We start from the raw sequence: 120606 nt of genomic DNA on the forward strand, positions 1-120606 counted from the left end.
GTGGCTCTGTGGGCTAGGAAGCTAAGGAAGAGGCTTCGTCATTTGAAGCTGAGGTTTCTTTCATGGGTTTTAGTGCATACTCAGTTGTGAGTTTATTATTTAAATGTTTATTATGGTCAACTACAGGTGTAAGACTTTTTTTTAAAAAATTATTTTGGCCGTCAGGTTATTCAAAGCTGCTTCTTTTGTTGCTGTAAATAGAGGATACATTTGAATTTTAAATTTAGAAAAGATTATTTTCTCTATTTTGTACAATTCAAAAAATCAAATGTAAAAAGGCACATCATAACTGCTGATTTAAGCAGCATAGCATCAGCTATAAAATAGGAAGAAAAAAATTTGGGGGTGCCTGACAGTTGCAGATAAAGACTGTGTGATGAATCAGTTTCATGCATAATGCTAGAGAGACACAGCAGCATCTCCCGATTGCTCTGTGGAAAAGACATTTAGAGCATTTCCATTTACAAGTATTAGGATAAACAGATCGTTTCCCATGTTTAAGGGATAAGTGTGTAACATCAGCTTTCTTGCTTTTGTGGCGGAAACTCCACCACAACTTAACTTTGTGAATTAACACAGTTAATGTTATTAAATCTGTACAAAAACAAAGTGGAAAAGCAGCGCTTCATCGTTTTTATGGAGGCTATATAGAATAAACCAGCGGGTGCTTGAACTCTGTGTTGGTTGCAATTTCCTCCAGCTAATGTATTGTCTGTTACAGAGATGTTTGATTCATACAACCCAAAATTCACCAGCTGGGTTGGACCAGTGAAACTCTGCTTTCTGTCAGTGTAATGAATTTTACCTACACATCTGCTCCCTGAAATATCTTAATATCAGAAAAATAAGTGAAATTTGACCAGTATGTCTCAGTTTTTCTGCATAATGCAGATATGGTACTGGGGTAAATGAAAGAAATCTGCCAGCACTACTCTTTGGGCTTACATTTTAAAATTACTCATTGCTCAGCCATTTACATAGTAGATAGTGAAAAACAAGAATTTATCTGTCACTGGCAATTAATTGTTTTGAAAACTGTTGCATTATTTATAAAAAAAAAAAAAAATACTATTAAAAGCACAAATTCAGTTCAGTGGAGTGTTGGCCCAGTCCTATTTGGGCCACCAAGGCTTATGTTTGATTCCCATGGTCTTCTAAATAAACTCCAAGCAAACTACAACTTGATGTTTTTACACCTGAAGTGCAGTGCACAAAAAGAAAAAATAAAGCCTTCACGTCTGGATGAAGGGCATGAGGGTAAAACATTGTGATGTTTGTTGACAAGGTTACCTTTTCACTTCTGCGTTTTCAACTAGAAACAAGATTCTTGTTAGTGAGCTCCATAGATTTGAAAGGCATTATTTGTTTGCTTTGAAAATCTATTTGTTCCCCAGTCGTCACACTCTTTAACCTATCAGGCTTTTCCTTATTTTTATTAATTAAAATGGTTCAAATAAAGTGATTCTACAGTCAGAATTTAAAAAAAAAAAACGAGATCCACTTTAAATGGAAAGTCCTGAGTGTGATGTCAGTCTTCTAAATTAACTCTCATTAACACAGCTCTAAATCCTGGTCACCAAATAACAAGCATTTTTTTTAAGTGTTTGGAGTTTGCAAAAGCCTCCTCTGAGATGTCATATCTCAAAGCCTTTTATTGTTGGCTGCTGGTCCTGCTGACATATGTTTAATTATCTCTTTCTAAATGTTTATGACACACTGATCACCAGAGAACAGAAGGCACAATGCAGACTACCCGTTTAGGCAGCAGGAATAATGTATGTTCAGTCGGAGGTGCGGAGTGTGCTGAAGGCTGTGTGTTTCTCTCTGGTTTGTCCTTTTGAGGGAAAGCGGGCTATTTAAAGCTTTAGGGGAGGTGGAATAGGTGTAACATTGACTTGGCAGTGTAGGCTGCAAAGAGTTTGCAAAGTGGGACATAAGAGTGAGTCCCTCTATTCTTCCAGCCTCTCTGTATCTTTTCTTTTCTCCACTTCCTCTCCCCATCTCTGAGTGAGAACGAGAAACACAAGGTGCAAACCCAGAAATGTCAAGCCAATGTCAAGGGGACGGAGTCTTTCTTTTTATTAAACATCCAGCTCTTGCGTAATAAACTCTTTTCCTTTCCCCTGAGGCGATGCTGCCCACACAGCACTATGAAAGATGAGAAGCTATCCTGTTGTAGCTCACGACATCAACGCAAACGCTGCATTCCCTTCTCAGACAAAGACTGGCGGTCCGAGCGTGTCAGTGTGAGTTTGTCGTTAAATAAAGTCGAGTGTGTGCTGTTGGTGCGTTGTGAGTAAAAAGCCACAGGTAAGGAAGCTCACCTCAGAATAGATTTCAAGCGGCTCCGTAGCATCAGTTGTTAATGGTAACAGACCACATATAACAGAGCTGCATGCATCTGACCTTATTGAGTAGGCTGTGTGTACGATTGATTATTTGCTTCACTCTGCATTGCTCCCGTCTGCAGCAATGTGGAAGTAAGACCGGATTATGACACCATTCCTGCCTCACTGAAAAAGACATGTCAAGCACACAGAAGGCTTTCTTTTTGTGCTTCTTAACTAGCACATAAATAATCATTAAAAGTGCCACCGGATATACCTGTTCTAGTCATATATGCCCTAATATATGCCCTTGCAATGAGTTCCTGTTTTTAGAAGAAGGAAAAAAAGTTAAGGGGAAGTATTTTAAATACGGACACACTAAATTTGCATTTGGAAGCTGACAGAGAAGTTCTACATTTAGGTAAACTAGGTTTGTACCCTGCTTTCCTTGTGGCATCTGGCAACTGCTATGCAACGTAGGCAGAGAAGTCCCAACTGAAGATATGTGATGAAAGCAAACAGAGTAGGGAGAAAGCAGAACTGGGGCTAGAGAGGAAGAACACAGTGATGAATGGTCTGTCCTTTATGTAGGACGAGGTGTCTGCAACTTTTCAGTAGCCCCAGAAAGCAAACTTTCTGCCTGATATTATTCTGGGTCAGGAAGCCTCAGGGGTAGATGAGAAGCAGAACAGGCCTGGCCTGTCTTTGGCCCAACAGCACACTGGTCTGTGTATCACTTAGTCCCACTGTGTCTTCCCGAGAAGCTCTGCACGTGAGCTGAAAAACTGACCAGCTTGGTCTCGGAACAAGCGTCACATGGACTATTTGTCAGCCCAGGCACCTTTAGGTTTATTTAGAAGCTGCTGCATGTTGAATTTTTCCTATTTTAATCTAAAGTATGTGTTGTAAACCACGAGCAAGGACACGGTAACAGAAAATCAATGACAGCCTGCCACCTGCTTTAAAATATAGTCCACCTGCCATCTAGAGGACACGAGCAGAATGAAGAGAAAGCACAGACACTGACTCTTTGTATGATCATATAGTATCTTTTACTTTGTTTTAAAATTATTGTCTTGTAAATAAACATAAGAAAACATCTAGTACAGTACAAAGTCCAAAACACTGATTATGTAGATCAGTGCAATCAGTGATTCATGTTTCAGTCCACGTCTGCAGATCCGCTCCAGCTCAGTGAGTCTTATACAAACATGGATTTATAATATACTTATTATAGGGATTTAAAATGTTAAAGACATAGTTTTCCACATTTTCCCAGTAGCTAGTATATTAAGTACAGTAGTTGAACCTTTTGGTCCCAGTAATGAATGACACTCATTTGTACAATCATTTCTTTTTCGAATCAGTGCAAAAGGCATAGAAACTACTTATTCACGTTCATCTCCACAATACAGTACATGGCAAAGCAATAGACACTATTATACATATAAAGTTACTCCCTATTTGATGCAGCCTGTGCTTCAGAGCATATTTATGGGGATCCAGTGCAAGAACAAATGTTGAAATTAAGGCATAAATAATGCATGTTTGACTAAAGATGAGGCCATTTCTGAGTTAAGCTGACAGGTGTTATTATCGTTTCAGCCTCTTCTGAAGTATTCAACATATTCAAAATATTGTTAGTAATAAAACTTGGAAATAATCGACAGCATTTCACCACAATTTGGAGGAGTGACGCTGATCAGCTGCTGGGGGAAATACAGGTCACATCATTGTAATGTTCCACACTGTCAGGTATCTGGGCCAGTACAGCTCGTGGTTCTCAGCATCACACCTGCTCTACCAGCAGGCAGGGAACACTTGGAGGTTGACAAAGTAGGTGATCATGTCCCTTCTCAAAGAACACAATGTCTTCTTTTCTTCAGGCCAGCTGGCAAGTTATAACTTGTAAACCTGCAGTAATAAAACAGTGTTTGTTCCTCTTCGCTGTGGTTTCACAGTCAGAAGTTTTTTGAGGGGCGCAAGTGTGTAGAAAGAGAAAGGCAGACTTTTCTTTCAGCTTATTCTATAAAACTGTGGCTTCCTCCATGGCGTTTGCCCATCTGCACAAGGAAAAGATTTTAGATCAGAAAAGAGTCATTTTAGTCTGCACCACCTAACAATAACCAGGGCTATCGGGTGGCTACGTTATTCACTGACCTAATTTTATGTCTTATATCTCAGTTTTTAATATTAGTCTATCTTGGCCAAGGATGGTAGCTTTTCTGTTTTCTCCCCAAATTTGGTGCTATTCATGCTTAAACTGAGTTGAAGAATTGCTGTAGATGGTCTGTGGGTTAAGGTCAAGTTGTTCTCCCAGAAAGCAACAACCCGTCAATGCGAAGCCATCATTTAGTTATTTTTACTGGCAAAGACACTGTGAGTTCCCAAGATCAACACCAGCATCCATACAGCAGTAATGCTTGTTGTGTTTCAAACTGAGTCAGGCTAAGAGCTGCGAGCCTCTTTCCATTTTATGGGCTATCAGGTAAATGTGCTTCTCACCTCTGGGCTGTGTTGTTATCTTCAGCTTTGAAAGTGTAGTACAAAGTGTTTTTGTGGTACAGCTGGAAGACATTAGCCTCTTCATCTCCCCTCTGCTTGTCAGGCAGCCTCACTGTGAAACCCAACAGAGGTAAACTCTCTGACGCTACCTTCTCCTGCAGATGGAAGATAAATCAGAGGAAACTAAACAGGTTATAACATACAACACTTTGTTATTAAACCTCGCCACTGCAGTCTGTATAGGTGTAAAATATGTGTGGTTTAGGTTAAAGGGGAGTGCATATTTCCCCTCACCTCTTGGGCTCTGTAGGTGTAAAGCACCTTGTCTTTTAGGAGGAACCACAGTCTCTTCCAGTTTCTTTTGCTCTTCTTGCTTCGCTGTAGACTGCCACTGATTGAGCCCTCCTCCGACACTGTCACCTGTGTAACAATGGCAGTTTTACTTAATAAAATGGCATAGCTGTCACTTCATTACCAGCGATTCATTAACCTTCATAATGCACAGACTCTGTTGAATTTACCTGTGTGAAGGATGCAGTGCCTTTCCGATGTCTCCAAATATTGGGAGGATGAATGTTCTGGAACACGGTGGAGAGCGGACGACTGGAGCGGTTTGACCGAGGGCTAGTCTGCCCTGACATCACAGCAGCATCTCCGCCTGTGGAGAGAGCCCACACTCTTTCAACCAGCGTGAAGGACAGCTGCTACAACCCAATCAAATGAGAACTCACAGCACAGGCATATTTGTTGTGACTATGAAGACGTGCACGAATAACGATGAAAACTGCACAGTAACAACTGTGTGAATTCAAGTAATATACTAATGCAATGATAACACAATCACATTTATTATTTTGTCTGACCACTTACCTGTAACAGGTAACTGTACCGTGGTGCAGCTGACAGTAAAAAAGCTGTTGTACATAATAGCAGCCCAGGAGTTTCATCTTTAATTTAGATTGTTTATTTTGTTTTCCAATAGTACAACTTCCTGTCTTTTCCGAATACACATTTCAAAGGTCCTGAGCTTCATTTCTTTACATTTTGCTTCCAGACTTCCAGAGGAGCCAGACTTTCTTGATTTTTTGTTTTTTGTAGTGGTTTTGAGCGATAGCTCTCCAGGCTTTCTCACAGTCTTTCAAAGTTCTTTGGATGTTGGCAGCTTTTTACTCAGTCCCATCCACGTTCTTGACCATTTTTGAGAGAATTTGTTAATTTGTTTGTTTGTTTACTGACCTATGAATCATTTAAGCATACAAAGATACCTAACTGAAGGGATGAACCAGCAGTTTTAAACAATATTATAAGGTACATATTTCCCTGTATTTTCCTGTTTGTTTGCACACGTTTCACTAAATCAATGCATCTATTTCAGATCTTCTGGCAAAATATAAAGAAAGGAGGGGCGACTCAAGACTCTTGCCCAGTATTGTACCTTTGGTAAAATAAACATTTCAATCTTCCAGCTCTGTTTGACTCCACTCACACTCAGTCCGAGCATAAAGTTAACTAATCAAAAGCACCTGCATGTACAGGTGAAGACAAAGGAGATGGTTGTCAAACATATGGCTCAGTGCCCCAAAGCGGCCTGCCAAAGACTCCAATCCGCACCGTCACATGTTCGATTGATTTTCTACTTTTAACTGTATTTTCAGAAGTTTTACAGCCCCTATGGGGGCATTCGTACTACACCACAGTAATCAAGTAATAGGTGAACATTTAAATGAAAGAAATGTTTCATATTATTCACTTATCTACAATAGAAAGTATTAAAGTACATTTCAATGTAAGTATTTCTTTGTCATGTAGAGAAACTGGGACATGTTTTTGAAATAGCACTTCTTTTTCTTATATATAGATAACTGAGGGATTTAATGTGTGATTAAACTTCTTTATACTTAAAAAAAAGGGGGGGGGGGAGCTTCACTGTTCTAACCCGTTTGAGGTCAAAGTCGGCTGCATGTGACTCATGATGTAAACTGAGTTTGAAATTCTTAATATATGATATTCAAATGTATTTGAGCACATTTTTCTCACCTCTCTTCTTTAGCTCATTGTAACAGTGATCGCACACTTTGGCCATGCGATCCTTCATGTACTTCAGAGGGTATCTGTTCCTGGAGCAGCTCCGACAAACAATCTGTGACACAAATATACGAAGGAACCACAAAGCGCATTAAAACAAGCTCTAATGACGATTAACACTTGCGAAAGCTACAGTTTGCTGCATCCTGTCTAAACTGTAGATTTTAAACTATCTTAAAGCTCAGTGTTTTATTTGTATGTGGCTCACCCGTCCACAGCCGTGGCAGTGGTGTCTGCGAAGAGTGAGACTAAAATCCGAGGTGCAGTTCATGCACATCATCACTTGTGAGACGGGAACAAGTGTGGGAGCCTTCTCTCCTAGAGTCAGCCGGAGGCGATCTCTGGCCTGGCACACACACACACAGAAGCACACAGATATATCTGTCTCATTGTGGTTGGTGCGGTTAAGCATGACTGAAGAAATATCAGTAAAGTATTAACACAGTTGTTTGGAAGCAGGGTTTGCTCACCTCTCCAGAGCAACTGCTGAATGTCACAGAGCCTCTCATATGCTCAGTCACAGCGCGATTAAGAGTGTAAAACCAGTCCTCTCTTTCAAAAAAGGAACTGCAAAATATACAGACAAGCTCAAAACAAGCTTCAATTCAACTAGACACCTAATGTGATAGTATCCACATTCATCTCTTTAGTTTCAAAGGTTTTAGACTTCTTTGGTAGCAAAATCATTGTTTTTTTTCACCAGTACCACAGATATTATCGATCATTTTTACAGGATGCTCTATATTGTGACCCACCTTGCAGACAAAGTGATGGAGATGTCTGCTGCCTCTATCTTCAGTGCATTTTGGACATTTTCAATAATGGGTTTACTGACCTGAGCAATCATTCAAGATCAGACATCCAGACATGAAGAAAAAACGTACAAGAAATTCAAACACATTCTTGAAATATCCATGTGCTTTTATGGATGTAACTTGCATGTAAGCTGGCGATTGAGCATTACTGACTCTAATCTTAAGACTGACCTTCAGCCCAGTGAGGGGCAAAGTGTTTTTCAGTCTATATTTGCCATCCTGCTGAGGGTAGGTGTAAAGAAGCACGTCATTCATCTGACAACAGGCAGACATGAGACACAGTTAGTGAGTGCAGATGAAAGGCTTTGTTAGAAGCATAAAAACAATAGTCAGCAGTTAAAACAGTCAGCTGAGCAGATCATCGTTCATGTATATGCAGCTTTTCTCCAGTAGGCGTCACTCTAATGCAAAACTTGACCACCATGTTCACATTTAAAAAAGATTTTTTTTCCTTTTAATTATCAGCAGTTTTCTTGCACAAAGTAAAAACAGTCACAGTGTATTTGAATGCTTACAAACAATAATTTCTCATGCATGGAAACACAATCAGACCCTCTTCTAAAAGAAACCAATAATCGATTTTCACTTCATTAGGAACTTATCGGTTAATTTGAAAAATGGTAAATAAAACTGTGCAGTCACCCTCTGTGTAGGTTGCGTCTCATGTGTCATGTCCCCTGTATGTTTGCCCTCCAATGAGAACACCAACGTACATGCATAGTTTGACAGTAGAAGATCGTTTTTAGATTCATCTCCTAACAGGGAAAGTTTGCCTATGCTTCCAATGTGTTTTTTTATGAAACAATATCCAGCAGTTTGAAATACCAAATTTTTCAATGAGGAAATCCAGGATTAAAGTTGTGAGACAACCAATAAAAATATGCAGATTATTATTTCATGTCTGCAGGGGATCTGTGAATTGATAACTCCTACTTATAAATGTTTATGATTATACATATGTGAGATATTTGAGACAACGGTTATCAAAGTCGGTGTCAAATTGCATCATTAAAGTTTTTATTATTTTTCCAGTACATAATTTTATTTACTGTCCCTCTGCATTTTAGTACCGTCTTTGAGGAAACTGCCAGCTCCTGCAGTCTTGTTTTATTATGCTCTCCCCAACATTAATCCCAATAAGCTTGGAAATAAAAGTTATGCTGTGATGATTATCAATATTCCTCCAGAAGAGACATTTACGAGGGTTTTTTTAGTGTCGAGCTCAGACCACAAATTTCAAAAACACCACAGGAGGGAAAAACAATCCACCTCGGTCATGCTCTATGGATAATATGCGAAGGCGTTTAATTTCCCAACCTGTCTTGATTGCAGTATTTCATATTTCATATCTTTGTATTGATTTTTCAAACTGAATTTTTAGAGTAAATAAACAGAGCGATTGTATTAAGGTAGTTACTAAGTTTATGCTTTCTGTTTCATCAATGACATGCTTCTCTACTTCTTTATCATCATATCGCATGAACTTAATAAGGATCAACTGAAGGAGCTAAACGCATGCTAGTCTAATATTTACCAAACACAATTAGCCTTGTAAAACTCTACATGGATCGCTCAGTTTTTAAGGAGCTCTTGTTGACCTTCCCTGTGCTGTCAGTAAAGAACTGGCTCAGGAAGCCAGCATTCAGAAACATCCTGTCAGGAAACCCTGCTCTTAATAGCTCAGTCTGGACATGGAAATAGACCAGACAGAAAATGCCTCACTCTACATTTTACACATTTAATAAAAATAAGAAGTTCTAATTAAGCAAATAGCACACATATCTTAAAAAGTTAGTATAATAAGAGACTGGTACATGAGTCTTTAATACCAATGTCCTGCAAACAGGAAACAACATTTACCAAAAACAGATGGCGGGGCTGTCGACTCTTCCTGCTGACCTTCATCAGCGTGCCCTCCTTCACAAAAATCTGACGGTTAAAAAAACAAAACAAAACATGATTTAATCAAACCAAGCATTTCACAACTCATCAAATCCTGACACAAAGAGGGCATCTGCGGTAATTAATGTTATTTAACCAGGCGGTGTGGGGATTCCCAGCTGAATGATTGTGTAAAGGGCAGCAAGGAGTGGTGCAACACAGACAGGGTGTGCTGGCAAGCTTTAAGCAGAAACAATACTGTTATCAGACACATACCCTGCCAGGCTGAAGCAAGTCCCGCTGGCCACGAACACTGTACTCTATGTTGACCAGACGCAACAAGTTCTCCTGAGAGACAGAAAGAAAGAGAGGGGTGAGACGCCAAAATAAGAGACGGATGGATGAAAGGGCATTATCGTCATTTTCCTGACAACATCAAGATATTTTTATATTTTGTCTGACTCCAGAGTGGAGCTATCTCTTATATCAGACAAACATACCATATATGTTTCGCTTTAGACCATGCCCAATCAAAAATGTCATTATGCCAGACATGTGACTCCAACTACACAGTTGTAGCTGGATGCTGATTTGAGTCTCTACTTATGACTCTTATTACTATGAATGTTTGATTTAAGATTTCACTCTCAAAGCGCAGCTGCAGCTTTTAAAAGTGGGGAAGAGTGTGCCCAGTTTCCTGTCAGTACATCCAGCAGTTGTTGCACTTTCAGGTATTTTCAGATGGTTCACAAAAGGTAAAAGGATAAAGTAGATGTAGATTAGAAGAAATAAACAAATATATACTACACAAAGTGTTTTATTTCTTTTGGGGGGGATTTCCTGAAATTTTAGCTTATTTGCTTCTGACTGAAAATATCAGATTTTTCCTTCCAAAAGCTGGAAAGGTTGGGAATCACCAAATATGTCTCAGTTTAGTGTGGCTGCAAAATGTCTTCATGACAATAAGAAAGGATTAAATGATATTTGTTCATATTCCAACATGAGAAAGAGGAGAACTGTTTAAACAGTGTGATTTTGATGATATCTCGGGTTGAATGCATTATTAAATGTGTGCATTTAATAATGCATTCACATTGAAAAGTGACACTATTAATAAGGGAGCAGTGAACTTTCCTTCTCAACTAGGTCTATAAACCAGTATCATTGATTGTACTCCTGTATGAATGTTGCATTTGTGTGTCTGTGCTCTTAATAAGATTTTTTAAAAAGTGTGATTCTGCATCACAGGTGGTGTTGTGTGTACAAGAGTTAACGTGTGACCCTTACCCCGTGTTTTAGGCTGTCATTCACTTGATCTGCGATGTCAGACATGATTACTACGGCAGCTGAGTAAAACAAACACAGACAGAGGGATCAGGGTAGAGACGTCAGAGAGGATTGTTTGGTTTCTTTCTACAATATCATAAAGTTAAGGTGTCAGTACTATTGTGACTTGGCATAAATAAAGCTGAACTGGATTTATTTCATTTCAGTCACGACCACAATCACATTAAAGGTTTGTATAACTGATGAGATCTTTTTTCCTTGCGTCTGTGTGCAAAGTGATTAAGTTAGGAGTCTGGAAGTGTCTGCATGTTTGGACTAGGTGGCTCCCTTATGGGAGATACAGCAAGAGATAGTGTTGCTTCAACGTGCCTTCTCATGAATTACACATTACTGTCTTCAGGCAGAAAATACTTCGAATGACTCCTCGGTGGGTTACCACCAAAAACAAAGAAATCTAAATTGGCTCTCTCATGGCCATTTCTACATGCCAAATGAGCACGAATAAATTCTTTCTAAACACACAGCCACAAACAGAAGCTGGCAAAGCTCTCCTGTGAGTAGGAGAGAGTGTGAACTTTGCAGCCTCTGTGCACACTGCTGCCTGCTCTTGTGATATGTTTACTGTACCCTGAGTGTCTTCATATTCCTTGGAATCTGGGGAGAGATTGTTCAAGTAATCTGCAAGAGAAAGAAAAGAAATGAATTCCTCCAGAAAGTAAAGAAGACAACAATGTTGAGTAAGATATATTATCTAAATACTGTAGGACGGGCGCTTTGTCCTGATTTAATTAAAATTTGGCTCACCCGTGAGGAGCATACGATACTGAGCCACACGCACGATGACCCGCAGAAGCTGATGTTTAAAGGAGGCATTTTCCCCAGCTGGATTTTTCTCCTGAGACACATACATATTTGTTATTTCCCTTAATCACAGCTGCCCTTAAGGGCCACGTTTACTGCAGAAGCTCACATGAACACAAGTCAAACAATGCCAGAGTGATTAAAAAGGCAAGGAATGAAACTGTCCACAAAAAAGAGGACAGCTGTATCGACACACAAGCTATACAACATCACAGGAGCTTTGAGGAGAAACAGTCATATTTTAAACGTGAACAAGGGCCAATAACCCAAACTTCCTGTCAGCACAGCAGTTTGTGAGTTTGGGTGTGTGCCTGAACTTGTATTTAGTTATTTCACACAGACACTGGTAGCTACAAAAATGCAAATCTTCGTTAGTCATTAGAAAGACTTGGTTCAATGCTACTGTTAAGAATGGGGCTCGGCAAGTACTGAAGGTATTTGCCCTGTAAATAAATGTAATGGACAGTGTAACATATTTCTGTTTATAGTATTTTTGTGATAATTTGAGTTTTTCACTTTTTTAATTCATAGTCTATTACTATTCTACTATTCTGTCAGCAGCCTCTTGTTTTAAAGGGTAGACAAAGAAGCTCACTGCGTTGGCATTAATGCACAAAGTAGAATCTAAGGACTTTTAAACGCCGGTGCTCTTAAATTAGACGGAGAAAACTGCGCAGCTCTGCAAACTTTTACTGCCAACTCCTCTCCTTAGTGGTCTGTAAAATGGACGGAAAATATTGAAAATTCCTCTGTCCATAAATAAAACACATGTACACTGTGCCACTCGACGTTGATCTACAATTAACTGGCATTATTAAAAAACATAATACTTTGAGTAACCAAACCCTGAGGAGAAAAACAGCAAGAACAAACTTGAGACTGACCTGCTCTGAACTCTAAATAACATGCGACTGAGAATAAAACAACAGCTGTTTAAGAAATGCTTATAATGCGTTTTTGTTGTACTTATCGTTTTTCATACTCCAAACTTATCAACTTAAAGGCTTTCCTATCTGTTGCTCTCTGGTTAGACAAACACATTCCTGTGTCTGCTTGTTTAATTGAGGCTAATTATAAATGCAGCCTTGGAGCTAAAATTAGTCGCTAATTAATTTGTGCCTGTGTTGGGAAAGTTCAAAAAGCCATTGGTAAATGCAAGCAACATAAATTTTAAGAAAGATTTGGTGATTAAATTGTCATTCTGAAAGATTTTTTAATGTCTTTATTTGTCTTTTGGGTGCCATAACTGCTCCTTTTTTGGCAGATGAATGTAGCTGCTGCTTGAAATAAAATGATGACTTCTAGCTACTTAGTGTCTGACTTTTCAAAGCCTTATGTCTCTATTTCTTCTCTCTCTGTCATACACACATGTACACACACATATATGTATATAGAAATATAGGTTTTCTACTTGACTTCTTGACTATCTAATAATGTCCTTATAGTAAGAAAATGCAATCATAGCTGTGTAGCTTTCACTGAGCACAGCAAAGACCATTTGATTCTCAAAAACACCTTTTCTTTTTTCTTTTTTTTTTAAATTTATAGTTAATTTTAACAATATGCCATTTTGAATTTTGTGCTACCTTTCACAAGTCAGTTAAAAGACCCTGTCATAGGTCATACCTCAAAACGTTGAACAATCTCTGCAAAAGCGGGCGACGTTCGGCAGCTGTCCTCCAGTAAACTCATGCTCCGATCGTAGTGGCCGATGTAGGTGGTAAAGACCAAAAACTCTGCTTTCCTGCTCAGGAATATATCTGCAATCGTTTGGCTGTCCTCCCTGAATGAACAAACAGAGGCGAGATCATGACAGAGAAGTACCCACTGCCCTTAGATTGCTTTCTGAGCAACACAATAGAGGAAGAAAAAGGTTGGAAAGGATTTTTTTTTCAATAATAGCTTGATGTGTTTTAGGTGTGTGTGTGTGTTGAAGTATTTCCTGTTTAACAGTAATGTATGCTGTCCCATCGCTCACCAGTGTTGGATTCGATTCTCTAGCTCAGTAAGGATCGTGCGGTGCAGGGTGTAAACATCAGGAAGCTCATTGAGAATCTCTCGAAGTCTCTCATCATCTAGCGCAGGTTCCCCTTGGTCTCCTACTGTCGACCGAACAGCCTCACGAAAGTCCTGGCACATGGATGAGTGTGGAGGAATTAACTTTATGTCACAGTTTAGGTTAAAATATTACTTCCAGTTTCCCAAAACCACGCAGTTAGCCTCCAACAATCCGTCCCTTTCTCCACCATAGATTAACTCTCCCACAGCAGGAAGAGCATAAGCTAATATATCAGGGAATCTCATCATCTCTTCAAGCACTGGAGTGGTTTAGGTCACTGGTTATGCCCTATACTGTAGCAGGAAGCAAAATGAAAAAAACAGGGTTTGCTCCTGTCTCATTATCACAGCAGAGGTGCTCCACACTGTTTCAGTGGAGTTACAAAGAGGACAGCAGAAGAAAAGTGTACTTGTGCTAAATGAGTGTGGTGAAAATGAGCTTGTGAATGAGTAACTATGGTCCGAACACACAGCAAAGCAGACGCAGGAATAAAGGTATTGAATATAAACCTGAGCTGTAATGTTACCCTGTACTGAATATCTGGATGCATACAGGAGATGTAGAGTAGGTTGGTTAATTGGAAAAGGATATATATATATATAAACTTCACTTACTTCCTGGAGCACCTTGAGGGCTTTAACATGTCTGTGGGTAGATAAATAAAGCCACAATTCAGCAGGATAGTGCTTTTAGCAGATATGCTTAATAAGAAATAATATGTTAAATAGGAAACTTACGTTCTCTCTGAATCCACCAGCTCTTTGACGATGTAAAAGGCTCTGGATCGACCGTCAGGCTGTAAACAATCATATTATTTACTTGGATTAAGCCTCACGTTGGGAGAAACGAAAGCATTCTGGCGCAGGTTCAAATGTAGCTGGCTCACCACTCAACATCATCTCCAAGCAGCAATCAAATTCTAAATAATGAGGACAGCCCTGTAGTAGCCCATTAACCTCCATTAACCTGCATTAAAATGCTGGCACTGGAGGGCATTTTTGCAGTTGGCCAAGGTGAAAAAAATCAGTTTACTCTGTGTTATGTTACTCCCTTCTTACAATACATCTTAATTTCTACCAGTCCTTTGGAGGAAAGGTGACTTCTCTGTAAAAACAATTAAATAATTAAGTTTTATTTCTGAGGATGGAGGGTTTTCTAAATAAGAGTAGGTGAATAAAAGGCTTAGTGAATGGGGACTTCTAAGCTAAGTATGTTATGGACAAGATATTTAACATTTTGTTGTAGAAATCTGTTATTCTACCTATAAAACCTTTTTTCTCCCCTCAGTGTGCCTGTAAGGAACCCAACCTGTCTGTCATAGTTGTTTTCTGTCACTGCCTCGTCTTCCTCAGAGGTGCGTCCTTGGTCTTCTTCACCCATTGTCTTTCTCACATCTTGACCCACCGGATTAACCTGTGGACCAGCTGCCAACGCACACACGTTGTATGCTTCTGTATAGGCACTGTGGGAAGCAACAAAAAAAAGGAGTGGCTGGTGTGAAACAAGGCAGCGTGCTGGATATACAGTCCAAAAAATGCTACAGAGTATATGCACACTCTTAACAATAATGACGAAAATTCATGTAGCATTTTATTGGTTTCTTTTGCACTGAATTTGGTCAAATGGAAGTAAAAATTTCAAAAACATGTTTAATAATATCGCTCTTGTTGGCTTATTTTTATGAGGCTGTACCTCATTTGGTTTCTGGCTCATAACACTGATGTAACAGCCTCATAACTACTCTGCCTAATTTACAGTTTTGATTTGTTGAGAGCAAAAATATTTTTAAATCACACTTTTGCCTGGTAAAAAGGATACAGAGACTTATTTCATCTCAAATTCTTCCACAGGCCTCATAGTGTTACGGACTAAATTAAGTAAATGTGGGGTATTATTTAAGATGGACAATAGTCCAGAACGTAAGGGTTTTATGAAGATATGGAGAGCAGAACTTTAGCACCTTAACATAAATACTGAATACAAGGACACAGAGCTAACGCCGAAACAAAATAATATTTGCCAAGGAGCATCTTAAAGCTCACTAAATACAACATTTTAACCTATTTAATCCACAGAAAAATGATTGCTGTGACCAAAACATTCCAGCTGTCTCTGCTTTTTGACTTACAAGAAGTCTGGCTAAACTAACCTACCTTCAGGATCCGTAATTGTTTTCATCATTAATCGACAAAAATCAAAATATGTGGGGAAAGTGCTTGTTCCTTCTTATTCCATAATAATAATATATCCACAGACACTTTGTTATAGACACTGGTTCAAATGCTTAATAATGTAAATATCCAATCAGCCAATCACATGGAAGCAACAGAGTGCATGTAGACATAATCAAGATGACCTGCTAAGGTTCAAACTGAGCATCAGAATGAGAAAGAAAAATGATTTAAGTGACTTTGCATGTTGTTGGGGTTTTTTTTCGGTGTCTGTTAGTCAGGCTAGTCTGAGTATTTGCCTGATCTTAACCAGGACTATAATGATGTTAAATAGCGTGTTTCTAAGCGATTTGAAGAAAAAGAGCGAACATGTGTAGATGGAGTCCAGAGGTTCTCATATTTCCTCTTTTTTCCAAGGTCGTCATTTAGGAATGTGGTGGGTAGCCGAAAACGTAATATGTTGACAATTTGTCACCTAGCGTAAAATGTTACACTTTGGGAGTGAGAACGTGTTGGTATTTTAGACACTGCTGATCTACTGGGGTTTTCCTGCCCAGCTGACTTCTGCATTTACGAAGAATGGTCCAGAAAAAGAGAAAAATATCCACTGAATTGCAAAAGTGCATTTTGATGCTAAAGGTCAGAGGAGGTCAGACTGCTTAAAACTGATAGGACGTCTACAGTAACTCAAAAAACACTAGTTATGAAGTTGTGCCGAAAAGCATCTCTGAATGGATGAAATCATTAAACCTTGAAGGTGATGGGTTACAGCACCAGAAGACCACACAAGGTGACACTCCTGTCAGCTAAAAACAGGAAACTGAGGCTATAATTCACACGGGCTCACCAAAATTGGACCATAAAAGATGATTTTGGTTTTGATTTCTGCTGTAAGCTGCTGCTGAAAGCATGGATCCATCCTATCTCACATTACCAGTTCAGGCTGATGGTGGTGGCGTAATGATGTGGGGGTTAGTTAGCACCTTTGTGTTTTGGTAGATCTAAAGACACCCTTCATGGATGTGCATCTGTCAAATCTGCAGCAACTCTGTGATGCTGTCAATGTCAATATGAACCAAAATCTCCAGCACCTTGTTGATTCTGTGCCGCAAAGAATTAAGGCAGTTCTGAAGCTAAATGGGAAATCAACCTTGTACTAGCATAATGTACCTAATAAAGTGTCTGGTGAGTGTATATTGCATCCCCTTGGTTGAAAACCACTACTCTAGCCTTAAAATGTGTCATTTCATTTTTTCCCCCACACTTTGACCAAGTGATTCTATAATATGAGCTTCATTCATGTGAGAATAAATCAGATGAATTTTATTTAACCATTCAAATCATCTTTATGCTTCACATTGAAATATCACTATAATAAACATAGTCAGTGTTAGAATTAAATGTGAATAGATTAAACATTGCAGGTCTGCAAAAGCCAATAAACTGATTCTGAAAGGCCCGCGGTGACAACTGTACCCGATCAGGGACACATGTTGGTATTTTATGCTATGAGATTTCCTTCTGCAGGGAGCCCAAATGAATATGCTAATGTCTGCCGCTCAGCGGGGAATGTAAGCTACGCAAATAACAACACATCCTTAAAGTTACAGTGGTGATGCAGTAGTCCTCTACGTGACCAGATAATTGCTTTGCCAATCTTCCTGCCATGTTTCACTCCAAGCACCGGTGGATTAAATCCCACTGAGATGCAAATTAGCTACATATGAACAACATATGTGAGCAGTTCAGATCTCTGCATCACACACATTAGAGCTGCATGGCCCATTACTGTTTACTAGATCAAACTTTGAATGAGATACCACAAAACTGCACGGACAGTCTCTATATTAGGCTTTTATATCACTGCCAAAGAAACTGCCTCCGTCTCTTCACACGCTCCTGCCACAATGTATGACGTCTCAAGGCAAAATGTGCAGCGATAAATTACAGGAGATAAAAAATATTGTTTCTATCTTTTTCCTCAAGCAAGGTTCCCAATGAAAGCTGACTGGAGAAAAGACACCAATTATCTCCAAACTATCTGTTAATATGGTTCCTTCAGGCTATTGCAAAATTAACATCCTCAGCCTCTAACTCTACTGTCCATTTGCAGAACTGTGATTATGCTGGCTTTATTCTGTAGAAGCTGAAACACCGTGCAGAAATCATATTCATGCCACTGTTTGTTTAGGATTAACATTAAAAGGTCAATTAAGCAATAAATTAGTCGTGCATAAAAGAAATAATAAAAAAAAAATCAGCAAATAATTTAAAAAACAATCCATAAAATGAAAAAATCTTGTTACTGTAGCTTCTTAAATTTGACAACTTTGCTGATTTATTGAGGTTGTAGCTATTCACTGTTTACGTAGTATTTACGATGGAGTTTTGTTAAATACTTTTTTTTCCTGTTTTGCTTTGACAAATAAGGCTCAACTGGATTAAGTAGATTATTAGTACTGTTATTTTTAAAATCGTTGTTGTTTTGAAAGGGAACTTACATCTCTGACCCTACTAGACAGATACAAAGTCAACAGCAACTGGAAGGGTTTATGGGTTTGTTATAAACCCCCTTTGTAAGAATTGAAAGAGTGATGATTCTTTAAAAATATTTATTATATATTCAGTGTTAAACTTTAAGCATTATATACATAGCTGACCATTTTTTCCCAAAATAATTTTTCTCTTGAAACAATTTTAACGTTACACGAGTCTCATGTTAATTTGCCTTTTCCAGTTAATTTGCTTTTTATGCACCTTGACCCTGCAATTCTATCATTGTTATTAATTATTAATTTACATCTTAGCACTAGCATCATCATCATTATTATTATTAACATTATTAGTGTTAATTTTGTAACCCTTTCCCAGGTATGATTCTTGTTCTGTCTCCAAAAAATCAAGATGGTGACGATTATATTGTCAAACCAGGGGGGCAACCTCTGTGTATGAAATATGACGTCAGCACAGAAGTGGCAAAAACTGCAGTTCCTCAAGACAATGCTTAAAGCTTTCAGCAAAAGACAGTCAGCCCCTACAGGCTCACACTTTAAAATGTCCAATGTTGCAGAACAGAAAAACACATTTACAGCCTGGTACTAAAAACAGTTTCAGCATCTATGGATAGGCAGCTGGAGCCAGTTGGGTAGGCCTCATCCTAGTTCAAGTCATTAAACTGGACCTCCCAACTGTGTGTGCATTTGTGTGTGTCATGTTTGTGCTGTTTGAGCACTTTTAATGTGTTATCTGACTGATATTTAGCTTTATTGTTAGATAGACCATTGCAGAAGTCTGTGCTTAATTAGCCGGTATTACCTGGTACAGCTTATGAAAGTAGCTTGCTCACCATGCTGGCTATAGTGGTAACTTATACCATCATTTATCCATATAAGGGAATGTCTGGCTCCAAATAACACAGCAGACAAAAATGCTAATGTTGAAGCTTCAAAATGCAGAATTTATAAGTTACAGTTATAGAGTCAGGGTGGCTATGTCTTTTATACTGTCTATGTACCAAACACGAGGCTTCACAACAGGACATCATGGAGGTATCTTTTAAATAAAGTCTGTTTTTTAAATTTATTTGTTGGGTTTCAGCCTTTACTTTGATAGAACAGTAGCGAGAAGACACTGGGAGACAGACCAGGGCAGAAGACATGCAGTAAATGGCTGTGGGGCATAATCCAACCTGGGCCTCTATACTAGGGTTATGGCATTTGGGCCACTTGTTCAAATCAGTGAGCTAAAGCAGTGTTTGTAACCATGACAAGAGAAAGCAGCAAATGCTCTGGTTTTTCTGTTTGTGTGCATAAGTTACCTGCCTGGTCTTTGCTTGAAATTTATCCCTTAGGTCATTTTCACATTTCTTACTTTTTTTATTTGTCATTATTTTAAAAATATTTTGCATTTTTTGGCCAAAATAAAGATTCTTGATGAAGCCACCTTGGGCTCTTCAATATTGTCTTTGGCATTTTCACAGTTCTCAAATGTGTAGTAGATAAACAGGTTAATTTACTCTATTAACTCACGCTGCAATACTATGGGGAGCCAGTGTGTGCACATGCAAGTGAGCACAGTGTCCATATGAAAAAGCTGGAATTTAAACAAGTCCCTAAATAATAGTATCCATGTGTAGTTTAAGGCACCAGAAAAAAAGTTTGCCCAAACCAGAGTAATAATGATATGCTCAGCCATACAACATGTTCACATGTTCATCATCAACTCAAGGTGTGTGCAGGTTGATTTATTGATTTAAAACATAAAATATTTAAGTTAAAAACTTCTTGTGAGGAAAATATATGAAAGGATGAAGACATCAAGCTGTTCATTGATGACTAAGAGTCAGAAGTACACCTGTATGTTTTCCAGTGGTTGATTTTAGGAGTTAATTTTCACAGAAATGATATAGAGTATAAAATACAACGGTCTGTGTCAAACCACACTGTGTCAGCCTCTTCAGCAGTGTATTATAAGCCCTGCTGTACAGCTTTGTTTGCACATATAGTATAACCTAAATGGTGAACATGAGGAGAGGGAAGCTCTTTGGTGAACAACTGCTGACTACAGAACACACTGAGATTGTATCACTGCCTGTTGTTTTTGAATGGCTAGAGACGAGCAATGACTCCAAAAGACTCTGACTATTAATCATCGTGGACAGCCTGTATGATATGGGCACAGCTAACAGGAATGTGGGGGTGGGGGGTAAGGGGGAGGTGGGTTAAAGTCAGAGCCGCCTGGCTGATCATACCAACAAACAGCATCCCACTAGGGACACAAGAGGCTCTGCCTACAACATCAGCCCAAAAGGACCCCATTTTCTGCACCGAAAGGGATGATTTATGAATGAAAACAGCCCGTTTTCAATTACATCTTAAGCCACTACCCCTACACCAGCATTTCCTCTTCTCCCACTCAACAAGCCATGACAAGACAAGTTTAGTCTTACTGCAAGGTAAGAGGTAAGCTTCCTCTTTACATACCTGCAGGGATCATAGCATCAGGGGGGTCTCTATATAACAAATAATGATAATTCCAAGGACATTATTAAAGTGACCATGAAGTAATAAAAAATGGTAGTGGCAGGAATCACTAATATGATGCACAATTGCCATGTGTGTTAGCTGTTTGGCTTCTTGGTCTTTTAGTAAGACACTCCACTGCTTTGGTGCTGATGGATTTATTGCAAAAACTCTGGGATGGACAGACATAAAAATTGTTGCAGAGATTCATAATCTCCAGACGGTGAATCCAGTGTGGAGCCCTAATTTAGATAACATGACTTTCTTCTGATAGCATCAACACGTCAAATTTGAATTGCATAAAACCTTGCGTGTGATGTTTAGTGGTAATAAGCAATTACCAAGATAACATTTTAAACCAACATTGTTATTGTTTTTAGCAATGTCATCATTTAACTTAAGGCAGTGCTACAAGCTTTGGTTCATTTACATACCTTTCTGTTTCCTGTTCAAGTGACTGAGTTTTTTTCTCAAACCCAGGGAGGCTGCTCATGTCCACATAACCATCTGTCTCATTGGCAGCAGACAGCACTCGACTGGGACGGACAAAGAAGTCTGTGAGAGGTATCTGCCGAACAGGTCTCCGCTGCGGCACCTGAAGGTTCTCGTAGTCTGAACTGATGGCCGGAACATTCTCGTAGTCAGAGGTATCTGTGTTGGGGACGGAGATGGACCGAGGCTTGGTCAGGGGGAGAGGAGTGAAAGGCACACGAGAGCGATCCTCGAAGGACTCCACCCGGACAACGCTGCGATTGAGGAAGGCCACAGTGTTCCCTTTCCTTCTGCTTTCCTTGTAGAACAGGAAGGGAGAGGCCGGCTCAGGTGAAACTTGTAGTTTGCTGACTGAGCGTGAGTTCAGCTGCGGAGAGCTGTTTATGCTGCTTCTATCTAAATCCAGCAGTCTGCTGGGCGTACGGTGGCTGGACTCTGCTGAGGGCTTAAAGAACGATGGTTTGACATCGACCGCGGGCTTGTTTTCTGTCTTCCGCCTAAATTTAAGCATGAGAAAGCGCTTAAGGGAGGACTTCTTTTTCCTGTTTTTCTCTGATGAGTCCCCCTCAATGAGAAGGGAAGGAGAACTCTTTGTAATAGGCCTCTTAGTGATGTAGGCCAGCTCAAACGGAGGAGGGATATCCACTGCAGATGTAGGTGTGGATAGGGCACTGGATGAGAGAGGGGAGCGCCTGGAGAAGCTTTCAGATGAACAAAGGGCACCTCTCTGTCTAGGAGATCCTTCCCTGTAGACACACAGAGATGAGTCTTGGCCCTCCATGGACAGGGAACGGGGGTACAGGGACAAATAATGGGGTTTTGAGTAACTTTTGTGCCGTGTTGAGTTTAACATGGGGCTGCTGCTCATTGCAGGTTGTCCAAATCCACTCGTGTAGGGCTTCTGAAGAAACTGCACTCCTGTATCCTCCACTTTATTAGTAATGCGGTGTGACAAAGAGTGGGATCGAATCCCGGTCACTTTCCTATCAAAAGGAAAACCATTTTCCGCATACAAACTTTTCCCTGGCTCCTCGTATAGATGCTCATCGCTGATGTCCTGCTCCGTGTCAGTGGTATCATCCAGAAAGGGCACAATGTGGCCCTCCGAGTCATCGTCGTCTCTGAAGACATCAGAGTCGTTTGGGGACAGGAGCTGGCTTCCTGAGCATGAAGAGGTCAGTGAGGTATCGGCATCTGTTGGTACTGAGATGGATATCTGCCTGAACCTCGGCTGGAAGTACAAATGATTTAATACGTCTCCCACTGCATGAGAATTATGCTCTTCAGTTTTGACAGGCATCCTTTTCGGACATATCCTTACCTTGTTTTCATGAGTGTTGTTAATGTAATCCTGAGAACCCAAACACTCCGTTTGTATATTTTCGGCTGTTTCCTCATATTTCCTGGCTGATACTCCATGGCTGTTTAAAGAAGAAACGGTACTTTGTGTGAGTGCACTCTCTAGTGGTCCACAAGTTTTGTCTTTCCTTGGCATCAAGTCTCGGTTTATAATGTCCTCCGAAAAGATGTAAAACGGCTCATAACCTGGATCGCCTTCTAAGCCAGTGTGTCTCTTAGCTGCACCAGAGATCTGTTTCTGGTCGTCAGGAGTGAAGTCATAAAAACGGGTGTGTTCTTGGCTTTCACCTTTTTCTTTAATCTTAGGGCTACACCTCAGCTTTAGGATGTTACAAGTGAAACCACAGTCAGAGACTGGTTCTACTTTCTCTTCATCTTCTGCTAGAAAAACACACTTGTCATCAGCCTCAGTTGTGGTTTCTTCACCCAGGACATCAGGTTCATCTGTACAAGACTCCGTTAGATCGTCTGCTGTATTTGCATCCTCTTCAATTTGGCGCTGCTTCTTGTTCAGGTCTCGACTTTCACCAGAATAACAGCCTGCCTCCTCATCGATGCTGTTAACAGAAAAGTCTCCCACAGAGATGCCATCTGTGTCGGCCAGCGCCTCACCTGCATCGCAACCTTCAGCATCCATGTCCTCCGTCACGTCTGTGTCAATCATCTCCACTGCCTCCTCCGAGTCAGCCGTGGGTCTAGCATCACTGATCCAAAGTGTTTCCAGGGAATCAGCTTCCTCTGTCACAGCACTGTCAGTTAATCTCCAGTCCTCATCCATCTTCAGAATCATATCTTCATCTTCATCTTCTTTTTCCTCCTCTGTCACATCTCTGTCCTCCAGCCCATGTGACCCCGATGGTGAGTCTGTTTGTGGTGATTTGAGGATGTAGGAGTTAAATTGTTGCTCCGTTGGCAATGTGTCTATAATTGCTTTGTTTAGACCATTCTCTGTCTCGTGCTCCTCATCAGCCTCACCATCTGAGGTTACCAGGCTGCCATTACTGCATCCTCCCTGGCTGCCATTTACCTCTGATGTGACTTTAGGTTTTGGGGCTATAGAAGGTTTAGGACCCCTGGCTGCAGACAGAAGGGGGGACAGCTTGGCGTGACAAACAAATCTTGGCTTGGGAGCAACAGAGGGCTTGGTGCAGTCTGAAAGAACAACAGGAAAAGGAAACTGTAAGATTATGTGCTTTAAAATAGATTACAGGTCATTTGCATTGTTTCACTGTGACCTAAAACCGATTAAAGATTCACAAATGATAAAACTTTGAACCGTGTGTAAGAGTCATATTTAGCTGTGCACATTTTCTTCACAAAATCTGTAGAATATTTCTTTGTAAAAATATATATTTCCATACATGAAACTGAGAGTACAAACCAAGATAGCTCCTCCAATTGGTACAGCTTGGTGGTGTAAGATTATAATAAAAGATGCTAAATTTGTAATGTATACTTTGATATTCTTCAAGAAAGAATTGAAGGGAATTCCCTGATTCACTTCCTGTGATTCAAGCCAGAGACACTCCTGTCAGGCTGCCTGTACTGCTTTAAGAACAATAGGTCACTTTACATGTGGCAAAGGACAGTGCTAATAAATCAGCACATGTACTTCATGTGTATTCAATACATGAATTACATCAATACATTATGCAATGCACAATATCAATATAAAGGAAGTGTTAAATTCAATAGGCAATTATGACAGTTGCCTATAAATAGAAAACATGCAGTTAAAGATTGATTTGAAGTTTTCAAACCCCAAGCTAGCTTCATTTTTGCTAAAGCGCTCTCTTTTCTTCTATATAACCAACACCATACTTCCCTGTAAAATCAAGAAACACTGGGTAAAGGCACACTTTGATTTGCTCCATATCCTGTTGCTACCGCTGGAGTCATTCATTTACGAAGAAAGGAGTCAAAGTGAGATATACATATATATATCTCTTTAAAAAGATGAATCTGTAAGATATAAGTAACTGTAAACTTCGTATGTCTTCTAATTTTCTAAAAATGTCGAAAGTGAAGCAGTTCGTGGCTCGAGGCAAATCGTCTCACCTGTGTTCATTTTTGGAAAGCGAGTATCTCCAACATCTCGTCCGCAAAATCAGTCAGGACACAAAAAGTAATAAAAATGGAGCAAACAGCAAACTCTGTTGAATAGTCTAAGCAGAGAGTGAGTGAGTGTGCCTCAACGCAGCCCTGCCTTCTGGGAGGGAAATGCTGCCCAGCTGATCGCTCGCTGGTGCGTCTTGGTGCGCGCCGGACGCGATTGGAAACTGGAATAAACCGCACTTGAGGAGAATCCCTGCACAGCAGCAGGTCCAGTCAAGTGTTGGAAATGTTACAGTCCGCCTACAAATGAATTTCAGCGATGATTGGTACTTTACTGTAATCAGTAAATATAACAGGGATGAGATTAAACGGAGTGATGTGGATATTTTACGTAGACAGTCACTCAATTCATGTAAAAGAAACATAATTTAACGCCTGTTCACGAGGTGGACTACACACAAAAACGATAATTCTGGGTAAATCCCATAAAAGCAAAAAATGCCACATTTTGTTCCAGGGTGTAATATATATATATATATATATATATATATATATATATATATATATATATATATATATATATATTTGATGATATTTGTTATCACCATATACTTTCTTATAGTTTCTATTTTTAGCAGTTACAAAGTAACCAAATGTTAAACATTATCACGAGATGATAAAACATACAACAAAGTCATGGCTTGCAACTTATGGGCGTTTTTTTAAAGTTGTTGTTGTGAAACTGAATGTTTGATTTATTAGTGTCAAATCAGAGCAATGACTGGATAATATTCTCATAAAACAGTTTTTCTTAGCAGCATAAAATATATTTGACATTTCAGAACAGCTCTCTTGCATTGATAAACCGGCTTTGTTTCCCTGCACGCCCATCTGTCCGTCTGATTGCTGTACAACAGGCTCCTTTTTTGCACAACAGGAAGCTGCTCTCCCATGTTTCCTGCACAGCCCAACTTCACATCCTTAGCAGCCTATGGACATCATTTAACCCCTCCGTGCATTTTACTGTGACTCACCGGTGGTGAAGTAAGGGGAGTTATTTTTACTAATCAATTGTAGTCAGCTGGTGAAGATTTATAACACCAAAAATATGTGTGTGTTACAGCAGCAAACAGCAGGGTTAGGGGAGTGGCTCAGTGGGGGATAAGTCCAGCATGCGAAAAAGGGGGGAGTCAAGTAACAGCTGTTTTGACTCAAAAACACATAATTCACATCAAACAGAAAACAGCAAATGAATTGATCTCTTTTTCTTTTTTTAAATATCCTTTTTTCATATCACAAAACATGAGTGAAATTAGATTACAAAATGCTAGAAAGGCTAATCCAGGGCAAATCATATGTAGTAGACTTTGTGTCTCAAACATTTATAATGGACATTTCCTTGGCTGTTATCCCATTGTACATATTTAGTGGGTTACAAGTGAGCGGAGAGTTTATGTGGCCATGCAACATAAGGATGAATAGCCTCACATTTGATATTCTTCTGCATCACACTTTAAGATCAAAAATCAGTCCCCCGACAATGCCAGTCAATCTTGCATGCATTAAGCTATAGAAAATATCATCTCTGATAACCCCACAATAGATGGTTTATCACAGCCCAACATAAAGCTTGAGATGCTCTGACGAAGAAACACAAAACTAGGCTGATTTCAAACAGTTGCCTAAATGAAAAGCACCGCAAATGTGCTGCTCTATGTGAGGCCGTGAATAGTCCTGTCATTAAGAGAGTGTTAGACTCATTACAAACATCATGTGGTTCCACCTTTGACCCTGATTTTGTTGGTGCAATAATTGTGTTTTCATATTGAGTCAATAAAGAGGGGAAGGTGAGCTCTAGCACCAAACAGTAATGACAGATCCGCTAAGAAAAACATGTTGAGGATGAGTGGGTGTTCTCACACACACACACACACACACACAAACACGAGCGCACACAATAAAATAGGGTAAGGCTGGTGATGCTATTGTCAGTCTAAAGTACAGAGCCGAACAAACAATGAGTTCATTTGTCCCTCAGTACTTTGCAACTTCCCCAGTCTGTCGGCATCTGGCTGTTTTCCAAAACAGCTGGGCACAGCAAGTTTTTTAACAAAAATTGAGCATAAAGAAGAAAAAATGGTGTGAATTTAGGTATGCTTGTCTCAGGATCATTTACACTCTGCTCTGATACACTATTGTGCACTAGTGCAAACTCTGTCACTAAAGTACCTTCAATAAGTACCTAAAATAATTTTTTTAATTGGATTTGTTTGCAATAAGAAGAAGATAAGCTCTCTCTAGACCTGCTCTTTAGGCATGCGGATAGGTGAAAAATTAAAGGATATCTTTGAATAAAGGAAATATTTCATCATAGGATAAAGGTGATTACTCTGAACAACTTTATATTGATTTGCAGTTAATCTCTCCTCTAAGAAGACAAGCCAGCAAAATACCCAAACACAGTATGACAAAGCCATTGTCGGGTTTCCGAGCAGCGTGCCCCCACCACTTGGTGTGCCCATTGTTACATCCATCACTGTAATAGTACATATATATGACAGATAATAAGAAATCACTAAAGAACAATGAGTACATAACCTAATAGAGATATAGGCTACACATGTCACGTTATGTTGAAAATACACAATAACAACTAATGGATGAGAAAAGCAGTTTGTTTACAGTGAGGATGGAGATAAACTCAGAGGTTCATCTCCATCTGTGTGTCTCCTGTTTGTGTCAGACAAGAAAAGAGTGCGTCTGCTCCTCTCTCCTGCTCTGAGGTAAAACAATAAGGCCGAGGCTTAAAAAAGGAACTCCATCTTGATCTACTCCTTCCTGTCACTGTTTTCAAGCCTTTCAGTGAAACTACACACAGGGTGTAGTCAACAAACGTAAAGGATAATTCCAGTTATTTTCAACCAGGGCCTCATTGTCCTACTTTTTATCAGCACTGAGAGGTTACTTCAGAGAAAAATGTCTCAAAACTAAAATCAGAAGGCAAGTAGGTAGCTAGTATAATGTCCACGCTGATGGATAACTAACAGGTAAACTTTATTTTTGTACATCCAGTGAAAAATAAAGGCGCATGTTCAGTATCCTTGAAAAGTTTTGTTGACTTTTCTCTCTTTGGCAACACTGAATCCAGTAAACTGACAGGGTCTGATAGGATGCAGGAACAAACTTTTGTGTCATGGCGGTCTAATTTTAGTTTCCCTTCACATCATGACAAGGAAGAAAACACAGCTGGAAGGTTGTTTTTGTTCTTCTGTGAGAACTTTCATACAATAGTGTACAAGAAGTATACAATAGGGATAGCTTTTTACAAAGGAAAACTGTGAACATAAGGTTGTTGATGCAACATTTTAAAAATGTCATTTCAAAAAAACAAAAGAAAAAATGAACTTAATTTAAACTCTGTCTTGAATATTTTGTGTGTTTCCTGTAATAAAATGTCAGTGTGTGTTTGCACGCAGAGGCCAAGTCGCTGAACTTCAGTAATAGCTCAGTGAAAACAAATATGCTGCTCCAAAAAACTTAAAGGAACACTTTTTAATCACAGTAAAGCATCAAGTCAGTTAAACTTCTGGGATGTTGATCTGGTCAGTTAAGTAGCAGAAGGGGGGTCATTAATCGGTTTTAGCTGCTTTGGTGTTAATGAAATTAACAACAGGTGAACTAGAGGGGCAACAATGAGACAATTCCCTAAAAATGTTTTATAGTTGGAGGCCATTGCCATTTTTTTTCCTGCTCATATTTTTTGACTGTTTTTTCACTGGTTTTGCATTTTGGCTCGAGTCAGTGTCACTGCTGGTGACATGAGGTGATACCTTGCGCCTACAGCGGTTGCTGCAGGATGGCACATCAATATATGCCATTGCCAGAAGGTTTGCTGTGTCTCGCAGCACAGTCTCAAGAGCATGGAGGAGACCATTTCTCTCAAGGAAAGCTGGGCAAGGCTGTAAAATCTGCTCCTTTGTGCAAGAAGGAACAGGATTAGGACTACCAGAGCTGCAAAATGAGCTGCAGCAGGTTACTGGTGTGAATGTCTCTGACCACACAATCAGAAAAAGAAGGTCCAACAACCCCTAGTGGGCTCTGTGCCCACTGCCCCATAGAGCTCAATTGGCTTTTGCCATAGAATACCAGAACTGGCAGGCCACCACCAGCACTCTTTGCTTTTCAGATATTAGAGCAGGTTCACCGCATATGGCAAGAGTTTGCAGGCAGGTCCTAAAGGATGACAGAATTGATACCATTGATTGGCCCCCACACTCACCTGACCTAAATCCAGTAGAACACCTCTGGGACAATATATTTCATTCATCTGATAGTGCCAGGTTGTACCTCAGACTGTCCAGGACCTCAGTGATGCTTCCCACACTGATCATTTCATTTCTAATAAAACAATGTGGCATGCTTTCATTTCTAACATATTACCAAACCCATATCAGTGTAGATAGAGTCTTTTCCCACTGAGATCTGATGGGTTTGCAAAGTGTTCCTTTGATTATTTAAGCGTTGTATTTCTAGAAGATTTGCAACAAAGTGAGGAAAAAAATGAGAACAAATGTTCAGTGTTTCACACTAAATCAGATTACATCAGGCGTTTTGTTGGACTAAATCTGTCTGTGGCTATATTAGAGGGATACAGAGTATCTAATTTGCTTAATGTACAGAAAGAAATGTGGATATTTTCATAAACGCACCATGTTCTCTGTCCTATCTCTTAGTAAACAAACAGAAAAACTAAAAATCAAAGTCCTTAAAGCAATGCAACAATAAGTAAAAATCAATATATTAACTAATTAATTAAATGATGGTCTCGTGTGGGAGTGAAACTCATGAAAAGTCTCATGGGTTATGCCTCTCCCATATTTCCCCCTTGAATACATAAATTTCCTAAGAGTTTGATGTGGTTTAGTTCTATGAGTATTTCATCTTTAGGAAATAAGGATACATTTACCATTTACCCAAGTGGACATGGCGCCTTGTGTATCTGCTACATCAACTGACATCCTCTGAATTCAATTCAATTCAATTTTGTTTATATAGCACCAAATCACAACAACAGTTGCCTCAAGGTGCTTTATATTGTAAAGTAGACCCTACAGTAATACATGCAGAGAAAAACCCAACAATCATATGACCTCCTATGAGCAAGCACTTTGGTGACAGTGGGAAGGAAAAACTCCCTTTTAATAGGAAGAAACCTCCAGCAGAAGCAGGCTCGGGGAGGGGCGGGGCCATCTGCCGCGACAGGTTGGGGTGAGAGAAGGAAGACAGGATAAAAGACATGCTGTGGAAGAGAGCCAGAGATTAATAACAAGTATGATTTCTGAATGAGTACTATATGTACTTATTCATATATTGGCTCTGCTGCATTGCATTAACTGAGACAACATGCATTAAGCAGGTGCACTGACACCATCATCTTGCCTTCTTTGAATTTGTGGAATACGTCTGAGTCACAGACTCCATTTCACAACTTATAAGCATGAAATCCCTTTAATGTCCCTGATTTGGGTATTTCATTTCCATTTTGTTTAATACATACTGAAATGTGTAAAAATGTGCTTTTTTACCTGACGAAGCTAACTGACTCCTGGCTGTGGCCTCGTATTTACCACAGAGATGCATTTGTGAAAGCTCAAAATTCTCAAATAAATACAGCAGTATTGACCAGAATGCTGATCTGTGCCTGCTGAACCTTTTAGTTTACTTTGGTTTCGGAAACTGTTGTTTGTGCTTAATTAATAATGAAGTGAAATCCAGCAGGAAAGAGGCTGTTTTACAGAGGTAGCATTAATTCTCTGCTGAAGGACACATTGAGATGCAAGCAGCCCCTTAACAGCTCCTGGATCTAACAATCAATACTGGGCATGTGACTCTGGAGCTAGCAAGAGTGACATCTTTGCTGCCAAGAAACACCGCCTCCGTTCTTTACAGCATCTAATTTAGGGAAGGTCACTGACTGCCATAGATCACCATCAAATTCATCTCAGTAGTCTGACTCTAGACACTTAGTTTTCAGCTGATACTTCTACTTTCCACATGTCACAAAACCTTCAAATTAGGTCACATGGCCCCCTTTTTTGTTAAGGTAAATAATGCATGTAGTGTATTGTAACATGCACTTATAGCATTGTTTCTTCAGAAGTGTTGTTGAAGCCTGTGTCTCCCGTAGGAGGGGCGAAAAGTTGTCTAGCCAGCTAGCATCAGGTGGTGTTTGTTGTTTATGTCTATTACTTTGATGTAATTGGTATGAGATGTTTGGTCAGAGGCTCAAGAAGTTGTAAAAGTTCACAAAATACTGCAGCTGGTGTGACAGTTGCAGTTAAAACACACTAATATGCGCAATATGTTTATGGAGCTTTATGCAAAAGGAGGACTTTTTTTCCCCCAAATAACCAGCAGGTGCTGACTCGTCTGGTGCAAAAGTAAAAGTTACAAATAATCAGAAAGTAACCATGAAAAGGTCAGATCTCAACAAACATGTTCCATGAAATGTAATCATTACTTTCAAGTCTTTTTTAATCTTTTTTTTCCTTTTAATTAAAAAAAAAAATTTAGGTCCTACGTGAAGTAAATACAGCAGTTTTTGTTTTAGAGCTTGGCTCCCACTTACCTGGCAGACCTTCTGCACACATACACCAAACAAAGGTCTGTGACCCCCAAATTATAGAATGAGTTGGTCCTCCACTTTAAATCACATTTAAAAACACACACCAGAGTTAATATTAGTTAGTCAAGATAATTTTAGTCCGTTTTTTTTTTTGTTTTGTTTAGTCTTTCTAGTTTTATTTATTGTATATTTTATTGTCTATTTTATTTCTATTTTATACCAACCGGTTGTCCCTCACTCTTAACATCTGGTGATGTTATCGTGACAATATCCATCTTTCATGTACAGGTAATGACCAAATAATAGTTTACCAGAGTCCAAACACAGCACATTATCAGCTGAACAGACATAAAGACAAAAACTGGCAGCACCATTATTCAACTATATTACACACAAATTGAATTTCCACTTTCATACAATCAAATACCCATAATCTATCTAAAATAAATCCATAAATATAATATACATACTATTTTTGCCATTTTAGGGTAAAAGTGAATAATAGATTGTTAAAACAATATCAAACATGGTAATATAAGAACTTTAGCAGCACTTTAAAAAGGAGTTACATTCCAAAAAGAAACCGTATAAACCACAACATGAAGCAGCAGAGCTCTGAAGTGTATCGTAAACACAAATGTCAAATGCTACTTGCAGGACTATTTGCTGCATCTGTTAACTGCAGGTAGAAAGCTTGCTGGGTGGTTTAGAGCAGCAGGAGAATGAGTAGACTTGCAATGAGTCCCCAGTCCCTTTCCTTCCTATTCACTCCTTTTTTTCTCCCCTTTCACATGAGCAGAATTTATGAGGCCATTACGGGTGTGCATGCAGTGTCAACAGTGCCCAGCTAATATCTTTATCCACCATCGTGAAGAGTGGGTGGTGTGTGTGTGTGTGTGTGTGTGTGTGTGTGTGTGTGTGTGTGTGTGTGTGTGTGTGTGTGTGTGTGTGTGTGTGTGTGTGTGTGTGGGAGAGTTGACAGGCGACACATACACTGCCCAGGAGACAAACTACCTCCAAGCTCACAGCTCAGCTCAGCCCAGAAGTACTGTATACACTTGATGCATTTTACACTCCTCAGCATCTCAGACACATTAGTTTGCTTCTATAAGGAAACAACTTCAGTAATGAATTCAGCACAAACCTTTTCTTTTAATAGAGGAAAAGCGAAAAGTGCTCAAAATCCCAGAGAATCAGGAGCAATGCAACAATACAAGTGAAGACATAAATGTACAGAAACACATCAGCTATCAGTTTTACCATAGATTCAAATCAGGTACACTTACTACTGTGTATACAGTTATTATATACAGTCTGATATTTAAACTTGTTTAATGATAGGATATATTCAAGTGTGACAAACATACAAAAGAAGGAAATCAGGAAGGGGGCAAACACTTTTTCACATCATGTATAACTGCATAAAATACACTTTTTCCTGCATTTTCTCACTTGCCTACAGAGTCTGTGGCTCTGAGCTTCTCACAGAGTGGATGTGCTCAAATTGTCACAAATATTATTATTAATTTAGAAAAAAGCCCACTATTTAGCAGTTTTCAGTGAGCTTTACCAAAACTTACTCAAGGAGGACTATTATTGACTAAAGATTAATGCAGACTGATTTGGTATGTCTGTTAATATTCACCACAGTGATGAACTGAAAAACGCATCCCTGTTCATCTTAAACATGTCACCCAGCAGTGTGGTTTCTGTACCTTTATATTACTCATATACACTATACTCAAAGTCCTGGGTTCTTGTGTTGGACTTGATTCATTTATTTCAAACCTTAAAAGCAAACAAACATAAGCATATTAATGAAAAGATTAAATCTGTTTCTCGTTTTGCTTTGTGGTCCCTCATACAGCACTCAAATGCTGCCGGTACACTGATGGATCAGAATTAATTGTCTAATTATGTTATACACAATGTAATAGCAACCAGGGACATTTATATGTACAATTAATTTTTTCATTATTACTTTTGGGTAGCAATAAGTGTTTGCTTAACCAAGTAGTACAGTGAATGCAGTTTGTTGACTTGTTAGAAGTAGTTATGGCATGTTTTTGGGTACTAATACTGACTGCACTTTAGTCAGCTGATGCAACCATGAGTCTCTTAACCATACGTCTCACAAAGCAGCAGTATCAGGACCGAGTGGTTGCATTGGCAGTGGAACTGAAAAATTCTAATTGATATCACCCCTGTGTTAACAACGTGTGATCAGAGGAGGCAGGAGGTGTTATTTAACAACATAAATTCAGCTGCCCCAAGTCGTGATGTGATCCGCAGCCAAACACTGTCATTACAGACTCCACGGCCCTTTTGTCCCCTCTTTCTCTGATCCATCTGCTGCTGGGGAGACGTTGCAGCAGGCCTGCCATCAAGCTCACTGGCACCAGTCTGTTTTACATGTGGCTGTTTGACACAGCGCAGCAGGAGCACATTACGGCCTTGTGGCAAGAGGGGCTCAGTAGCCGTGGCAGCATTAGCTATCATTATGCTCACCAACTCATTACAGCTCACCGTGGGGTGATGCTGACAGAGCGACCCGGGCCTCCATCTGAAGCACATCCTCTCATGGTGTGGAGGTGGCAATACACATAAGTGTAAGACTGTTCACTGATGAACCATTAAGGAAGCCTACAGCAGCAAAGCAGTGCTCCCGTTGAGCAGTGTGGGATGTCGAGCTAATAATGTGATTTAATTGTCTGCTCCGTGCACAAATTTAATTTTTTTTCTTTGTTGTTGTTGTATTTTTTTTTTTAATGGAGCTCTCTTTTTTAATTAATTATCTTTAGATGATGCTCATTGAAGATTTTTTTTAAAGGATGTTCTAATGACACATTTTGTTTGGGTGCCATTGCTATTCATTTTTATCAAGCAGTGGGGCAGCATGAGTTTCACCCATTTCTTTTGTAATAGCTGTAGCGAGAAGAAGTAGCAACAGTGGTAAAACAAAGGCATGAAGCCTGTTCTGATTTGTGTTTTCTTCTTTCTATCTCTCTGTTTCTGTTCGCCTGCAACTTTTCAATTAATTTCTATCATGTGGCATTTCTAGGAGGACTCTGGAATCAAATAAGTTGAAGCTCCTGCAGCGCTCCACAGCTGAGATAAGCACACAGAAGAACGCCGCGGATCCCAAAGCAGGAATCATGGATTGTTGAAAGGAAATGAAACCAAGCTGCTGTCCTTCTTTACAGAAGGTGAAATTAATTTTAGAGGCATAAAAATGCTTACGTGTCAGAAATTAAACATAATAAGCTCTAATGAATTTTAGATTTTCCACCAGTCTCTCTTTCAGGATTGCTGGACTTCACAAAAAGGCCCCCCTATTGTTTTATGACTCCAGTGAAGATCCAACTTTAAGTAACTTTGCTCAGTGAGCACATGCACACAGACACACACACACACACACACGCCAATGTGTGCTTACCATCTTAACCTGCTCTCTGCATATCTTTAAAACTTTAATCTGATTTTTAAGTCAAATGTTTAGAAACTTCAGTTTATGTAAAAGAAAATCTCCAATACTTGACACATTCTTTCGCAATTTTTTGCATATAACAATTTCAGTAATCTGTCACTGTCTCTAAATGTCTCTGTTGGTTCAAATGTGCATGTCATTAATCAATAAACTTAATCCCTTATTACCGTTCAAGGAAACCCTGCTATTTCCTTTCTTACCGTTACATTAAACCTTAAAAACAAACTTCTTGATGAAAAAAACTTCTTGATGAAGGTTTCGTTTTATTACCAAACCTCCATCCAGCTTAGTGAACTTGCAGTTGTGTGTCCTGCACTGACAATTTATGAGTTTGATTGCTTTTCCATTTTGAGAGTTTAGTCCCCTGTTGTGCTGTTGATACTCCGCATCATAAAACTGCCCAGAGGATTAAAAACATCCCAAAGACCAGTGTGTCGTCTGAGCTCACAGCTCACCTGGGCCTAACTAAAGTAATGCCGGTACAGTGTGAACAGATTTTTGGAAAGACCTGTGTGACGTTGTAGTGTAAGCTAAGCCGTGAGATTTCAGGAAGTATATAGCTCATGGCCAAGAAGTAAGTAAATAATAATTACACAAAAAGTTTGCCTTCAGACAGAGGCAGGCCAGCTGTTTCCCTTCTTCCTAGTGAACAAGTGGCTGTAGCTGCACTTTTGATTTTAGTATCTCCACTACAAAGCCAAAAAAATCTAATTTGATCAATTTCGATTAATTACAGACTTGAGGACACAGAAAATGTTTGCCTCAATATATCAATATAATAATCAGGAGCAGCTCCAAACTATACAAACTTTAATACAAAGAGTCAGTGTGAAACGTCTGCACTGCTCTAGTTTATCTGAACCTCTCTGGAGCACGAGGAGAGGATTTATTTGATCTCCCAGTGCCAGTAGTTTGATGTTGCAGGTAGAAGGGATAAACGCTGCAGCTCACTGGCCTGGTTTGCTTTTTTTGTCAGTGTAAGTGCATTAACAGGGGGACAGACCTTCTCCTCCCACCTCTCTGGATCAGGGCCCTGCAGAGATTAGATCATCAGTTCAAGTCTAGAGGGCATCGCTGAGAAAGTGGTGCACATCACCCCCAGTTTGCAACCTTCAGCACTGAGTGGCTTCATAGTTGCATCAACACATGTGTGGCTGTTGGCGAAACTTAATGCTTTTGATTTACCCCCAAAAAATTATTAGGGGAAAAAAACATCAGAGTGCATTGTAAGTATCCTTGATGTGCAGATCATTTATTGTCCATTAAGAAAATGGCTGATTGCCATTTTTGCTCACCCAGAGCAGAATTAAAATGCCACACAGAAATACAGAAATGATTTCCCAGTGTGGCTGATCCTTGAGAGAAAGGCAGATCTGTCAGCAGGACACACCTTCATGTCCCTAATAAGTGATTAGATTCATGAAAGTGATAAGTCAGCAAGTCAAATCTTGTTCAGTCTTTGGTAAAACTGCACACAAAAGGCACTGACTTACTTCTTGGCCCCACTCAGTTAAGGCTGTATGGTCAGATTAGTCGTGGTCAGTGTTCGGAGCCATTCACTTTGGACAGCAGTGACTGAAACTGAGAAATATTGACTTTGATTTTGAAATTTGATGACATTGACACATTTATTTTACCACTAGGTGTATCTTGATCGTGCTGGGCTTTTAGACATGTCTTAAAGATTTAACAAGGTGTTAGAAACATTCCTCAGGGATTTTTGGTCGACATTGACATGATGGCGTCACACGGTTTCTGCAGATACGACAGCCGCACATCCATGATGCAAATTTCCCGTTACACCAGAACTCAAAGGTGCTCCACTGGATTGAGATCTGGAGACTGTGGAAGCCATTTGAGTTCAGGGAACTTACTGACATGTTCAGGAAATCAGTTTGAGATGATCTGAGCTCTGTGACATGGTGTGCTATCCTGCTGGAAGCAGCCACCAGAAGATGACTATGACAATAAAAGGAAGGACGTGGTCGGCAACAGTAATGGGGTGGCTGTGATGTTTACGCAATATTTAGCTGTATTGGGGCCCAAAACCGTATCGGTAAAGCATTCCCCATACCATTTCACTCCTGAACTCTGATACAGTCATTTTCTTTAAGCCAAATTCTGGCCCAATCGAGACTAATCTGGTCAGGCAATGCTTTGCCACTCTTCTGTTGTCCAATTTTAGTGAGCTTGTGTGAATTGTAGCCTCAGGTTCTTGCTCTGAGCTGACAGGAGTGGCACTTGGTGTGCTCTTCTTCTGCTTCAGCCCATCTGCTTCAAAGTTTGATGTCTTGTGCTCTCCTGCATACCTCGGTTGTGTCGAGTGGTTATTTTAGTTGCTGTTGCCTTCATTTCAGCTCGATGTAGTCTGGCCATTCTCTGACCTCTGGCATTAGCAAGAAGTTTTCACGCAGGGATCTGGTGCTCACTGGACATTTTCTCTTTTTTCCAATCAGCCTCTTTAAAGCCTGGAAACCGTTGTGTGGGAAAATCCAGAGAGGACCAGGAGTTTCTGACATGTCTGGAACCAGCAATCACAGTCAATTAAACTCATCATTCAAAGTCACTTAAGTCTAATTTCTTCCCCATTCTGAGGCTCAGTTCGAAGTTCAGCAGCTTGTCTTGACTGTGTCTAGTTTTTAGCATGTGAGTAACTGTATCAACAAGCAGTTGAAAAGTGTACCTACAGTGGCCAGTCAGTGTAAGCTTTAGATGACATGCAAACAAAAACAGAATGAAAATCACTGTTTTCTAGTTTGATTGTTTGTTTTTTCATTTCACAGGCAACTTTTTTGGCAATAAACAGACTGTCCAAAGATTATACATGTCACTATTGTTATTACCTTAATTATGTTTATATAGAGTGAGTGATACTTCCAGCTTAATCCTTTTATCAGCACACTAATTTGCTTACCATGACCGTGCACCTGAAACATGATGCTGGTGTTCAGCAATTTAGATTGATTATGATCTACATATTACTCTTAGTGTTTTATCATGCTAACATTTGCTGAGCGCACAGTGGAAGCCGAGGCTGATTAAGTGTCATTAGCTTGCATAAATCTGGTCATAAACCAAAGTACTGGACAAATTTAAACTCGGCCAGTTGTTGAGGGATTTCACTAAAAGCCACAAATATCACGTTTATGGTGGCTGTAAAGAAAAACCCAGAGCATTTTTAATATCCTGGGAAAAACAGTCTGTGATAATCAGTCCAAAACCTGCTGAGATATTTCAGTCTGGACCAAAAAAATGAACCAGCTGAGTGATACCATTAAAAGGAACCATGTGGGAGGAAATAAATTATTATTTTGCTCTTTAACTCACTATATGACTTTTAGTCTGTGAGGTCCTGTTACTATAGAAACATATTGTCACCCCACAGGCAGAAAATTTACCTGGCACCAGTTTAGCTTCAACAGTGCATACAAACACATGCTTGACAGAGATACACACACAAATACATCTACCTACCAGTGACACAGTGCTTCAGCTGTCTGAGAGTGCATGGACTCAATGTGAGACTAGAGTAACAAAAAGAGGAAAAAAACATCATGTTTAAGGTTACAATTGGGTCAAAAATCTACCTCAACAGGAAGATAAACCCAATATGTGTTGGAGAGATCAACAAAACACACAATGCGCCAAACTAACATTCTCGTTAGAGAGGAAACAAGGGAGGGAGAACCCAGGCCAAATATCTAACTGGAAGGCTAATAGGGTGATGAGGGTCAAGTGGTAAATCAGGCTTTTTATTAATCCCTTGAATAGCTCCCTGGTGAGGAGGTGTGTTGTGATTTTTCTGTGGAGCTGCACAGGGTCAGAGGTCAGAATGAGAAAACTGATAACCGTCTGTGTTATGTTTCAGCACATGTAAACCAACATTATCCCACGGCAGAAGTGCTGTCCTTTGTAACGTAATGCTGCATGCCTGAATCTCCGTTATAGGGTAATTTTAGATGCTTTTATGTAACAGCCTGCATTCAGCCCACATTCGGAGTCAATCAGCATGATTAAAGCTAGCTTTGAGTAACTCCCATAACAGTGATGTGAGGTTATTTAGCTGAGCAGTTGTTATATTGGGCTCTGCTAAATTCTCTCCAAAGATGAACGATGGCCTGGATTTAGACATGTACACATGATCAAGAAGACCTGCTAAAGTTCAACCCGAGTATCAGAATGAAGGGGGGGGAAAGTGATTTTAAGTTGTTAGTGCCAGACAGGCTGGTCTGAGTATTTCAGAAATTGCTCCTCTTCTGGGATTTTCCCACAGAACCATCTCAAGGGTTTACAGAGAACAGTGTGAAAAAAAGAAAATATCCAGTGAGTGGTAGTTCTCAGCGTGAACATGTCATGTTGATGCCAGAGGTCAGAGGACAATGGTCAGACTACTTCAAGCTCATAGCAACAAAATAGTAACCTAAATAAACAGTTTTCATAGCCAAGGTATGATTGCACATATCAAATATTAGAGATGGGCCACAGCAGCAGAAGACCACTCCTGTCAAATAAGAACAGGAAACTGAGGCTAATATTCACACAGGCTCACCATAACTGCACCTTTATTCAAGCATGTTTTTCCAAGAGAAGATTGGAGAAAAAAAAGTTTCCCAGTTTGGATTGGCAAAGGAATAAATCAAGGCACCTGAAGATGCTATGCCGAAGCCAGTTTTGAGACAAAGCATAAGAATTTCCTTAATAAATACTCAGTAAATAAACAACTAACAAAGGCTACTGCAACTCTTAAAGGAATAGTGAAGAAATCAATGCACCGTCACTTGAACTTCACATAAAAGTGTATGTGGTACCATCTGGTGGATATTTATATACTGCAACTAAATTACACACTCCCAGATTCCAAACAGCTCCTTGAGCCGACTGACATTAAACACAAATATGAATCATTTTGTGATATACTCTTGCAAGAAAAATTTATGAACCCCTTGGAAGGATTTAGCAGGATTTTTGTTTTGATTACTCATAAAAGAACGGTTGATCTTCATCTAAGCAAAAACCCACAAATGGTTTTAACTTTATAGGATAGGATAAGCTTTATTTGTCAGTTGCAGTTGCCTGCAGCTGAAATGACAGACCTAGTCGACCATACAGACAATACATGCAATATACAAACTTACATTGGGGAGACAGGTCCGGCTAGGGAGCAAAAAAGGGGTAGACAGTGAGATATGTAACATATAGGGGCAAAGTTCAGGAGAAAAAAAGGGTTTCTGCCCATGATGACTTCCAACAAGGGAGTCATCATGAGGAGAAAACAGGAAACTCCATAGCACATAAAGAAGCACAGATATCATCACACTATACGCCATGAAACACAGACAAGCACCATAAGGGCGGGGATTACGCAGATGTACACAGCGGTCGCGAACGCTGCAGTTCCTCGCGCCTCCAGCTGAGCCGCTGTCTCCATCGAGGGAGGTAAGCATGGGAGGAGGCGTTGGATCATCCGGGGAAGGGAGTGTGGTGAGTGCATATCAGTATCAGTGTGCATGGGTGTGTGTCCTGAGTTCAGCCTGAGAGAGTGTCCTTTCGCCTGTTAGGCAAAGATCAACAGTCCTACGCAGGTGGCCTTGATGAATAGGGCAGAGAGTCAGTTCGTTCTCATTATCGTCTCTCCTGGAAGAATGTTGTTGTTCTCGGCGTCAACCTTCAAGCAGCTGGCGCCGTCGGGGGTGGAGGCATAGCCGCATTAGAGATGGAGGTAACTGGTTTAGGTCGAACGAACTGCATCCATTTTACACTCGTCCTAATGTCCATCACTGGTCTCCAGTCTCTCACTGGTCTTTCTTTTAACTCATTCACTGCCATTGACGTCTATAGACGTCAATTACGTTTTTCAATGGGAGGGGCTAGAATACAACCTCGGGCAGCTTGTCAGTGAATATCAGACTTGCATTCATGGTTTGCGCACGTAAGGGATTGCGCAGTGAGACAAAAATGTGGTGCAAGTCTTGTTGTGTGCCCTTGCATCCCGGAAAGTGTTATAATGATTACCACACAAAAGTGAATTATTCATTGTGAATAAATGTTTCACTATGTACATTTTATTTTTTCATATATTTGTAAATAAATTGTTTTGATAAAACATAACCTTTCTCAGTGTTATTTCTGTTTTATAGAAGTGAAAAACTATTTTATATGTTAGAGGTGTCACAAAACAAGAAATATTAGTGTCAAAGGCACTTTTCTGCTTGAAATGTATTTTTCACAAAAAGCTCGTTTTCTCCCTTTTTTTGGTCAAAACAGGCATTTTTGGTGGAACCCACCTCTCTTCTACAGCTGATTACTAAAGAATGGAAAATGGTAGAAACAAGCTTTTTTTTTTTTGGATGAAAGAAGAGAGTCTGTTCTTCATTTTGGTAGGTTCAGCGTTTATATGATCATAACACACAGTTTTCTGTGGCTCTTCAAAAATGAGTAAAAATGCTCAAAAACCCTGGCAGTGGGGAGTTACCTGATTTGAAAATGGCTGGCAGTGAATGAGTTAAGAGCCGTGAGCTCCTCTAAGATCTTTCCCATATTTCGTTCAGTGCACTCACCGCTCTTCCCACAGTTTCGATCACAGCGGCTAGCCTTGTGGGTTTTGAACAGCAGTCACCTGCACGATGACAATTCATTTTTGATCATTTCTCTCCAGAAAACGGTGTAACTTCAGTATGTCAGGTCAAGGCAGAAGATCTCAGCTGGCTTCAGGTCACTGGTCTCTGCCTGACCTCTGACCCTGAAGTAACAAGGCATTGCATGACATCCCCTCAGTCATTCTTCGTAGCTGGATTAAAGTTTTGATATTCATGTGCAGTGCTTGAGCAGAAATTAATCATTTTTCCCTTCTGTGATCAAAATACACACAAACACAAATGATGCACTCTTGATATTTATTAAATATCTAAACTCCAAAAAGCTGACATATTGTGTTTTATTGTTTTTGTGATTTACTCTATAAACAAAGAGCGAGGAAAAAAAGAGCAGTGTTTAAACTCACAATATGACCCAACTACACATCAAGCAGTATTTAGACATCAGTTGGAGTTCCTGTAGAAGGACAACATGTCATCCAGACTTTGAGGAGGGCCCTGGTGGAGTTGCTGGGTTTGGCTGTCACCTGCAGGTTGCGCCTGGCTCTGCACCTGAGGTGGATATTGATGTGGGAACGGTGGTGGAAATGGAGGAAAGAGGTGAGGTGGGCTTGCAAACTGAGGAGTAGGTGGAGGAGGAAATGGAGGATAAAATAGCGGGTGAGGGGGATACTGGGGATGAAAGGGGGGAGCCGACAGCGACGAGCTGTCTGAGGGCGGTGGCTGTGCAGACGGGGGAGGGTTTGGTTCAGGTTCAGGAGGTGAAGATGCAGTTTTAGACTGAGGTTGTGGTTCTGCTTTGCTCTCAGAGATTCCTCCTGGAGCTCTTGCCCACTTGAAGGACATGTTGGATTTATTCTCCTCATTTTTATACTTTCCTGGTTTCGGCCTCTTGTCATCTGCAAAGTATGCAGACGGAGGTGCAAATTCAGTATCCCGCTCCTCCCGACGCCGACTTTTCCACTCAGTAAACATGAACTCTGAAAGGAAACAAAGACAAAAGGTAATGTTAGGGAGGTTACATTCCAGAAAACAGAGGTGCCTTGATCCTTAAAACTCCACCTAAAAGTGACATAAAGCCAATCTGTCAATCTATTATTGGATGGTGCTGAATTTATTAGAAGAACTAGCTAGGCTTTGATCCAAACAGCCAAGCAAATATGAATGGAATTTCCAGAAAACTGGCAGAAGAAGGATGCAAATAAATAACTACTTCCATCCACTTGTGCTGTGCTAATAATAGAAGCTGGACACTTCAGGATGAACAGCTGGTGGTAGTCATTTTTATAGTCAGAAGAGGCTGACTTTGGAGCACAGCTCAGTTGGAGTTATAGATAGTTGTAGACTTGCTTTCCCTGATATTAAAGGTGATTATCAGCCCTGGTTCAAAGAGCAAAGGAGCACTAACAAATTGCATAAAAGTGCAACTGTGACAGCACACAGCAGTCAGTCACCTCTGACATTTACTGCCACCTGACCTGACTTGCCTTCACCACCTGCTCATAGACTGCATTAAGTCAATAAAAGCTCTCACACAGTCATTATGAGTCCTGTTCATAATGCAGATCAAGGAAAAGGAAATACAAGCAATGAGCACTGTGGGGTCTGGCTCTTCTCTATGCATCAAATGTCATGAGGAGCTTGGCGTCACCATTGTTGGCTGAATGTGGGTGTGCAGAGGGCAGAGTATGAGGCTGACCACACATTTCCGCGTGGTCTATTATCTATAACAGGAACGCTGACTTTTGGCACACAAATATCTTCAGCTTTTGTGCATTTGTACTTCTTTTAGCAGTTTTATAAATGAGACTCTCTGAAGTTTTCATCTGCAAACATAGTTGATCTGCTCTGTATTTGCAATAATTCCACAAATTAAAAAAAAAAAAATACACATCTCAACATTACTACAGCCTAAAGCAGTGTGAGCTCATCAAATGGAAAATAGTCTTTTTATTGGAGTACTGTATATCATACTATAACTATCAGTTGGGGACTTGAACTTTGGGTTTTTCACACCACACATTTTGATTTGTTACAGAAGGACAAACAAGTGTTACTAATAGTATCAATGATGTCTCTGATTGAATCAAGGGTCCCAGTTAAATCATGCCAGTGACCCAGCATGCATGACACAGAAACCGCTGTATCTAAATAATGAATTAACTTCATCATCGACAGAAAAGAAAACATCCTATTTAACGTGTTATCTAGCTGAAACATACAGCACATTTATTATATTCATAACATGAAAGTGTTTTTTTTTTTTTTAATGAGACTTACCTTTGCCTCTGTCCCACTCTCTGACATGAGGAACTCCTGGTTTGGTGTCTCTCCTCTCCTGGATCTCCACTTCCACCTTCTTGAGTATGCTGACCTCTGGGCACTCCTCTGGTTGAGGGGAGGTCCCTGTTGTTTCAAATTCCTCTTCCTCTCCTGAAACCAAGAATTCATAACTGTTCTTACTAGCATTCGTGCGATCATTGAACTGAAGCCTGCAAACAAATTTTCTACACAAACAGCCGTGCAGATCCGAACCTTCATTCTCCTCTTCTTTCTCCTCTTCCTCTGTACCATCCAGCTTGGCCTTCTTCATCTTCCTCTGCCTTACCTTGGCTAGTCGAGCCTGTAGGATGGCCTGCTTCCTCTCCTTCAGTCGTTCTCTCTTTGTGCGCTGATCTGTAGTCTGCAGGACAGAACAGGTGGAATAAAACACTTATTAGATTATAAAGTAATAAATAATTCCTGATGGATCTAATTTAAATGACAATCACAATCTAAATATTTTTATTACATTATAAATGTTCAGTGTTGTAAACAGTTAAATAATTCCTTTATTAATTGTCTCCATTGTTATCAAATTATCTCTTTCTCTTGTATGTACAATTTTGCACTTCCTCACATAACAAGGCCTTCAATATGGGCCTGTGGTGCTTTTATCAATGTTTTTTTTTTTTTATTATTCTTTATGCTGCTGCTATAACACAGTCATTCCCCTGGGATGAATAGAATATCTATATGTCCATCCCTCTATCAGAAACCATAATGCTGTCCTGGGCCGGCATTTTACATGTGTTTAATAGCTCACCTGATCTCTAAGCATGTCCAGAGTTTCTCTCTGTTTTTGCCGCTGCTCCTGATCCTGAGAGAATGCGTAGTACCCCACACCAAGGTCCCGAGCCTCTGAGATAAGAACAACAATAGTAAGACAACAGTTTCAAACCTGCAAACCAAACTTCCTCTGTTTCAAAGTGTAGCGTAGCATTAAAAAAAGACCTTATTTTCAGTCCATAAATTCTTTTGGTATATATTATTTGGCAAAGAATTCAGTGGCGATTAAGCAAAACCCACAAAGATCTAACTTCAAACTCTCAAGATCACCATTAACTCTGTAGCCAACTATGAGGAAAGATGACACAGGCTCAATACTAATCTGTACCCACAAACAAATCGCCTTGTGGCTGACTGAGTGAAAGACAATGTAAGGGCTCAAAGCTCTTTGCTGTGACACTAACCCTGTTGTCTGATATCCTCATAGTGAATCGGTCCAACAGGCCTTTTCATTGCCTCCTCTTCCTCCCTCTCCCACTCCTGCCTCTGCAGCTCTCGTCGCATGTCTTCTGAGAGTAATGTCTTGTCTGATGAAGCTTTTCTACAGGGACCAGGCATATCCAAAAGAGTTAAGAGTTTCAAATATTTAATTAACATCCTTAAAGAAAAAAAAAAAATTACAATACATAAATAATTACCCTTTCCCTTGAAGGTCTTGGTCCATTTTCTTAAAGTCTGGCAGGTCTTTTTTCATGCACCGCCGAGATCGTCCCAAAGCATCCACAAAGTCCACCCTGCAGAGAAAAAAAATAGTTGTTTTTGTTTTTTTAAATATTGTGACAAATAACACAAGCCCATTTGTTTATCTGTAATGTCAAAAAGCAGTGATAGAGTCTGATCACTTCTTCTATATTCGCAGAGCAAAAATTGTTATTTGCATATAGTGGCTGATAAAAACTTTCTGGCTTCTCAATCATTCAGTTCATGGTAGTCTAGAAAACTGAACTAAGTTTGTGAAGATGTCTCAGCTCTTATACAAGAGGCTTCTTCTGTTCTAAAAACAAAAGGTGGCAAACCCCAGGTGCTTCTACAAACATTTGTGAAAGAATGGGTCGCTCTTAGGAGCTCCTTACCACCTGTGCAACAGGTTCAATTGTGAAATTTACTCGCTACTAAATATTCAACACTCAGCTGTTACTGGTATTATAACAAAATGGAACTAACTGTGAACAGCAGCAGCTCAGCCATGAAGGGGTAGACCATGTAAATTCACAGAGCAGTGTCAGCGGATGCTGAGGTGTACATTGTGCAGAGGTCGCCAACTTTCTGCAGAGTCAATCGCTACAGACCTACAAAATTCATGTGGCCTTCAGATTAGCTCAAGAACAGTGGGTAGCCAGCATAATGGAATGAGTTTCTATGGCCGAGCAGCTGCCACTGGATTCTACAGCAGTGGTTTCAGCTTCTTGGTTCCAGTGAAAGGAACTCTGCATACTGAGACATTTTTGACAATTTCATTCTTTTAATATTGTGGAAATAGTTTGGGGATCGGCCCTTCCTGTTCCAACATGACTGAGCACCAGTGCACAAAGCAAGGTTGATAAAGACTTGGATGAGCAAGTTTGGAGTGGAAGAATTTGACTGGCCTGCACAGAATCCTGACCACTGCTGAATTAGAGTGCCAACTATGAGCCAGGCCTTCTCATCAAACATTATTGTCTGACCTTACAAATGTGCTTCTAAAAGAATAGTCAAAAATTCCCATAAACTCACTCCTAAACCTGTGGAAAGCTGAAAGATATGAAGCTAAGCGTGGGCCAGTATTATCTTAAACCCTATGGATTAAGAAAGGAATGCCACTCAAGACAGACAAGTGAATATTTTTGGCAATATAATGTATTAGCAAATACTGGAAAACATATAAGCCTAATATTGATATGTTATATGATGCCAGCACAAGTTGAATATTGATGAATGCAATCAATGTGAAGTTACCATTCTTCATCCGGGTTCTCAGGAGGAGGGACGGGTGATGAGCTGAGTTGCTCCTCGTCCTCTTTCTCCTTCTGGGCAAGTGTTTCTCTCTTTTTGTCAATAATCTTCTGGGTGAAGTCAACAAGGAACAGCCCTTCCGTCTCTTCATCTGATGAGTTGCACAACAAGGTAAATACAAAGTATGCCCACTTTGACGCTGTTGTAGCAGACATAAGGCACAAACAGTTCACCAACCAGGAAAGTCTCCTTTAGTCATCTGTTCGTAGAGTCTCGCCTTCTCCTCCAACTTACGCCTGTCGAGAGAGTAGAAAAAAAGCCGTGAGAGGTTTTGGTCTCCCACCTGTTATACAGAAAAACTTCAGCAGTACTGAACTCACCTTGCTGTATCGATGGTGCTCCGCTCCTCTTCCAGCTGCTCTGCATCTTTAGCAGCTCTTGCTGAAACACCCGCATTTTGTTTATTCCAGATGTTGGGCTTCTGCTGAGGAACATGTGGAGAGGAAAATTAGAAACGTGAGTCAGTCATTGCACGCCATTATAAAAAAAAAACGTTCAGAAATCACTCGTGCTGTACCTTATCTTTTGATTTTGCTTTGAATCCTGCTCCAGAAGTTTCTTGTCCAAGTTTCTCCCGTTTGAACTGCTCCTGTTTCCTGTACAGCTCAGCTTTAAGGTCCACTAGCTGCACGAAATAAAACCGAAATTTAAGGTTTAGCTGTTTATTCTCTAAAGAAAAAAAAAACTAACAAACGTTATGTATTTCTTCTAAATACAGTCCATGCTCGTTGTATGTGCTGCTAGCAACCATGAGAGTAAGTTAGCTATGTTTATCCGTATAATTAAGCTTAAGCATCTACAGTTTCTGTCAAACAAATATTTGAAGAGCTGCCTGTACATTCAACTCACCGATGAAGCAGTCACGTCTAAAGGTTTCTTCTTTTTATCCATTTCCCCTACACCTTAATCTCCAGTTTGTTGCTGTTTGCTGGAGTCCGACTTCTTCGTTGGTATTTCTGTTGTTACCAAACTGTCGCTTTACAGCCAACTAGTGGCGTCTCTTCGACACTGCACGCATTTCCGTTTCAAACGTTCATTCTTACTTTCACCGTTTTTGTTAAAAAGTAACTATAAACTAAAATAAAATGAGCTGACTATTGTCTAGTCTAGATAAAGGAAAACAGATTTTATAAGGAAGAAAAAAAAAGTCGTGCAGGAGGGAGAAGACTCCCTCCTGCACGACTTTTAGTAGTTTTATAGTTTTCTTTTTCTTGTCTTTTTTGCTTTATTGGTGATTATATGCATTTATGTGCGAGATAGTTATGAAAATTGCTTTAATTGCAACAGGGCTATTGGCATTAATCCAAGGTTTAGAATCCAACACAATTTCAATATGTTTAGGAGGACAAAAGTGTCTGCACCTTTGTTGGGTAGAAGCTTTTTTGGATAAACTTACCATTTCCTCAATGAAAATTAAACACGTCCCAAAAGTGTTTGGGGGGGGGGGGGGGTTGTTTTTGAAATTGAGAGTTTTCATCAAAAGATGGGTACAGTGTGTTCATTAAGGGGTGGACATGGTCGGCAACAATACTCAGGTAAGCTGTGGAAATTAAAGGATGATCAGTTGGTATTGAGGGGGACAAAAATGTCCCCTGCAGACTGATCTGCTGTTATGAGACAGGATGGATACATGCTTCTGCTTATCCTTTTCAGGGTCGCGGGGAGCGCTAGAGCCTATCCCAGCTGTCATAGGGCGAGAGGCAGGGTACACCCTGCCAACACACAGGGACAGACAACCATTCACACTCACACATTCACACCGAGTGGCAATTTGGTTTATCCAATTAACCTATCCCCACAAGCTGCATGTCTGTGGACGGTGGGAGGAAGCCGGAGTACCCGGAGGGAACCCACGCAAACACGGGGAGAACATGCAAACTCCACACAGAAAGATTCAGGACCTTCTTGCTGTGCGGCAACAGTGCTAACTACCGTGCCACCGTGCTGCCTTGCTTTCAGACTGTTTATTGTTTATTTCCTGAACATCTTAATGTCACAGCCTCATTTTCCTATCCTGAGAAACCGAGTGCGGTCTTCTGTTGCTGTAACCCATCTGCTTCAAAATTGAATGTGCTGCAAATTCAGAGATGCTCTTCTGTGCACATTGGCTGTAACGAGGGACCGAGTTACTGCTTGACTACCAGTCAATGATTATTTTCTCTTTTTTCAGACCATTCTCTGTAAACCCTATAGATGGTTGTGAAATACTCAGGCCAGGCCATCTGGTGCTAACAACCATGCCACACTCAAAGTCACTTAAATCACCTTTCTTCCTCATTCTGATCTTCCATTTGAACTTCAGCAGGTCGTCTAGATCTTGTCTACATGGGTAAATGTATTGAGTTGAGGCTGATTAGATAATCGTGCTGAGTAATTGGACACGTGTACCTAACAAAGTATTGAGTAACCATATGATAGGTGTGATGCCTAAATAAGAAAAATATTAAATACAGATTACTTTCCTAAATCAAAGAAATGTAATTACACTTCTTGGAGTAGCTGTCTGACCAATGCAAGTTTTTCCATTTCCTATAAACTGTCCTTCATACTGTGTCTTATGCATGATGCTTTAGGCTTCGTGTATTTTGTCAATTAGTAGGCTGTTGATTTAAAAACTAAAAAACATTTTGAACCATCACAGTTCCACTGAAAGCACAATTACACAACACAAACATGTAAATGTGAGTGAAAATCCTTGTAAATCAAATGCCACATGGCTGTGTCAATATCCGCTCCAGTTACTTTGGTTTATTTGTTTATTTCAGAGATATTAAAGTAGCATTCATTCCAGCTGAGCACTGATGTAATGATAACACTATGCTGATATAGATTTAAGTTTCCTGTCTAATCAAACATTAGATTATTGCTAACTTTATTACAGCTCTTGCCTGAGAGTCAGTGCTGCTGTAGAAGTCTGTGACTGCAATACTATTCTGTCCATAGCCCACTGATAAGATGTCCATCACACCTCATATCAGATCACAACACAGAAATGCCCACTTTGCTATCAGATTAAACATTTGAGCAGTCCTATGTTACCAAGATATGATCACACAACATCCTGTTACCGTTGTGTTCAGTGTTTTTTTTTTTAAACCAGCATGAAGGAGGATGAAAGGTATATAAAGGTACGAAGACGGACAGAAAACAAAGAAAGTTAGATCCATATCAGAATCAGGAGAAAAGCATCAGAGCTGATTTTTAATAGACAACATCATCATACTGTGTGCAGCAGATCCAGCAGTGGAGACGTTTTTCTTCCACCATGCTTCTGAAAAGAAACACCTGCCTGTTGGCTTTTCTCTTGTGTTCCTTGACCTTGTGGTGCAAGTCAACCAGTGCGGGCTCAAGCTTCCTCAGCCCATCACAGAAACCTCAGGTGAGATACTTTCTGTCCTAATTTATCTTTTTTTTTAAACTACATTTTTATAAAATCTTTATGAAAACTTCACTCAGCGTTGGTTTCTTTTTAACGCTTGTAATACCCTATAAATATTTCAATGCTTCATGTTTTTTGTTTTCAGCCTTTGAGTTTAAACTTATTATCACCCATCATAACCACCAAAGCTTTAAGATGGACTAAAAATTAAAACTCTACCAGCTATTTAGACTGTGAACTCACCAACCAACCAGTGACATTATTCCGCACTGTACCTCACCCATGCCATTTGAATTAGGGAGGTTTTCTTATGTTAATTAAACCTCTTAAGTGGAAATTATTTCACAACAATGATGAGATGTCATTTTTAAATCACAGAATAAAGTGAAGTCCTCCAGAATCGGTCGCCAAGCCATGGAGGAGCCAAATCAAACCAATGAGGACAAAACCATGACAGTGAGTTGGGGAAATAATACAAAACAAATACAGCCCATCTCCCAGCAGTCAATCCTGCAGCTTTGTGTTTTTTTCTCTTCTGACCAGATAAGTGCGCCCTTTGAAATTGGCGTCACCTTGAGAGCAGAAGACTTGGCGGACTACATTGTAGAGCTGCAGGAGATTGTGCAACGCCTGCTGGGAAACACAGAATCAGCAGGTTGTCCCTTCTTTCTGGTTTATACATTAAAAAAGTGTTTCCTTTAAATATTACAATATATTTATATATATATATATATTATTTTCCCCAGAGAGACCATCTCCTCGTTGAAGATCAGAGACTGTGTCAGTGTTTTCCATAATCAGCTTTAGTTATCTAAGTTATTAGACTGTGGTTAAATAACATGAAATACAAGATAAATGAATGATGCCTAAAACATTAAAATGCTTACCATGTGACCCTGTGTGTAAAATGGAACACATCAATCAGCCAAATAGCATTTCCTGGAGATTTCAGCCTCAAAGATTATGTTCATCATCAAGGGGTTGGTTCAGCTGTCATTATGAATTTCCCGGGGTGCAGCTTTAGGAAAAATGTCTCCCAAACACCCAAATGTTTAACTCACACTCTGACATTTTGCATTCATTATTAAAACTCCTGTGTCGGCAGAGAAATACGATCTAATGTTAGTCAACCTGTAAAAAATGATACCCTGTATAGATCACTACAGCACACACTGTACCATCTGTCTCTTTAGGATTCGGGTATGCCTTATACAATAAAGCATCAATCAACCTTTTGTCTCACTGTATTATATTTAATGAGTCTTTAAATCAGAAGGTCTGTGATGCAACAGCTCATCCGGTTCATGATTCACAAGTTAACTGATGGGTGAATAACAGTTTTCTTGGTGGTAATTAGCTGTACTGCAAAAACTAACAATTAAAATCCACTGAGAAGTCAAGGAACCTCACAAACAGTTGTCCATCCATTTTCCGCCACTCACCCTGGGCTGGGCTGGCCGTGGGGGGCAGCAGCCTAAGCAGAGAAGCCCAGACTTCTCCCCAGCGCAGCTCAGGGAACACCAAGACATTCCCAGGCCAGTCGATTATATCTCTCGACTGGCCTGGGAATTTCTTTTTGCACGCAAAATTTATTAATAAGAATGTTTTGTTAACGACTTTGCTAAATAACCTGAACTGAATATTGTTGAATACATCAGGGAGAATAAAGTGTAAGCCTTGTGCATAAACATTATGCTTGACTTTGAGTATGATTTGGGTGAAGACCCATTAGGTGACCACCGTGTGCCAGTTTGATTAAATTCTGACCCTCATGATATCATGGATCATGAATGTCTCACCATGTGAACTTTGGTTGTATGAGCTAAAAATATCAAGGAAACAGATGCTTAGGATGCAAACACTTGAGTAAAGACTTAACTGGTACCTTTAAAGCTACAATTAAAAGTCTATATGTCTTACAAAGCACAAAATGACTATGTTTTTGTTTGGTTTTTTTTTAAAAAAGAAGAAAAAAAACAAAGAAAAAAAAAGGAAGAAGGAAAAAGGATGTTGAAGAACATCTTGTCCAAACCTCAGTGACAGAGTTTACTCTGACCTTTTTAAAGGCTCTATAAATAAGAAATGTGCTAAAAAAAAAAAAAAAAAAAAAAAACTGGCAGGATGAACACACATCTGCTCACTCTTGATATTGTTTTGATTTAAAAAGAAAAAAAAAAAAGAGCACTTAGACAAATGTGTGTGACGAGCAGGGCGTCATTAAAGTGGAGTAATGGACCGCTCCCGCAGCCCCTCTCCTTTCCTCAATGCAGAATCGGCTTTGTTCAGTGTACACGTTTGCTCCACTGTAGACTATGCTTTCCTGTCTCCGTGCGCTCCTCCATCAGCACCAGTGTTCGCACTGATGACTAATTTAACAAAACATGTCTCAGAGAAAAAAGAAGCACTATTATAAAGACTTTTAATGCATCTCTACTGCATCACACCAAGGCAGCCAAACGTCCAGCAAACCAAACAAGCGAGCAATGTAAAACTACAGAAACACACATAAAAGAAAAACACAAACTGCTTAGAAATGAATCTGTAATAACAATGGCATAAAAGAAATATTCAGATAAACAATTATACACTTGGATCTCTGTTAGACAAGAGATATTTTCATTCCAGTCAGGCTTGTCTCCTTTTTCTCTTTCAGGTTGTTTAAAATGAGATTTCTTCTCCACACGTCAACATCCATATATGGAGAATTGACAAATATAAAACAAAAACAGGAAACGTCTCTCTTCTTTCTTGCCAGTTTGCAGCATTTTCTCTAAAGGTCATATACCATACAGCTGAGTGGTGTTGTTTCGGATGGTGTCAAGGACAGTGGCCATGTCTTCCCCCTTCAGTAGGCTCAGCTCCCGCAGAGTATGGATGCCCATTCCAGGATGGGAAAACTGGCAGACACCTTTCCCAACCTATTAAAGAGCATGACATTCAAAAAGGTCAACATGGAGTCTCATAATAATTAATACCTCAAATATAACAACACAGATATTTGCTTTAAATTCTGATAGTAGTTTTAGACTCAATAGAAATAGAAATATGTGCCCAGTTTCACTCCACTCTTGGAGGGAAAATTTAGTTTCAGATCAATAAGAGATCAAGCAGTCAAGGAACACAAGAGACAGGCCAACAGGCAGGAGGTTCTTTTCAGAAGCATGGTGGAACAAAAACGTCTCCACTGCTGGATCTGCTGCACACAGTATGATGATGTTGTCTGTTAAAAATCAGCTCTGATGCTTTACATCTGATTCTGATATAGATCAAACTTTCTTTGTTTTCCCAAGACTGTCGTCATACCATTATATACCTTTCATCCTCCTTTATGCTGGTTTAACAAAAAACAAAACAAAAAAAACACTGAACATAACAGTAACAGGATCTTTTGTGATCATATCTTGGTAACATAAGACTGTTCAAATGTTTAATCTGATAGCAAAGTGGGCATTTCTGTGTTGTGATCTGAGACCAAACTCTCTGAGAACTGACCACTTGTTGAGTCTGTGCCACAAAGAATTAAAGATCCCCTGAAGGAAAAAGCAGGTTTAACCAGCACTAGCATGGCGTACCTAATAAACTGTATGACATACCTCTAGTTTGTTCAATAATACATTTCTAATATTTTGCAATTTAAAAAAAAAAAATGGCAGAAACCTTTTCTTTCATTAATGACACAAGATGTTTGTTTTGGATTTCTCGAGCCTCTATCTACACATACCTGTCTTGGCAGGAAATATGGCGCATCTGTCTCCAACACAATGCGATTCAGAGGGATCTGGGAAACGGCATTCCGGACCTCTGTAGCCCTCAAGTAGGTGATTAGGGCTGTGAATCCCACATACAAATTGGGGAATTCTGCCAGGAAGGGCTCAATCACTGGATAACTGTTTGTAAAACAGTGCCTGGAAAGCACAACGTAATTCAAATTAAAAGTCTGATTAAAGGCACTAAGATTTAAACTCCAAAGGTCTTTAGAGTTTAAAAATCCTCAGGTTGTCAGTTCTGATGTGGAAATGAGCAGAACAGCTGTTGTGTTTCAGACATATTAAATAATTCAAATTCACTTTATGACCGTTTTCTGTTCTTCTTCATCACCATCGAAAAATGACAACTATTACGAGACAATTACAAAAAGGCTAGTCAAAAATAAAGTGCAAGCCTTTATCTTATTTCTCTCAACTGAAACATTTGAATTTCTTACAAAAAAATAAGCAATTAATTTTAAGAAGAAGCTATAAAAAGAAAAACTGAGTTTAAAGGGTTTTACTCCACACACAACACACCTATGAATTTTGTACTCCCTGGGAACACACTTCTTCATGATTTTCAGCAGGTCGTCATCTGCATCCCTGCAGTGGATCACCAGAGGTTTCTGCATGGCCACGGCCAAACGCAGCTGCCGCTCAAACACCTTCACAGAGAAGCAGAGAAACAAAACAAAGACCACGACATTCTTATTTTCAATATCCAGGCATACGCTGCTCAAGAAAAACTGAGTCTCAAATTAGAAAATCCATTTCAGATTTTACCTTACCTCTTTCTGCGTTGAGGTGTCAGTAGAGTTTTTGTAGGAGTAGTCCAGGCCCATCTCACCAAAGGCCACGGCTTTTGGATGCCTCATCGCCGTCAGTATATTGCGCTCTTGAATACTCGAGTACTTTTTGGCAAAATGCGGGTGGCACCCAAATGCCCCCCATACCATGTCTTCAGCCAGCAGACCTTCCCACAGCGCCTCTTTCACCATGATATCTGGGTTGCAGAAGTTTGTAATACAGCCTTGAAACTCTCCAGTGAAGCTACTCTGGTACAGCCTTCGAAAGCTGCTGAACGTCCCGCAGAAGCCAAGTTTTCCATAGAGCATGTCCAGATGGCAATGCGTGTCTATGAAGCCAGCTTCACTGCTCGAGCAGGGGTAGCTGGTCCATAAAGGTTCAGCCCCCAAGGACAGTCTTCTAGGAGTCCAAGTATGAGATGAGGAGTAACCAGGGTAACGCATGCGGAAAACACCGTCCGACTGCCTGCGTGAGGCTGTGGGGTCGAAGCACAGCTTTGACGCTCCCGTATTTGAGTGTCGGGGCAGAGCAAAGGGATCCGATGAACGTCCCCTAATGATAGATGAGCAAATATTGTCAGCCTCAACTGCAGATGCATTTAAAACGCTCACGTGCGGTGAGTGGGGCTGCTTCAGTGAGACAAAAACTTTCCTCTGTGGTGATGAGAAAGGCACCTCCATGTCTTTAGCAGCTGCCTCGAGGGTCCCAGTGGTTTCATTAGAGGGTGTAAACGTAAAAGTGGGAGTTACACCTCCCTCACTATCGACTAAAGTTTGATGTTGATCACAGCTCTGGTCAGATGAGAAACGAGATGAAGAATCTGGTATGTACTCTAGTGCAGGGAGGGCGGAGTCATGGTCCTCAGCTTCCAGTTCATTTTCTGGAGGAAATGGTCTGTCTTGGAAGGTCTTCTCCAGAGAAACAGAGTCCTCACTAACAAACATCCTGGGAAAATCCTCTCCTTCAACCACAAAACGCTGAAAAACAAAATCTTGATTCAGCGCCATGATAATTTTATGGTATGATACATTTAAAAACATTTTAAAATAAAAACTGAAGCTGCTTTAGAATTCAAAAGAATCAATATCAACCAATGCACAACTAAAACATTATAACAAGAAGAAATGCTATATTACTTTTATTACAAGTTGTAGTTGCTTACCCTTCCATCTGTCTTTGGCTCTGAAGCATCACCTTTGATGTCTGAGTCTTCCAACACCTGAAGGGTGGGCCACTGATCTCCTTTGCTACCGCCTCGGTCCTCAGGTGCAGTGTCATACTGGCTCCAGGAGCTGTTAATATCCACAATGGTTGTCTCAAGGTAGGCTGGACTGGGACGTTCAGTCTGCAGAGGTGAAGACAAGCTGTTCATGTCAGTTCTGATGATATTAGTAGTGCTGCACGTTGTTTTTGTGTTTCCAAGGGCTGCCATCAGTGCCTTCCTGCAGATAGCCTTTAATCCCTCCTCAGGTGTCCTGTCTTTCTTCTTCAAGATAAAAGAGTGGGGTGGAGGTGGTGAAGCTTTCTGGATGTTTTTGGACTCTAGCTGTGCGGCTGAGGTGTTCATAGGTTTGTCCTGTGCCAAATTAACCACAAACAGATAATGTATTCACTGGAACCAAGCAACTTGTGAGACTCAAGATAGATTCAAAACATTCAATCTAAAATTATAATCCAATGGCAAAGGTTTACCTTCAAAGTTTTAAATGTTTCACTGTTTTTTCTGGAAAGCTTCCGCAGCTTAAGTTTGCCTACAGAGGGCAGACTTTCAGAGAGCACCTCGGCTTTTCTCTTGGGAGTATCCAGACTCAGTGCTCCAAGCCGCGCAGATCCTGGAGAATCACTGCAGGGCAAAGTTTCTGAATCTTCATTTTGCGTTATGGTCCGGCAAGGCGGTGTGACTGAGTCAGCGTTTCCACCCTGATGATGTGCTGGTGAAGTGACTGTAGTTCGGAGCCAGCTGAAGGCCACCTTCTTTCTTCTGCTATCCATGTCTAAGATCCTGATCCAAAACGCAGTTAGAAAAGGAATGAACACATCTGGATAAGCTTCTTGATAAAAATGACCACGGACTGGCTCTCATGCAATGATGACCATTTTATTAGCTTCTACACAACATTAACTCTACATAAAGTGGGCCCAACACTGGGTTACCTGGTTAAGAGAATTTCTTAAAAATTCATTCCACAGTAATCATATCTCTCCAATCTTACCAGCTCCTTTTATCAGTGTTGGCACGTTCTTACTGGAAGTTCAGAACAAGGACACCACATTCAGCAGTGGAGCTTCTGCACTGAATGTCATGCAAGCATTTTTATACTCTTATTTGACTTAATGAAGCTCTCCTGTTGTGGTGAAAACCTTTTTTGGTCTACCTATATCTGATTAGCAATTAAAAAGGAGATTGATTAAGAACTAGCCCTGTAAGCAGAAGCAATAATGCGAGTAAATCTATACTTAACAATATTAATCCCTAGGGGCTGATAATTCCCTGCTCGAACCACAGCTCTAAGTGGTCATATGCACTGTTAACCTGCAAAAGGCTCCGGAAAAGCGTGGGTGTCTTACTTTATCATCTGACCTTAAACCCTTCAAACTAAGATCACGTAAATCCTAACACTAGCGTGAATATGGGCTTATCATTTCCCTGCACAAATCAATACACATCAACCCCAATACTGCAGCCAAAACTACAACTAAATACAAATGTATGTTTACAAAGAAACAGCTTTTTTCACAGCATTAACAAAAATAATCTGGCCTCAAATAAGTTTGAGTATCTCCATCTCAAAGTTCTGCAGAATGAGTAGCCATTCATTCATTAGTTCAGCTCGTCAAACCTATCCCTGTTTATTAACGAATTAACTTGCAGGGTTACCTGTGGGTCTAATATATCTGTTTCTAAGTGCAGGGCTGGGCTCCGCTGGTTGCACCTGGAGGCAATTTTAGGTGATAAAATTATTAGCGGGATAAACAGTAAAACACAGCTTTAATAACCTATATACAGTAGGATTGTGTATTTTTTAAAGCTGTGACACTAAATTAACCGTGTGAAAGCACTCCGCGGGGGGGAGGCGCCTTGACGGTAAAACTTTGGCAATAACTGTGTGCTAGCTAGCAGCTTGACTGCCACAAAACTGTCGGTCACGAATGTTTGCAAACAATAATCATTACCTCAAAATATTCAATCCAACTAGTTAAACCAATATCAATATAATTATTTTACATTTATAAAACGTTAATCTAGCTAAGCCGCTTGTTTTAAGTGGCACTGCCTGACGTTGAGGAGCTATTACCTGGTGGGTCTCCGCGGTGGAAACGGCAATTAAAGCGTCAACCGGCAGCTTAAACGGCTCCTACGGAGATCGGTCTGTAAACAAAAGCACTGAAACGTTTCACTGTCTTCACTTATTATTAATGTATTGAGTTGAACCAAGAAAAGTTTGTTATAAAATTAACCACTAGGTGGCGATAAGAGCGCACATTTACAAGTTCCTTTGCGCTTTCGTCACACAATCGTGTTAGATCTCGCGAGAATTGTTTACACCGGCTAAAGCAGCAATTACACATTAGTTTTCTCTATATTTTCCTTCCAATGAGCCAGCCTTTCTTGTTTACGTTACTAATTATTTAAAGTAGTCTTGAGCAGTAGTCCAGTATTCAGTCCAGTCTTTGTACCTGACAATTTTCCGAAAACTTTTTTGTCCCTTTGTGAAGCTAGGCTTGATGTTTTGTGTCTGCTACTGAAGACTATAATTTAAAATTTCAGGTTGTTATCTCAAACTTTTGAACAGGGCATCGCAAAAATATCGAAGAAATAACTCAAAAATTACAAAATTACTTTTGAGTTTGAGTTATGTCCAAAGTTTGAGATAATTTTCAGTCTTTTTTGGGTTCTGTTTTTGATTTTTATCAGAAGCAGAAAGAAGCTTCCATGTATGATCTATGAATTATTAACACATTAAAAAAAAACATGCCTATCTTCAGGAATTTGTAGGCGAGTGTTGTCCTGCACCAAAAGTTCACTTTACCAGAATAACAGGTCAAATTAAAGCAAACCAAAGTTTATTTTTGTGACACAGTGAATTCAACATTTTTAATTTTGTTTTTTTCATTTAAACCTTCCAAAAATGTAAAACAAGCTCTAAAGAGTGTGTGCAAAAATCAGCTGTATTCTGTATATTCACTTAGAGGCATTTCTGAATGAATTGAAACTAAAGACAAAGTCAACCATAAAAAAGACAAATACAGCGTTTATAGCACAAGGGAATATACAAGATTTTCACTCAACTTGTGAAGGTGATGAGAGGTGAGGCTTAACTTATTAAATTTAAATTTGCCATTATCATTATTACTTATGCTAAAAACAAAATAAAGATGTTTTGCTAAGAGAACTTGAGCAGGCTATATATCAAGTCTCTTTTGGAAATAAAATTTTGTAATTCTCCATACCTCATTACTTGTGCAGAAAAAAATAGGAAAGTTAAACAAATTTCCAGAAGTATGTGTATTTCTGATAATACTTCTTTACAGATTTTCAAGTAATTGCAAGCTCAGCTTTTCAAACTAATGTGGGCATCTTTAGAAGAGGTCTGGTGAACTGTTTCTTCAAACTTTTGGTAATCCCAGAAAGGTTTTATATGCACCCAAGCTGCATCCTTTACCTACAGGAATGAAAAGAAAAAGATGTCAGTGTGTAAACTGGTCATGTATCATTGTCCTTCCTTATAACAGCATCCCAGTCATGAACATTCCTGTATAAGAATGATCTCTTATACAATCATCTGCTGTGGTGCAGCAGATTTTGATTGTGAGAATCACTTGATTCATTTTATGGTCTGCCATCAAAAATTAGATTCCCAATAGAACATAAAATTATTCTATTGTGAGCATTAAATTGTGAAGACTTTGAGTATCTCATCATCTACTTAATATCATCAAAAGATTCAGGGACTCTAGAGAAATTTCTGTGCACAATGGACACAGCTGAAAAAAAATTGAATACCCAGATGATGTACTTTTCAGGGAAGGCCTCACCTATTTTAGATAATGCTAAACCATATACTTGATCTACTACAACACCATGGCACCACAGTAGAACATTTAATACATTATGAAACGGAAAATATGAGAAAGAAGACCCAGAATTGCTGTGAAGCTAAAATCCTGTATCAGACAAGGTTAGGACAATATTCCTCCCCCAAACGTTCAACAGCTGGTCTCCTCTGTTCCCAGATGTTTACAGGCTGTTGTAAGGGAGAGGAGCTGACCGTACACATTGGTAAACACAGCCCTGTGTCGACTTTTTTGGGATGTGTTGCTGTCATCAAATTCAAAATAAGCAAATATTTATCTTAAAATGGTAGATTTTTCACAGTTTAAACATTTGATATGTTTTCTATGTTCTGTTGTGAGTCAAATATGAGTTTATGGGATTTGCAAATCACTGCATTCTGTCTTTATTTACATTTTACACAGTGTCACAACTTTTTTGGAACTCGGGACGTCAGTATCACATTAGATAATCAAACAACACGTGCATGAAAGTTGCAATAAGCAGATTATTGTATGTTTTGCTTCATTTTGCTTCAGTCAGTACTAACATGTTGGACTCTTCTCCACAAGCCAGTAGCAGAAGCCCGTCCTAGCGCGCTCATTGAACACATTCCTGTACTGGGACATGTTTCGAGGTGAAACACTGTTTTTTTTTAATGTGCCTAAAGTGAAAAAACATAAACAAAATAAAGATTCAGCAGTGAGACCGATACCTAAATTAAGAGTTCATCACCAACTCTGATGTGACACCTGCTATATGCTCACAAGAGGGAGGGAAGAGAATCATTACCTGCACCTTTGTCCTGAGTCAGGGGAGGTAACGGGCTGCCGGTGGTGCGGTCTAGAGCAGAATTACCTCCATGAGACGGAGCCACTTAAATATATTATAAAATCAAACACAAATTAGAAATTAGAGACATTTTTCTTGAAAAGGCCAGTTTCTTTTACTTGATTATTCTCACAAACCTGATTCTTTTAACAAGGATGGTGGAAGTGACGCAAAATAAACTGGTACCTATGTGGGAATAACCATGACACCAACTCACAGTAATTTATTATGTAGTAATCTGTCTGCGGCTCTGCAGGTAGGCAGGATTTCTTGTCGTTTTACTCTTACCATTGTTTTCATTTTGCTCCAGTGATCTGTCTGCAGGTGTGGGAAGACAACTGGGTGACTCCTCGGCCAAAATGTTTTGCTGGCGGAGAAAATGAAAAGGATGATGAACTCTGGATCCAAGATCTAATTATTTACAGTTGTGAGAGACACAGAGAAAAGCTGAGGTCTTACAGCTCTCGCCTGAAACGACCTGAGTGCTGTTTTTTTTTCCTTTTCCCCCGCCTGCAAGCTCCTGATACACGGCACCCAGCTCAACTCGTTTCACACACACACAACAATGTGTTGTGTTACTTTGTCACTTAGCAACATGTCTGGCAACAGTGCCCCTGCTGAGCAAACAGAAGCACGTTATGATTTCAGGTTGTGATCTGTTCCTGAAAGAGGGCATCCACATGTAGGCTGTGAGTGAGATGCTACAGAAGTGCCAACAGCATGAGGTTATTCGGGTATATTACACGTGAAGTCTGAGCAGTGTCATTGCTATCATGATAAAATATTCAAGTATTAATAAAAAAAAAAATGCCATATCATAAATTAATATAAAATATAAATGGCCACATTTTTGTATTATTAACCAGAAGAGCAACAAATTAGAGACACTAATACATGTAACTCAGTGATATCCTGGTCGTTCCTTTATTTATTTGTTATCCTCACAGAAAAGGGGCATGTATGACTGCACACAGAGGAGGTTACGTTGTTCGAGATGTCCTTGAGATGCTCATTGGATGTTTAATTGTTTTGTTTTTGATACAGCATACAGGATTGCATAAATTGCTTTTACACCTGTGTACCCATTTACGCTGTTACCTGTATTAATTATACCAACTTGTTAGAATTCATCTATTCTTGTTTTAAAATTTAAAGAAATGCATTAATTATCTTGGCATTAATTTACACACAGCTCTATTTAAGGTCCCACCACAGCACAACGCCTTGATTGTTTTCTTTTTTAGCCATTCTGTTGTAGATTTGCTGCTGAGCCTGGGATTGTTGTCCTGTTGAATGAACCAGTTTGAGCAAAGCTTTACCTGTTGCACAAACAGCCTCACTGGATTCTGTTTTGGTATACAAAAGTGTTCCTGGTCTGTTCAATGACTGCAAGGTACCCAGGTTGTGTGGCTGGACAGTTGGCGTCTGTGTTTGGTTTTCTGGAAATGTGGCACTGTGCATCTCCTCTTTGCTCTCATCTGTCTAAAGGATATTGCTGCAGAAATCTTGTGGTTTGTTTAACTTTGCAAAGTTGATTTTTCTGAGCATTGCACATGTTTTTCAAAGGACTGCATAGACTCTTGTGAAAATGTGCTTTTCGAGGCAGTAAGTTAGGCACAGCTGACTACACTCAGCTATTTGCAGAGATGTGTAGAGGAGAGGATGGTCTGTATGGCATTGGTCTTTGTAATGTTTTAGTAGAGGACACTTCTTTTGACCACGTTGTAAATTTTGCAGCTTTTCTTTTTTTGTTACTGCTGAATCCAATGGCTTATTTCAGCACAGCAAGATCTGTATCTTCAACAGCAATGTGAAAGCAGTGCTTCTGTATGGGTCCGAGACGTGGCGGGTGACCAAGACCACTACCAGTAAGATACAGATTTTCATCAACAAGTGCTTGAGACACATCCTCAACAGCAGATGGCCTGAGAAGATCTCAAACACAGACCTCTGGAAGAGAACCAGCCAGAACCCGGTCGGTCAAGACATCAAGAAGAGAAAATGGGGCTGGATAGGCCACACACTTCGAAAACCACTCGACAACGTCGCAAAGCAAGCACTGGACTGGAACCTACAAGGCAAAAAAGGAAAGTGGGGAGACCCAAACAGACTTGGAGAAGATCTGTCGAGAGCGAAGTGAAGGCCGTCGGAATGACGTGGACCCAGCTAAAGAGAGCAGCCCAGAACAGAGTCCGTTCACGTGGTGTTGTTGCGGACCTATGCTCCCGCAGGAGTCAACAGGAAAATTGAATCCAATGGCTTAGCGGTCACCCTGAAATCATCTTCTTTTTCTTACAACTATTACTTCCTCACATCCCCTGGACATCCTGTGAAACATAACTGTTATAAATTTGCTTTATTTAGAGACAGCACCAACAACTAAAACAGCAGTGTAAACTAAAGAGTGTTCCAAGGTATCAAGGCATCCATCCATTAATAAAACTTGTATATATTTTATTCATTATACAAATAAAACTCTTTTACATACAGCAGCAATGTGTCATCAGGAAAATTATTACAAAGAAGACAGAAAAGAAGACAAAAACAAGAGGATAAGCTCCTCGGTCACAGTATTTGCCCCACATTGGAAATCATCTGCGAGTTAACCTGTATGACAGTCTCACCTGTTCCTAATAACCCAATATTTCTGACAGATTACAGCTACAACAATAGAATACAACACAGCATCCATTTTTGAAGGGAATTGTGCAGGTATGGCAAGATAACCTCATATCAAGCATTACTAATAAGAATATGAACAACACAGATCTCTGAATTCTAATGTGGCTACATACAGAAGATGGATTTATATTACATATAACTCTTACTAAAAAAGGAAAAAACACATTTTCTTCTCTTCAACAACTGTGACAAACAAACAGAAGATCAAACTGAAACTGATTTCCAAAAAATGTGTTTATAGCCGCTGTGAAGTAAGTCCTGTGTTTCATCTTTAAAGTTCTTTACGTTCTCTGAAAGTGCAAGAACATCTGTCCTTATGTGATAAATATCCATTCTGCCTTAATCATCACTCCTCCTGCCCTTGTGTGTTCTCTTTCAGATGTTGGGCTACTCGCTGGTTTATGCGTTGGAGATCTTTCAAAACACTCGGGCGATCTTCGAGCTCCTCGTGGAGGGACCACGCTATTTCCAAGCTCCTGTAGTCGTTTGGTCGCACAAGACGCCGAGTAACTTGAAGAGCTCGATCCTTGAGACTGTAAACTGTGTAAACAAACGCTTGTTAACAGTGTGGGATTTTTTCTCAACTCACAAATCCAAATATAGATCAGTTTGTCTCTAAATTTACCAAAACTTCTTATGCCAAAAGTGAATCAAACAATACTAACATCAGAGTTTCTTAATTAAAACATTACAACATCTGTCACACTATTTTGTGTGGTTTCCCCTGAAAATTGCTGATGAAAAAAAGAAAAACAACTGGTAAAATTTCTATAATATCCAGAGAAACTATTACGTATTTTTTCATGAAATTAGCCTGTATGATTTGATCAATATGTCAATCACTCTGTATACTCTGAAACTAGCTTAATGCACACTTACTACTAAATCATAATTGTATGGCACAGAGACTTCAGGTAATATAACTGATGTTTTACCTGGTAAACTGATATTGACATATGTCACATTTCCACCCCCTGCTGGCTTAGGAAGAAACAGCTCTTTGCTGTTGACCTTGAGAGGGTCATCGGTCACTGCATCTCTGAACATCCACGGGTGACCTGGAAAAGATACAAGCGGAAACACTGTTTAAGAGTTAAAGCCTGAGGCCTGTACTACGAACAGTTAACCCTGGGTTAACTGCGCACTGGGGTGGTTAAATTCCTGTCAGGGTATATCGCCATAATAACTTGTGTTGTCCTTTTGTTGTACCTTTTCGAGATTAGGGATCAACAGGTACAAAATCGCAGCCTAACGCTCACCATAAAATAGCGTAACCCAGAATGGTCTTAAGACCCCACCTACTGTACCAGAGCCACACCACTGTGCCTGCCTCTCTCTCCACATAGCGCTGTCGCCTCCGGTGAGAATCCTGACACCCTTCCCACACCCATCACTTTCATTGCAGACCAGGTTCAGATGCAAATGAGGAGACTCCACTCAGGCAAGTCTGCTGGACCAGACGGAGTGAGTCCCCGTGTCCTCAAGGCCTGTGCCCCCCAGCTTTGTGGAGTCTTCCATAAGCTGTTCATGCTGAGTCTGAGTCTGCAGAGGGTCCCAGTGCTGTGGAAGACATCATACCTCGTCCCTGCACCAAAGATGCCACGCCTCAGTGGCCCCCAGGACTACAGGCCTGTGGCATTGACCTCCCACATCATGAAGACTCTGGAAAGGCTCATCCTGGACCAGCTCCGACCCATTGGAAGACCACATCTGGATCTCCTTCAGTTCGCTTACCAGCCCCGTCTCGGAACTGTGGACGCCATCATCTACCTGCTTAATCGTGTCTACACCCATCTGGACCAGCCAGCGAGCACTGCGAGGGTCATGTTTTTTTGACTTTTCCAGTGCTTCCAACTATGGCTGTGCGATATGACCAAAATCTCATCCTGATAGACATCTATCGTCCCGATAACGATATAATTACATTTTCTGAAAATTCTGTGAATCTCGGGCAGCTCGACTTGCGTGAAGTGTTTCCAGCTGGGCATCGTGTACCTGGAGTCCAGTGTTTTAACCGATGCATGAAACTATACATTTTTAGACATAAGTTGTAACGGCCGCCGTTTTCTTTGTGAGTATTTATTACACAGCGTGCTGCGGGGAAAAGCCTGTTCTAACCTTTGAGTCTAAGGTTTATTTTCTAGCACCTGGCGGCTCTTGTTTACTTCTCATCCGTAAACTCTCTGCATACTCTTTCACGTAATTCAGTTTATTTTGAAAAATCTCAACAGGATCTTGAGCTTTATTGTGAAAGGTTTATGTGGAAAATAAACAAGCGGACACGTGTTGATTTTACCGTCGTTGTTGCTAACGACAACACATAAAAACAGGCGCTTGTCCGTCCGTAGTGTGGTTATATTAAATATAAGAGAAAGAGAGAACTTTAAGAAATTAATATAAGTTTACAATAGTTAATTTCAGTTTATTTTGCGACACCACAAAACAAACGATAGCGTAAAATGAAACGATAGACGCTCAGGATTTTCTACGAGTCTGTTGTGGCCAGTGCAATCCTCTATGCCGTTGCATGCTGGAGGAGCAGGCTGAGGGTCGCTGATGCTAACAGACTTATAAACTGATCCGTAAGGCCAGTAATGTTGTGGGAATGGAGCTGGACTCCGTTAAGGTGGTGTCGGAGAGGTGGATGTTGTCCAAAATAAAGACAATGTTGGATAATACTTCCCACCCACTCCATGACACGCTGGTCAGTCACAGGAGCCCGTTCAGTGAGAGGCTGAGAGTACCAAAGCACCACTGAACGACACAGGAAATCACATTTTTTCAGCACTATATACATATGAACAGTATAAAGAGAAAAATATATATAAAATGTACAAATATACAAGAGTAATGCTTGAAAGGTGATACTATTTCATGATTTTCGTGATACAATTCTAGGTTCAATTTCCAAGACATGGCTTATTATTTTTATTATTATTATCATGAATCTCGGTATTAAAAGACAGACAAAATACTAAAACATATTATTTAAACAAAGTGAAAAACCTCCAATCAACCCGTCAGTCAGTACAAGGTTCAAGACAGAATTAAGCACATATCAATAAGAGCTGGCAACACAGATGATAATCAAAGCAACTGAAAGCTGACTTCTAGTCTGTAAAGACATCATATGTAACAGACCTGCATAAAAACAGGTCTATATATATGTGTGTGTTTGTAGTAAACCTAATCCTAGACATCCATCGGTTTCCTTTAGTCTGGGCTGGGTTCTTCTTATTCCACTTCCTGGGTACCACCATCACCCAGGACCTGAAGTGGGAGCCCACCATCAGCTCCGTCATCAAGCAAGCCCAGCAGAGGATGTACTTCCTGAGGCAGCTGAAGAAATTCAACCTGCCAACACGGACGATGATGCAATTCTACACTGCAATCATCGAGTCCATCCTCACCTCCTCCATCACCGTGTGGTACGCTGGAGCCACTATCAGGGACAAACAGAGACTACAGCGTGTTGTGCGCTCTGCTGAGAAGGTGATTGGCTGCAGACTCCCATCTCTGCAGGACCTGTACACCTCCAGGACACTGGGGCGTGCAGCTCGGATCTCAGCTGACCCTTCTCACCCTGGACACAGTCTGTTTGACCTGCTCCCCTCAGGCAGGAGGCTCCGGTCCATTCGCACCAGAACCTCTCGCCATAAGAACAGTTTCTTCCCCTCTGCTGTTGGACACATGAACAATAACCGTATGACTGTTCCCACCACTAACACATGACCCTACGCTGTGTTCACTGCATCATTCCATGTTTGGCACTGATCACCACCTGCACTCATGTATATATCTATCTACTTAGCACTTTTAATTCTTATTCTTATTTTTATTTATTTATTTATTTATTTTTCATGTCTGTTTAAGCGTAATTTATGACAGTATGTTTGCACTGAAGCACCGCAGCAATTTCCTAATGTTGTAAACCTGCTCAGCATTTGGCAATAAAACCCTTTCTGATTCTGATTCTCTGAGAAAGCTGCGTTCAGGTGATACCAGCATTCCGAGAAAACTCATTGCTTTTTTACACAAAACAAAGCTTCTCTAGAAATACCTGAGTAAGCACCCTTGCTACAATAAAGCTACAAAGAGCCACTTGTTATCTAATCGCTTTATGCACTAGTAACGTGCAAGCAGCCGTCTTACCGACGTAAGTGTTCATCCTCAGTCCCGTCCCTGGTTGTATGTCATCGTAAGGATGCGGTTCTCCCTGGTAATTTATCCACAAAGGCCGTACGACACGGGGACTATGGTTATAAAACAGCACTTGAACAGGTATCTGACTGTTCAGGGAACGAACCAGAGGAAGTGACTCCTCTCTTTCTTGAGGCATTGGAGCTAAATAATGCTAAACTGTTATCACAGCGAGAGTCGCGTTCTGTAGCTAACGCTAGCAAGTAGCTCCCTAAATGTTTACAATCGTCCGCGACGGCAGCTACTCGAAATTATAAAAATCGTATCAGTTAATCTGTCTAGTCGCTTACTTATCTTATAAAACAGAAAAAGTTAAAAACATTTTTAAACGCCGCAGCGAGAAAACTACTTCTCAACTAGTTTGTTTACAGTCACTTTTCCGGTTGAAAGTGTGGAACGTCGAACTGTTCTGATCTCTGATTGGTCGTGACATGCAGTGGCTCACTACAAGAGATGCGTTCAGGACGCGGTGTACGTGGACTGTCAGACTCTCACACACCTCCACCTAGAAAATAAATAAAAGCATATATATATATATATATTATTTATAATAATGTATAATATATACATATATATATAATACATATATAGTGTGTGTGTGTGTGTGTGTGTGTGTGTGTGTGTGTGTGTGTGTTTAGAACTCTATATTTTACGTTCTAACCACTTTTACTAGACCTGATCTGTTAAGACTATGCATGCGAACCAAAGTTTCAGGTTATACAATAATAAATAAAAAGATATAATAACAGATTCTTTAATTGGCCTATTTATATTTGATAATACAAATGCATATAGGCCTAAAGTATTTACAATTGCTCGTCCTTTGCTGAGTAAAGAATCTGTGGAGAAGAGATAAATCGGTCAAAATCAAGTAGGCTAAATAGTACTATATATACTATACTATACTATTATACTTGATATTAAATATCAAAAAATCTTTTTTAACATTTTGAAAGTCAAGCTTTATAATGCAATAAAAATCACATGATATCTCTTCTTTAGCCTAAACAACAGTCCGCCAGCAGTAATCTCCCATATGCTTCTACTTAATTATCAGGATTAACCCATGCCTTTTTTTTATGTGTAAGAAATGCTAATCAGATTCAGTGAATATGAGCTCCACCCAGTTTCATTCTGACATAAAATACTGAGGCACAGTAGAAACCTTCCAGATTAACACCAGACAGCATTCGCAAGCTGAACTCGACTGCAGGAGTAAAGCTTCCATTCGCCTTCAATATTATTTGAGGTTTAAGCAGGTATACAGAAATAAACCACATTGCAGTTACTTCTATGGAACAGAATCTTCTTTTCAACAATATTTTATCATGGGAAATTACGTTTTGACTTTTGTTTGTTTGCATAAAATAAAAATCTTCTATTTTTCCTTCATTTCAGATACTTTTCGTCAACATCGAAGGTCTTCAATCACAATGAATGACAGTGACTTTGTGGAGGCACAGGATGTGCCAAGAGATGAGAGCCTGGCCAAGGTGGAGATCGCGCTGCTCACGTGTGGACGAAAGGTGCAAACGCATAGAAAAATCTCCGTTTTCAAAAATACCCGAGTACGTGTGGACGTAGCCTTAGGGGCATTTCTGAATGAATTGAAACTAAAGACAAAGTCAACCATAAAAAAGACGAATACAGCATTTATAGCACAAGGGAATATACAAGATTTTCACTCAACTTGTGAAGGTGATGAGAGGTGAGGCTTAACTTATTAAATTTAAATTTGCCATTATCATTATTACTTATGCTAAAAACAAAATAAAGATGTTTTGCTAAGAGAACTTGAGCAGGCTATATATCAAGTCTCTTTTGGAAATAAAATTTTGTAATTCTCCATACCTCATTACTTGTGCAGAAAAAAATAGGAAAGTTAAACAAATTTCCAGAAGTATGTGTATTTCTGATAATACTTCTTTACAGATTTTCAAGTAATTGCAAGCTCAGCTTTTCAAACCAATGTGGGCATCTTTAGAAGAGGTCTGGTGAACTGTTTCTTCAAACTTTTGGTAATCCCAGAAAGGTTTTATATGCACCCAAGCTGCATCCTTTACCTACAGGAATGAAAAGAAAAAGATGTCAGTGTGTAAACTGGTCATGTATCATTGTCCTTCCTTATAACAGCATCCCAGTCATGAACATTCCTGTATAAGAATGATCTCTTATACAATCATCTGCTGTGGTGCAGCAGATTTTGATTGTGAGAATCACTTGATTCATTTTATGGTCTGCCATCAAAAATTAGATTCACAATAGAACATAAAATTATTCTATTGTGAGCATTAAATTGTGAAGACTTTGAGTATCTCATCATCTACTTAATATCATCAAAAGATTCAGGGACTCTAGAGAAATTTCTGTGCACAATGGACACAGCTGAAAAAAAATTGAATACCCAGATGATGTACTTTTCAGGGAAGGCCTCACCTATTTTAGATAATGCTAAACCATATACTTGATCTACTACAACACCATGGCACCACAGTAGAACATTTAATACATTATGAAACGGAAAATATGAGAAAGAAGACCCAGAATTGCTGTGAAGCTAAAATCCTGTATCAGACAAGGTTAGGACAATATTCCTCCCCCAAACGTTCAACAGCTGGTCTCCTCTGTTCCCAGATGTTTACAGGCTGTTGTAAGGGAGAGGAGCTGACCGTACACATTGGTAAACACAGCCCTGTGTCGACTTTTTTGGGATGTGTTGCTGTCATCAAATTCAAAATAAGCAAATATTTATCTTAAAATGGTAGATTTTTCACAGTTTAAACATTTGATATGTTTTCTATGTTCTGTTGTGAGTCAAATATGAGTTTATGGGATTTGCAAATCACTGCATTCTGTCTTTATTTACATTTTACACAGTGTCACAACTTTTTTGGAACTCGGGACGTCAGTATCACATTAGATAATCAAACAACACGTGCATGAAAGTTGCAATAAGCAGATTATTGTATGTTTTGCTTCATTTTGCTTCAGTCAGTACTAACATGTTGGACTCTTCTCCACAAGCCAGTAGCAGAAGCCCGTCCTAGCGCGCTCATTGAACACATTCCTGTACTGGGACATGTTTCGAGGTGAAACACTGTTTTTTTTTAATGTGCCTAGAGTGAAAAAACATAAACAAAATAAAGATTCAGCAGTGAGACCGATACCTAAATTAAGAGTTCATCACCAACTCTGATGTGACACCTGCTATATGCTCACAAGAGGGAGGGAAGAGAATCATTACCTGCACCTTCGTCCTGAGTCAGGGGAGGTAACGGGCTGCCGGTGGTGCGGTCTAGAGCAGAATTACCTCCATGAGACGGAGCCACTTAAATAAATTATAAAATCAAACACAAATTGGAAATTAGAGACATTTTTCTTGAAAAGGCCAGTTTCTTTTACTTGATTATTCTCACAAACCTGATTCTTTTAACAAGGATGGTGGAAGTGACGCAAAATAAACTGGTACCTATGTGGGAATAACCATGACACCAACTCACAGTAATTTATGATGTAGTAATCTGTCTGCGGCTCTGCAGGTAGGCAGGATTTCTTGTCGTTTTACTCTTACCATTGTTTTCATTTTGCTCCAGTGATCTGTCTGCAGGTGTGGGAAGACAACTGGGTGACTCCTCGGCCAAAATGTTTTGCTGGCGGAGAAAATGAAAAGGATGATGAACTCTGGATCCAAGATCTAATTATTTACAGTTGTGAGAGACGCAGAGAAAAGCTGAGGTCTTACAGCTCTCGCCTGAAATGACCTGAGTGCTGTTTTTTTTCCTTTTCCCCCGCCTGCATGCTCCTGATACACGGCACCCAGCTCAACTCGTTTCACACACACACAACAATGTGTTGTGTTACTTTGTCACTTAGCAACATGTCTGGCAACAGTGCCCCTGCTGAGCAAACAGAAGCACGTTATGATTTCAGGTTGTGATCTGTTCCTGAAAGAGGGCATCCACATGTAGGCTGTGAGTGAGATGCTACAGAAGTGCCAACAGCATGAGGTTATTCGGGTATATTACACGTGAAGTCTGAGCAGTGTCATTGCTATCATGATATAATTTTCAAGTATTAATTAAAAAAAAAAGCCATATCATAAATTAATATAAAATATAAATGGCCACATTTTTGTATTATTAACCAGAAGAGCAACAAATTAGAGACACTAATACATGTAACTCAGTGATATCCTGGTCGTTCCTTTATTTATTTGTTATCCTCACAGAAAGGGAAAGGGGGCATGTATGACTGCACACAGAGGAGGTTACGTTGTTCGAGATGTCCTTGAGATGCTCATTGGATGTTTAATTGTTTTGTTTTTGATACAGCATACAGGATTGCATAAATTGCTTTTACACCTGTGTACTCATTTACGCTGTTACCTGTATTAATTATACCAACTTGTTAGAATTCATCTATTCTTGTTTTAAAATTTAAAGAAATGCATTAATTATCTTGGCATTAATTTACACACAGCTCTATTTAAGGTCCCACCACAGCACAACACCTTGATTGTTTTCTTTTTTAGCCATTCTGTTGTAGATTTGCTGCTGAGCCTGGGATTGTTGTCCTGTTGAATGAACCAGTTTGAGCAAAGCTTTACCTGTTGCACAAACAGCCTCACTGGATTCTGTTTTGGTATACAAAAGTGTTCCTGGTCTGTTCAATGACTGCAAGGTACCCAGGTTGTGTGGCTGGACAGTTGGCGTCTGTGTTTGGTTTTCTGGAAATGTGGCACTGTGCATCTCCTCTTTGCTCTCATCTGTCTAAAGGATATTGCTGCAGAAATCTTGTGGTTTGTTTAACTTTGCAAAGTTGATTTTTCTGAGCATTGCACATGTTTTTCAAAGGACTGCATAGACTCTTGTGAAAATGTGCTTTTCGAGGCAGTAAGTTAGGCACAGCTGACTACACTCAGCTATTTGCAGAGATGTGTAGAGGAGAGGATGGTCTGTATGGCATTGGTCTTTGTAATGTTTTAGTAGAGGACACTTCTTTTGACCACGTTGTAAATTTTGCAGCTTTTCTTTTTTTGTTACTGCTGAATCCAATGGCCTAGCTGTCACCCTGAAATAAATTCTTTTAAAATGCTTCTTCATTTTATGATCGTGCCTTCACATCTTCTTTTTCTTACAACTATTACTTCCTCACATCCCCTGGGCATCCTGTGAAACATAACTGTTATAAATTTGCTTTATTTAGAGACAGCACCAACAACTAAAACAGCAGTGTAAACTGAAGAGTGTTCAAAGGTATCAAGGCGTCCATCCATTAATAAAACTTGTATATATTTTATTCAATATACAAATAAAACTCTTTTACATACAGCAGCAATGTGTCATCAGGAAAATTATTACAAAGAAGACAGAAAAGAAGACAAAAACAAGAGGATAAGCTCCTCAGTCACAGTATTTGCCCCACATTGGAAATCATCTGCGAGTTAACCTGTATGACAGTCTCACCTGTTCCTAATAACCCAATATTTCTGACAGATTACAGCTACAACAATAGAATACAACACAGCATCCATTTTTGAAGGGAATTGTGCAGGTATGGCAAGATAACCTCATATCAAGCATTACTAATAAGAATATGAACAACACAGATCTCTGAATTCTAATGTGGCTACATACAGAAGATGGATTTATATTACATATAACTCTTACTAAAAAAGGAAAAAACACATTTTCTTCTCTTCAACAACTGTGACAAACAAACAGAAGATCAAACTGAAACTGATTTCCAAAAAATGTGTTTATAGCCGCTGTGAAGTAAGTCCTGTGTTTCATCTTTAAAGTTCTTTACGTTCTCTGAAAGTGCAAGAACATCTGTCCTTATGTGATAAATATCCATTCTGCCTTAATCATCACTCCTCCTGCCCTTGTGTGTTCTCTTTCAGATGTTGGGCTACTCGCTGGTTTATGCGTTGGAGATCTTTCAAAACACTCGGGCGATCTTCGAGCTCCTCGTGGAGGGACCACGCTATTTCCAAGCTCCTGTAGTCGTTTGGTCGCACAAGACGCCGAGTAACCTGAAGAGCTCGATCCTTGAGACTGTAAACTGTGTAAACAAACGCTTGTTAACAGTGTGGGATTTTTTGTCAACTCACAAATCCAAATATAGATCAGTTTGTCTCTAAATTTACCAAAACTTCTTATGCCAAAAGTGAATCAAACAATACTAACATCAGAGTTTCTTAATTAAAACATTACAACATCTGTCACACTATTTTGTGTGGTTTCCCCTGAAAATTGCTGATGAAAAAAAGAAAAACAACTGGTAAAATTTCTATAATATCCAGAGAAACTATTACGTATTTTTTCATGAAATTAGCCTGTATGATTTGATCAATATGTCAATCACTCTGTATACTCTGAAACTAGCTTAATGCACACTTACTACTAAATCATAATTGTATGGCACAGAGACTTCAGGTAATATAACTGATGTTTTACCTGGTAAACTGATATTGGCATATGTCACATTTCCACCCCCTGCTGGCTTAGGAAGAAACAGCTCTTTGCTGTTGACCTTGAGAGGGTCATCGGTCACTGCATCTCTGAACATCCACGGGTGACCTGGAAAAGATACAAGCGGAAACACTGTTTAAGAGTTAAAGCCTGAGGCCTGTACTACGAACAGTTAACCCTGGGTTAACTGCACACTGGGGTGGTTAAATTCCTGTCAGGGTATATCGCCATAATAACTTGTGTTGTCCTTTTGTTGTACCTTTTCGAGATTAGGGATCAACAGGTACAAAATCGCAGCCTAACGCTCACCATAAAATAGCGTAACCCAGAATGGTCTTAAGACCCCATCTACTGTACCAGAGCCACACCACTGTGCCTGCCTCTCTCTCCACATAGCGCTGTCACCTCCGGTGAGAATCCTGACACCCTTCCCACACCCATCACTTTCATTGCAGACCAGGTTCAGATGCAAATGAGGAGACTCCACTCAGGCAAGTCTGCTGGACCAGACGGAGTGAGTCCCCGTGTCCTCAAGGCCTGTGCCCCCCAGCTTTGTGGAGTCTTCCATAAGCTGTTCATGCTGAGTCTGAGTCTGCAGAGGGTCCCAGTGCTGTGGAAGACATCATACCTCGTCCCTGCACCAAAGATGCCACGCCTCAGTGGCCCCCAGGACTACAGGCCTGTGGCATTGACCTCCCACATCATGAAGACTCTGGAAAGGCTCATTCTGGACCAGCTCCGACCCATTGTCAGACCACATCTGGATCTCCTTCAGTTCGCTTACCAGCCCCGTCTCGGAACTGAGGACGCCATCATCTACCTGCTTAATCGTGTCTACACCCATCTGGACCAGCCAGCGAGCACTGCGAGGGTCATGTTTTTTTACTTTTCCAGTGCTTCCAACACCATCAGGCCGACCCTCCTGGGAGATAAGCTGACAGCGATATAGGTGGATGCTTCTCTGGTGTCCTGGATTGTTGATTACCTGACAGGAAGACCACAATATGTCCACAGTGTATGTCTGACAAGGTAATCAGCAACACAGGGGCACCACAAGGGACTGTCCTTTCTCCCTTCCTCTTCACCCTCTACACCAGAGACTTCAGCCACTGCACAGAGACCTGTCATCTTCAGAAGTTTTCTGATGACTCTACAGTGGTTGGATGCATCAGCAGAGATGATGAGACAGAGTACTGGGCTGTGGTCGACTCCTTTGTCACGTGGTGTGAGCAGAATCATCTTCAGCTCAATGTGGCAAAGACCAAGGAACTGATCATGGACTTCAGGAAGACCAGGAAACACTTGACCCCTGTTTCAATCCAGGGGTCAATGTTGACATTGTGAATTACTATAAATACCTCAGAGTATACATAGACAATAAACTGGACTGGGCTAAAAACACCAAAGCACTTTACAGGAAGGGCCAGAGTCGCCTTTATTTTCTTAAGGCGACTGAGGTCCTTCAACATCCGCCGGACAACGCTCAGGATTTTCTACGAGTCTGTTGTGGCCAGTGCAATCCTCTATGCCGTTGCATGCTGGGGGAGCAGGCTGAGGGTCGCTGATGCTAACAGACTTATAAACTGATCCGTAAGGCCAGTAATGTTGTGGGGATGGAGTTGGACTCCGTTAAGGTGGTGTCGGAGAGGTGGATGTTGTCCAAAATAAAGACAATGTTGGATAATACTTCCCACCCACTCCATGACACGCTGGTCAGTCACGGGAGCCCGTTCAGTGAGAGGCTGAGAGTACCAAAGCACCACTGAACGACACAGGAAATCAGTTTTTCAGCACTATATACATATGAACAGTATAAAGAGAAAATATATATAAAATGTACAAATATACAAGAGTAATGCTTTAAAGGTGATACTATTTCATGATTTTCTTGATACAATTCTAGGTTCAGTTTCCAAGTCATGGCTTATTATTTTTATTATTATTATCATTATTATGAATCTCGGAATTAAAAGACAGACAAAATACTAAAACATATTATTTAAACAAAGAGACAATCATTAAAATTACACAAAAAACCTCCAGTCAATCAGTCAGTCAGTCAGTACAAGGTTCAAGACAGAATTAAGCACAAATATCAATAAGAGCTGGCAATACAGATGATAATCAAAACAACTGAAAGCTGACTTCCAGTCTGTAAAGACATCATATGTAACAGACCTGCATAAAAACAGGTCTATATATATGTGTGTGTTTGTAGTAAACCTAATCCTAGACATCCATCGTTTTCCTTTAGTCTGGGCTGGGTTCTTCTCTGAGAAAGCTGCGTTCAGGTGATACCAGCATTCCGAGAAAACTCATTGCTTTTTTACACAAAACAAAGCTTTGAATTTCTAGAAATACCTGAGTAAGCACCCTTGCTACAATAAAGCTACAAAGAGCCACTTGTTATCTAATCGCTTTATGCACTGGTAACGTGCAAGCATCCGTCTTACCGACGTAAGTGTGCATCCTCCGTCCAGTCCCTGGTTGTATGTCATCGTAAGGATGCGGTTCTCCCTGGTAATTTATCCACAAAGGCCGTACGACACGGGGACTATGGTTATAAAACAGCACTTTAACTGGTATCTGACTGTTCAGGGAACGAACCAGGGGAAGAGTCTCCTCTCCTTCTTGAGGCATTGGAGCTAAATAATGCTTATCGCAGCGAGAGTCGCGTTCTTTAGCTAACGCTAGCAAGTAGCTCCCTAAATGTTTACAATCGTCCGCGACAGCAGCTACTCGAAATTATAAAAATCGTATCAGTTAATCTGTCTAGTCGCTTACTTATCTTATAAAACAGAAAAAGCTAAAAACATTTTAAACGCCGCAGCGAGAAAACTACTTCTCAACTAGTTTGTTTACAGTCACTTTTCCGGTTGAAAGTGGAACGTCGAAACTGTTCGATCTAGATGGTTACATGCGTGACGACATGCAGTGGCTCGCTACAAGAGATGCGTTCAGGACGCGGTGTACGTGGTGCAGAAGCCGCAACAAGAAAATACATTTCAAAAGAAATCACAACAGGAAAACTGTCAGACTCTCACCCACCTCCACCTAGAAAATAAATAAAAGCAATATATATATATATATATACATACATATATATACATATATATATACATATACATACATATATAATACATATATATGTATAAATATATATATAATGATATATAGATACATTATAGATATATACAATATAATATATAATATATATTATATATAATGATATAATACTATATATATAACTAGCATATATATAACATACATATATATATATAGTATATATATATATAAACAACATATATATATACACACATATACACATATATACACATACACACACACATATATACATACACACACATATATATGTGTGTGTGTGTGTGTGTGTGTGGTTAGAACTCTATATTTTACGTTCTAACCACTTTTACTAGACCTGATCTGTTAAGACTATCCATGCGAACCAAAGTTTCAGGTTATACAATAATAAATAAAAAGATACAGGGAGTGCAGAATTATTAGGCAAGCTGTATTTTTGAGGAATAATTTTATTATTGAACAACAACCATGTTCTCAATGAACCCAAAAAACTCATTAATATCAAAGCTGAATGTTTTTGGAAGTAGTTTTTAGTTTGTTTTTAGTTTTAGCTAGTTTAGGGGGATATCTGTGTGTGCAGGTGACTATTACTGTGCATAATTATTAGGCAACTTAACAAAAAACAAATATATACCCATTTCAATTATTTATTTTTACCAGTGAAACCAATATAACATCTCCACATTCACAAATATACATTTCTGACATTCAAAAACAAAACAAAAACAAATCAGCGACCAATATAGCCACCTTTCTTTGCAAGGACACTCAAAAGCCTGCCATCCATGGATTCTGTCAGTGTTTTGATCTGTTCACCATCAACATTGCGTGCAGCAGCAACCACAGCCTCCCAGACACTGTTCAGAGAGGTGTACTGTTTTCCCTCCTTGTAAATCTCACATTTGATGATGGACCACAGGTTCTCAATGGGGTTCAGATCAGGTGAACAAGGTGGCCATGTCATTAGTTTTTCTTCTTTTATACCCTTTCTTGCCAGCCACGCTGTGGAGTACTTGGACGCGTGTGATGGAGCATTGTCCTATATGAAAATCATGTTTTTCTTGAAGGATGCAGACTTCTTCCTGTACCACTGCTTGAAGAAGGTGTCTTCCAGAAACTGGCAGTAGGACTGGGAGTTGAGCTTGACTCCATCCTCAACCTGAAAAGGCCCCACAAGCTCATCTTTGATGATACCAGCCCAAACCAGTACTCCACCTCCACCTTGCTGGCGTCTGAGTCGGACTGGAGCTCTCTGCCCTTTACCAATCCAGCCACGGGCCCATCCATCTGGCCCATCAAGACTCACTCTCATTTCATCAGTCCATAAAACCTTAGAAAAATCAGTCTTGAGATATTTCTTGGCCCAGTCTTGACGTTTCAGCTTGTGTGTCTTGTTCAGTGGTGGTCGTCTTTCAGCCTTTCTTACCATGGCCATGTCTCTGAGTATTGCACACCTTGTGCTTTTGGGCACTCAGTGATGTTGCAGCTCTGAAATATGGCCAAACTGGTGGCAAGTGGCATCTTGGCAGCTGCACGCTTGACTTTTCTCAGTTCATGGGCAGTTATTTTGCGCCTTGGTGTTTCCACACGCTTCTTGCGACCCTGTTGACTATTTTGAATGAAACGCTTGATTGTTCGATGATCACGCTTCAGAAGCTTTGCAATTTTGAGACTGCTGCATCCCTCTGCAAGATATCTCACTATTTTTGACTTTTCTGAGCCTGTCAAGTCCTTCTTTTGACCCATTTTGCCAAAGGAAAGGACGTTGCCTAATAATTATGCACACCTGATATAGGGTGTTGATGTCATTAGACCACACCCCTTCTCATTACAGAGATGCACATCACCTAATATGCTTAATTGGTAGTAGGCTTTCGAGCCTATACAGCTTGGAGTAAGACAACATGCACGAAGAGGATGATGTGGACAAAATACTCATTTGCCTAATAATTCTGCACTCCCTGTATAATAACAGATTCTTTAATTGGTCTATTTATATTTGATAATACAAATGCATATAGGCCTAAAGTATTTACAATTGCTCGTCCTTTACTGAGTAAAGGATCTGTGGAGAAGAGATAAATCGGTCAAAATCAAGTAGGCTAAATAGTACTATATATACTATACTATACTATTATACTTGATATTAAATATCAAAAAATAATTTTTAACATATTGAAAATCAAGCTTTATAATGCAATAAAAATCACATGATATCTCTTCTTTAGCCTAGACAACAGTCCGCCAGCAGTAATCTCCCATATGCTTTATACTTAATTATCAGGATTAACCCATGCCTTTTTTTATGTGTAAGAAATGCTAATCAGATTCAGTGAATATGAGCTCCACCCAGTTTCATTCTGACATAAAATACTGAGGCACAGTAGAAACCTTCCAGATTAACACCAGACAGCATTCGCAAGCTGAACTCGACTGCAGGAGTAAAGCTTCCATTCGCCTTCAATATTATTTGAGGTTTAAGCAGGTATACAGAAATAAACCACATTGCAGTTACTTCTATGGAACAGAATCTTCTTTTCAACAATATTTTATCATGGGAAATTACGTTTTGACTTTTGTTTGTTTGCATAAAATGAAAATCTTCTATTTTTCCTTCATTTCAGATACTTTTCGTCAACATCGAAGGTCTTCAATCACAATGAATGACAGTGACTTTGTGGAGGCACAGGATGTGCCAAGAGATGAGAGCCTGGCCAAGGTGGAGATCGCGCTGCTCAGTGTCATCTTCGTGAGCGCCGCCGTCCTCAACACCAGCCTGCTGCTCGTCCTGTGGAAACAGCGCAAACAGATGTCCAGAATGCGCGTCTTCGTGTTCCACCTGTGCCTGGCGGACCTGGTGGTCACTTTCTTCCAGGTGTGTCCGCAGCTTTTGTGGGACATCACAGACAGGTTCGTAGGACCGGACTTGGTGTGCCGACTTGTGAAATATTTGCAAGTTCTCGGCATGTTTTCATCGACCTACATGATCGTGGTGATGACAGTTGACAGGTACCAGGCTATCTGCAACCCGATGGTAAAGTTTCAGCGGACACGCACGAGACTAAATGTCCCCGTGTGCGTTGCGTGGGGGATTTCTCTGCTGGGCAGCTTGCCTCAGGTCTTCATTTTCTCACAGGTGGAGGTTACACCGGGTGTGTTTGATTGCTGGGCTACATTTATCCAGCCATGGGGGCTGCAGACTTACATCACCTGGACCACGCTGGTCATTTTTGTTTTACCCGTTATCACAGTTGTTGTTTGCCAAGTCCGCATCTGCCGAGCCATCCAGATCAACATCTACCAAAAGACTCAGCAGAAAGGAACGGTGGGTTTGCCATCCAGAGCCAGCGGTGTGGCTGGCATGTCGAAGGCTAGAGTGAAAACACTGAAGATGACGGTGGTCATAGTACTCGCTTATATTGTCTGCTGGGCTCCGTTTTTCACTGTCCAGCTGTGGTCCGCGTGGGACAAGCAGGCGCCTAAAGAAAGTAAGTATTGCGTATATTTGCTGTGTGATCGTCATAATCAATGTAGTTCATTTGGTCTTTTACGTTTTCTAATTACACAGAACCTGAGCATATTTACGCACAAACATAAATTACTAATCTATAGGTGGCAGATGGGATTGCTTGGCAGACACGTGACACTTTGCCCTCCTCTTTTAATTCCAGCTGCTATTTTCACCATCCTGATGTTGCTTGCCAGCCTGAACAGCTGCGCGAATCCCTGCATTTACCTTTTGTTCAGCGGTCAGGTTCCCAAGAGGCTGGTGTCGCTCCTGTGCAGGAGGCATTCAGGCGGAAAGGACTCAGTGCACGAGGAAGCGACGCTGGTCAGCACTTTGTATCTAAGCTTAAAAAATCCCCCCGAGTCCAAGTGAAGGTAGCGCATTACTAAAAATGGGAAACTCCTGCAGGGCAAACCGTGCAAAGTCTGCGCGCCTGGATATGCTGCCTCTCTGAATTTTAGCAACCGTTTCAAAGGATGAAGGCAACGCATGCTGTATGTTATTTGGCACATAAAAAGATATAGTGTGTAGTAAAAAGCAGCCAACAAAGGCGAGAGAGTGAGAACAACATGCTGTTGGATAACAGCATCTGGAGAGACTAAACAACTGGTGTGGATCATCAAGCTGTTTGGATAAATCTTTTTTCTTTGAGAAATAAAATATTTATCCCATTTAGTGGTACCTGAATGAGCCAGTCTTTTCAGCCAGATTGGATTCAGCTGTATAGTGTTTTGCATACTGCCATATATAGAAACATTCCTTGAGTTGATTTCACCAATCTAAAGTAAATAAAATCTATTCATAGCTTTCCAAACGAAAGATTAAAAGCAAGCATATGTGTTTCACTGATGTAACAGAGAGGAAATAGAGGCACACTTTATGTTGGAACAAACTGTATTTAAAGATTGTGAAATATGTTTGTCAGCCCTTTAAATGTTTCTATGGTGAAAACCTACTCACTGTTCACAAAATCACACGCCAGGTGCTTGTATTTTGTAAAATACTGTTCATGCCATGAACAACTTTGTTTATTTATGGAATAAAATGTTGTCACAAATGTGTTGCACTGCTGTTGTATACATAACACATGAGGTAGCCTTTGTAATCCTAAACATTTACAAATGATACAGATCGTATTTATGGCACTAATATTTAGATATAAGTCCATGCGGTCCCACCTAATGTTAATGTGTTTTAAAACAAGGATTGAATTGTCTACATTGTCAACATATCTTTCCACAAATATTACAGCTGGAAGAATGTAATCAAAAGACAAACAGACAGATGGACAACCCTGCACTACGACATGCAACATCTGCAGGTCATCAGAGTGAAAAACCTTCTTTGAAAGAGCAGCACGCCAAAGAGAGACATAGAATGAGAAACATATGAAGCTTGGAACGTGGCCAGTTCATTGTCCAAGTCAGTCAGTAATTTTGATCAGGACTTCAGGTCAAACTAGAAAATTAGTCATCAGCAACAACAATTAGTTTCAGTGATTACTATGACAAATGAGAAACCACAGTGAAGGCATATCCAACGTGTGCTACCTATATGACAGTGGAAAAAAGAGCATTGGTACTGAGCTGAAAAGTTTTGTTGGTTGCTTTGTAACTATGGGAGATGCAATGGTCTAAATTTCATTTGAGGATCTTAAAATAACTGAACACTTTGACCTTCACAGCAGTGCTTCAGGTTTCACTGGAGTCCACAGGGACCTGCAGTAACGTAATTTTATTTTCCCTCCTAAATGTGTTTTTTGGGATATTATAAAGAAAGAGGCATCACAGCAGACACTAACTGGTGGCAGTTACTCGTGCACATATATGCTCGCCTGAGCACTGAGGCAATCCGACAGCTTACGTTGGGAGTCTATCCAATTTTCTCTGGTAAATTTTTATGTGCTAACTTGTACCTCTGCATAAATTTACAACAGAAAGTATTTTATTTATATATCAAAAAACATACAATATAGGCATAATGCTTCAATACACTGGTTTTCTTTCAATATTATCACCAATGTTTCAACACAACCCAGAAATGATTTCCTCTTCTGTCCTCCTGTGTTTGTCTGGTATCTGATGCCAGAGTAAACAGTTCTGTCTGGTAGCAGGCTATCCCCCCCCCCCCTCTTAGGTCAATAATAAATCAGGTTACTTTAATTCATCAACACTTGATTTTATTGACAGCTCATCAATATTTCTCATTAATAATATTGATGGGTGCAGTAATCAGCCAGTCTTTTCAAATCAGTGTAGCTGCTGTTTTCTCGGGGGCCCAGGAACACATTGTTGCCCTTTGGTTCCACTGGATGTGAATGCAGCCCTGCAGTGATCCTCATCTCTGCAGCAGCTCTCTGAAATCCAGGACGTCCACCATAAATAAATGCCAATGATAAAGAGCTAACGTGCATTTTCATATGGTAATATTCAATAACTTGTGAGTAAGACTGAATATTAGCTTTGAAATTTAATTTCAGCTCATTATGCCATTTTAGCATCTCCGACGAGGGTCGGAGTGCCAACGAAAACCGTGAGGAAGAAGCACTTCCGCCTGCTGTTGTGGTTGTGATTCGCCCATCTTGCCTGCCTGGATAAGGTGAGGCAGCTGGAATCAGAAAGATCAAACACCATGGCTAAAGTGAGCATAGAAACGAGACACAAGGTGGTGAGCCTGCACCAGCAAGGTCTCTCACAGGTAGAAATCTCACGGCAGACAGGTGTTTCCAGATGTGCTGTTCAAGCTCTTCTGCAGAAGCACAAAGAAACGGGCACGGTTGAAGATCAGAAACGCAGCGGCCGACCGAGGAAGCTGAGTAAAGCGGACGAAAGACTCATTAAGATGACTTTGCAGCGAAATAGGAAGATCTCCAGTAGCGCCATCACCTCAGAGCTGGCGGTGACCAGCGGCACTCTGGTGCACCCGTCCACTGTGCGGAGGAGTCTGGCCAGGAGCGGTCTAAATGGGAGGAGAGGGAGCAAAAAGCAGGTCCGGATGTGTGAAACGAGCGAAGACAAGACACTCTCAGGTGAACAGAAACAGCAGAACTGGGATGACAATAAATGGGAGCAGGAGGTCTGGACTGAAGATTCAGAAGCTGAGATTTCTGACTCTAACACAGAGGCTGGAGAGCCACAGGACTGTGAGGAGACAGATTAGGCGACATGTGAAGCACGCTGGAGCTTCCTGATAGGTTTGGGATTGCATGTCTGCAAAATCAGGATCAGGCATTTTTATCCATCACATTATCCTGAGACAAGCATGACAACAATCTCAGAGTTATATATTTATATAGATCAGTTCATGTTAAACTTAAAGTGCAAAACTATGTTACATGTTCAGCTGCCGTGTGTTTGTATTCGTTTCAAAGAAAAATTATTATCTGAAATATATTTTTACACTTCAGTAGAAAGTGCAATAAATATGAGATGTTTGAGAAGTTGTTAAGTTCTCCTTGTTCTGCCTATTTAAAAAGTTTATTTTTATTTTAAAGAGACAGGCATTCACCAGGTCACATAGACATATTTTTTTGTGAAAATTGGTGGACATCCATTTAATCCATGTTGCATGTGTTATCCTGTAAAAATGATTAACCTTTCCCCCGGTGGACCTTTTTATATTTGCTGCACCAATTACTCAGTTTCCCCAGGGATAGCAGTAATGTGCAGTCTGATCTTGAAATTGGTGGGTTTAACCTGATTAAAGGCCTTAACAAGATATGTATTTCACCATCACCTTCAGTTATTTGACACTCTTGTCTCGGTAAAAATACAAAGCTCAGTAAAGGCAGAAAGACAGACCATGTGTGAGACTGCAGGATATAGAAGAGAGCAGCTCATGTGCTTCGTTGTTTTCTGTGCTCCTCTCACACTTTCTAAATGCGCTGATTAGAAAAAAGCAAAACAAAATGGGAGCAGGATCTAAAAATGTAAGTGTCACTGTATGATTTTTAGAATTTTTGAGTTGTTTTGCAGCATGTGCTAAAATTGAAACCGGGACAATAAATGCAAGCATCCAAAAATCTACCAATTAAACCCTAAATTTAGAATCACACTGTTCATGGTGAGTTCACCTGGTGCTGCAGCACCCCTGAATATGTCTGGACACTTGTAGACAGCAATTTAATGTTTTATTGCAGGTACAGTTCAGGCTCGCTGTGAAACAAGCAGTCCATTCAGACTGCACAGGCACTCCATCTCAACCAGTATGGTTTGCTGTGTCTCCCTGCACAGTCTCAAGAGTGGGGTAGACACACCAGGCAGACGTTTTTAGTCAGTCAGTTTTTACAACCCATGTAGTAGGCTCTCACTGGAATTAATGAATGCCACTCAGAAGTAACTATTGCTTTAGACAAAGGGCAGTTTGTTAGTTAAAATTTAACCATAGTATTATTTCAGGATGTAAACTTTGATAATAACTTTTGATTTTGAATAATTGTGGATAAGCCAAACATGATAGGAAGATTTCATTTTACTTTGAGTCCATATTATTGTTTCATATTAAATTAGTATTTTCACACCTGTTTGGTTTCTGCATACTTTTTCTTTATTACACTGCAACAGCACACATCTTAGGACCGTCAGACTCTGGCATCCAGGAGTAATGGAGGCTCTCCTTCTAGCTGTGGAGTCAAACAGTTTTCATATCATGTCTACGAGTGCATAGTACTATGCAGCCAGAGAGTCCTGTTTAGTTTAACTTGTGACATAACTGAAATAAATATTTGAAATAAAATAAATTACTTCAGCTGCACAAGAGACACGAGGAAGAAATGGAAATATGGAAAATGTTTTATGTCTAAATGATGGAAGTTGGGACAGAATCAGTATTAAAGCAGATTCAGCACTAAGAGAAAATCTAATAACCAATCTTAGTGAGACATCTAGAAATATCTTATTAGAGCTGTGTAACAGAGACTGGGAGGCTCTGTTAGCAGTGGTAGTAACAATGTGAAAACCAGGGAAAGATGAGAGAGAACTAGGAAATTACAGACCAGTAACTTAAAAATCCAAATCTGCAAAACAAGGGAGAATATATGAAATGAATGGTTAAAGTACTATATAGATAATAAAATGGAAAGTGGGCTTAGAAGAGGGAGAAGTACAACTGAACCAGCTTTATGTTTAAAACATGAAATTAGAAAAGGCAATGTAAACAAACAAAGTGCCATGACATACAATATGACACAATGTGAAGAGAAGGTCAACTAGTGAAAGTGAGGAAAATAGGCATTACAAATTATTACACAGATACATTTCTTTTAAAAACTACAGAAGGATAAATACATACATGTCATGGGAAGCTTTACAGTGGAAAATGTAAGTAATCAAGAGATGGTCGTGGTTTCATGAAAGGATTACATGGGTCACACACAATGAAGAAAAACAGTAAGAAATGCAAGAGTGTTAAATGTAATCATATGTTTAATTGAAAATAACTAAGCAGACAGGAATTCTATGAGGACCATATACAGCAGATTTATCAGGCCAGTATTAGATTATGGAGTATTGTAGTGTATGGTTCAGCATCAGATACATACAAACATACAATTGCACCCAGCGCACCTGCGTGTAAAACAACCCCAAAAGCAGCATAATGAGCAGAGCTGGGTGGAATGCCACTAGAAATCAGAAGGGAGCAGCTAACACTAAATTGCTGAGCAAAGTTACAGGGCCATGAACGGGGTCACCCAACATGAGGCGTTCGTAAGAGCTTTATGGGAAAAGGAAAGAAAAAACAAAGCGCTTTGGCTTGTCTCAGAGAGCAACAGAACTTAAAATAGGCCAGTTAAACATTAGTCAGACCGTGCCATTACAGGCAAAAGAGCAACAAATACTTCCTGTCGCCACAGAAGAATTTACATTAATGGAAAAGAAAGAGTAAGGATGGGGATTTTATTTTAAACATACAGTACAGGCATACATTCATCAGCACTGCAGTTTTGTCCACATTGATGCAGATGCATCAATTAGAGTGATGGTCACTGTTTCTGAATTTCTTATCAAAGTAGAGGAAAACATTACTGATAGATTATGAATGAACATGGGAGAAATGTTCATAGTACTTGAAGATGCAAGACCAATAACTTGACTCAAATTCACTCAAAACACTCACATAGATAGATAGATAGATAGATATACACTATCTATCTATCTATCTATCTATCTATATATACAATTTTAAAATGATCTTGTGTTTTCTTTCTCATTTCCCAGCACAGCCACCCCACCTTGTGTATATAGGTTATTTGAATAACTATAATAAAAAGACACTAATGATAGTTAATCAAGACAACTATTATGAGTGCCTTTTTGTTTGCACTGATGTTCATGAATAAAGTTCTTTTTTTAGAAAAAAAATGTTTTAGTTAAACTCAGGCTGACAGGAATAAAGAGCATTGTGATGCAGAAAATGTTGAAAAGGTGGCAAAAGCAATGAAAGGACGAAATGAAAGGGTAATGGTTCTGGGGAGGAGCAGGAGAGATTCCCATCTGTCATTCGTAACAGGAAAACACCAAACATGTTGTATTATACTATGAAAAATATGAAGACAGGAGACACAAAGTGGTCCAAAAACCTCAAGAAACTAAAAGTTAACCTGGCTGTTGAAGTCTTTAAGTAGTGAACGCTATCGGGACCAGCTGGTGGCGGTAATGCACCAATTAGATGTGTGCCAACCTCAAGTATGCGTCAAGAAGAAGACGCAGAAGAAGACGCTCTTCCGCCTGCTGTTGTGGTTGTGATTCCCGTCGTCTGGTCTACCTGGATAAGGTGAGGCTGCTGGGATCAGAAAGATCAAACATCATGGCTAAAGTGAGCATAGAAACGAGACACAAGGTGGTGAGCCTGCGCCAGCAAGGTCTCTCACAGGCGGAAATCTCGCGTCAGACAGGTGTTTCCAAACGTGCTGTCCAAGCTCTTCTGCAGAAGCACAAAAAAACGGGTACGGTTGAAGATCAGAAACGCAGCGGCCGACCGAGGAAACTAAGTAAAGCGGACGAAAGACTCATTAAGCTGACTTTCCTGGAGAATCGGACCATGTCCAGTAGCGCCATCACCTCAGAGCTGGCGGTGACCAGCGGCACTCTGGTGGACCCATCCACCGTGCGGAGATGTTTGGCCAGGAGCGGTCTTAATGGGAGGAGAGGGAGCAAAAAGCAGGTCCAGATGTGTGAATCGAGCGAAGACAAGACACTCTCAGGTGAACAGAAACAGGAGGACTTGGATGTCAACAAACTGAAGCAAGAGGAGGAGGAACAAGGGGAGCAGGGGGCACAAGGGGAGCAGGAGAAGCAGGGGGAACAAAAGGTGTGGACTGGAGATTCAGCAGATGAGAGATCTTACTCCAACTCGGAGGGTGGAGACAGCCACAGCGACGAGAGGCTTTAGGCAGCCTGTGAAGCATGCTGGCCGGGACTGCATTTCTGCAACTGTTGTTGAGTTTTTTGTCTGAATGTGTGAATTCCTTAAAGATACATCATGGGGGGAATTCAAATGATTTACTTTCATGTGTTTTTTTTATTTGGTTACACATTACCGTTTGGTTTACTTCTTTCTATTTAGTCACTTTGTTAGTGTCTGTTTGCCTTTATGTATCTACATTATTGTGATCAGCCAAAGATCTCCTTTGTCTTTTGTCTGCTTTGTCAACTTTGGGCACTTTATGTCACTTTATCTTATCTCAGCCTTAAAAAAAAGTCAAGTTGTTTAATTTTATGTTGTATTTAGTTTAGCTTTTGATCTTTTTGTAAATTGTTTTTCACATTTTGGGGGTAGAGTAAAACTTACATGTGCCCTTCACGCTGCATAAGCAGAAAAGGAATCCGGTGCATGTCCTCAAATGATGTCACTTGAGTCTGCATGGCACAGGCGGAAGAATGGAAGTTTTAAAATAAACAAGGAAGTTAGAGAAGTGTGAGCTTGTTAGGCATATTCTTATAATAATCAGCAGACTGGGGATATATGCTTGAACCCAAATTAGCTGATAAAAGCAGAATGTTTAAAAAAAATCTTCATTTTGACATGATGGCATCAAACAGCCGCTGCATATTTGTCTGCTGCACATCCATAATGTGAATCTCCTGTTCCACCACATCCCAAAGATTCTCCATTGAGCTGATACCTGGTGATTTAGGTACTCGGTCATGTTTAGGGAACCAGTTTGAGATGATTTGAGCCATCAGACAATGGGTACAGTGTGGTCGTATAAGGATGGATGTGGTCAGCAGCCATACTCAGGTAAGCCATGGCATTTAAACAATGCTCAGCTGATATTAGGGGGCCCAAAGTGCAAAGAAAATATATTTGATACCATACCAGCAGCTATCCAAGGTGTTGTTTACACTAAATTCTGACACTACAAATGTCACAGCTTCTTTTTTTCCCCCAGTTTTCTGTTGTCCAGTTTTGGTTTGGTGACAGAAGAGGCACCCAGTGTGGTCTTCTGCTGCTGTAGCCCATCTGCTTCTAAGTTGGACCTGTTTTGCATTTAAAGATGCTCTCCTGCATACCTTGGTTGTAATGAGTGGTTATTTGAGTTACTGTTACCTTCCAATAAGATCAAAGCAGTCTAGCTATTCTCCTCTGATCTCTGGCATCAACAAGGTGTTTTCACCACTACTGGACATTTTCTGTTTTTCTGACCATTTTCTGGAAACCTGAGAGATGCATGTGTGGGAAAGTACCATCACTTCAGTAGTTTCCGAAATGCTCAGACCAGCCTGTCTGGCACCAACAACATTCAAAGTCATTTAAATCTGTCTCCCTTCTGATGACCAGTTTGAACTTTTGCAGGTTGTGCACCTGCCTAAATGCATGGCATTGCTGCAATATGATTGGCTAATTAGACGTGTGTTTAAAAGTGCTGAGCGGGTGTACCTAATAAAGTGACCTGTTAGCATATGTGTAATAGATAGATAGATAGATATACACACACAGGTATATATATTTTTTTACAATATGAAACTTTTATGTGAGAATAAAAACCTCACTTTAATTAATAATAATAATGAGTCAGCTGTCATCAATTTGGACTAATTGTAAAAAAAAAAAAAAAGTAAATTTAAACTTACTCAAAAAAAATTAAAGCACTTTACCAGTTAGCCTATCAATGAATATCTACATTTATATCTAAACAAATTCCAATAGGGAACTGTAGGGAGGATTTTCTATATTTACGTGATTTTTGTTGACCACAAATCGAGGAATGACTTTACAGAAACTGGTCGCAGACGACTAAGGAAAAAGCACCACCTCATCATCCGTTTCATAAAGGAGGAAAGAGAGAAACAAAACAACTGCTAAAGCCACAAAACAAGCTGACCAATATGCAAACAACAGTATGCTAAATATTTGTTTTCTGTGGTGTAGCAGTTTAAACATTTTCCTAACAAGCCTCCCCTCCTGGGAGGACACACAAATCCCCTGGGGGTTGCATCTGGCGTAAAAATCTGCCAAATTAAATACTGCAGAGGTTCCTGCTGTGGTGACTGTGAATAATTTGTTTTTGTTTTGAATAATTTTTTTGTTTGTTTTTCAAATGGTCATCGTACGGTGCCTTCCATTTTTCGTATAAAAATGAATGAAGCTGTCTAATGTTTTACAGAGAAAAAAAAAGGGGGGCAACATTCATGACAAAATCATACTATGAGAAATATAGTATATGTAAGCATTTATTCTTGGAGGAATGGGTAAATTTTACTTATGGGACCTGCATTTTTGCTCAATTTCTGTTAAATTCATAATGACATAGTGTAATATTTCACGTGTTTTTGTTCTGAGGGTGTATTAACCTCATTTAAGACCTGATAATGAACAGAAGATCTGGGATGAGGTGTTTTTACTTTTTATTAACCACGACCATAGGTCACGTAGCCCACGTGTGAAACCAAGTGAACTTTTTTTTTTTTTACTATAAATGCTCCTCTCCGATGGGCCCTCACGTTCAAGGCCACAGCGGCTGACGATTCTCCGCTCCCATACATGGACTGATTAGATTCTCACACGTGCTACAGAATATCAATGATCCTCCAGCCACGTGCATCTGCATAGTTGCACGTAGTCACATCTGCATATTGCACGCTGCAATGAAGGCACATGGTGGTTGGTTAGCTCTACCTGCATGTTACAGCTCAGCAGATCATCTCAAAAACCTCCCACAGATGTCCTCTTTAGACAAACATGTAAATCAGACAAGAGCTACTGCTTGGAACCTGTGTGTTTATTTAAATTTGTGGTACAACGAATGGCTTGGTGAAACGAGCAAAGGCTTTTGCAAACAGATGATTTATCCAGTGAAGCATCCAGGTTATAGTTTTTAATATGCGAGTGTAAATCAGACGGCATGGCAAACACTCAAATCAGTTATATGATGGAGAATATCATCAAAAGATCACAAGACAGTCATTTAAATTTCTGAGCTCCTCTCAAAGCGGATATATCTGCTCGACGAAACAAAGTGTTTTGATATGAAATATGAAGATTATGAGTAAAAGCTTAAAAAATAAATACTCGGAAGCTCACATTTTCAGATTTTTGAGGGAACAGCAATAATATGAAGATTGGTGATTGGATTACATCTAGATAAACTATTAAATAACAAAGGTATTTCCCCACCAAGTATCAATACAACTCTGTACACTTCATGTTTCAGCAGTAAGAATAACAAGGAAGAAATTTGAAATTGTAAGTTGCTCCCCTTTAGAGAAATAGATTCTTTTTTGAAATGGGCTTGTTTGTTTTTTTTAATGCTGAGAGAAATATGACATGTCTGTTAGAAGAAAGCCCAGAACCAGCTGCTGGTTAGGTTAGCGTGAAGACTGGAAACCAGTGAAAACAACTAATGTGCCTCTGTCCTAAGGCCAAAACAAAACAAAAAAGAAAAAAAAAACAACTTTGTACCATCATCTCCTTTCTTTAAAGTTTAATAGTTAAGTAGTAATATTATGAGCCTCTGCCTGATTGAACCACTAATCTTGCTTTTCAATTTTTGAGTTAAATTACTGTCACATACAAGCAGTTTCCTCCAGCTTTCTGTTTAACAGGTGGTGGATGTGGCTTAAAGTGGCAATAATTACTTTAAATCCTCATTAAGAAAATGTGGATTACATAATGTACACATTTACACATTTGCCTGACAAGCAAACAATCACTGGTTAAATCCCAGGAGGAGAAACGTATCCCTTTGGGGTTGCATAAGGAAGGGTATCAACTGTAAGTCAAATATGTGGTGGCCCCCTTTGACTGATGCAGCAGCTGAAAGTAGCTATTACAATGTAGTGGCTATCAGAGGCTCCAATCATAAAAATTCTATGACTCCATCCTGAAAGACCAGAAAGTATACTTGATTTAAACATGGCCAAGCACCTTCTGTCCCTTAAAGGACTTCTCCCGTTCCTGGGCAGCTTCTGTCTCATGACGGCTTTCTGGAAGACCTGTTTGGATCATTTGTACATCATTTGAGGGTAGGTGTAGCCAAATTTAAATGGGATATGTTCCTTGAATGTTTGGCACCAGTTCGCGGAGGTCTCTGGCTCTCACTGGATGAAATCGTAAGCAAACATGATGTTTCACCAAAACCCACAGGTGTTGCATGTGGTTTTAATGTTCGTCTGCAAATACTTGCTATACACTAGCCCAACTTGAAGAAAAATTGTGGCTTGAATAAATTAGCTGCAGAGCTGAGACACAACTTTTACTGTGAAGGTGAACTTTCTCTATTTCCTGTCTGTGTCACACTCACACACTTCAATTCAAACTACGACCACAGCAATATGCTAGCAACCAAAGCAATCACAAGGAGATTTTGGTCAACTAGTTGGCAGTTTTTCTCCTGGTGCCTGCTGGTTGCCATGGGGTCACTGAATAGGCCTGCACAACTGGATCTTTAGCAACCACTTCCCCAGCAGCTGCCATTAACCCCCAGCAACCACTCTCAGTCAGGAAATGCTCATTTTTCCCTTGTAACTGGTGGTTGCTAGATGGTTGCAAACCAGTCTCTAGATGCGCATACTACTATAGCTTACACCAGGCAGCGATAATAGAAGACTGCAGAACAACCAGAGTAACAATCAAGGGTAGAAAGAAACAGGGGTGGTGATAAACTATGCTGGGGTTTTTTTTTTTTTTTGTTTTTTTTTTTTGGGGGGGGGGGGGGGGGGGGGGGTAAACAGAAAGTGTTGCAGTTTTTGCAGCATTATTGCTGGAAGGGTAGAGGGGTAAAGTTAAAATGTATCTATTGCCACTTTAATGTGATCCACAGACATGAACAATGTTTTCCTCTCTCAGCAGAAAAAGTGAAGAAAAAGACGCGTTTATCCAAAAAATTATGTTCTCTATCCAAAAACATGTCATCAGACAAACATTCGAGATGATTTCTCATTGTGTTACTCAGCTTACTCATAAAAAGATAATTTCCTAACAAAGAATCAGCAAAAGAGTTTTGCAAAAAAATAAATAAATTAGACTCTACAGTCGGTCGACAGCCATATAAACAACAAATACTGCCTCAGTTTTACCGTACATAAATACAGACGTGAGCCATTACCCTTGCAACAGAATCCTGAAAACTGTCACCCTACAAACCCAAGAGAATATTAAAATAATAATAATAATAATAATAATAATAATAATAATAACTCTTAAATCTTATCATCGTTTTGCCTTTCTGAATCCGATTCCTCGCACTTCAAAAGACACCGAGCTGGAGCGTAGGCACACCATTTTAACATACCACGCGTGAACAAACTAAAAGAAGGGTAAATGCTCCTCTTTCTCTGTCTCAGTGGGCTTTGACCTTTGATAAACAGTCTGCCGCAAGGCACCAATGCATCGCTAATTTTCACTCGTGCAATCAAAGATGATGCTCGTCTCCAGATGGGATAATGATTCTCTAGTGAATACAAAACAGACACAGATTATATCAGATATATTACACAATATCATTATTGTCACTTCAGTTTCTTTTGTTTCAAACAAAACAAATCCACTGTGATAACAAATTGCAGTTTCACCAAACATCAATGAATATGTTAGCTTAATTTCCAACCTTCTTGCATACAAAAATACATCCGCTGTAATTCCAAAATTCAAAATATCTCCTATCGTGACAGATCTACACATACATGAGTGCACTCTCTTTCAAACAGTTTTCTCCACCGGTCTCTCGCAGCTGATAATAATATTAGAAATCCTATCTGAGAAACTCACAAAGGATCTGAATGCTAGACTATTAAATTACTGTGTGCGGATTTTACAACAGCTTAAAGTGGCCATCGCAGCTTGCAGACGACATCTCAATTTTAGCTGCATGCAGCCAGCTAAGACAGAGGAGAGGAGGTGAAGGTAAAGAGTATTATGCATTCAGCGTCCCCCTGTGGGTCTGTGTGTTTTTCTATTTGGAAAACAGCTGGAAAGAGGTGCAGATCAGGCAGCTGCATGCTGGGATCTTAACCACATATCATGGTCTATTCTGCAAGTCTCAGTTTGACTCTCACTCTAACAGACTGCTTTCAACCTCGACACTGCCTCCGCATTTTAAGAACCTTTTAGAATAATAATTACATCCAGCCTGTTCAAATATGCACTTAAAAATTGCCATTTGAAGGCCAAAATGACCTTTCTGCTAATATGCTGAATTTGTTGCCAGGGGTGACAGGCATTGTGATTGAAGAAACTGCAGCCAGACAGTGGCTAAAGATGCAGACTGTGGGAAGTTTGCAGGAATTTTCTGAATGAGGCAAATAGATGGTCTGGTATCACAGACAGAAGAGGCGAGAACCCTCTCTGCCCTCCTCCCCTTCACCCTGTGGGATACGAGGGAGCATGGCTGAACGGGTCAGACCCCAGAAACGAGGTGGAGACAAGTCCTTCTTGGTGGCTGTGAACTTCCAACCCATGTGGGATCCGCAGGTTCGACACTGAGCAATCGTCCAGGCGTACCTGAAAGCAATCAAAGTGCCACATTTTCACATTTGTGATCAGTAGTGCATACAGTACTGTGTATACTTTTGGCAATTTGCTACAAGCAGAAAGCCTGAAGAACTGTTGCTCAGGACCAATTTAAAAATTACAAGGAGGTCCGGCTCTTTGGAGGCAAGAAAACAATGCAAATAAAAAAATAAAGTGCAACTTAAGACTTATGCACTGTACTCTATTGCCGCATGATTAGATGACTTCCAAGTTCCAAGTTAATGCCAACACAGTCCTCCCTGTGAGTGTGCCATAAGAATAGATTCAACGATGTCTCGCGCCGAATCACATATACAGTAAAGGTGAAACATACAAATGAAACACTGAAACCTATGTACAGAAAGTCAAATATACCTTGAATTCACATCACTAAGAAGTTCACAGTATTACTCTGTAAGCCCAGAGTCAAAGCAAAATCAAAACAAAAGCAAACCATGTCTCAAGAAACTTCTAGAATAACTCTGTATTATACTGGAGTAACCCATTTTATCATGTGGCAGAAAAAACATAAGTAGTGGTTTGCAACTACAGCAACTGTTGATTTTGCTCATCTGTGTATCAATATTCAGAGCATGCACAGCTGCTGGAGTCGTTTATGTGTACATCTCACAGATGAGTCGGAATGAGGTCAGATCACGTTTGGACTGAAAAGTAAAATCGGTCTAGAAGTCATTTGTGTCCAAACTCATTCCTCTTAAGAGTGTGACTGTTTTTGTCTGCGACAGAACCAAATCACAAGTCCCACTCTGGAGTCTGATTCGCCTGGTCGAATCTAAACCTCAACTTCTAAAACTCTGAAACAGATTCTTACAGGTCTGTTTAATTCTGTTATCATTCACCAAATCTCTCACAGTGTAGTTCAGCGATACAACCTTAAAAATATCTTAAAATTTTAAAAGAAAAACTGACACTACTGTCAGCATAAAGTGCTTTGCACAGGTATCATGTTGCAGGAATTTAAATTGGGTTATTTAATTACTAAATGAGCCCAGTGACAGCCTGATGGCCTGTCCAGGGATTACCCTCATGTTTGCCCTATGGCAGGTAGGACAGACTAACACCCTGTGACCCTGAATGGGAAAAGCAGGAGAAGAAGGATGGGCGGATTATTAGTGTAAGTAATTTGGAGGCTTCACTGACTGCAGAATCCAAGATTGCACAACCTGAACATGCATAAAGAGATGCACCATTGATAACCAAGTTGACACAAAGTACAGTACAAAGCATTTTAATTTCAGGCACTGAGCAGTGTCACAGCAACTTGCAGCTACACCAGATGCCATTAAATTCTAAGCCCTGGGCTGTGAGGTATCAAGAGATGTGTCTCTTACTTAAAACATCCATTTATGGAAAGCACACTCATGCTGTATGCTAAAAATATTTACCCTGGAAACCAGCTGTGCAGCGTAGATGGCCTTCCAACCAGGTTAAGGTTGTTGGCTTTGTAGACAGTCAGCGTTTCGTGGACGTAACCGTGAGGGTTGACGTACGCAGCCATGGGGCCGTACAAGGACAGGCTGCAGAGAGAGAGAGAGAGAGAGAGAGAGAGAGAGAGAGAGGCAGGTGGAAAATGTGTGAATTCAGTAAACTGTTGAGCGAAAACAAAACATCATGAAAGTGAGACACTGAAAATGAAAAGGGGAAATGGGCTTTAAGAGGTCTAAAATTGAAAATGCCAAAAAGTTCAGCTGTGCTCATCATTTTTATATTAACAATGAAGACAAATTTTCTGTTTTAACTCTTTTGGGTAATGTTTTCAGTGGAGCTTCTTAAGAACTTTGAATCTCATCTGTGCTATTTTCAGCTAAGCTAAAAATGCAACATAAAACTGCAGGCGTACACATGACTCACACAATTTTAAAAACTGAATGCTTGACCACTAGATGGAAGGACTTTGGCTCTGATATACCGTGAAGGCATTTTACTGGCATGGTTGGTATCCACTTCCTGCCTTAGTGGGAGAAATCGCCTCTCTCCTGATGGTCATGATCTCTTTCAGAGTGACAGAAGAATATGAAAATAACATGAATCTTATGCTAAGACCTTAGCACCACCAGATAATAACCCATTTGGTCTGATTACACAGTGGCATCATTAAAACAGGGAGAAAAAAAAAATGAGGAAATGTCTTTTAGAGGAGGGGTGTTCATCTCCAGGACCAGTGAAGCTGTTATGTTAGGCTGAGGTTAAGGCTTCAAATGATGGGGGGGGTTTTCCTTTATTTGTCATCTACCTTTAGCTGGAGGAGAACATTTGCTCCTTTGCATGGAGCTAAGAGTGAAATTTGGAAACTCAAAAGGACTGCGCAAAAGTTTCAACTCATCCCTGGAGAAAAATGGGAAGAAAGTGCAGTGATTTATTAAAACATGTGCAATGATACAATGAAATACAGTATCTAAGGTAAAATAAGAGTTTGTAAAATGAGCTTGAAAGTCAATATTTACTATGATCACCTTTATACTTCAACACAGCCTGAACTTACTTATGAAAGCTTTCTTCTAATTTATTTAAGAAGTCTTCAGGAATAGTTCTCCAGGCTTCTTGAAGGACATTCAAAGAGCTTCTTTGACTGTCTTTTGTTTGTGCTGTCAAGATTATCCCACACTGTTTCAATAACCTGGAGAGGCTAAGCCAAGGCTGATATCGTTCCATTGTGCATTTTTCAAATTTAGATTCGTCTTTCAGACTTTCCGATATTGTTCATCTGCTGATGTTACTTCAGCCTGTCATTTCTTCTTTTGTCCTGTCCAGTTTCCCTACATTTCTTTAAGGACAGACCATAGACAATGGCAGGTTTTCCTAATATCTCTTTGCGAATCACCTTGTTGGTGCAAAAAATACTATTTTATGCTGTAAACTGTATTATCTGTGGCATTTATTATAGAGTCAACAAAAACAAATGTGATTAAATTATGTGTTTTGTAGTAGGCTGCCAGTAACAAAGTACCTAAAGATGCCATTTAAAATTGGTTGTTTGTATTACGTCTAGGCACAATACTGGTTCATCACTTGAGCTAGGTGTCTTTTTTATGCTTGAATGATCCATAGGTCAGTGTGGCTTAATAAATAAAAACATTCCTCTCAAAATGGTCAGTTACAAGGTTTACACTGAAACAGAGTGAAAATGTCGAACGGAAAACTTCCATAGACCTTCAGAAAAGCCTGAAGAATTATTGCTTAAAACAACTTGAAAAGGTTACAAGAAAGTCTGGCTGCTTGGAAGCAAAATAAAAAGAAATGAAGATGACTCGAGACTTTTGCACAGTACTGTAAGTGGTAAAATTGTAAATTGACTGATTCTTGTATAGCTCTTTTCTACTCTCCTGGAGTACTCAAAGCGCTCTATACAACATGCCACATGCACCCAATCACACCCATTCTCACAAGCACTTTCTCTATACCGAGTGCTTCCTAACTACGGTCACGCACATTCATACTCCGATGGATGCATCGGAGAGCAACTTGGGGTTAGTATCTTGCCCAAGGACACTTGACATGCAGACTGGAGTAGCCAGGGATCGAACCACCAACCTTCCGATTAGTAGGTGACCTGCTCTACCTCCTGAGCTACAGCCAGGCGGTAGAGCAGCTCCTGTACAGCGCTAAACCCACACCATGAATAAGGTTTAAAGTATCAAAAGCCAAACACAATCAGAAATGACGCATCAAAAGACATTTTGATGTCCCACACACACAAACACGCAAAGTATAATCAGCCCCAAAAACTTCATTTTCAGTCAGTCTTTAAAGCGGTAATTTGGTTACATTTAATGTACTTCTGCTCTGGCATTGAAAGAAGATGCATTAGCACCATACAGTATGTAAATTCGTCAGAGGCAGTGCTTCAACTATTAGTCTGCTTGCCTCTCTCACACATAATCACTCACTGACTCAAATTATATGGATTACAAAACAGAGAGTGCACTTTTCTCATAAACCCCTAAGAATGTTCTGGGCAATTTCATGACTGTTCAAGGTTTTTTGTGTCACTGTTGGACAAACAGATTAACCATTACACAGCAAACCGTCAGAAAATGACATTATATAACAGTGTGCGTATAAGAGAGTGCACTCAGACTGTGTGAGTGAGGAGGTGTAGAGAAGCACCACTTACTTTCCTGATGTAACCCCAGAGTTTACGTAACTCTCAGACAGACAGACAAATTGCTCTTGACTTTGACGTGCTAATAATTTCAGTGATTACAATGAAGAAAAAAAACAAGAAGAACTTGGATAATAAGACATAATAAAACTGTCATAGACCTCCACCCCCAATTATGCCAGCTGCTCCGGAAACAACTCAAAAAACTATAAAAGTCTACTACACTCCATTATTCAGCTTCTGTGAAGCTGGTTACATCATCTTTTATTCTATTACTGAATCCAAATTTCCAGTGATGTGAGAAGGATGTTACTAGTGCTGAGACGGAACCACTATGTGCTGATCACTACCAACTACTATTTTAACAAAAATCAAAAACAAGCGCTCACCTGAAGATCTCATTTTTTGTGGTGATTTCCGTGTCCTGGCACTGTTTACAGCACAGCGACGTGCACTGAGGAGGAGGAGAGAAAAGAGGGTTTTAACAATATGTATACATGTCACATATTTTCAAAGCAAAGCGTCCACTGTTGAGGCTCATTGAGGGCGTTATATTAATCATGCCATTCGTCACGCTTCCACAAATGCGACTCAAAACATGGCCCGAGCTCAGGTCACGTCAGTGTCGTTGGTGAGAGGGATTATTATCCTCAATCAGAAAGAAGGGACAACAGATAATGGGCAAACACATTTAACGAGCACTTCACAAATCAAGCTTCAGCTTCTGATTCAACACAAGTGCGACACATATATAAACATGCCTGGAAAAACATTAGGCATTAACATTAACTTACCATCCTCCTCCTGAATCAGTCATCTGAGCTTGCTAACCAATTAGATGTTTGTTTGTTTTTCTAATTTTACTCCTTATTATTTGGATTTGGCTAACTGACTAGAGCCACACCTTTTTTTTTTTTAAAAACCATTTTTCATTCACAACATAGAAAACATGTTAGTAAATCAGTCTGTAAATGACTAAGAACTGACGAGAGGAATGTTGTCCTATTCTTCTCCGAGTCATTTGATGTTACGTACTGTATGTTTACACTGAGGAACAATTTGTTGCAGATTGGTGAAGGCCAGCCCATCTTTACTTCTGAGGAACTCTACCTCTCTAAGGTGCTTTTTAAAAAAAAAAAAAGTTATACCCACTCATGTTACTGGCCTCTTGTCAATTTAATTCATTAGTTGCAAAATGATTTCTTTTTAGTACCTTGCTTCCTTTCCCAGACTTTTTTTGTTTTCATCCCAGCTTTCAGAGACGTGGTGCTGCCATCAAACAGCTTAACATATCCTCTTACCCCAAACGGTCGCGGCAGATGGCCACCCCTCCAGGCCAGCCTAGTTCTGCTGGAGGTTTCTCCGTGTTAAAAGGGAGTTTTTCCTTCCCACTGTGGCCAAAGCGCTTGCTCTTAGGGGGTCATATGATTTTGGGGTTTTTCTCTGAATTTATCATTGTAGGATCTACCTTACAATATAATGCGCCTTGAGGCGACTGTTGTTGTGATTTATATTTAATATTTTTAAGTACCTTGATTGCAATCTTTTTTTTTTAATTTGTTATTAGATTAAGACCCTGATATCATAGTGTGAGCCACTACGATATCAGATGTGTTGTCCATTCAGAGAGCCGCCGGTCATGGAAGAAAGGTGAAGAGCATATCAGGATGATTTGTGATGGAAGTAAAAGGAAAGGTGGCAGTGAGATCGGGTGTGTCATATACAGTTAGGTCCATAATTTGTTGTAATTAAGCACCTTTACACCACCACAGTGAGTTTCAAATTAAAGAATCAAGATTGTAGACTTTGAGCTTTAATTCCAGAGGCTTCAAGTCCTGCATTAACTGTGTGGGGATTTCAGCCATTTTTATACAGTCTCCCATTTTTAGAGACTCAAAAGCAACTGAAAAAAAAATTACATAATTTTAATAAGGAGCCTAAAGTCTAAAACTCATGAAGAAGACTCTTGATTGGAGAACCTGACAGAACCTGACTTAGTTAGATGATCTTAACTTACATATATTACATATACTTTATTTCTCATTAAATAACGAGGAAAAGGCTTCAACTAGCCTTGTCAGTCAATCGTCCAGTTCATTTTGTACCTATGAAAATGAGGGACTATGCACATAAATTGCCAAAATTCCTAAACAGGTAATACAAAGCTTTCTGTAAAAAAACCTTTGAATGAAAGCTAAAACGCTGCACTTCAATCACAGCATATAAAATCCACTATGTTGGTGTACAGAGGCAAAATGACAAGAAATGTCACAGAAACTTATGGACTCAATTGCAGGTTCGAGATAAAAGGTCAGGAAGCAGAACTGTAGGTAGTTTCTCATGTGAAGGAGATTTACACTGGGAATGAAAATGATGGACAGGATTAGGAATGAGCATATTAGAGGGAAGGCTCAGGGACAAAATGGAGAGGAAGGAGAAATGATGGTTATCTTTAAGAGAAGGTTATTAAAGTTTGAGCTTCTGGGCAAGAGGGGAAAAAAAAGAAGGCACAAGAGGTTTGTGGATGTTGTGAGAGCAGACAGTCAGGTGCTGGACATGTGACAGAGAAAGACAAAAAAGACTGGGAGAGATGAAAATGGATGATCAACAGTGTGGAGTCCTAATGGGAGTATCTAAGAGAAGAAGGAGTAAACAATGTGTGTTTGATGCTGATGAAAGCCCCGTGAGGGCGTAACCCGTCTCCATATTAACCAATTCGCTACACAATATAGGAGCTTTAATGCAACTCCTCTCCTTCCCTTCTTTGATTTTACTCTCATTAAGCACTCACACATAGCTTTTTGTCATCCTCTTCAGATGAACACAAACAAAGTAGCTATTGCTGTTCTCCACTGAGCATGTGTGGAACATGTCTTCCTGTGCTCAAGTATGGCAATGACTCAAGAGGGCCTGAAGAATAGTCTCTGTAAATAGCGGACCTGACTAAAGGGATTAGAAGAACAGCTACCAGACCAGAGATGATTTCAAATCATCTGGAGTGGGAGTTAAATGTTTTTGCCAAATGTAACAATTATGAAGCAATTTCAATCGCAGCAAAGTGATGAAACCACTGACCAGCATAAGTGTCCTTACTACAAAGCCATACTGCTAACACGGCTAAAAACAACCTGTGACTGCTTTGGCCCACATGACTGAGTAAAAGCAGATCTACAGTGGCCAGAGTGCTTTGTTTTGAGTTTTTTTCTTTAATTGAAATATGGATAGCTCTCTTGCTGTGTCCAACCTCTCCTTAAAATCAGATCAACCCCTTCAAGGTGACAAACAGCTGATGTTCACTGCATGCTAAATACCAGTCCATTAACCTTAAATGCTGCAATGGCTGCTTTTGACTCTGAAAACTGAAATATTGCAGCACTAACACATCTGTCAGCCCCCGTCAGACATGGTTAAATATAACAAGACACACCAGAGGGACACTGTGTGCTCAGTAAAGCACAAGTAGGAATCTTATCACTGCATAAGACAAATTATGTCTGAGGTTTGGGGCAGGTCAGCGAGGCTGTTGGTGACTTTTACTTACCCGATCCATAATGTCTAGCTCACAGCGAAGTCTCTGGATGGCGCTGCCAATCTTTAATAGCTGGAGCCTCAGAGCATCATCTATGGGCAGACAGGCTGCTACTCTGTAGGAGAAATCTGACAGAGCGTAGACAGAAGGACAAGAGAGCGATGAAATAAAGAGGACCGAAAGTACAACGAACACAAACAAATTGCGAGTGTGCATGTTTACATACAGATGAGGACAGAATTATTAGCCCCCCTAAAAAAGTAGTTCCCAATGGGGATTGCGTACCATATTTTACTTTGCACACAGAAACAAAACAATTTCACAAGAAACAGAAACAATCAGGTGAAAATTATTAGCCCCCCTGATGCTAATAATCTATTGCGTATCCTTTTTTCTGGGTAACACCTTGCAGATATTTGTTGTGGTTTTCACACACGTCTTCTGAGCAATCCCAGCCCATTCTTCTTTGGTCAATCTCCACCACCCCCTCCTCCTTCTGGTCTTCGGTACACACCATAAATTTTCATTCGGATTCAAGCCAGGGCTTTGTGCAGACTAGCCAGTAATGTTCACTTTGGTCTTCTGATAGCAATTCTTCACCAGGAGCCATGTATGTTTTGAGTCACTGTGCTGGAAGACAAAGCAATGACCCAGAACCAGTTATGCTGCTGACTGCTTTCTTTTAAAATCTCCATGTCTTTCTTCTTTATTCCTTCCACCTTGATGAGATTCCTAGTTCCAGACGCACCGAAGAATCCCTACATGATACTCCGACCACCATGTTTCATTGTGGTGCTCTCTGGGCTGTCCACCGCTCTTCTTCCTCCATGGCAGCAATTTCCTAATGTTGTAAACCTCAACATCTGGCAATAAACCCCATTCTGATTCTGATTCTGATTCTGATTCCAGATATAAGCAACGTTTCTGTGGCCAAATAGTTCTGCGTAATCTTTTTCCAGGTTGTCTTTAGCATACTTCAGTATGGTTTAAAAGTGTCTTTTTCTACAGAAGTGGAGTTTTTCCCCTTCAGCAACCTTGTAGTCCATTCCTGTGCGGCGTTCCAGTGAGTGTCCTTTGATCCTACAATTTCTGACTTTGCTAAATCATTTACTAGTGTCTCTGCATTTTGTTCTGGGGTCTTTAAACACATCTCTCACTAGTTTTCATTCCAGAGCCTTTGGAAGCCTTTTTGGCTTCCTGCCTCTGCCAGGCTTGTTCTGTATTAATAGCTCTCTTTGAATTTATTATTGATACGTCTCACTCCAGTTCGTGACTCTCAGAAAACCTTGTATATCCATCTCCTGCCTTGTGACCATCAACAATTCCTTTTCTTAAATCTAAACTGATTTATTTTATTTTTGGCACAACACTTTCTCAAGTGTCATTCTGCAAAAAAACTAGTGTGTTTAGAAAAGCTATGTAGAAATTCCCCTTGACTTCATCACTTTAATAATAGGGGAGGTAATAATTTTGTCTGCATCTGTACCTGTACCTTCTGGAATAAAATCAACATAGTCTGACCTACTGCATTCGCCGGGAGGGAATCATCCTTCAGATTCTCATCCCATTCGTGAAGCTGTTTCTTCACCCTGTTCATGAGCGACTCCTGTGAGGTGAACCACCAAAAGCCGAGAAATCTTGGTTTATATTCATTTGTGTGTCATGTTTATATATAGAGGAGGAAGTGCCGCGGGCTGCAGTACTTACTGAATCATAGAGTGCGTAGACCCAGGGTGGCCATGGCGTCAGACTGGCACAGTGAAACTTCCTCTGTGGTCAATAACACATGTATCACTTAAATCAAATCTAATCTGATGATTATGGAAGCAACACAAGATCCGTCCCTTTGTCATATAGAGAAGTAAAAGTAGCATGTTCCAGGTCACGGTTTTGCACATGGGCTACTTTCACATCCAGTGTTAATATCACCTGCACAGATACCTTAACATGTCATCTACTTATTCTCCTTTAACAGTAGACATTAACATTTTCTCCTACTAAAACAATCTAACACCTGCCAACACATCTGCACTAAGTCACTTTCTCTACTGTTTTTAACTGTATTGATTTATTTCACATCTTTACATTATGAAACACATCAGCTGCAACAACTAGCCAATTCATGTGAGTGAACTGGATTAAAATGAACTATGTACTAACTAAACACACCATAGGTTATATGTACAGGTTGTATTTGGAAATGTCAAACAATAAAGATTAGCATGCCCAACTCCAAACATGTTGAACCATAAAAATATTAAGCTATAATTCAGCACTCAGTTAAATGTAGGCAGTATTTAATATTACAAGACAGAAAAAAGGCGCTTATCTTTTTTTTTTACCATTTACAGTTTATGGAGGTAAAAATCCCAGAATTTTTGGACAATGACACATTTTTTGCAATTTTGCCTCAGTACTTCATCACAACAGATCTGAATCAGACAATCAAAATGTGTTTGAATTGGCAGGATTTCAGCTTTAATTCAAGTAGTTTTACTAACTGCATTAACAGTTTAGGAGTTAGAGACGTTTTTATCTTGGGTTTTTTTTTTTTATTGTTTTTAATAACAATTTTCAGGGGCTAAGAGGTAATTGGACAATTGAATGTTAATCAGTATAATGGGCAGATGAGGTCTCTTCCCTCGTTGGCGAGATGTTGTTGGAAGTGAGGGAGGCCATCATTAGACTGAAAAAAGTAAATAAACCTATGAGGGACAGCACAAACTTTAGGTCCAAATCAACAATCAAAGGCCTGAAAGACCACAGACGACCCCTACCAAATGATCATAACCAAATTAATTTAATAGCAACATCTGACCAAGTCAAGAACACTCAGTGAGATACAGTTGCATCATTGTCAAAGTCTACAATTAAGAGATGACTTCATGATTGGGAAAGGAGGATTTACAAGAAGGTGCAAACTACTGGTTACACTAAAGAACAAAAACACTGACAATCGCCAATGGTATGACTCACCCTAGTAGCAGAGAGACCTGTGGGATCAATTTCAAAATCCTACATGAACTTCTTCTTGTGCTACTGCGTTTAAAAGATTTTCAGAAAACTTGACCTTGGGCTCAAACTCAAGGTCATTGAGATTTTTATTAGCTGCACCCACTGTATTAAATTCAAACATTGCCTCATTCTCGAGTTATCACATTCACAAACTCACAATCATCCCGCTAACTCTGATGACGACAATACCCCTTCAGCCATAAGAGGACAGATTAGACTTTCCCAGAAAACATCTAAAAGAGCCCGCATAGGTCTAAAATAAGTTCTTTGGACAGATGAACCCAAGAAGAACTTGTACGAGCTAGGAAGAGAAAAGTATGGAGAAGGAAAAGCCAAATCAAAATACATCTGTGAAACATAGTGCAGGAAGTGTCATGATACAGGCATGTATCGTTTGCCAGTGGAACTGGACCACTAGTGTTTATTGATGATGTGACTGCTGATAGAAGCAGGAGGATGAATGACTGATAAAAGTGTACAGGGCTATTCTGTCTGCTCAGATTCAACCAAATCCTGCACTTCACACTGCAAATGGATTATGACCCAACACATACTGCAAAAGCAAGCTGAGATTTTCTCAAGGCAAAATATTTTAGATATTCTTCGGTGGCCAAGTTAGTCACCTGATCTCAACCCAACAGAGCATGCTTTTCAGTTATCAAAGACAAAACTAAAGGCAGAGAGAGCCAAGGTCTAGCAGAGGATCTCAGGGGAGGAAACAGCTTTTGATTATGTCCACAGACTTTCATCAAGTATTAAAGACATTCCATGTAATTAATATTATGTTAGTTTGTCCAATTACTTTTAGGTAGTTAATGCAACATTTTAGGAAAAATTGTGATTTGATTTAAAATCTACTGTGGTGGTGTAGAGAGGCATAATCTTTTTTTATGTCACTGTCCAAAAACCTTTGGATCTAACAGTATAGGATTAGGGTGGGATTCAGTCTCAGGGTGAAAATGCTCATTTTGCTCATGATTCAAATGGAAACTTCACCACATATTTCTAGTAATTCTTTGAATGTATTTCAGGTCTTCACTTTCACACAAAACTAGACTTTGATTATTTGAACAGGCACCGACTGATCTGATGTTTTACTGAACAGTTTCTCAAAGTGGAAAAATACATTTTGCATCTTAGATGAGGAAATTCATCTTAACTTTCTTGTCACTGTCATCTGATTCAAACATCTCCAAAAGTAGAAACTGTTACTTTTAGAAAGCGCACACAGATTTCACGTTTGTGCGTGATTCTCTGTACCTGTTTGTAGTTATTCCACCAGCACTGAGCCTGTTTGCAGCTCTGACTTGGAGGTTTGGAAGAAGGGTGCATGTGGAGCCTGGACAGAGGCGTTAGCTGCACAGCGGAGAGGGGGTCTGGAAGGATTCGTTCTGGAAGGATCTGCACTTTAGCCTGTTTGATCCTGAGAAGAGGAACAAAGGCAGACAATAACAAAGACCCGTGACACAAAAGAAGGGAAATGTGAATGATGACAGCAGAATATGAGTGAAACTGAGCAGGCGAATAGTAGATTAAACAAATGGTGCACTGGCCAAACGCTACATTACAGGATGTTTGGATCATTGAGGTGATCACAAAAGGTACCATCTGGGTTTTTTCCTCACTCGACAATAAGAAATATTTTGCCAGTGCCCGACACAGATTATTCTCAGTGAACTTCGTGCAGAGAAATACAAAGCAAAGCCAGACCACAGAGTAACAAGAAACGCTGCCTCACAGCTGTAGGGCTAAATCCATGTCTGTCCAGACTTGACCTTTTAATCTGATCTAAAATATAATTACTAAGCCATTTCATCCCTTTACACATCTGAGAGACATTTTGTCATAGTCCCCTCCCAAAAAAAAAAGTAATAATTCAGACTCAAATATCAAATTATGAGCTTCCACATAATGAGCTTGGTGCCATTCTCAAAGAGGGGGGATAAAAGTCAAGAGATTTTAAGGGTTTGTTAACTGGGGTGTAATTTCTGTAGCATGATACACATTTTGTTTATCAAACTATATAAAATATTGGGAAAATGCACAGACATCTGTCAAATAAGGTAACACAGACTCACTGTCTCTACTGGATGTGACTGATAACCCTCCACCTCCACCCGTGAAAGGCAGATTCTTATCCCTGACACACCCTACAAATATTTCCCTCTGCAGGAAATCCTAGAAATATTACAGGGAGGATGTTTACTGAAATAGAAAGAATAGACAGAAAAAGTACAAAGTATATTTTAATTTTAAACAAGAGAAAGAGCAGACTGCATGTAATTGAGTGATTGATTAAATGCTGTATTTTCCAAGAGTCACAACAGAAGGTCAACACAATCATGGCAACCACTGTATGTGTATTATATAACCTCAATTAGAGAAAAGGAAAATGCCTTAATAAAGCCTCATTTTTATGGACAGTATGTGCCGATGATTTCCAGGGAGGATGTGGGTTAATATGATCTATTACATGACTTCAATAGATACATCTTTATCAATGCTTCCTTTGTTTTCAGTCCAAAAAGACAATATGCTTTGCATTTACGCAGCTGCACTGAACTCTGGAATAAGTCAGAAACGTAAATCTGTTGTTGCAACAGCACTCTTACTGCCTTTGTGGCTGTTTCACAAATTTCAACATGTGAGGATGATTCTAGAGGCGGTGAAAAAAATATTGCTAAAGCATACAGGGAGTGCAGAATTATTAGGCAAGTTGTATTTTTGAGGAATAATTTTATTATTGAACAACAACCATGTTCTCAATGAACCCAAAAAACTCATTAATATCAAAGCTGAATGTTTTTGGAAGTAGTTTTTAGTTTGTTTTTAGTTTTAGCTATTTTAGGGGGATATCTGTGTGTGCAGGTGACTATTACTGTGCATAATTATTAGGCAACTTAACAAAAAACAAATATATACCCATTTCAATTATTTATTTTTACCAGTGAAACCAATATAACATCTCCACATTCACAAATATACATTTCTGACATTCAAAAACAAAACAAAAACAAATCAGCGACCAATATAGCCACCTTTCTTTGCAAGGACACTCAAAAGCCTGCCATCCATGGATTCTGTCAGTGTTTTGATCTGTTCACCATCAACATTGCGTGCAGCAGCAACCACAGCCTCCCAGACACTGTTCAGAGAGGTGTACTGTTTTCCCTCCTTGATGATGGACCACAGGTTCTCAATGGGGTTCAGATCAGGTGAACAAGGTGGCCATGTCATTAGTTTTTCTTCTTTTATACCCTTTCTTGCCAGCCACGCTGTGAAGTACTTGGACGCGTGTGATGGAGCATTGTCCTGCATGAAAATCATGTTTTTCTTGAAGGATGCAGACTTCTTCCTGTACCACTGCTTGAAGAAGGTGTCTTCCAGAAACTGGCAGTAGGACTGGGAGTTGAGCTTGACTCCATCCTCAACCTGAAAAGGCCCCACAAGCTCATCTTTGATGATACCAGCCCAAACCAGTACTCCACCTCCACCTTGCTGGCGTCTGAGTCAGACTGGAGCTCTCTGCCCTTTACCAATCCAGCCACGGGCCCATCCATCTGGCCCATCAAGACTCACTCTCATTTCATCAGTCCATAAAACCTTAGAAAAACCAGTCTTGAGATATTTCTTGGCCCAGTCTTGACGTTTCAGCTTGTGTGTCTTGTTCAGTGGTGGTCGTCTTTCAGCCTTTCTTATCTTGGCCATGTCTCTGAGTATTGCACACCTTGTGCTTTTGGGCACTCCAGTGATGTTGCAGCTCTGAAATATGGCCAAACTGGTGGCAAGTGGCATCTTGGCAGCTGCACGCTTGACTTTTCTCAGTTCATGGGCAGTTATTTGGCGCCTTGGTTTTTCCACACGCTTCTTGCGACCCTGTTGACTATTTTGAATGAAACGCTTGATTGTTCGATGATCACGCTTCAGAAGCTTTGCAATTTTAAGACTGCTGCATCCCTCTGCAAGATATCTCACTATTTTTGACTTTTCTGAGCCTGTCAAGTCCTTCTTTTGACCCATTTTGCCAAAGGAAAGGACGTTGCCTAATAATTATGCACACCTGATATAGGGTGTTGATGTCATTAGACCACACCCCTTCTCATTACAGAGATGCACATCACCTAATATGCTTAATTGGTAGTAGGCTTTCGAGCCTATACAGCTTGGAGTAAGACAACATGCATGAAGAGGATGATGTGGACAAAATACTCATTTGCCTAATAATTCTGCACTCCCTGTAGTATTGTGATTGTGATTTTGTGTGGTGATATTGTATGGATCTGGAGACACTAAATATTGATATTTTATTAAATACATTAAAATACTCTGGGAGTACTATGATGCACGAGAGGGCATCTCATGCATCATCATCCTGTGATAATGTTAGCCAAGTAAACTTACATTATATCATCTCAACCGAAAAACCATCCAACACTGGACACGCTTAGCTTGACAAAGCTACTTCCAAATTAAAAGCAAGCTAATGACTCAGTGACGCAAGTAAAAATAGGACTTATGGTGGCGAGATGGTTGCCCAGAACTTGAGTGTTGCACAGTCATGACCACTTGTGCAGTCATAAGGCGAATGCACAGATCACCCAATAGGAGTCAACCTTTCTGCAAACAGTCACATTCTGATTTGAACTGACTGCAGTCACTCACAGAGAGACTGTTAAAGGTTTGCACAGACATGCTGTCTAATTTATAAATGCAGACAGTTTGCCATCAGTCTGAATGAGTCTTTGTCAATGAGCACAACTCGAGGGGACTCGACACAACTGGCTGTCAGCTGGTTGTATTCTGGTTTTGTTCCAATGGAAGAGGAAGACTGCTGAGCATAAATGTAATAGATATATGTGAATTTCAGTTTATGTAGACAGCAACAGATATGCAAATTTCAATGATTTACCACTGAATTATTAGGAACAGACTGCGTGTACTTGCCAACTTGCCCCATTCAAAGGTTGACTGATTACAGACTTTTAGTGATAAGTGTTGTTATGCTTGACAATCTCATTTTGCAGCAAAAAGAAAAAAAAGAACTAAAATGACATAACATTATCTTACTGGATAAAAGAGATACTTTGCAGTTGATGATAAATTGCAATATACAGTATGTTATTAAAATACACAACATTTTGCAGAATGTTCAAAATCATAATAATCTCATATTGTGTAGTCTGTTTACCACCTCTTGGTAATATAGATAGGTATAGAGCTGACATCACCTCTACACATCCACATGCACATCCGCGCGATGCTGAATTGCTGTAATCTCTGGTTTCCACAAGCAAATGTTTTAAGAAACTACATTTCTTTTAAGTAAATCTATTAGAGACAGCCTCCATGCTACTTGTTTTGAAGCAGTTTGTGACGCAATAAAAACCTGTGTTTTTAGTTGATTTTATGAAGTGTTAGATTGCCCCCTAGTGGTCAAATACTGTGTGACTGTTGACGGTGTGTCTCTGTGCCATTATTGACATAGTTTTCCTTCTCATCTAAATGTGCTTCTGACTAGTTGTCCGGCTGAAAACCTGCAGGTATGCAACTCCTGTAGAAAACAGCTGTCTCACTAAATGCAAGAAACAAAGTTTCCTTTTTTACTGCAGAAACTCTGAATTAAACAAGAAAAATGTTTTGCACCCATTTTCTGTTCCACAGCTGGCTGCATTTTTTTCCTTTGCATATATTTGATTTCATTTGGCATTTTTTAAGGGTTATGTGTGGCTTTGTTGATTTGTCACACATCTTTGAACCAGGGATTGGCAGTAAGAATTCAGCCCCCACCTTTGGTTTAATGCTTTATGAGGGAACTTCAACTTACCCATCTGCTTGAGTTCTTATCTCGTGGACCTTAAATCGCTGCCTCCCTATAGCCTTCACTTTGACCGTTTCAATGCCGTACTCCTGCTCCTCTCTGTATGCATAGATTTCAGCCGTAGTTCCAAACTCTGCATCCGGCTCACCTGTATCGCTGCAGACACACATCAGATGCAGAAATTGAAATGAAATGCTGAGAATTATCCACCAGTGACCCACAAGAAACAGTTTACATAAAGAAGAGTTGTGGAAATTTGCAGCTGTGGTCACAAGGTTACACACACACTCAACGTGGACATGAATGCCATAGTAATTTTGGCTTAAAAAAACAACAACAAAACAAACAAACATTAAAACAAGAATTGGAGTACACAAGCCTGAATTTATCTGGGATTTTCTATAACCCATTTTCTATAATCCACAGAGGATCTGCCACTCTTCTTGGCAGAATTGTTAAGAGTGCGTTTCAATTCATTGATTTTCTGGTATGGACCTGGCTTTTAAGTGTTGTCTACAAGTTTTCAATTGATTTGAGGTCGGGGCTTTAGAAAGACCATTCCAGAAGCTTTTACCTGCTTTAGCCATTCCAAAACAAGTTTTTATGTGTGTTTGGGATCATTGCCCTGCTGAAAGATGCAATTCGATACAAGTTTTAACCATCTAGCTGTGAGTGAGTTAAAGTTGAAGAATTTAGAGGTGGTACACTTTCATTATTTCATGTACTTTGTGCCATGTACCAGAGCCACAGGCAACAAAACAAACCCGGACCATTATGCTATCACCACCATATTTATGCAGCTAGTACTGTGTTACTAGGTTTGCAGCCTCACCTGACGCCAGTGTCAGGTAAATAACATGCGACCACACCCTCATGCAATCACCTGAGGTGCAGGAAAATCTAAACACCTGTGCCATCATAACAAATAAACAAAACATAAGCATTCATTTTGGTTTTATAGTGAGGTCCTTGGACTTTCCCATTGTTCTAAGTATTGGTCAATCCTGGGAAAGAGACACTACCAGTTGTAGTCAACCATGATCAGAAATGAGATATTAATAGACCTAAGACTTGTCAGGTTAAAAGACACTGCATAACCTTCACATATTTGAAGATTTAAGTGAGTGTGTGTAAGCCAGAGTGTAACTTTAACCCTCCATGGATTAGAGAAAATCCAAAAATAAATTCAAACTTATGATATATGTTTTACAATCATTCAACCCTGGGGGAAAAAAACAGTTCAAAGAAATCATTAAAAGCCCAAAATTGCAGTGACATTCATGCCTATGATGAGTGTGTGCAACCTTCTGACCACAACTGTATTTTCTTCAAATGAAAACAAAAAAATGCTTTCCATTTGTAGGAGTTGTGCATCTTTCCATGATTGCCAGCATACACAGAGACTTTAACAGCATCACACACCTGTGTGCGAGCACAGCAAAAGTGCGGTCTCTCTGGATGACGCTCCTCATCATGCTGACCTCCTGCGGCCTGAAGAGCTGCAGAGGCAGCGTCTGGCCCGGCACCAGCATCACAGCTGTGTGTGGCAGCACGGGAATGGTCTGACAGCTGTCGTCATCGTGGACCGTACGGCCATGAAACTCCTCCATGTCTGAACCCAGGTACTGGCACACAAAAAGGGGGTTAGATTAACACAGCAGCTGCAGAGAAACTAAAACTCTGAGAAGGATCACATGCATGAAAGCAAATCATGTAAAAAAAGATGTTAGAATAAGAGGGATTGTGATGCATGACTCACTGAATGTGATGTGGGAAGACTAGGGTCAAAGGTGATGATGTTGGGCTTTTCTGCCTCCTCACTGTCTCGATCTTCGGTCTCCATGTCATCCTCCTCTTCCTCCTCCTCATTGTCTGTCACAGCGCACAAGTGTACACAGAGAGGCTAAGTTAGGTAGCTCGTTGACAAGCCTTAGACGTAAAAGCTTCACCTTAATAAATCGCACTGATGGCATAATTGAAAAGAAAGCGAAAGCAGAGGGTTGAGACAGTGAGAGTGATCACTAACAGTGGCCTGCTGTGGAGGTGTGTTAGCTAGCATTTAGCAGGAGGAAGAGAAACGCACTGTCCCGGTGAAAACACCGAGCAGGCTTTCGGTCAGCTTAACGGGTACCTGGTAAGAGCTGTAACTGGTTCCCCATGTTGTCGTTGGCGTTGTCTTCCCCTCCACCCCTCTCGTCAGCCATATCCTTGTGTTTACAATACTAAGTCTTCTTCTACGGCGTATCAATGTGCAGGACCCGGTGGAAATATAGCGCCCCCCGGCGACATCGCTACATAATGCACACTGTTGAAATGCCATTTTACTACGGTGGCCCCGAGGGGCCAAACGAAAGCAGAATAAATGCAGCAAAAGCATAAAAAACACGTCGGGGGAAAAAATAGAGAAAAAAGGAAACAAATTAAAAAAGAAATTAGAAATAATAAATAAATACAATTTTTTTAAAATGGCTCAAACGCGACAGCCAAAAAGTAAAATTTTAAAAGTAAGTACTGGGTTTTGTCTCACTTATTTGTGCAGCGATACAAATGTTCCAATGACAAAGATCATGAAAAAGTTCAATTTGGCTGCATGTCAGCAAAGTTATCTGACATTAGTGATGTTGGTTAGTACTTAATGCAGGTTCCACTTGCTTTTAAAGCTTTTACTTTATGATGCACGCCATTCAAAGATCGACTTTAACGTTAAAAAGACATTACGATTTTATGAATAACTAATGCCAGAATATTCACAAACAGAACAAGCTGAAACATGTAAAAAGGGTGTGAATGCTGCATAAACATTAGCAGACAGCTGTGGAGGACAGGAGGACCTTGACACTGAGCTTAAAATCACTTTTACAGCCCCGCAAAAACAGCACGATCGATTACACTAATGTTAATGTTAGTTCGGTTATTTTGCTGCCTTAGCTGGTTCTGTTGGTGGTGTTGAGCCATATTTATTTTAAGAAGAAACAAGCAGACAGTTCACTTGTTAAGTTAAAAGAATAGTAGTTTATTCACAGGACCCAAACATTTGGCCAGTGTACAAACTTAACCACTTTATACTTAAATTTAGCTCTCATCTTATTTAGTACCCCTAATAAAATAAATACTAATAAAAACAGGAAATACTCCCTGTGCTATTTTTGTACTAGTGTATATAGCCTGAGCCTGTCACCTTTCTGTCTGTCCTGCACCTTTCCCTTCTCTTTTTCTTTCTCTCTGATTGTAAAATAAAAGTATGAACATGTATTTATAAGTTAAACTTGTGTTTTAATCACACGTTTGATTTCCAGTCTGAGAACTAAGAGTGTTGAGAGTCAGGACAGACTGCGTGACATCTTGAGGAAGAAGCTGATAATCCTCCACAGAGCAGAGTGGCACAGGAGACGGGGAAGAGAGAGAGCCAGGAAACAAGCAGCTTTTATTGCTAAAACAACTGCTCGGGACAAGCACAGCGGCCAGCTGAAATGCTCAATAGAGGAGGTGAGTCACTTCCTTCAAGACATCATGAGTGACCCACAGAGGGAACAAGATTTGGGACCTAATGAAGCTCTCGTCAACCCCCCATAGCAGAGTTTAAGTTGACAGAGCCAAGTTTGAAGGTGGTGTGTGAGGTCAACTAGTCAGCCTGCTCAGCATCCTCCCCAGGTCCCATAAGCACTGCCCAGTGCTTCTCCGACATCTGTGGAAGATCTTAAAGGTGATATGGCAGAGAGCAAGAGTTGATGACCAGTGGAGGTGCACAGAGGGAGTCTGGATTCCCAAAGAGGAGGACTCGAAAAACATCAACCAGTTTTGGAGCATCTCGCTATTGAGCGCAGAGGGGAAGGTTTTGTTTAGCATCGTCTCCCGGAGACTGACCGAGTTTCTTCTTAGAAGCAGCTACATTGATCCGTCAGTTCAGAACAGGGGGGGGGGGGGGGGCTCCCAGTAGTTCCTGGTTGCCTAGAGCACACTAACGTAGTTACACACCTTATAAGAGGAGCCCACAAGAACAAGGGCGACCTAGCTGTTTTGTGGCTTGACCTGACAAATGCCTGTGGGTCTATCCCACACAAGCTGATTGGGCGTGCTCTACACCTCCACCATGTTCCCAGCAAAATCAAGCACCTGATCTTGGATTATTATGGCAATTTCAGACTGAGGGTCACTTCTGGGTCAGTGACTTCAGACTGGCATCGCCTCAGGAAAGGTATAATAACAGGCTGTACCATCTCAGTTATGCTCTTTGCTCTCGCAATGTACATGGTGGTCAAGGCCGCTGAGGTGGAGTGTAGAGGGCCGCTAACTAGGTCAGGACTGATGGCATCTCACCATCACGATGCCATCAGTCCCAGGGTGCAGGTGGATGTTATGAGGTCTTGAGAGTCTCATCTCAGGGGCAAGGATGAGTGTCAAACCTTCCAAGTCAAGATCTATGGTGCTGAAGAAGGGAAAGGTGACGGACAAGTTCCGGTTTTCAATCTCAGGAACTATAATCCCGTCCATAACGGAACAACCAGTCAAGAGCTTGGGAAAACTCTTTGACTCCAGCCTGAAAGACTCTGCTGCCATCCAGAAGGCAAATGTTACTGCACTAAATTCTGTAACTAAATTACAGTTACAATGATGTCGTTACTTGTGTTACAAAGGTTCTTCAGTTATCTGAAGACCAGTTGGTTAACAGTTGGTCGTATTTTACCCAGTAGGCAACGATCTGTAAATTAATTTAAATTATAAAACTCAAACAGAGATATATAGTCTTTCGGTGTATACTTATAAATTAAAAAAACAAATAAAAAAAAAAAAACTCAAAAACTTTGGGATGCATATATTCCAGAAATCCACACATTCTGAATGAATAGCTACCATTGATAGCTACTATTCAAGTTAAAATTACCACAGTTCTTAATGTCCAAAAGCTAACCTTATCTTCTGTGAAATTTTTCAGTTTTCAAAGCAATCAGATGGACCAGACTGGACCGTTTGGCAGGTTACTTCATATCAAACCACGTGTTTGATATTCCTATAGTAAACCTTTACAGTCCAGCAGGTTTTGAAAAGAGAATAAGGAGATAACGATGTAGTTTAAATTAGAATATACAGGAAATAGGGCATTTCATTTACAGTGGCATATACAAAGGGCAAGTTACTACATTTACTCAAATATTGTCAGGTACTTAGCCTTGAATACACTGAATAGTGACTTTCTAATCCACATCTACTCATTATCAGTGTATATTAATGCCTGCAAAGGGGATATTTGTCCCTTTCAATACATTTCATACATTTTGCAAGAAATTTAATAGTATGAAATTTTATTAACTTTAATAACATATCCATACTTGATCTTTTCATTCATAAAGTTTATTTCTAATGAGCAACTACGTAGCAGATTTTGCATTATGTCATTGGGCTAAAAACAAAGAACCAGAATGGTTGAAAACAGAGATGAAAAATAATGGAAATGAATGACTGTTGTTGTGGGATGGCCCTGAACAGCAGCATTTCATCAGCAAGATGCAATTTACAACTTGATTGAACTAAAAACACTGCCACCAGGATTCTGTGTCACAGCTGACCCTTTAGCAGTTCACACAGGAGTCAATCTTGACCTCTGCTTTTAAACACAACGTGTACTATAAGTTGTCTTCCAACTGAAGGACTTTAACCTTTTTGATTTCAGATCGAAAGCAATTTTTCTAAAAGGCACTTGGATAAATCACCTGCAGTTATATTTGCCTCCAATTCTTTTCATCCAGCTAACACATTAACATTTAACACTCCCTGCATGCAGTTAGCCTGCCCGACAGCCCTGATAAAACCTACACATTGTGTAATTCAGTAGTGTCGAACTCCAGGCCTCAAGGGCCAGTGTCCTGGAGGTTTTAGATAACACCCTGGGCCAACACACCTGAATGAAATGATTAGTTCCTTACCAGGCTTCTAGACAACTGCAAGACATGTTGCCGTAATTTAGCCATTTTAATCAGCTGTGTTGGATCAAGGACACATCTAACACCTGTAGTGTAATTTATTTCAAGTACAAGTCAGTCAACCTAGCCTTACTTTATAACATAAAAATCAAGAGGTTTAAACTGGTGGTAATTTAACAGTGTTCATTTATTGTTCAAAACACCACAAACAATTGTACAGAAACAAGATGCATTATGGTCCATGAACAACGCAGCTGCAGTCATGTTCTTCTCCAGCATCTTCACCATCTTCCAGTCAGACTGTCACAGCGGGCTCCGTGAAAAGCATGGTCATCTGAAATCGGGGGTTTAGGCCTTTAATTTCGTTGATGGAACCGCCGAGCAATCCCCCTTCGTCCGCATGTCAGTCACCTGGAGAGGCTCAGATGTGATCACAGCTGGCAGGCAGGAGGAGGGGCTTACTTTGACCTCTGCCTCATCTTTCTCCTTTTACGCTTCAGCCTGTTGGAAAACAGCAGCTGTCAGTAAAACACTCAATAGCACAAGGACTAAGATAGTAACAAAAATTGTTAAACTATAATTCAGTAATACTAGTTATCGAGATTATGACCAAAACTGGACAGCCCTGTGATGCCCATCAATATCGGACCAATCATGTAAATTTCCCTTCAGCTGTTAAGGACAGGACAGGAGTGTTTTCTATTTAATGATTTTTATCACCACCTAGACCAAGCGAGTTTGTGAGTACATTGACGTGTATTCATTTTGTAAACCTTTTTAACAGTGTTCCCTCAGTTACAAACCTGTACATCTTTAAATTAAACACTGACACTGTACAAACTTGGCTGAAAACTGAATTTCAGTTATTGGAGTAATGCTGCTCAGGAACTATATAACCCAGGTCATTTTCAGTAGATATAATTTTCCCTGCATCCAATTGAAACGTAGGGGCAAACAATTGTCAACATTTGAACAAGCCCAACCTAACATACTTTACAGTTAAAGCTCAATGATATCCACTAAATGTAAAATAAAACAAAAAAAAACCAGACTTCCTTCCTTATAAACCTGACTTTTCCAAAGCCTAAACAATTGTGTCGTCTAGCCTAAATTTAAGCAGCTTGGATTAGGGGGCTGACAAAGACATTTTCTTTGTTTATCACGATGCTTACCTGCGCATACGCTTCTTCCTCCACTGAAAAAAGGGAGAAAAAGCACAGTCATTAAGAGTACATCAAGACCACATTTGCGCCACTACTTGGACAACATGCTTACTGTGATGCAGACAGTTACAGGGCCTCAGAACATGCAGTACATGTTTGTACTAAAAAGCATTTCACAGTGGTGTTTGTCACGCTGCATGCAGATCTGTTTTCAAACACGCATGGCTGCCTGGGCTCAGCCAGCTAGCTACGGTGCCAACATTACAAGATGCCCCAAAGCAAAGCTTCTAGTAGTATTAGCATTTATACTACTATATGTAGCTAATGCCCTGTTATCACTTAAAATTCTATTAATATTTTAAGGAGCTGGGTAGCAGGGTATATTTAATGATATAAACACCAAGAGCTTAAGGAAGGAGCTCGCAGCATTAGCTGGCGCGGGAAGAGGACACAAACAGCTGAAATATCGATATTGGTTTGTTATCTCACCTTGGCTCTCATCGTGTGGAGAGGTTTCTGTGAAAATGAAAACAATTAGTGATCAGTAAGAGTGGATGACCGGTTAAATTAGCAGATTAAATTGGATCCTGTTAGCGGGGAATAAACTCAACATACCTCAAAGCGAGAAGAGCAACGGAAAGAGGATGTGACGAAGAAAACGAGCGGCTTTTAAAAGTGTCGTGACGTCATGTTCAGGCGACAGCTGAAGCGCCTCAGCTCAACGGGAAATGTAGTCCAACTGTTCAAATCGACGTACGAGCGAGCCAGGTGATATTTTCCAACCACTTTTCCTGCTTTCCAAAGGCGACGACCTTCCGTTGAGCACAAAATTAACCCTGCAGTCGAGTTGGTTTTATTGATTTTATGTTTTGTTAAGACTCGCATTTTTTAGTTTACATTACTAACACAAAATTACTGAATCAGCTGTTAAAGTCATAAATATTAATCATAGTAATTGATTATTAATTAATAATGCAATGTGTGTGTGTGTGTGTGTGTGTGTGTGTGTGTGTGTGTGTGTGTGTGTGTGTGTGTGTGTGTGTGTGTTGAAATACACATATTCATACACAATGGTGGACTAACACCAAAAGTGCAGGTCATTGTTCGTAGACCTTTCTGACACCTTTTTCACAAAATAGCCACAAACCTGCTTTGAAGATCCTGTTTTATTTCAATGTCCCTTTAGAAGTTCACCTGGATCTTTCATTCATTCCAGCTGTTTTACACGTATATTTTGAAAGTGTTTAGAAATTTATCTAATAACCAGTATATGTGTGTTTCTAAATCAAACCAAATTAACTTTAGATTATCATTGAGTTAAATAAAGGTGATTTAAGTGAATTTAAACATAGTTCTTGGTGCTAGACAGGCTGGTCTGAGTATTTAAGAAACTGTTGAACTACTGGGATTTTTCCACACAACCACTTCCAGGCCCTACAGAGAATGGTCCAAAAATATCCACAAATATCCAGTGAGCGGCAGTTGCCTGGGGGAACATGTTCTGTTGATGTCAGAGGTCAGACTGCTTCAAGCTGACATGAAGGAAATAGTAACTCAAATAAACACTTGTTACGATCAAGGTCGGCAGAAGAGCAGTTCAAACCATGAAACAGACTGACTACAGCAGCAGAACCACACTTATTCCCACTCCTGTCAGCTAAGAACTGGAAACTGAGGTTACAATTTGCACAGACTCAAACATTAGAAACAGCAGATTGAAACAACATCATCAGATCTGAATCAGAATCAGAATCAGAATCAGAAAGGGTTTATTGCCAGATGTTGAAGAGGTTTACAACATTAGGAAATTGCTGCGGTGCTTCAGTGCAACATACTGTCATAAAAATATAAAAATAAGAATAAGAATTAAAAGTGCTAAGTGGATAGATATATACATGATATATACATGAGTGCAGGTGGTGATCAGTGCCAAACATGGAATGATGCAGTGAACACAGCGTAGGGTCATGTGTTAGTGGTGGGAACAGTCATATGGTTATTGTTCATGTGTCCGACAGCAGAGGGGAAGAAACTGTTCTTATGGCGAGAGGTTCTGGTGCGAATGGACCGGAGCCTCCTGCCTGAGGGGAGCAGGTCAAACAGACTGTGTCCAGGGTGAGAAGGGTCAGCTGAGATCCGAGCTGCACGCCGCAGTGTCCTGGAGGTGTACAGGTCCTGCAGAGATGGGAGTCTGCAGCCAATCACCTTCTCAGCAGAGCGCACAACACGCTGCAGTCTCTGTTTGTCCCTGATAGTGGCTCCAGCGTACCACACAGTGATGGAGGAGGTGAGGATGGACTCGATGATTGCAGTGTAGAACTGCATCATCGTCCGTGTTGGCAGGTTGAATTTCTTCAGCTGCCTCAGGAAGTACATCCTCTGCTGGGCTTTTTTAATGACGGAAGTGATGGTGGGCTCCCACTTCAGGTCCTGGGTGATGGTGGTACCCAGGAAGCGGAACGAGTCCACAGAGGTGATGGGGGTGTCAGTCAGGATGATGGGGGGGAGTGGAGCTGTGTGCTTCCTGAAGTCCACAATAATCTCCACTGTCTTCTGGGCATTCAGCACCAGGTTGTTGTGGCTGCA

At 40.1% G+C, this 120606-nt stretch overlaps 8 protein-coding genes and 2 long non-coding RNA genes across 14 annotated transcripts; 3 read left to right on the forward strand and 7 right to left on the reverse strand.

Annotated features, from left to right (window-relative positions):
- Positions 1 to 2217: 2217 nt before the first annotated feature.
- On the reverse strand, positions 2218 to 25143 carry LOC120731635 (FYVE, RhoGEF and PH domain-containing protein 5). 2 transcript variants are annotated; one of them, XM_040028740.1, is made up of 21 exons: positions 24922 to 25143; positions 21447 to 24015; positions 15129 to 15282; positions 14558 to 14616; positions 14435 to 14465; positions 13740 to 13891; positions 13388 to 13544; positions 11705 to 11795; positions 11528 to 11578; positions 10901 to 10959; positions 9890 to 9961; positions 9593 to 9661; positions 7904 to 7987; positions 7673 to 7752; positions 7388 to 7484; positions 7126 to 7263; positions 6870 to 6972; positions 5354 to 5490; positions 5154 to 5252; positions 4833 to 4987; positions 2218 to 4390 (listed from the first exon to the last, which is right to left on the reverse strand). In XM_040028740.1, exons 1-21 carry the CDS (start codon positions 24929 to 24931, stop codon positions 4354 to 4356), a joined length of 4404 nt encoding a protein of 1467 aa, XP_039884674.1. In that variant the 5' UTR covers positions 24932 to 25143; the 3' UTR covers positions 2218 to 4353. The 2 variants fall into 2 exon arrangements, with proteins under 2 accessions (XP_039884674.1, XP_039884673.1); XM_040028739.1 differs by having other exon boundaries at positions 5127 to 5252.
- Positions 25144 to 41363: 16220 nt separating this feature from the next.
- Positions 41364 to 47706, reverse strand: ccdc174 (coiled-coil domain containing 174). The gene is made up of 11 exons (XM_040028747.1): positions 47573 to 47706; positions 47241 to 47348; positions 47044 to 47144; positions 46901 to 46959; positions 46667 to 46814; positions 45370 to 45465; positions 45136 to 45272; positions 44709 to 44803; positions 44159 to 44306; positions 43904 to 44056; positions 41364 to 42603 (listed from the first exon to the last, which is right to left on the reverse strand). The coding sequence occupies exons 1-11, from the start codon at positions 47612 to 47614 to the stop codon at positions 42068 to 42070; spliced, it is 1623 nt and encodes a 540-aa protein (XP_039884681.1). The 5' UTR covers positions 47615 to 47706; the 3' UTR covers positions 41364 to 42067.
- Positions 47707 to 49791: 2085 nt separating this feature from the next.
- ghrl (ghrelin/obestatin prepropeptide) lies at positions 49792 to 51399 on the forward strand. Its single transcript, XM_040029379.1, has 4 exons — positions 49792 to 50102; positions 50481 to 50558; positions 50646 to 50757; positions 50849 to 51399. The coding sequence occupies exons 1-4, from the start codon at positions 49989 to 49991 to the stop codon at positions 50866 to 50868; spliced, it is 324 nt and encodes a 107-aa protein (XP_039885313.1). The 5' UTR covers positions 49792 to 49988; the 3' UTR covers positions 50869 to 51399.
- Positions 51400 to 52504: 1105 nt separating this feature from the next.
- Positions 52505 to 58122, reverse strand: tatdn2 (TatD DNase domain containing 2). Of its 3 annotated transcripts, XM_040028750.1 has the most exons (8): positions 57955 to 58122; positions 57537 to 57591; positions 56351 to 56660; positions 55821 to 56234; positions 54640 to 55635; positions 54389 to 54516; positions 53824 to 54007; positions 52505 to 53020 (listed from the first exon to the last, which is right to left on the reverse strand). In XM_040028750.1, the coding sequence occupies exons 3-8, from the start codon at positions 56648 to 56650 to the stop codon at positions 52880 to 52882; spliced, it is 2163 nt and encodes a 720-aa protein (XP_039884684.1). In that variant the 5' UTR covers positions 56651 to 56660; positions 57537 to 57591; positions 57955 to 58122; the 3' UTR covers positions 52505 to 52879. The 3 variants fall into 3 exon arrangements, with proteins under 3 accessions (XP_039884684.1, XP_039884682.1, XP_039884683.1); XM_040028748.1 differs by lacking the exon at positions 57537 to 57591; XM_040028749.1 differs by lacking the exons at positions 57537 to 57591; positions 57955 to 58122 and adding an exon at positions 56872 to 57471.
- A 141-nt stretch (positions 58123 to 58263) lies between these two features.
- On the reverse strand, positions 58264 to 61076 carry LOC120731646. Of its 2 annotated transcripts, none has more exons than XR_005695394.1 (4): positions 61002 to 61076; positions 60831 to 60909; positions 60262 to 60728; positions 58264 to 59322 (listed from the first exon to the last, which is right to left on the reverse strand). It is a non-coding gene; the product is annotated as an uncharacterized LOC120731646 (long non-coding RNA). The 2 variants fall into 2 exon arrangements; XR_005695395.1 differs by lacking the exon at positions 58264 to 59322 and having other exon boundaries at positions 60503 to 60587; positions 60680 to 60728.
- Positions 61077 to 62971: 1895 nt separating this feature from the next.
- Positions 62972 to 67841, reverse strand: LOC120731645 (von Hippel-Lindau disease tumor suppressor-like). The gene is made up of 3 exons (XM_040028751.1): positions 67377 to 67841; positions 64160 to 64282; positions 62972 to 63764 (listed from the first exon to the last, which is right to left on the reverse strand). The coding sequence occupies exons 1-3, from the start codon at positions 67561 to 67563 to the stop codon at positions 63571 to 63573; spliced, it is 504 nt and encodes a 167-aa protein (XP_039884685.1). The 5' UTR covers positions 67564 to 67841; the 3' UTR covers positions 62972 to 63570.
- Positions 67842 to 68607: 766 nt separating this feature from the next.
- Positions 68608 to 71656, forward strand: LOC120731648. Its single transcript, XR_005695397.1, has 3 exons — positions 68608 to 68683; positions 68823 to 68950; positions 71018 to 71656. It is a non-coding gene; the product is annotated as an uncharacterized LOC120731648 (long non-coding RNA).
- A 1038-nt stretch (positions 71657 to 72694) lies between these two features.
- LOC120731647 (von Hippel-Lindau disease tumor suppressor-like) lies at positions 72695 to 76770 on the reverse strand. Its single transcript, XM_040028752.1, has 3 exons — positions 76351 to 76770; positions 73883 to 74005; positions 72695 to 73487 (listed from the first exon to the last, which is right to left on the reverse strand). The coding sequence occupies exons 1-3, from the start codon at positions 76535 to 76537 to the stop codon at positions 73294 to 73296; spliced, it is 504 nt and encodes a 167-aa protein (XP_039884686.1). The 5' UTR covers positions 76538 to 76770; the 3' UTR covers positions 72695 to 73293.
- A 2457-nt stretch (positions 76771 to 79227) lies between these two features.
- LOC120731649 (vasopressin V2 receptor-like) lies at positions 79228 to 81762 on the forward strand. Its single transcript, XM_040028753.1, has 3 exons — positions 79228 to 79484; positions 79624 to 80487; positions 80671 to 81762. The coding sequence occupies exons 2-3, from the start codon at positions 79659 to 79661 to the stop codon at positions 80877 to 80879; spliced, it is 1038 nt and encodes a 345-aa protein (XP_039884687.1). The 5' UTR covers positions 79228 to 79484; positions 79624 to 79658; the 3' UTR covers positions 80880 to 81762.
- An 8949-nt stretch (positions 81763 to 90711) lies between these two features.
- On the reverse strand, positions 90712 to 113207 carry crbn (cereblon). Its single transcript, XM_040028754.1, has 11 exons — positions 113071 to 113207; positions 112699 to 112811; positions 112362 to 112564; positions 110946 to 111095; positions 106382 to 106544; positions 103814 to 103876; positions 103628 to 103712; positions 102119 to 102234; positions 98967 to 99031; positions 95861 to 95992; positions 90712 to 94445 (listed from the first exon to the last, which is right to left on the reverse strand). The coding sequence occupies exons 1-11, from the start codon at positions 113141 to 113143 to the stop codon at positions 94262 to 94264; spliced, it is 1347 nt and encodes a 448-aa protein (XP_039884688.1). The 5' UTR covers positions 113144 to 113207; the 3' UTR covers positions 90712 to 94261.
- Positions 113208 to 120606: the final 7399 nt, after the last annotated feature.

This window comes from Simochromis diagramma, unplaced genomic scaffold, assembly GCF_900408965.1.
Source record: "Simochromis diagramma unplaced genomic scaffold, fSimDia1.1 OVJJ01000483.1, whole genome shotgun sequence".
Taxonomy (NCBI): domain Eukaryota; kingdom Metazoa; phylum Chordata; class Actinopteri; order Cichliformes; family Cichlidae; genus Simochromis; species Simochromis diagramma.

Excerpts from the sequence above, each read along its gene's own strand:
- LOC120731635 (XM_040028739.1), bottom strand. Across the intron at positions 7,753-7,903 it reads TGCCCCTCACTGGGCTGAAG|GTCAGTAAACCCATTATTGA; the intron begins GTCAGTCTTAAG and ends ATGATTGCTCAG. Across the intron at positions 4,988-5,126 it reads ACACCTACAGAGCCCAAGAG|GAGAAGGTAGCGTCAGAGAG; the intron begins GTGAGGGGAAAT and ends TTCCATCTGCAG.
- ccdc174 (XM_040028747.1), bottom strand. The coding sequence starts at position 47,614 with ATGGATAAAAAGAAGAAACCTTTAGACGTGACTGCTTCATCG. Across the intron at positions 47,349-47,572 it reads TAGACGTGACTGCTTCATCG|CTAGTGGACCTTAAAGCTGA; the intron begins GTGAGTTGAATG and ends TATTTCGTGCAG. Across the intron at positions 47,145-47,240 it reads AAGCAAAATCAAAAGATAAG|AAGCCCAACATCTGGAATAA; the intron begins GTACAGCACGAG and ends GTTCCTCAGCAG.
- ghrl (XM_040029379.1), top strand. The coding sequence starts at position 49,989 with ATGCTTCTGAAAAGAAACACCTGCCTGTTGGCTTTTCTCTTGTGTTCC. Across the intron at positions 50,103-50,480 it reads GCCCATCACAGAAACCTCAG|AATAAAGTGAAGTCCTCCAG; the intron begins GTGAGATACTTT and ends TTTAAATCACAG. Across the intron at positions 50,559-50,645 it reads ATGAGGACAAAACCATGACA|ATAAGTGCGCCCTTTGAAAT; the intron begins GTGAGTTGGGGA and ends TCTTCTGACCAG.
- tatdn2 (XM_040028748.1), bottom strand. The coding sequence starts at position 56,650 with ATGGATAGCAGAAGAAAGAAGGTGGCCTTCAGCTGGCTCCGAACTACA. Across the intron at positions 54,008-54,388 it reads AGGGAGTACAAAATTCATAG|GCACTGTTTTACAAACAGTT; the intron begins GTGTGTTGTGTG and ends TGTGCTTTCCAG. Across the intron at positions 53,021-53,823 it reads CATATTTCCTGCCAAGACAG|GTTGGGAAAGGTGTCTGCCA; the intron begins GTATGTGTAGAT and ends GCTCTTTAATAG.
- LOC120731645 (XM_040028751.1), bottom strand. The coding sequence starts at position 67,563 with ATGCCTCAAGAAAGAGAGGAGTCACTTCCTCTGGTTCGTTCCCTGAAC. Across the intron at positions 64,283-67,376 it reads GAGGATGAACACTTACGTCG|GTCACCCGTGGATGTTCAGA; the intron begins GTAAGACGGCTG and ends TATCTTTTCCAG. Across the intron at positions 63,765-64,159 it reads TGTCAATATCAGTTTACCAG|TTTACAGTCTCAAGGATCGA; the intron begins GTAAAACATCAG and ends TTGTTTACACAG.
- LOC120731647 (XM_040028752.1), bottom strand. The coding sequence starts at position 76,537 with ATGCCTCAAGAAGGAGAGGAGACTCTTCCCCTGGTTCGTTCCCTGAAC. Across the intron at positions 74,006-76,350 it reads GAGGATGCACACTTACGTCG|GTCACCCGTGGATGTTCAGA; the intron begins GTAAGACGGATG and ends TATCTTTTCCAG. Across the intron at positions 73,488-73,882 it reads TGCCAATATCAGTTTACCAG|TTTACAGTCTCAAGGATCGA; the intron begins GTAAAACATCAG and ends TTGTTTACACAG.
- LOC120731649 (XM_040028753.1), top strand. The coding sequence starts at position 79,659 with ATGAATGACAGTGACTTTGTGGAGGCACAGGATGTGCCAAGAGATGAG. Across the intron at positions 80,488-80,670 it reads CAAGCAGGCGCCTAAAGAAA|CTGCTATTTTCACCATCCTG; the intron begins GTAAGTATTGCG and ends TTTTAATTCCAG.
- crbn (XM_040028754.1), bottom strand. The coding sequence starts at position 113,143 with ATGGCTGACGAGAGGGGTGGAGGGGAAGACAACGCCAACGACAACATG. Across the intron at positions 103,713-103,813 it reads TCTACGCACTCTATGATTCA|GAGTCGCTCATGAACAGGGT; the intron begins GTAAGTACTGCA and ends TTCACCTCACAG. Across the intron at positions 99,032-102,118 it reads AGCTAGACATTATGGATCGG|TGCACGTCGCTGTGCTGTAA; the intron begins GTAAGTAAAAGT and ends CCTCCTCCTCAG.